The 142,269-nt window shown below is 51.4% G+C and overlaps 1 protein-coding gene across 5 annotated transcripts; it reads right to left on the reverse strand.

Annotated features, from left to right (window-relative positions):
• Window positions 1-8,557: 8,557 nt before the first annotated feature.
• On the reverse strand, window positions 8,558-119,661 carry BLM (BLM RecQ like helicase). 5 transcript variants are annotated; one of them, XM_051834324.2, is made up of 24 exons: window positions 119,541-119,625; window positions 88,375-88,526; window positions 76,330-76,416; window positions 75,522-75,623; window positions 73,883-74,589; window positions 70,780-70,942; window positions 66,672-66,799; window positions 59,635-59,767; window positions 58,700-59,358; window positions 56,777-56,968; window positions 53,924-54,042; window positions 52,621-52,734; window positions 51,415-51,513; window positions 51,059-51,207; window positions 38,822-38,928; window positions 35,406-35,566; window positions 29,311-29,506; window positions 26,716-26,906; window positions 20,941-21,088; window positions 17,346-17,545; window positions 16,752-16,944; window positions 13,506-13,628; window positions 11,553-11,754; window positions 8,558-8,844 (listed from the first exon to the last, which is right to left on the reverse strand). In XM_051834324.2, the coding sequence occupies exons 4-24, from the start codon at window positions 75,617-75,619 to the stop codon at window positions 8,685-8,687; spliced, it is 4,242 nt and encodes a 1,413-aa protein (XP_051690284.2). In that variant the 5' UTR covers window positions 75,620-75,623; window positions 76,330-76,416; window positions 88,375-88,526; window positions 119,541-119,625; the 3' UTR covers window positions 8,558-8,684. The 5 variants fall into 5 exon arrangements, 4 of the variants coding, with proteins under 4 accessions (XP_051690284.2, XP_008273539.2, XP_051690283.2 ...); XR_011381053.1 differs by lacking the exon at window positions 88,375-88,526 and having other exon boundaries at window positions 16,752-16,940; window positions 119,541-119,661; XM_008275317.4 differs by lacking the exon at window positions 88,375-88,526 and having other exon boundaries at window positions 119,541-119,661.
• Between the last annotated feature and the right edge of the window lie 22,608 nt (window positions 119,662-142,269).

The following is a 142,269-nucleotide window of genomic DNA, read 5'->3' on the forward strand; positions in this document are numbered from 1 at the left end:
CCTCAACTCACCCCCCCCCATGCCCAGCGAGTGAGCTGTGATTGTGTGAGCAGTGTGGGATACTGTGTTAAAGAGGGAGCACTCTGAGGGGTTCCCAGGGGGCTTGAAGCCCTGGCCCAGCTCACCCAAGACCTTCCATTGTGATCAGAGCCGCCCCCAGCACCCCGACCCTCAGCCAGCTCCGAGAAAGCGAGGCTTGGTGCTTCCTTTATTCCTGTGTCACTGTCCCCCTCCTGCTCCGCTGGCTCCCCCCCCCCAACTTAAGTTCCTATCTCATTATCATTCTTTCAACAAACCTTAAACTAAAAATAGCGAAGAGATCGCACATTCTCTTCTTTATTCCTATCAAGGAGCTTATCGTGTCCCTGTTCTCGGGAGGAGACACAGGCTCTGAGGGCTAGGGACTTGGCTAGGCTTGGCATGCCTCCCTGCCTGCTGGGCACCAGGCCCTCGCCCGGGCTCTGGGCCACGAGGGTGAGGCAGAGCCAGGGCAGCCCACGGGGCTCACAGCCACAGGGAGGGACGGTGGGGACCCCGAGGAGGGGCCCGGCCAGCCTGGGGGAGTCGTGCCAGGGTAGGCTTCCAGGGGGAGGGGCTCCCGGTAGAGGAAGAAGCAGGTGCAAAGGCCGGCTGGTGTGCGAAGCAGAGCTCAGACAGGGCGGCTAGATGTGGGGTGCAAATGGCAGGAGCTGAGGCTCTGCTTGAGAGGTAGAGGTGAGGCGGTGAGGGTGACGGGGACAGTCGGGTCTCAGGGAGCTCACCCTGGCTGCAGGGGAGACAGCTCCAGCCAGGTGTGTCCCAGATCCTCTGGGATGGGCACCCGCCACAGGGACTGAGGGTCCCAGGACGGGGACAGGCACCTCTGGCAAGCAGGGCTCAGGGGTGCTTCCAGGCAGGGCACCGCAGTGCCACCCGGGCCCTCCAGAGACTCTCGGTCCTGTGGCCGTCTTCCTGCAAAGCTCATTTACACTAAAGTGTCAGTGACTCACACAGCTTAAAACGCAGCGCTTCTCGACTCCGGCTGCTCAGAAGAGCCATCTGCAGGGTGTGCATGTGTGTGTGCCTGCGTGTCTGCATGCGTGTGCGTGTGCATGCATGTGCATGTGTGTATGTAGGCATTCAGCAAAGCAGTTAAGACGCCCCTAGAGACACTTGCATCCCATTCCGGAGCGCTGGGTTCGAGGTCCAGCCTTGATCCCAATTCCAGCTTCCTGTTATGTGCACCCTGGGAAATAGCAAGTACTGTCAAGTGCTGGGTCCCTGACACCCCAGTGTGACCCGGATGGAGTTCTTGGCTCCTGGCTTCAGCCTGGCGCATCTGAACATCCGGGCAACCTAACCCGTGTCTTACCCACTGGGCCAAGCACTTCAAGGGTGAGATTTTTATGTTTTTAATTATTACCTGTTAGAGAGGCCGGGAGAAAGGAAGACAAGGAGCTCTCCTATGCTGGGTCGCTCCCCCAAATGCCCTAAGTGACTGGGGCTGGGCTGGGCTGAAGCCAGGAGCCAGGAACTCCACCCAGGTCTCCCGTGAAGGTGGCAGGAACCCAAGAACTTGAGCTGTCATGCTTCCTCCCAGGGTCTGCATTAACAGGAAGCTGGACGCCTTCTGTGCTGTTCAGGGCTGGGCTGCTGCTCCGGCCGCCCATATCCTGTGTGGGAGTCCCAGTTGCTCCACTTCCGATCCAGCTTCCTGCCAATGCGCACCTTGGCCCCTGCCAGCCACATAAGAGACCCGGATGGAGTTCCAGGCTCCTGGCTTTGACCTGGACCAGCCCTGGTTGTTGCAGTCATTTTAGGGGTGGGGTAGGGTGAGCCAGCAGAATTTAAGATCTCTCTGTCCCTCTGTCGCTCTACCTTTCGAGCAGAATACAGTAAATAATAGGGGCTGGAGCTGTGGTATAGCGGGTAAAGACGCCGCCTGCAGGGCTGGCATCTCATATGGGCGCCGGCTCAGGTCCCTGCTAACGCTGCTGGAAAAACAGTGGAAGATGGCTCAAGTGCTTGGGCCCTTGCACCTGCATGGGAGACCCAGAAGAAGCTCCTGGCTCCTGGCTCCTGGCTCCTGGCTCCTGGCTCCTGGCTCCTGGCTCCTGGCTTCGGATTGGCCCAGCTCCGGCTGTTGCAGCCATTTGGGGAGTGAACCAGCAGATGGAAGACCTCTCTCTCTTTGGCTCTGCCTTTCTATAACCCTGCCTTTCAAATAAATAAATAAATCTTTAAAAAATAATCAACATTATTAGTACTCGTAAAAGCACTCTTTTAAGCCGTTTGCTGAATTTCATTGCTGAGCGGTGCTGTGCCCTCTGGCCTCTTCCATGTCCGCTTTCCCAGGTGGCACAAGGCTGGGTCTGGGAAGTCCCTGCCCCTGCAGGGGCCCGGCAGTGGGCGTGGCTTGCGGAAAAACCGAGGGATTTTTCTGAGCTCCTGCTGGCTCTCGGACGCCCAGCACCACGGCCAGCAGGCTCCGCCCCAGCTTCTGCCTTTCCTGGCGTTCCTCCGCCGGCTTCTGCTCCAGGTGTTGGGCGGCCCCCGCGGCCAGGACGCCGCCTCTCTGACACCGCCCTGGGCGCACCTGCTCCGCGGCTCCTGCTCCTCCCACTCGCGGGCCACTGGCTCCCTAAGTCTTCTCTGCCTCGGGCTGCGTGGGTCTCCGGGGGGGGGGACGGACACGCATGCGGCCGTGTGGCTTCGGTCTGCTGCTCCGTGGCCTGCGAAAGCCCCCGCTGAGGCCGCCCTTACGGCGCTACAGGTCTTTTCCAGCCCCTGCAACACCCGGAGCCCCAGGCCCCTTCTGCCTAGCCAGGGGCCGGCACCTCCAACGCGCCCATTGGTCTTCTTGGCTTGTGGGTCCACGCCCCTCCTTTCAAACAATTGCGCCTGCACCCTCCTCTCACTCTGCCCCTTTGAAGCCTACAAACCCCAGGGCCCATGCCGCCAAAGCTCAGGGGCTGCGGGCGGGACCTGTGCCTCCCCAGCCGGAGGGACGTGGGTGCGTGTGCCTGGCCTGACCCTGAGCCGTGAGATCGAGGGCACGCAGCTCTGCTGAGGGGAACCCGTGCGCTGGACACTGCTCCCCATGGCACGTGCACCTGGGTGCACAAACCTGATCCCCAGCCTCCTACTGGCGACGTGCCCTGCCCAAGGTCACACAGCACGTGCGCGCCAGACAGGTTGGAAGAACTGGCGAGGCTGACTCCAGATCTGGGGCCTGGGACTAGGGGAGCCCACCCCCGAGGGCAGGGAGGACCTTGTGTGTAGCGTGGGGAGCCCCGTTCCTGCTGCGGGTCTTGCGGAGGAACTGGCCATGGCCTTCCCGGGGAACGCCGACCCTGCGCTCGCAGGAGGGCTGCTGCTAGACCCAGCGCCCCGACCTTCCCCGCCCCCTACCCCCGAGTGGCCCCGCCTCCCGCGTCCTGGCCCCGCCCTGCTCGGGGGCTCGCTGGTGACCTCCGGACACATGCTGGTCTTCGGGAGCGGGCAGGAAATCGGGGCTGGGGGCTGGGGGCTGGGGAGGTGTCGGGTCCGGCCGCATCCGTCCGGGAGGGAGCTGCCAGCACAGTTTGGTCAGAGACTGACCTCAAGCTTGACCCTCCCACCGTGACCTGCCCCGCGCGTCCTGGGTGGGGCGGCCTGGTGACATCAGCCAGCCAGGAGCGGAGCGTCTGGGTCCAGACCTGACTCGATGATTCAGATGCGAAAGGGGACAAGCAGTGGGGCCAGAGCGCTGCACCACGCTGAGGACACAGCTCAGGCCCGGGGCGGCACCAGTCACTCAGTGGGCACGCTCAGAATAGACCCATGCCACAAGGTAACCAGTATTTTATTAGCGCATTTTTTTTAAGAGATAGGAAAAGGAACCTCACTGTTTACCTTAAACCTGTGGTTTAATTTCTCCCTGGGACATTTCTTTTTTTAAAGATTTATTTATTTATATAAGCGGCAGAGTGACAGAGAGAGAGGAAGAGACAGAGAGAGAGAGAGGTCTTCCATCCGCTGATTCACTCCCCAAATGGCCACAACAGCCAGGGCTGAAGCCAGGAGCCTGGCGCTCCATCCAGGTCTCCCACGTAGATGACAAGGGCCCAAGCACTTGGACCATCCTTTGCTGTGGGAACTGGATTGCAAGTGGAGCAGCCAGGACGGGAACTGGCACATACCCCTGATACAGGCGGCCGCTCAGCCTGCTGGGGGCACCACCAGCCCCTCTTGGGAGCACTCCTGGAAATGTCCCCTCCCCTCCCCACTCCGTCCTGTGGATTATTCAGTCCCAGTCTCCCCCACAATGGGGGCTGCTCGTGCCCCCCCCCGCCCCGTGTGTCCCCCGGGGGGAGTGTGTGGCACCTGCCACGCTCCCGGGAAATACTCGCAGCACATTTGCACGGGGGCTCTTGAGAAGTTCATGAAAAATTTGTGCTTTGAAAAAAACTACACATGGATTCCCGAATTTTTACATCAAAATTTCAAAAAAAAATCCCACAATATTTGAGAGACAGAGTTTCCACCCACTGGTTCAGTCCCTAAATGCCCACAACAGTTAGGACTGAACTGGGTCTCCCATAGGGGCGCACAGGCGTGCAGGGGCCCAAGGACTTCAGTCTCCTGTTGCTGCTCTCCCATGCGCGTTAGCAAGGAGCTGGGTGGGAAGTGGAGCAGCCGGGACTCCCTGGGGTCTGCTTACAAGGGTGCTGGCATCACAGGTAGCTTTATCAACAGCGCCCAACCATGACCCCTGGAACTGTTTTTCTAGAAAACCTCCATTGCACATTGATGTCTGGAGCCCCGCCCACCCCCATCCCTGTCCAGCCGGGAGCCAGCACTCTGCTCACAGGCAGGCCCGGGGGTAACATGACCTCGCTCGATCCCGCAGGCCGGCTGGCCTGGGAAACATCACTCACACTCGATCTCTCCTGTTTCCTCCACCTCCAGTCTCGCGGCAAAACGCCCGCTGGGGACGGCGGTTCTGCGTCTTGCGGCCCAGTCCCTCTGTGGCATTCACTGTGGGGCTGGGAGGGCGCTGGGTGCGTGGCTAAGCTCTGCACAAGGCCGTCCCATCCACCTTCCTGCACGCCCTGCGGCGCCAGGGCTCGCAAGCATGGAGCCCAGTGGGGCTTCTTCAGCAATGATGGGGTCCAGAGCTCTCATTTAAAAAAAAAATTATTTATTTGAAAGAGTTATAGAGGAGAGGCAGAGGCAGAGAGGGAGGGAGAGAGGGAGAGAGGGAGAGAGAGAGAGAAAGAGAGAGAGAGAGAGAGATCTTCCACTTGCTGGTTCACTCCCCAAATTGTTGCAACAGCCAAGGCTGGGCTGAAGCCAGGAGCCAGGAACTTCATCCGGGTCTCCCACAGGAGTGCAGGGGCCCAGGCACTTGGACCATCTTCGGGTGCTTTCCCAGGCTCATCAGCAGAGAGCTGGATCGGAAGTAGAGCAGCCGGGACTGGAACTGGCGCCCAACCCTGGACTTGCTGCTCCGGAAACTGCATTTTGCAATTTTGCATTTTGCAAGATGCCCGCGCCCCAGTACCTGAGCTGGATTCCTGGCTCCAGCTTCCTGCCAGGGCAGACCCTGGGAGCCAGCAAGTGATGCTTCCCGCCACCCACGTGGGAGACTCCCATGGCTCCTGGCTCCTGGCTTCCACCTGGCCTGGCTCCAGCTGTTGCAGGCATTTGGGGAGTGAAGCAGAGGATGGAAGACCCGTGTTTGTCTCTCTGCCTCTCACATCAATTAAAAAAGAAAGGAGAGAGGCTGATTCCGCTGGTGCCAGGCGACTGAGGCTGACGCAAGCGTGGGCACCACTGCCCAGGGCCTTCGTGGCTGGGGTGGGAGCTCCGCCCCGGGCTGGATCCAGCCTTCCGGCATCCGGGTACACCTGGGAGTACACTCAAGATGCACCAGCCGGAAAGGGGACCCGGACACAGGTGCTGGGGGACTGTAGAGACCTTGGCACTTGATGGAGGGCGCACCTGCAAAGTCTGAGGCCAAGAAACACGCTGCCCCAGCACTAGCAGGGCGCCAGCGGACCGAAACCCTCGACACACAGAGCAGGAGAACCTGGGAGACTACGGAGGCCGAGAGGAAGGAAACACTCAAGGATCTTGGTGAAGTCAGAGGTGGCACAGAGGGAGGCGTCTGAGTGACCGGTGCCGCTGCCCCCACAGGCCTGGCTCGGTCAGTCGGGCTGCAGGACTCTGAGTCTGATCCGGGGCCGTGTCCCCGCCCTCCTGACATCCCCCCTGGGAGGGACGTCTGGGCAGATGCCTTTATGGTGGCGCCTTCCCTGTCTATGCAGCCACTCTTCACGGCCATCCATATCCCCATCTATCTGTCCATCCATCCATCTACCCACCCACCCAGCAGGCTCCACGCCCCTTCTCCCAGGTGACGGGGATGGCTGGACCTTGGGACCCCTGTCTAAGGCCACTGGGCCACCGCAGTCTCGTGTGCACAGCCCCTTCCCATGCCCACCAGCCTTGTCTGGCCCAACCCTGGAAGGCCCTGGGACTGTCACTTGCCCCTTTCCCTCCATCCCCCAGTGCCACCTCATCTGCTTCTGCCAGTAACCACCCTCATCTGCGTCTTTGCGGGAAGCGGGGCCCTGCATGCTCCTCTCCAGCCCAGGCCTGACCTGCCTGGGGCCACGTGGCTCTGGCGGGGACAGTAGGTGGATGGTAGTGTGGCGGGGCTGGTGGAGGGCCCCCGGGAACAGAGGTCCTCTGGGGTGAATCCTGGTATCCCCAAGAACTCAAATCTTCTGGCGTGTTTGAGCGCCCCCAGCCCCATCCATGCCACCTGGCCGGCCACGGCAACCTGGTTCAGGCCCTGTTCCGGGGAGGCTGTGCCCTCCCTGGAGGCACCAGCACAGGGGCCGTGGGGTCTAGGCCCCCACCTCCATTTTGTCTCTTGCCAACAGGAGTGCAGTGAGGGAGAGCCTTGGCAGGGGTGGGAAGAGGCGGAGAGCGCGTTGTAGGAAAGCAGCTTTCTGAATCTGGCCCAGGGCTGCACGCATGGACTCTGGCCTGAACCTCGGGGCGGGGGCTGGGGGGCTGCCCTGGCATCGCACCAGCCTGCCTGGGACCGTGGCTGTGCCCTGGGGAGAAGTGGCTGCTGGACACCCTTGGGGATCTCACCATGGCCACCTCGGCACGGCGCCCCCAGCAGCGTCTGCCTGGGTGGGAGCCCAGGCCGCCCACTCCCCCAGCCAGGCAGCTGCTCAGAGCCAGAGCCGGGCTGGGCCTCCGGGAGTCTCCCAGGAGTGGCTCCACCGCCGTGGGAGTGCGAATCACGGGGCCTGGAGCAGCTGGGCTGCTTCTGCGGAAAACCCCAGCCCATCCCCGGAGCTGCAGTGGGGGCCCAGGTCCCCAGTGGGAACGGCAGGTGCCCCCGGGGTTGGCTGTCAGGGAGGAGACCTGGATGGATTCTCAGGTTTCTGTCTGAACTGGGGCAGGATGGCAGGCGTGGACTCTTCAGGGCAAATGCGGATGTGTGTCACCTACTTACCGTCACCTCCTCTCACCTCCTCGCTGTGCATCTGGGGAAGTTACATAACCTCTCTGAGTTAGGGCTTTTGCACTAAAAAGGGCACCATCCTGTGCCTGCCTCCCAGGGCTGTAGGAAGGCCTGACGGAGTGGATATTCTGGGAGTTTCTGTCCTCTGAGCAGGGACCTGCGTGTCAGCTCTGCAGTGTGGGCAGGGCCGGACCCGGGGCCTCCCGAAGTGGGGTGAGGCCCGTGCTCGCGTGGGGCCCAGCCTGGAGCAGCGCTGCTGTCCCCACTCATCTTTGCTGGCCTGCCTCTGTCCTCCTGGGGCTGCTCTGCGTGGCCGCAGCTGTGTCCCCAGGGTGCCTGGAGAGGCCGAGGCGGGGGGGCAGCCGGCATCTCTGTGCCTGTTCCAACCTCGCGTCTCCAGGAGCTGCGTGTGAGGCCTGACTTTGGGAGGCAAAGGCCCCCGGGCCCCGGGCCCCTGCTGGAGTGGCGGGAGCGGCTGTGACTGGCATGGGGCTGTGAGAGGTGCCGGGCGGGCCCGGGGGCCGAGCGTGTGCTGGACGATGACCGGCGCCTCTCAGGAAACAGGCTGGGTTTTCAGGAGGGTCCTGTCCGGCCGCCGGCTCCGCCTGGAGTCTGCCCCGACCCAAGGCTGGGCCCCCGCTGCTAACAGTGCTGTCCCCACAGCTGAGCGGGCGGCCCCACGGCTCCCAGCCAACCCCTCTTGGAGGCCTGTGACCCAGACCTTATGCCAGAGGTCAAGGGGCGGAAACTGATGGCCGCTTCCTCATGGTGAGGGACCCCAGGGTGTCCGTGGAGCTCCGGCCCTCCAGTGTGGCGTGGAGGTGCCCGGCACAAGCGCCCGTGGCCCCGAGCACCTGCTGGGGGCACCTCGTTTGTCACACACTTGGGGCGCCTGCCCCGCCCGTGGCCCCGACTCCCCCTCATGGTTTCTGGCGCTCTCTAACGCCCTGTCCTGCCTTTGCAGGGCACCGTGGCTGCCCAGTGCCCCCGGCTGGGTCTCCTGGCCCGGAGCTGCCTCTCTCGGGCACCCTGGCATGCAAAGGCCAAACATGCTGTTAAAAAGAGAACGTTTATTTTAAAAAGAAGACCACCCAAGCATTCGTCTACACAGGCACGATGCGAGTAGAATTTAGAGACGGTGCCGCCAGGCGTCGTCTGTGGGGAGCCGAGCTGGGTGCTAGCAGACGGCGAACGAGGGCCGCAGGAAGGGCCGGTTCACGGGCTTGGGCGGGGCCAGCAGCCCCAGCTTCCCGGGCCCCGTGGGTGCAGGGGAGCCGCGCGGGGCTGCGCAGGACGGCTTGGTTTTCGAGGGCGGCTTCCTGCGGGCGGTGGACCCCCTAGAATGTGACGAAAGAAAAGAAAGAAAATTAAAATTTAAATCCAAAGTAACCGCTAAAGCAAGGGGCCAGCGCGGTGGCGGAGTGGGTAAAGCCTCAGCCTGCAGTGCTGGCATCCCTAAGGGGCGCCAGTTTGAGACCCAGTTCCGAGAGACCCAGCTCTCTGCTATGGCCTGGGAAAGCAGTGGAAACTGGCCCAAGTCCTTGGGGCCCTGTACCGGGGTGGGCGACCTGGAGGAAGCTCCTGGCTCCTGGCTTCAGAGCGGCACAGCTCTGGCTGTTGGCAGCCATTTCGGGAGTGAACCAGTGGATGGAAGACCCCTCTCTCTCTCACTCTTCCTCTCTGTAGCTCTGCCTTTCAAATAAATAACTACTTTTTTTTTTTTTTTTAAGAGCTAAAGCGAACGCCTTCTTTCCCTTAAGCTACACACCCCGCCAGTCTGCGTTCCCTGCCCAGCCCCGGGGCCCCAGGCAGCTGCCCTTCACCCGAAAATGTCGAGCGCTGTCTCTTCCTCCCGGGGCTGTGACCAAGCCACAGGACGCAGTCTGCACCCAGCACCTCCCACTGCCCATGGGCCGGGAGCCCCTCACTGCAGACAGCCTCCAAATAGAGGCGGCGAGCCCTCTGTCAGGCACGCCGGCGTCCCTGCTGCACACAGTGGCCAGCGAGCCGGCGAGTGCGGCCAGGACAGAGCTGGGCTCCCGCTCCTGACCTGGCCGCTGCAGCCGCTGGGCGGCCAGCAGGAGCAGAGCCGAGCCCCTTCCTGGCCAGCCTCGGGCTGCAGCTGTGGCTCCCCGGGGACGGCCACGGCCCGCCTCCCCGGCCTGGCTGCCTCTGGCGGGGCCACGTCCTCCCCACAGCTCCTGCGCCTACACGCGGCTCTGCGGCCCGCCAGCTCTCCCCTCCCACTGGCTGCCCTCACGCGCAGGGAACAGCCTGGGACGGAGCCTTCCAGCACCCCCTTCCCTTGCTGACCTAAGACAGCAGCCTTCTTCCCCCAGTCAGACAAAGAGCAAACAAGGCCCAGAGGGCCGGCGTGTTTACAGGGACCTGGGGCGGGCAGCCTCAGCCAGACCTCCCTTGCCCCTCCCACACCCAGCCTCACGCCAGGCTGCGTCCACTCCGCGCACCAGGGCGCCACGTGGCCGGCCTCCCAGCTCTGGGTTCGGGGGCTGGGGTCTCGGGGCTGGGTGGAGAGGGTTTCTGACATCTAAAACTCGCTCGGCAGCAGTCTCCCAGGTCTACCAGAGAAGCGGCTTCGAGGCTCCCTGTGCCGACTTCCTGCTGAGAAGCGAGGCCCCGAGAGAGCCCGCTGTTTATGTTGATTTACAGAGCCGAGCTGCCAGCAGCCGCCTCCACGGCACCCACCGGGCCGAGACGCATCTGGCTGTGGTGGGTCAGGGAGATGCGCACCTCCGCGGGCGGCAGGAACTCCGACCCGACAGGCAGGCTGGGGGCTGGGAGACCTCGCAGAGCTGGGAGGTTAATGAGGCAACCTACTGGTCTCAGGCTAATCACGCGGGCTAACGGCAAAGTCGCCTGGCTTTTGGACCACGAGCCCGCAGGCCAGGGTCTAGGTGACGTGGCCAGGCGCTCCACTCACGGCGGAGCCATCACGGCCTGCGTTGTGGGGTCCTCGCGCCGTGGGCAGCGCCGCCTGAGCAGCCCTCCCCGGCCCAGGCCTCTGCTTCCTGCGCCAGAGCCCCAGGGGAGGTGGCCAGATGTCTTCGAAGGCGGCCTGCTCGTGCGAGCCACGGCGCGACGAGCATTCCCCAGAGCGCAGGAATAAACGGAGGAAATAAAAGGCCTCACCGAGATCTGCCGGCCGCTTGCGCACTGGAAACCACAGAATTAAACTAACATTTACCAAGACTTTCAGCTCTGAACGCTGCGGGGGATTAGCACATACAACATGTCCGCTGACGGACTGGGAACGCGGCAGTGTGGTCACACTGGCCTTCCTCTCTCCTCTCTCACTCAACTGTTGGTGTTTATTACCCAGGAGGGAAAGCAGCAGCAAACACAGCGCCTGCAGAGGTGTCCGGGGCTGGCTGTCCCAATCCCGTGAGCGCGCCGGGGCCGTGCGCCCACCCGCCCGCCCGGGCACCTGCACGCAGCGTGCGCGTGCGCAGGCAGCAGACGGGACAGGGGCGCCGCTGGAGGCAAGGGAAGGTCTGCCCGGAGCAGCCGTGTGCCGGCCCAGGGGCCTGCAGGGTGCGACAGGAGGCCCGGCTGGCCCTGTTGAGGCGGGAGGCCGCACTGCCGGGGGCAGGGGTGCGCCGGGCCTCGGGGTGCTCACACCCCACGGCAGCTGCAGAAGTGGGGTGGCAAGTGCTGACAGTCCCAGAAGCCGCAAGGACACTGAACCCTTTGTTCGTTGTTCAGCCACGGATGATTTATATTAGGAGGGAAAAACTTATAAGTAGGGCCATTACTCAAAACAAACAAAAACATGTCTAAGGTAGGGTCAGCACTGGAGACGAGTTTACAACCGAGAAAACTTGAGTCACAGTAAACTCAGTTAGCAGTAGACACTCGTGTTTTCAACATCTGAAGCAACGCTTTTGTTTCACACCAAGCCTTAGTCATCACTCCATTAACGGGAGAGGCAATGTTTCACAGCGGCTTATTCTAATAACCGCTTCAAAGCGAGCCAGAGCGGCTCTGTGGCCCTTTGTCCTCTGCCCCTGTGCTGCACAGAACCTACCCCTTGGCCGGGCAGCCGCCGTGACTGGTCCTTCTCCTCTTGGCCCTCTGTGGGGCTGGCAGCTTGCGCTTCCTCCTCTCGTTCCTGGCCGTGTTTGCAAAGTAGCGGGAAGACACGGGTGCGTCCTCCTCCGGTGCCTCGGGGGCGCTGCGGCCCGAGTCTCTGCGGCTGGGCGGGCTCGGCCGCGGGGAGGCGTCCTCGGCTGCAGGTGGACAGAGCACAGGTTTACGGGAGACCCCGGGGGGCTCCGTGAACACCCACACAGCCCGGGGGCCCCGCTGATGCCCAGGTCTTTCCACCATGGGAGCCCACAAGTCAGTAGGGACTAAAAGGGTCACAGAGGCCCCGAGTGCTCAAGGTCATTTGTCTGCCATGAGAGGAAGTCCCAATTCACCGATTTGGAGAAGCGAGACCCCAGGGCCGGCTCGCACTGTTGCTGGGGCCTATTAGCGGCTGGGTAGATCAGGGTCGGGCAGCCTGCGTTAGCATTGTGAACAGGCGAGGGAAACGTGAACTGTGTCTCCACGGCTCCGTGCAACAGGGGAGACAGCACCTGTTTGCAAAGCCAGTTTTCATAGCTATTGGCATCACAGAGCACGAACCCTCCCTCGAGGGCACACAGTGGCCCCTCTCCATTTCCCTGCTTCCAGGCAGGTCAGGTTTGCCCTACGCCCGCCTACTGCCTGCAGGGAGTGACATTTCAGCAGTCCACGGTGTCTGTGGGGGTCTGCAGAGCCATGCCAGCCCACCTGTGTAACTCAGACAATGAAAAAGCCCCGCTCCCCTCACCTGGAAGGTGGCTACTGTGAGGATTAAATGACACCAAACCAGCCGAGCTCATGCCGGGTGGCTTCCGCCAAGCAGCGGCCGCGGCTCGGGTCGGCCTGATGCAGACAAATGTATTCAGAGCAAGGCTTTTTTTTTTTCTCTTTTTTTCTTTTCTTTTTTGAGAGACAGAGAGACACAAAGAGAAACAGAGGGCAGGACAGACACAAAGGGAGAGTGCTCCTGCCTACTGGGCCACTCCCCAAATGTCCCTAATGGCTGGGGCTGGGCCTGGCTGAAGCTGGGGGCGGGAACTCCCACCGGGATAGCAGAACCCAATTGCCTGAGCCACCTCTGTTGCCTCCCGGAACCTGCACTGGTAGGAAGCCGGGAACGGCACCCAGGCCCTCTGATGTGGGACGTGGGCATCTCAGCCACTAGGCCACAGCAGGGCTCTTAGTGGGGTAATTACCAAGCAGCAGCACCTTGTTAATGCACAATAAAGGAGAGGCTGAAACACACACTTGCTCCTCCTCATCCCCGAGACACCCCTACCCCAGTGCATTCTAGAACGTGGCTCCTCCGCTGCGCGCATCGCAGGGCAACATGTCAGCTGGCAGCAGGGCCCTGCGCGCCCAGTATCTCCGCACCAAACCGCTCTTGGCTCTCAGTTCCCTTGGTCGGTGCCTTCCATGGCTGGGCGGCCAGTGCCACCCCCGGGGAGGCCTCGGTGACACTGATAATAGCAGCCCTCTCCCACTGCACACTCATTTCCCCAAAATGCTTCCACTGCGCTCGTAAGCTTTATCTTTGGACAGCACAGCAGATGACGTGTTCCTTTCTCAGAAAAGGACGGAAGGCACTGGGGCTGCCAAGGGCTGCAGGGGGAGCGTGGCAGGCCTGGGACGGGTGCTGGGTTCCTGACGACACAGGCACCTGCCTCACCAGAACCAGCAACCTCTGGCCCACAGGCCCCGCTCGGGTGCCGTGAGCAACTCAGGAATTTGCACCCCTTTGGGCCTGCTGCAGGCCGGGGGCTGACGAGGTGCAGGCCACAGGGACTCCATTCAGAAACCACCGGGCTCTAATGCAGGGAGGCGCACCTCTCAACACACACACACACACACACACACACACGCACACACACACACACACGCACACACGTGCGCGCGCGCCGGGACACCGAACCTGGCAGCGTCCACTCGGAGTACTTCTGCAATATTGGGATCACTTCTGCGCCATATTTTTCCAACTTGTCTTCGGTCACGCCATCAATTTGAAGTAAAACCTCAGGATCGGAAGATAAAGATTCTGTGCAAAGGCATAAAATTGGGAATTTTTACTTATTTATTTGAGAGGTAGAGTTACAGACACAGAAGGGGCGAGACAGAGAGAAAGGTCTCCCATCTGCTGGTTCACTCCCCAAATGGCCGCTTCACCCGAGTCTCCCATGTTGCGTTCAGGGGCCCAGGCACCTGGGCCATCTTCCACTGCTTTCCCAAGTGCGTTAGCAGGGAGCTGGATCAGAAGTGGAACAGCCAGGACTCGAACCAGTGCCCATATGGAAGCTGGTGCTGCAGGCAGAGGCTTAGCCTACTACGCCATGGAGCTGGCCCCAAAATTGGGAATTTAAGTTCCTGTGCATTCAACCCTCCGGCACATCTGGTGAGAGCCAACTGCCCGCAGAGCGTTGGGCGTGGGAGGCAAAGTTGGCAGTGTGGAGGCGGCGGCGGGCCTAGAGGGCAGCTCTGGGAAGTGCAGCCCAAGCAGACCCCGTCCTTGTCCGCGTTCCCTGCTACCAGACGCCTCTGGCTGCAAGGGTGTGCACCCTCTACACGAGAACACCCACATTTCCCTGCCAGCTCTGGCTTCCTCCCCGCACAGCCTGCCCGAGGAGGCATCACCGAACTGTCCCTGCCCTGGCCCACACTTGTCTCCCCTTACAACAAGCAGGCAGCCAGGTGCCCCCTGCAGAGACACGGCACAACAGGCCTGGGGCTGACCACGGTCACTCTGGCTGCTGCGTGGGGAGGGAAGAGCGGGAAGTGGGGGCCTCGGCTACAGAGTCAACGAGGAGGAGTGAACAGGGCATCGTGGGTAGACGTGCAGCAGCTCTGCCGGCTGGTGCAATGGCGGTGGGAGAGAGGAGGTACAGTCCTTATGTACTGACGTGAGCAAGGGGCGCATCTCACATCCTTTCTAATGAACGACTTTCACAGCCCTGCTGTGGACAAAGCAGAGGCTTCTGGAGGGCTAGTGACAGCCTTGGTGGGATCTGTGCTGCACCCGGAGCGCTGCTGTGGTCTTAGAAGGGAGTAAGATGTTCAATGCTCGCGTCTGGGGGTGAGGAGACACCAGCGAGGAATCACACTAACAGCCCTGGAGGAAAACACCGCGTTCCATCAACTGCCGGACGCACGCTTTTCCACGTGAGCCTCTCAGAGAAGCCGAGAGGAGTCTTCCAATCCCTGATGGCCAAATGGCAGCTGCTCTGAGCCATTACTGCCTGTGATGTGGGGACTGCGTGCTGGCTGTGACCAGACCTACAGGGCCGCTGCACTCAGAAGGCTACATTAGCCGCTGGCATCAAGACAGTGACAGTGACCGCAGCAAAGCTCTGAGACGGCCGTTACTAAGCCACCAGCCCAGGGTTTCTGGGAAGCCAGACTGGGCGCTGCACAACCTGCAGACAAGAAGCAGGTGCTGTTTTTGTTAGTGAGCCCAGGGTCAGCTTCTGTAACCCTTTCCAGTCCCACCCAGTGACCCAGATGCTGAGCCTGGACCCCAACTGCACGCGACATGAACACTTGCAGTTGTGTCCCCAAATCCCACGACGTGAACACATCATGGGGAACTCAGCAAATGCTGGAGGAGGCTGAAGACGCCGTGTGACTCAGGAAAACGTCCATGACGACACAGGGAAAGCAAAGACAGGGAAAAGCGAGTCCAAAGGCAACTCGGGAGAGTCGGGCTTTGAACAGGAGTTCATACGCACACCTAAACCAATGACTTTGACTCAATGCATTTTTCATATAAAACCTAGGCCTATATGCCTAAGTCCAAAATGATTCTTCCAATAAAAACAGTCGGAGTTTAATTAGCAGGATTCTGTTTCCCTTAAGAGTTCATCGAGTGGCAGTGGCTGGGGCCTGGAGGAAACACGGCGGTGGCTGGTGGTGGCAGGAGTGGGAGGCACCGGACAGAAGGCGATGATTACGAAAGCACAGGAAGGAAGCAGAGCGGGCTGCTCACTGGCCAGTGAACCACGTGAGTGACTCACTTTCCAGGCCTTTACTAGCAAGAGTCTGGGCTGTGTGACCGGAGTTGTGTAGAGAACCCAGACGAGCGAGCGGCTGCTCCCTGGACACAGCAGTGGTCTCGGTCGGGGCTCAGGGCATAAACACAAGCTCCCCGACAGGGCCCTGGCCTGCATCGCAGACACGCACAGGACACGCGGGGAGGCAGGCAGGGGATCGCATCAACGGCCAAGTGGCCTCCGCTTTCAGAGATTTCAGTTATCCATAGGCTAACATCCAACTTTAGGGGCAAGTATTAAGTTAAAACTACACCACAGATCTCTCAACAATGAAGTATTTCATACAGATATCTTATTACTTTATATAATTTAAAGACTTATTTACTTATTTGAAAGGCAGAGTTAGAGATCTTCCATTCACTGGTTCACTCCCCAAATGGCTGCAAGGGCCAGGGCTGGGCCAGGCCAAAGCCAGGAGCCCAGACCTCCACTGGGTCTCCCATGTGGGTGCAGGGGCCCCAGCAGCTGGGCCATCTTCCCCTCTTTCACAGGTGTATTAGCAGGGAGCTGGACCAAAGTGATGCAGCCAGGACTTGAACTGGCGCTCAAGGGGGATACCAGTGTCACAGGAGGCAGCTTAACTCACCAGCCCTGTGTATTATATGTCAAACATCTATCTATCATCTACCTATCTTAAAGAACTACAGTTTTTAAAAAAGATTTGTTCTTATTTATTTGAAAGGCAAAGTTACAGATGGAGAGATCGATTTTCCATCTGCTGGTTCACTCCCCAAATGGCTGCAATGGCCAGGGCTGGGTCACACTGAAGCTGGGAGCCAGCAGCTTCTTCCTGGTCTCCCACACAGGTGCAGGGACCCAGCACTTGGGCCATCCTCTGCTGCTTTCCCAGGTGCATTAGCAAGGAGCTGGATCTGAAGTGGATCAGCCAGGACTCAAACCGGCACCCAGAGGGGATGCCAGCGTCGCAGGAGATGGCTTAACCCACTATGCCACGACGCTGACCCCCCAAAACTACACTTTCTCTCAAGAACGAGTGTAGAAGGTTTCTCTGAGTCTGTAACCCAGAGACACAGACTGAGATGTATTTGTCACTTAAAAAACAAAGTCCCCTGGCAAGGTGAAGGCTGGCCACGTGACGGGGACGCGTCGGCGCCTACCTGCAAGCCTCCTGAGGGTGGCAGTGCTGAAAATGTTGAAGTAGTGGACGCCGAACACTTTCCCCAGCGACTTGCAGACTTCCGTGAGTTCCCCCAGACACTTCTTCACCACCTCTTCCCTCTGAGAGACTTTTGCCACTAAAGCCTTCTGTTTCTTCACACTGCTGGAATTTTCTGTCTCCATGAAGTCTACCTTAGAGGGAGAGGAAGTCACGGGAGTGGGTACGTGCACACCCGAGCCACCCGGGGCCTTTCCTTTAGGACTATGGGCACACGTTCTTCCCTGCTCCTGTCCTACCAGGGAGGTGGGGATCGCGGCCACGCGGGCACCTGCCGCGCCCAGGACAGCCTCCGGGTGACCGCTGCCCTAACCAGCACACGAGGACGGAGTGATCTGATCACCTGCTCATTCTGACGGGTGTGCATTATGTGGGCTCAATTTTAAAATCTCTTTCCAAGTTAAGAACGGAATGTGTTCAAACAGGACAGTATGTAGAGGTTCAGGATCTCTAGGCTTTGGAAAAGACATTGCACCGTGCAGTAATACATTTTGGCCGATTCGCTGTGAGATAATAAACATTTAATATACCATACCTTTAGATGCCCACTTAATAGAGTTTGGGCTTTATTTCCAGGCATCACATAGGCGATTGCTTGGTCGTTGGCGTTGATATACAGTTCTTCATCCAAGATTTTGTCAAGTATCAGCTTTTTAAAAAGTCTTTCGGCGTTGTGTCGGGAGTAAGCAGAACCCTTTCCAAATATGCCTGACTGTATCTTTGCGCTCTTACTCCCTAAGGAGAGGGTACAGAAAGCTGGATGAGTAAGGGCAGGCGCAGCATCGGCCGCGTGCAGGAGGCTGAGACGTCATTCGGATGCATCTGGACAAACAGAATTAGATTATCTGTTCCCCAGGGAAAGTCACAGCACAACCAGAAACTACTTAGTTCTGTAAAATGAGGACATCGAGTGGAACTCTCACAGGCTCCTCCTCATCTTTCTTTTTTCTTCATATTTATTTGATCTATTTATCTATCTGGAGGGCGGAATGACAGAGAAAGAGGGAAGGGGGGTAACTGCTGGTGGGAAGACAGACAGACAGAAATCTTCCACCTGCTGGTTCACTCCGCAGAGGCTGCAGCATCTGGGTTGGCCTGAATCAGGAGCAAGGAACTCCATCTGGGTCTCCTACATGGAAGGCATGTCGCCTCCCAGGTGCATTAGCAGGGAGCCAGACCAGAGGCAGAGAACTGGCCCTCCAACATGGGATGTGGGTGTCCCAAGCCGTGGCTTAACCTGCTGCACCACAGTGCCAGCCCCTCCTCATCTTATAATATACACTGATCAAAGACTGCAGCATTATTAAATTGACTCATTAAATAATGTTATATTTATAGCATATACAATTATTTTCTTTTTCCTTTTTAAAAATTTATTTTATTTGAAAGGCAACATTAGAGAGAGAGAGAGAGAGAGAGAGGAGAGTGAGATATCATCTGTTGGTTCGCTCTTCAAATGGCTGAAAAAGCCAGAGCTGAGCCAGTCAGAAGCCAGGAGCTTCTTCTGGGTCTCCCACATGGTCACAGGGGCCCAAGCACTTGATCCATCTTCTGCTGCTTTCCCAGGCACATTAGCAGGGAGCTCGATCAGAAGTAGAGCAGCCAGGTCTTGAACCAGTGCTCACAGCAGTGTATACAATTATAACACAGCAAAGAAATCAAAGAGTTTATAATAGGCTGTATCGCTGTGCTGTGTGTGATTACCTATTATAGGTGCGATAGTGATCTACTTACAAAAAATTGCTGACAACACTCTCTCTGGTTCTGGTTATTAGAACTGCTACTGAGTTACAATTCAAGTACTTTAGTGTATACTTTTTGTCACCTCCACTGAAGGCCAGGCAAATTCCAAAACACAACAGGACCCCAGGAGACGCTCCAGGAGAGGAGACAGCAGTGCGGGCGGGCGGGGGCCTTGGTTCCCCACCCAGGCTGCTGCGTCGCTGTCCTCACCACCCTCACTGCTTAGATGACAACAACCTACTTGGAAAGCCTTGTGGTGGGGAAGCCCCTCAGACCTGATGGTTATTTTGTAAAGCTTGAACTCCATATGAAAATAGAGTTCCAAATAATTCATTAATGCGAACCTCGGATGGCTTCTGGCCATATGCTGAATTATTCAGGTTTTTCTTTCTGCAAGTGATTAGTATCTCTGACCATCAGAGAACCGAGATGGCTGTTCTGGTCCAGGTGGGCTGGGTGCCACCCATCGACCCAGCCACTAAGGCAAACTGAGAAAGAGGGATGAAACAGACAACCTTTTCTTTTAATGTTTACTTATTTATTCTCATCTACTTGAAAGGCAGGGGACGGGGAGTTGGCGGGGAGAAAGAAGTGAGAGAGGGAGGGGGGGAGGGAGAGAAAGAGAGAATCTTCTATCCACTTATTCACTCCCAAATGCCCACAGCAGCCAGGGTTGGGCCAGGAGGCAGGAACTACGTCCGAGTCTCCCACATGGGCAGCAAGGGCTCATGTACTTGAGTTACCCGCTGCCCCCCAAGCACACTCAGCAGGAAGCTGGAGTGGGCGTGGCCAGGCCTTGAAGCAGCACTCAGTATGGGACGTGGGCATCCCAAGTGGTGTCCTGACCGCACTGTACCTATGACAGCACGTCAGAGCACTCTGTACCCATCTGTTAGACATTCTCACAGCACCCCAAGCTTCCCCCATACTCCTTTTATTTACTGCGCTTTGTGGTTACGTCACTGAGATGAACATTTTACTCTCTGCCCTGATCCGGTCAAGTGCGGTCCGCGGTCAGGGCTACCTGTGGACTCCCTGGCTTTGCGCTTCATCTTGGGCCTCCTGTGCAATCTGCCTGGGATCTCTGAGTGCCCGTCTCCTATTTCTGTCGGGGAGTAACACCTGCTTTTTCACTGCTATGGATAAACATTTTCTTAGCTGTCTGCTGACTGGCTGGGATCTACACCTTCTGCCCGGCCGCCGGGTGGTGATCACGGGGCCCACGGTTAGTCCCGGCGCTCACTGCGCCATCACAATGCTCACTTTCCTGGCCTTTGTGTCTCCAGGTTGCTGATGTTAATCTGGTGCCTGCCTATTGTTAGTTCCTTTTTCATTCTTTCCAAGCCTTCAGGACTGTCCCCGAAGGGGTCCGGGATATGCTACTGTGAAAATGATTTTGAGCAGAAGGCATTTGAGTTCATGAAATCTTCTATCTGCTGAAAAGCAGGGCCTCCCTGAAGAACTCGGCTGTCAGGATCCCCCCAGGAACAGCAGCAGGGCTGAGCCTGTCACGGGCGAGGCGAGAATTCTCCACCCTGGAACAGACGCCATCACAAAACCACCAGCTCTCCCGTCTAGTCTCCTAGGGGCCGTGCACCTTTCCCGAAAGCCCTCACTCACGTTCCCTCCGTGCCCTCTCCCCTCCTCTCCACCCCCGCCCCCCATAGGAAGGCCCCAGGGCCACCAACCCCTCACAGATGTGATTAATCTGCCTCCTGCCTTAGCAGGTGTGGCTACCCTGCGTCTTCACCTCGCTGTGAGTCAGGATCCATTCGGGCTGTAACTGTGCAGCTCCTGAAGCACGGCCGTCTTTCTTTCCACTGCCCCTCTCCCCACTCGGCCCCCTTGGTCTCACGCCTGCCCTCGGGACGGCTGGACCTCACGCCTCGTCAGCCGACGGCCCCCTCTCCACCGTGATCCTGTCCTGCACGACCTTGGTGGTTCTGATGCTTTTTGTTCCATTTTCCAACAGGTGAAAACCTCTAATCTGATGGTCTCTCCCGCTCTCTGTGTTGTTAGGGACTTTATCCCCATTTGATTTCCTTATTACTATTTTAATAGGGCCCCAAGCAGAAAAGCCGACCGACTGACGCTCGGGCTGCCACCAGGGAGGGGAGGCCCTCCAGGCGGCCCCGGCCCTCTCTCCCAGGCTAACAAACAGGCACCGGCTTTGTCGGCTTCATCTGAAAACTCCCCATCCTAGCGACTTCTATCAATCATGTCTTGTAAAAACTGCTTTTCTTTTGTTATCCCAAAAGGTTTCATTTGGCAACTCTTAAGATTCCACAAGAACATGGATGAAAGAGCTGTTTTCTCTCTACTTGTAAGGCGTTCTTTGGACGCTGCGTTTCAACTGATGCACATCGCACAGGCCCCAGACGACTCACCCAGGAAAATGTCGACCAGCATGTTCATGGTGAACCTGCCGGAGGGGCCCAGGGGCCTCGCTGGCCTCGCCCCCTGTGATGAGCTATGTTCTTGAACAAACCGTACGATGTTTTTCACCTCGTCAGTCACGTCTCTTGTCTTAAAGTCCTGCGAATACAGAGAGATTGCCTTCTGCTGCTATTCAGATAATGAGCCTTGGGTCACAAGCGTTCAGATTAACAGTGGTAGACTCACAATAACCCACTTCCAGACTAAACAGCACGGAAGTTTTGGATGTGTGCTGTCGTCCAAGTTCTAGAATAACTAGCACTCCAGGACGCCTGGCTTAGCCCTGCTTCCCAGATACACAGCTTGTTTGCCGACAACCACCTGGCAGTCCCCTTGGCTAGACAAACAGGAGGCACTTCAAAAAGTTCATGGAAAATGGAATGAAAGATAAGTTTATTTTGGTGTAGAAACTGCTTTGAAATCCATGCAGTGTGTGTGTGTGTGTGTGTGTACAAATTCTTTCACATTTCCTAGATGAAAAAACCCACCATCACTCAGATTTGTGAGTCCAGACCGCTGTTGGGTCTTAGTGCTGTAAACAGTCATCTGTTATCACCTCCTGCCAGGCCCTTTCTCACTGCCCTCACACACTGCCCACTCCTTAAAGCCCCATCCTCCCAGGATCTTTCTGCCTTCTCTATTCTAGTTCTCTCACGCTTCTGTTCCTCTGCGCATATGCAGGTCTCCTTGCCTTTATCCCCTTCACTTGCCACACTCCACCGAACCGGAGATAAACCCGTTATCTGTGTTATCTGAACAACTGGCAGACTCCGAGGCCCCATCGAATGATCAAGGCACACCCCGTCACTCCAAATCCACTTGGCTCCAGCACAAGAGGTGACTTCCCAACACTCTGGCCCCTTGGCCTCCTCTGCCCTACTCACGTCAGCCTCTCATTCCCAAGGTCGCGCCTCTTGCCATCGCCTGGCCCACACACAACCCCTTCAGTCTCAGACCACTGCGCCCTGCAGTTCCAACTCTTGCCCTCTAGGACTCCTACTCCAGCAACCCCCCGACTGCCTATCCACTGACCCTCAGCCTCAGATGTCCTCCTGACGCAGCCTGAGCTCCAACTCCTCAACACTGCCTTTGGGTCACTGCATCACATTAGATCCCAGTGAGGCTGACCCTGGCTGGACAAACGTTCACAACCACGGAGGGTATTTTTAATTTCAACACGTGTCCACAAAGCTCAGCTAGTCATACGCCTCACTTCTCCTTTCTCTCTTTTTAAAGCTTTTGTTATTTGTGGGCCTAGTGCTGTGGCAAAGCAAGAAAAGCCACCGCCTGCAGTGCCAGCATCCCATTTGGGTGCTGGTTCAAGTCCTGGCTGCTCCACTTCTGATCTAGCTCTCTGCTATGGCCTGGGAAGGCAGTAGAGGATGGCCCAAGGCCTTGGGCCCCTGCACCCACGTGGGAGACCCAGAAAACGTTCCTGTCTTCAGATTGGCTCAGCTCCGGCCAGCCATTGCGGCCATCTGGGGAATGAACCAGCGGATGGAAGAACTCTCTCTCTCTCTCTCTCTCTCTGCCTCTCTATAACTCTGTCTTTAAAATAAATCAATCAATCTTTTTTTAAAAAAAGTTATTTGTTTGAAAGAGAGAGAGAGAGACTGATTTTTCATTCACTAGTTGACTCCCTAAATGGCCACAACAGCTGAGACAGGGTCAGGCAGAAGCCAGGAGCCAGAATCTGCATCTGGGTCTCCCACATGGGTGGCAGGAACTCAAGTACTTGAGCGTTCACTTGCTGCTTCCCAGGTGCATTAGCTGGGAGCTATACTGAGAGCAGAGCAGCGAGGCACTAACTTGGTGTTCCACCGCGGGTGTGGGTGTTCCACCGCGGGTGTGGGTGTCCCCGAGGCGGCTGCATCTGCTGTACCACAACCGGCCTCACTCCTCCCCCTCTTGCACCAGGAGCCCATCAGCTGGACGCTGATAAAGCTTTATTAAAGCCCAGGCACGGGACAAGACTGCATGGCTCAGTCTGCCTCTGGGGCACAATAGCGGAGCAGCTGGACAGAGATCACATGGTCGCAAAGCCTGAAATATTTGCCCGACTGACCGCTGTCCCTGGCTATTTCCCATTTCTCCTCAATCTGTTCCCTTTTCCTGTCAGTTGGTGACTCTGCCTCCCACGTGAGGACGGAGGGGACCAGGAGAGAGCTTTCACAACCTCCCACGGCCGTGTCTACTCACCAGCCGGCTTCTGCCCCTGTGCCTAACCAAAGCCAGCCTTTCGCCTTTTACGCTGGACCCCACCCCCTTCCCACTCAAGGACACAGAGCAAGCTTCTCTCTTGCTCGCACGCGAGTTTTCCCGCGAAGGCACGTGCCGGTCAGCACACCAGCAGTTGCTGGCCTGACAGCCGCGGCTCTCTGCAGCGACGCTGAGCCTGCAGGCGACTTCCCAGCGCTCGCTGCCCGAGGCTCAGCAGCCGCTCTCCTCTACAGAACGGTTTCCTCGGCTCTCTCCGTCTCCTTTCCTAGTCCTTCCTCTTCTCCTCAACCTGCTGTCCCAGGGCTAAGTCTCTGGCTCTTTTCCTCTGTCTAAACCTGTGTTCCTGGGGATTTCATCTGATCTCGCTTTAAACATCACCTGTGTGCAAACCACCCACCTTCAGTTCATAGACACCAGCATCCTCCTCTTCTCACAATTCCCGACTCTAACACATGCCCCAGGACGAGCTCCTGGCTTCCCTGCCAAACGGCCACCCCACCCCACCCGCCACGCGTCATCCTATTCGTCCGCACAACCTCCCCGCTGTCCCCCCTCACCTGGGGGACTCTGCTCTAGCCAGTGCTCCTGCCCACACCCAGACAGCTGCTCAGCCAACTTCCTCCCTCACGTTCGGCTCAGATTTCACACACCTGCACACACCCGTCACTCCTGTCTCCTTACTGTGCTGTGCTTTTCAGTAGCTCCTGTCCTGGAACATACATTTAGTGTATACGAGGGAGTTTTAAAAAATTGGTGGAAAAAGTTACAAGTTTGTTTTGGTACAAAAAAATCTGAAATCCATACATATGAAGGGGTCTCCAAAAAATTCATTAAAAAAAATCTGTATTATGAAAGAACTATGCATGAATCTCAAACTGTTTACTCCAAAATAAACATATTTTAATTCCATTTTCTATGCACTTAAGAAATAATTATTTACTTTCATTTTATTTGAAAGGCAGACAGACAGACAGACAGATCTTTCACCTGCTGGTTCACTTCCCAAATGTCTACAGCAGCCATGGTTGGGCCGGGCCAAAGCCAGGAGCCTGGAACTCAATCCAAGTCTCCCACATGAATGTCAAGGACCCAAGTACTTGTCATTATCTGCTGTCTCCCAAGGTATACATTAGCAGGAAGCTGGGGCCAGGACTTGAACCAGACACTCTAATACGTGATGCAAACATCCCAAGTGGCAACTTAACCACCATGCCAAACACCTCACCCCCATTAACTTTTTTTTTTTCTATTTTGAAGAGTTATTTATTTGAATGGCAGAATAACACACAGAGAGGGAGATACATAGAGAAGAAGAGATTTTGCATTGGCTGGTTCACTCCCTAAATGGCTGGGCCAAGCTGAAGCCAGGAGCCCAGAACTCCATCTGGGTCTCCCATGTAAGTGGCCCAAGCACTTGAGCCATCTTCCGTTGCTTTCCCAGGCACATTAGCAGGGAACTGGACTGGAAGTGGAACACCTGGGACTCGAACTGGCGCCCATATGGGATGCTGCCACCTGCAAGCAGCAGCTCAACCCGCTGTGGGACACTGGCCTGCTCCCCCTCAACTTTTTGAAGTATCCTGCACACAGTTTGTAACTGACCTCCCTCCACGAGACAGTAAGCTCCACGAGGGTGAGGGTTTTATTTTGTTCCGATTCCCAGGACAGTGCCTGGTACACAGCAGGAGCTCAACACCAATGTGTGGGGTGAGCAAGGTGATCAGCAATGCTTACAAGGTGAGATGGGAGAGTTCACACTGAGAGAGAGTGAGTTATCTTCTGCTCTGGCCAGTGTTGCGTCTCTTTGTAATGATACTGACCACACAGTATTCCACTGATATGAACACACACCCCTGTGTCTCCCCTCCAGCCTGTGAACTGGCCCACACCACGTGCACCTATGAACCTTCTGCATCTTGTTTGGATTTTTTAAAAAATACACCAGTTGTGAAATGCTCTTTACGGGGCCGGTGCTGTGGCATAGCGGGTAAAGTCGCTGCCTGCAGTGCTGGCATCCCATGTGGGTGCTGGTTCAAGTCCCAGCTGCTCCACTTCCAATCCAGCTCTCTGCTATGGCCTGGGAAAGCAGTAGAAGACGGCCCAAGTCCTTGGGTCCCTGCACCCGCATGGGAGACCTGGAAGAAGCTCCTGGCTTTGGATCAGCGTAGCTCCTGCCATTGCAGCCAACTGGGGAGTGAACCAGCGGACAGAAGACCTCTCTCTCTCTCTCTTTCTCTGCCTCATCTTCTCTCCGTGTAACTCTGACTTTCAAGTAAATAAATAAATCTTTAAAAAAGAAAATGTTCAGTACACAGCCATGTACAGTAGACAATACAATGCAGAATTACCAGGTTAGATACAGTAAGTAGCTGATGACTACATTTCACAACCTCCCAAGGTTATTTTAGGACAGATGACAGGGAGTGCACCCAGAAGCCATTACCACTGTTGTCTATAGTTTTTGTAAAGAAACAATGGAGTAATTTAACTAATTTGAATTCAAACGTGCAGCACACTAATACATTCTTTGAAGAAAGAGATATTTAAATATAGGTTAGAATTGAATTTAAAAGGCTGCACCTGCCTATCTTGGATCTTCTTGGATATTCATGCATTAGTTTTTCTAAAATATCCTGTAATTACCAGTGCACATTTAGACAGGTGGATGTCCAGTGCATTTTTTAGAGGTTTTTAATTCTAAAGAAAAAATACTGCACAAAACTACTTTAAAACGTTCCTATTTCCAGGGCTGGTACTGTGGCGCAAGCAGGTTAAGCTGCTGCCTGTGACGCTGGCATGCCACGTGAGCGCTGGTTCAAGTCCTGGGTCCACTTCCAATACAGCCCCCTGCTCATGTGCCAGAGAAGGCACTGGAAGATGGTCCAGTGCATGGGCCCCAGTCACCCACATGGGAGACTGGAGGAAGCTTCTGTCTCCTGGCTTCAGCCTGACCCAGCCATTGTAGCCATTTGGGGAGTGAACCAGTGGATGGAAAAATCTCTCTCTGTAACTCTTTCAAACAAACAAATAAATTTAGTTTGAAAGGCAGAGTTACAAAGAGAGGAGGAGAGACAGAGAGATCTTCCATCTGCTGGTTCACTCCCTAAATGGCTGTAATGACTTGGGCTGGACCAGGCTGAAGCCAGGAGCTTCATCTGGGTCTCTCACGTGGGTGGCAGGAGTCCAAGGACTTGGGCCATCTGCTGCTGCCTTCCCAGGCACATTAGCAGGCAGCTGGATTGGCAGTGGAGCAACTGGGTCTCAAACCAGCACCCATATGGGATGCCAGTATTGCAGGCAGAGGGTTAACCTGCTATACCACAATGCTGGCCCCATAAATCTTTAAAAAAATTTTCTGTTTCACATAAGCACTCTTTCTCTTGCTCAATCCCTTGGGGCCCACCTATGGCACTCAATGTATATTAGCTTTCCTAAATCACAAGAAGAAAAAAAAGAACCTTGGCAATTTCCTTAATTATCAAGAAGTCAGAATTTTCTTGCATTACCTTTGTTTTACAGCAATTGTCACAAGAAACATCCGAGTATTTCTTACAAAAATTAGGATTAAATCCATTTTCACCAAAGTAAGCCAGAAGCTGTATCCTCCTGCATTCTGTTATGTTCTCACAGTAATGCACCATGCTGTACAGGTTGTTGAAATGAGTCTCCCTCGTATGTTGGTTTCCATCTTTCTCCACTGAAAGAGATGAAGAGCACAGTGAAACACACATTCTGCAGCAGGGAGACCGGACAGGATCAGAACAGGTTCATACAGCTTCAAACAGCGAGGCGACCACAGGACAGCAGGCGGCCAGCATGTCGTCACCCTATATTGTAACTCACTGGGCATTTATGTTCATCTCTCAAGGTTTTAATGTTATAGGAATGCTAATTCCTCTTTTTTCAAATGGAAACACTAATCTTCATTATCCTCAATGATCAAGGTTAGCCCTGCATTTACTGTATTTATCAGAGAGGCACAGACTGAACCGGACACAGGGCAAGAGAGCGAGGACCAAGGCAGGGGCGTGCACCGCCCGAGAACCCGAGGCCAGGTAGCTCCACCAGTGGCCCCCAGATGGTGGGCCAGCAAGCCCTGGGGTGTGCAGAGAGCTCCCAGGAGCAGAAGACTCCAATGCATGTTCAGTACCACTCCGCGAGTCTGCGGCAGCAATGGCTTGGACATTAGACTGTGCCACACTCCTTCCAGGGTCGCCTCGTGCAGCTGCATTTTTGGCAGCTGTTGCCATGATAAAAACAGGAAAATTAATGTGAAACAGGAATTGAGTGTGGCAGCATCTGACTGGATTCCAAGGTGTGCAAAGCGCAGGTACATGCTTTCTTAAGCAATTGTGGTTACTTAAGAATAAAATTAAAACATTATTTTTATTCCAGTTTATGAGTATTATTTTTTCACATGGTTGCTAGGTTATTAGACTCTAAATATTGATTTAATTGTTTGGAGCTAACTCAATACAGATGCTCCTTGACTAAGGGTTATATTCCAAGAACCCACTGTGAGTTGAAAATATGCAGAGTGGAAAATGCATTCAACACACCTAACCTACAGGACATTCTGGCTTGGCAACACAGCGCACCATGGAGTGCGGGCTCGTTCCGTGATCTCAGGGGTGAGTGGGAGCTGCAGTTCACAACGTTGCCCGGGGCGTACTGCATCATGGATCGTTAGCCCAAGAACAGAGGCAAATTCGAGACTCTACTGGTGTTGCTTTTGCATAACGAAGATGAAAAATTAAAAGTCACACCATTTTGTGAAGGGGGGGGGCACCTAAAGAGGTTTTGTTTAAAAACACAAACAGGTCATTTTTTTCACTGACAATCATTTTGGTATGAGTATAGCACAAGAAACATGAACTCTGGGTTCTCTCAGAGCTCTGCCACCGAGTGTCAGCCTTTAGGACTGATACACACAAAGCTTTTCAAACAGCACACAAAGTGCCACAGGTGCATCACCCAGACAGCCACCGCTGCGGTGACTGCTCGCCATCACTCCAAGTGCTCCCGCTTCTATCGGTTCTATCGGTGATCCTGGAGCAGTGGAGTGCCCTCTGAGCCTGCTCTCTTCCCGGCACTGACTCTACCTTTCTGAGCTACTTCTCAGGAGCACGCGAGGGAATGAGGCGCCGCACACGGTACGTGGCCTTTCCCATGTGCAGGGTGTCCGCCGGAGTTAATTCAAAAGTGGTTGCAAAGAGTCACTCTATTTAATGATCACAATCCAGTAGAAAAAGGGGTCAAGGATAAAATAAAATGTGTTCATTCTGACTCTGCCAAGTCTAAGTCTTGAAGTTTATCTCACATACGTAGGGTATATATGTCTTATACAGCCTATCTTATATATCTTATCTTATATACACAGGATAGCGACATCTGTACACAGATGCTTAATACTGCACTGGTGATACCAGTAGAAATAATAACCTAAATATCTATTAAAAGGGATTGGTTTAGTAGCATGGAACAACCATACTGTAGAATTAAATGTAGTCAAACTATGCATGTTGATCAGAGCAACAATTACATTTTAGTGTTGACTGAAAGAAAAACAGGTCATAAAAAAGTATACATACATAAAGAAGCACGCATCACATGATCCCATTTGCTTTTTTACGCATTTGGGACAGGTAAACAAACAGATGACACTGTCTGTCTTGAATGCGGAGAGGGCAAAAGGAGGTGGCGTCTGGCGGGTTCGGCTCTGCTGCCTGTTGTTATCTTACAGTCTCATGCACGAGAGCTCATCATTTTCTCCTTTTCATCTCCTTGCACGTTTGAAAGATGCACTAGATGCAGAGATGTGGGTGAAAGATGTGTCTGAAAGGCTATAAAGGAAAGCAGTAACGGGGGCTGACTTCTTGGGAGAAGATGAGACAGGGCTTGGAAATTTGTTTGTCTTGTACAAGACTGCACTATTCAAGTTTTATGCGAAAAAAAAAGTACAACTTTTATAATAAAGTATAACTTCCAATCCACACGAAGACCGATTTTCTCTAACTATTCAAGGACAATGGAGTGAGAGGAACACAAGGGCAGGAGCGCCCCTGACCCCGAGCGCGGGAGGCCAGGATGCTGGGGCTTACTCAGTATCAGCCTCTTGAGTCTGGTCACATCGTGGTACGTGTAGAAGAGCACGCAGTGGGAGATCTCCCCGTCCCTGCCGGCCCGGCCAGACTCCTGGTAGTAACCCTCCACAGACTTGGGGAGAGACGCGTGGATCACAAACCGCACGTCGGGCTTGTCAATGCCCATCCCAAACGCGATGGTCGCACAGATAACCTGCAGGGAGAGCGAGAAGCTATCAGACTCAAAGGGACATTCTAGTCACAGATGCTTTCCACAGCTCAACCTCTTCTTTTACTTTAAAACACATTCCACGTGACGATCCAATATCTTAACTTGGACCAGCGGGTTAGCGTGACTAATAGATTTTCACACTGATAACCTGCAATTCTATTAAGACCCAGGGAGGTGAAGAGAAGCACGTGGTGTGGCAGGCACTTCCCTGGGTGAGTCGGCACCGCCATGGGGGCCACCGTGTTCACCCCCTCCCCGTATCTGTGAGGAGTGGTGAGCTCACACAGGCGAGACTTCCAGGTCAGGGGACGCAAGCAACACGCTGCCAGGGAGCTCCGGCTGGCCCCCGGGCTGCCGCGAGCCCCTGCACGGCTCAGAACAAGGGCCCTCGCCTGCCCCAGGGCTCCCCAGCAGTCAGCAGGGCACCAGCTGGTCCTACAGCAGCTTGCATTCATCAGCCGACTCCAAGGTCACAGCCTGTGCCATTCTCATGGAAACGCACAGGGGTAGGAGTAGCGAGCTCGCCATACTGACAGGGAAGTACAGGAAAGAAGAAAAGAAAAGGCCAGGGACTGCGGATGTTGGCCAGATTACTTACTAGAAGCAAGGTGATGGTTAAATTTCAAGAGCTTGATAAACCAGTTTTCCAGACGGTCCATTTCAGTTGCAAATTTAGGACTTATTTAACCCAGATCAAAATGCTATATCTCCAGGCAAAATTACACTATACAAATAAAGCTGCATGCCTTTTTTTAGCACTTAAAAAAAATGAATTGCCACTGCAAGAAGAGTATTTCAAAAGCAACTGAAGTGTCTGGCAGGCAGACTGAGGCTAATGACATGATTTCAGTACCTGTGAGCGCCCAAGAGAGGAGCTGCCACAGTGGGCACACTTGTCAACACCCGCGATGGCCGCGGCCTGGGCTGCAGGCTCTAAGTCAGGCCAAGCTGCCGGGACAGCTCATTCTGTCTTGTACCTCGGAAAACTGGCCTTGTCGAACTCTTACTTCCTTTAACTTAATCTCCTCCTTCTTTCCTCCTCCATTTTCTCTTTTCATGCCATTTCTGAGTCCCATTTCCCCCATCTGCCCCGTGATTAGCCCCTGCACATCCTCACACACTGAACGTAACGCAGGCAGGGCCTCCTCCGTCTCTCCGTGCTCAACACTGGCCCGTGTATCCCACGCCCAACATGGGGCTCCTGACCCTAACATGCAAGGGGCTTCGCACAGCAGGCCCACCGACAGCTCAGGTGAAAAGTGGCCTCCTGCTGCTTTCACACTGGAATTCCTTTGATTAGCAAAGTTGAACTGTTCAAAACATTTGTTATTTCCTCATTTCCAACATCTGTTTATAGCCTGGGCTAATTAACTCGTGTTTTTCTTATCAAAGCTGTGACAAGCTCAGATGTTTTCTTTGAAGATTATCTCCTGGTCTGCTGTTGCCTTTTACTTTTGTTTAACGATATGGCAGTGTTTTGTTTTCCAATCATTTCTCGCAATGATTTCCTTTGGGACTGTTATAAGCTCAGTGTCTCCTCCACTTGGTAGCATAAAATACCTTCCTTTTTCTATAGTTTACCTGTTGTAAGAAACTAAAATGATTCCCTTCCCCAGGTAACCAGTGCCACTAGCTGAATACTCTTCCCCTTCCTCATTTTTTAAAAAAGATTTATTTTATTTATTTGAAAGGCAGAGTTATCGAGAGAGAGAGACAGAGAGACAGAGAGAGAGAGAGACAGAGAGAGAGACAGAGACAGAGACAGAGAGAGGTCTTCCATTCACTGGTTCACTCCTCAAATGGCAGCAAGAGCTGGAGCTGGGACAATCCGAAGCCAAGAAGTCAGCAGCAGCCCAGGCACTTGGGCCATCTTCCACTGCTTTCCCAGGCCACAGCAGAGAGCTGGGTCAGAGTGGAGCAGCCGGGACTGGAACTGGCACCCATATAGGATGCCGGCACTGCAGGCAGCGGCTTTTCCCACTGTACCACAGCACCGGTCCCCTCCATTAACGTCTAATGCCACCCTTCATATATGGTTTTCTGTTCCATTTCTGGATTTCTATTCTGCTGACTTGTCCATAAGGTATTGCCAACTAGAGTTTTTTTTTTTTTTTTGCCAAATTCCTTCAAACAATTTTAACTGACTTTATTTTTCATTCTAGAACCAAGCAATACATTATTCTATAAAACAGTTCAGTGTTGCTTGTCAAATTATTTTGTTTATTTTCACCTGAATATTCTTCCAGGTAAGCTTTAAGAAAAGCTTGCCAAAGAGGGGGCTACACAGGAAGTCGGGTTGAATGGGTACATTAATATGCATAGACTGACATCTGTAACTATTTCAGTAACGATAACTGAGTGACATGTTTCTGCATTTATGAAAATGCCTTTCTGCTGTTTCCAACACACACGACCGAGCGCTGGCTGCGAACGTCTTCAGTCCCAGCCTTCCTCTGTTTCTGTTACATATTTGCTTCAACTTAAAAATTCTTTTTTGAAAGGCGGGGGCGGGGGAGCTTCCCACTGCTTGCTCACTCCCTACATGCCACTGGAGCTGGGAACTCAATCCAGGGCCCAGGGTTGGCACTGGCAGGACGCCGGAGCAAGGAAGTGAACTGAAGCCCTCCAGTGTTGCCCGCGGGTGCTCTAACCGGCATGTTAGCCACGAGGCAAACACTCGCCGATTACGCGTTACGTATTTATTTATAACACATCTGACTACCATATCTGTTTCAACTACCCTGCTTTTTTCCTTGGGTACACTTACTATTCTTAGGCTGAATCTCTATTTCCTGTTGCCAACAAATATCATTTTCATTCCTCCCATCTCAGTGTTTATCTCTTCTTCCCTTCTCGCATTCTCAAGTCAATGACTACTTCACTGTGCGGTTATCTGCAATTCCGTTAGCCCATTTGTGTCTTAAAATAAAGTGGGCAGCGCGGTGCTGCAACGTAGCAGGTAAAGCCGTGGCCTGCAGCGCCGGCATCTCACATGGGTTCCTGTTTCGGTCCTGGCTGTTGCACTTCCCACCTAGATCCCTGCTAATGTGCCTGGGAAAGCAGTGGAAGACAGTTCAAGTCCTTGTGCACCCACGGGGGAGGCTTGGACAGAGCTCCTGGCTCCTGGCTTCAGCGTGGCCCAGCCCTGGCTGTTGCAACCATCTGGGGAGTGAATTGACGAATGGACGATCTCTCTGTAACACCACCTTTCAAATAAGTAAAACCTTTTTTTTAAAGATTTCTTTAAAAAAAAAAAAAAAGATATTTATTTAAAAGAATGACAGACAGAGAGAAAGAGATCTTCCATCTGCTGATTTACCCCCTACATGGCTGCAACATGCGGGTCTGGACCAAGCTGAAAACCAGGAGCCAGGAGCTCCATTCTGGTCTCCCATGTGGGTGCAGGGGCCCAAGGACTTGGGTTGTCTTCTGCTGCTTTCCCAGAGGCACTGGCAGGGAGGTGGATCAGAAATGGAGCATCTGGGACTGGAACCAGCACTCCCTTCCTGCTCATATGCATGTGAGATGCGTGTCGAGGGTGGTAGCTTAACCTGCTGTGCTACAACGCTAGCCCTGCACTGTGCTTGGCACATAATTCTGCCGTTTTGGTTTTGTTATTTTGACAAACTAGTTTAGTTTCCCCCTTCATCGCAGCCTGGAATCTTCTTAGTTTATCTGTATTAGTTTCTTTCATGTATTCATTCTTTTTTTTTTATTTTAAGATTTCCTTATTTATTTGAAAGGCAGAGTTATAAAGAGAGAGAGAGGGTGAGATTGACAGAGAGAGAAAAAGAGAGAGAGAGAGAGAGAATATTTTTCATGTGCTGGTTCACTCCCCACTTGGCCACAACAGCTGGACCTAGGCCATTCAGGAACTGGGAGCTTCCTCCAGGTCTCCCAAGTGGGTGCAGGGGCCCAAGGAGTTGGGCCATCTGCTGCTGCTTTCCCTGGCACACTAGCAGGAGCTGGATGGGAAGTGGAGCAGCTGGGACTAGTGGAGCAGCCGGCTCCCATACGGGATGCTGGCGCCGCAGGTTTACCCACTATGGCACAGCTCCGGCCCCTTGTTTCGATAGGCCAAGTCTTCTTACATCTTTCTGGGGATACTAGGCTGATACCCCCTGGGATTTTCTTCTGTTTTAAGAATTATTAGAATCAATTTTGAGAGATATTTTTCCCCTGAATATTCAGGGGAAGCATCTTATTTTTCCTGAGCTGAGAAATGTTCATAGGCTCCACATGATCACTAACTGTTAGCTCACGTTCACCCCTGCCTGTGGAGGGATCTCTCCGAGGCCAGCATCTCCCAGCACAGGACGCCTCGAGTGTTCCCAGCTTCCCTCTCAATCTATTTGGGTGAAGGCAAATCGGTCACCTTCAGAGACAGATCCTCATCTTCAGATCTGAGGGAAATGCAAGATCAAAATCACAGTGGGATACCTCTTCACAGCCACTTGGACAGATGCTAAAAATGATGGACAACAACCAGTGCTGGTTAGAAGAAGGTGGACTGGCAGGGACGTCACCCTCTGCTGGTGGGAGGTGAGACTGTGTAGCCACTTTGGAAAACAGTCTGGCAGTTCCTCAAAGTGTTAAGCACAGCAGTACCACGTGACCCACAAACAGAAACACAGGTGACTTCACAGAACCACTGTTCACTCTCCACCAGCCTGGGGTGGATCAGCTGATGAGCGGATGCATAAAAGAACTGGTCTATCCACAGGGCGGTGCGGTATCTGGCCAAGGAAAGGAGTGAGTGCTGACACCCTACAGTGTGTACTACCTTGAAAACATTATGCTAAGTGAAAGAAATCAGTCACAAAAGGCCACAGCGTATGATACCATTTATATAAAATGTATAGAACACGGGGCCAGCACCATGGCACAGCCGGTTAACTCCCTGGCCTGCAGTGCCGGTATTCCATATGGGCGCTGGTTCAAGTCCCGGCTGCTCCCCTTCCGATCTCGCTCTCTGCTATGGCCTGGGAAAACAGCAAAAGATGGTCCAAGGCCTTGGGCCCCTGCACCCACGTGGGAGACCTGGAAGAAGCTCTGGCTCCTGATTTTGGATTGGTGCAGCTCCAGCCGTGGCGGCCAACTGGGGAGTGAACCAGTGGATGAGACCTCTCTCTCTCTGCCTCTCCTTCTTTCTCTGTGTAACTCTAACTTTAAAATAAATAAATAAATCTTAAAAAAAAAATAAATGAATGAATAGAACGTGAAAGTCTAGAGATAGGTTAGCAGTGGCTAGAAGACTAGCGATTGAAAGGGGCTGTGAAGTGGAGAAAGTTGCTAATGCGTATGGGCTTGCTTTTTGGGGTGACAAAACGTTCTGGAATTATGGTAGTGGTGATGGTCACACAACCTTATGACGATGCAAAACCCACTAGCTTGCACACTTTAAAAGCATGAATTTTATGGTATGGGAATTATGCCTCAATAAAAGAAAAAGTTTTGCTAGAGAAAGAAGCAACTTGGAAGTCCCGAAGTCTGTTTTTGACTTGCAGTCTTTGGTGTTCACTACCTTGAAGGCATGAGCAGTTTGCAGGAGCCAGTGTTGTGGTACAGCGGGTTAAGCTGGTTTGAGTCCTGGCTGCTCCGCTCTGATCCAGCTCCCAGCTAACGGGTCTGTGAAGGCAGAGGAAGATGGCCCAAGTGCTTGTGCCCCTGCAGCCATGTGGGAGTTCCCAGCTGCTGTAGCCATCTGGGGAGTGAACCATGGATGGAAGATCTCTCTACGTCTCTCCCTCTCTTTCTCTGTCACTCTGCCTTTCAAATGAGTGAATGAATATTTAAAAAACAAAACCACTTTGCATTTTGCACGTGCAAGGTTGCATGTATGAGTATACTATAAATTTTTTTTTATTTTAAAAGCAGTTACCTGGCAGCCATCCTGATTAATCCACTTGTGCTGTACTTCATCTCTGGCAGAATCACTGAGGCCGGCGTGGTAAGCAAGAGCAGCAAGGCCGTCTTTCTGCAGCGTGTCAGCCATTGTGTCACATTCTCGTCTGGAGAGGCAGTAAATTATCCCCGAGTCATCTGCCGGAAACCAAAACAGGGTTGAGAAATGAGGACTTTTCGCACGGTAACAGCATGGCTGGCTGCAGTGTTCTGGAAGGAGAGGAAGAGCACACGTAGAACAACTCCAGCAATGAATACACACGCCAAGGAAACAAGACGCGACTCTGAACCCTGTTCCTGTGCACAACGTGTCGGGGGGCCTGGGCACATCCGGGGCTGCTTCACGCCGGCTTGAAAACCAGGAGGCCGAGACAGGTGTCTGGTGCCTCGGTTAAGACACTAGCGCCGGTGCCGTGGCTCACTAGGCTAATCCTCCACCTTGCGGCGCCGGCACACCGGGTTCTAGTCCCAGTCGGGGCGCCGGATTCTGTCCCAGTTGCCCCTCTTTCAGGCCAGCTCTCTGCTGTGGCCCGGGAGTGCAGTGGAGGATGGCCCAAGTCCTTAGGCCCTACACCCCATGGGAGACCAGGGGAAGCACCTGGCTCCTGCCATCGGATCAGTGTGGTGCGCCAGCCGCGGCAGCCATTGGAGGGTGAACCAACGGCAAAGACCTTTCTCTCTGTCTCTCTCTCTTACTGTCCACTCTGCCTGTCAAAAAAAAAAAGACACTATTTGGGATGCCTGCACCCCACATAGAAGGCCTGGGCTCGAGTCCTAGCTCTGGCTCTGATTCCGGCTTCCTGCTAATGCATACGCTGGGAAGCAGCAAGTGATGGCTCAGGGACATGGGTCCCTGCCACCCACAAGGGAGACACAGCCGGCACCTCCAGCTCCCAGCTTTAGCTTGGGCTCAGCCCTGCCTGCTGTGAGCACTGGGGAGAGCTCTCTCTTTCAAATAAACGTAAATAAATAATTTCTTTTTTTAAGAGAAGGCAGCTTATTTACCTTTTGTATAATGCACATGGCAATACACTTCAAGAGCTTCAGGAATACTGTAGGGGCCAGCGCTGAGGTTAAACTACTACCTGTCCCTGGCATCCCTTAGAAGCACTGATTCAGCCGGCACCGCGGCTCACTAGGCTAATCCTCCACCTGCAGCGCCGGCACACCGGGTTCTAGTCCCGGTCGGGGCGCCGGATTCTGTCCCAGTTGCCCCTCTTCCAGGCCAGCTCTCTGCTGTGGCCAGGGAGTGCAGTGGAGGATGGCCCAAGTGCTTGGGCCCTGCACCCCATGGGAGACCAGGAGAAGCTCCTGGCTCCTGCCATTGGATCAGCATGGTGCGCTGGCTGCAGCGGCCATTGGAGGGTGAACCAACGGCAAAGGAAGACCTTTCTCTCTGTCTCTCTCTCTCGCTGTCCACTCTGCCTGTCAAAAGTAAATAAAGAAAAAAAAAAAAAAAAGCACTGCTTCAAGTCCTGGCTGCTCCATTTCCAACGCAGCTCCCTGCTAATGTGTCTGGGAGAGCAGTGGAGGAGTCCCGAGTATCTGGGCCCCTGCCACCCACATGGGAGACCTGGATGGAGTTCCAGACTCCTGGTTCCAGACTGGCCCAGCCCTGGCCACTGTGGCCATTTGGGCAGTGAACCAGTAGATGGAAGATCTCTCTTTCTGTCTTTCCCCTTCTCTGTAACTTTGGCTTTTAAATAAATACATAAAAAGAAAGAAAGAAAGAGAGGAAGGGAGGGAGGGAAAGAAAGAAAGAAAGAAAGGCAGGCCATAACAGAGAGCTGGATTGGAAGAGGAGCAGCTGGGACTAGAACAGGTGCCCATATAGGATGTCGGCATTGCAGGCGGCGGCTTTACCCAATATACTACAGTGCTGGATCCTTGCTTACAATTTTAAAAATTATAAATATTTTAAAGAACATTAGGATAATAATTTAAAAAGAAAATTGTACAATAAGATGTACATAACTATTAAACATGTTCTTTTAAGTTTCTAAAAGCTAGGGAGGGGCCAGAGTTGTGGCGCAGTGGGCTAAGCTATGCTGTGACACTGGCATCCCATTCTGGAATGCTGGTTCAAGTCCTGGCTGCTCCACTTCCAAACCAGCTTTCTGCTCATGTGCTGGGAAAGCAGCACAAGATGGCCTAAGTGTCTGGGCACCCACAACCCACATGGGAGAGTTCTGGGCTTCTGGCTTTGGCCTGGCCCAGCCCTGGCTGTTGCAGCCATTTGGGGAGTGAACCAGCAGATGCAAAATCTCTTTTTTCTCTTTCTGTCTCCATCTGTCACTCTGCCCTTCAAATAAATAAAACAAACCTTAATAAACAAATGAATAAAATGAATGAGTGACAGGAAAATGCTCCAGAAGTACAGCAGGGGACAGGTCACAACACTACACACAGAGAGTACACAGGTGCGAAGAAAAATGCAGACAAAAATACTGGCGCTAATAGGCCAACGTGGACATGTGACTCGTTTTGACTGAGGCTTGTCTTTGCTTCTTCTTTTTGTTGTTTTCTAAATTTTCTTTAATGAGCATTTACTGTTGTGTTGATGCATGTTTGTTTATTTTTTTATTTGCGAGACACACAGAGAGGGAAAGACAGACTGACAAAGGGCTCCCATCTACTGCTTCACTCCCCAGACGTCTGGGCCAGGCTGAAGCTGGGAATCAGAACAGCACTCCAGGTTCCCCATGTGTGCGGCCAGAGTCCACCCCAGGCACTCCAGGGTGGTGGGTGAGTGTCCTAACTGGTGTTTCAGGTGCTAGGACAAACGCCTGCCCCTACATAGGTTATTTTTCAAGTCAGAAAATAAAAGGCATTAAATGAAAAGTCACTTCTCTGTGGTAGAACCAAAGCTGAGGCTGGCAGGGAGAGCACCATCTTTCTCTTGGTAGATGACTGTACTGTTTGTTTACACACACACACACACACACACACACACACACTAATCCCTAACAAAGGAAACAGAAATGTTTACCAAAAAAGTTCTCCACGGGAAAAGTGGGGCAGGGGCTCCACGGACAACTGCTGTGAATGGTAGAGCAGTTAATCCAATCCAAGGCGGGCCTGCTTGGGAGCAGGCACAAAAACAAAGAGACCCTGACAGAAGCCAGAGCAAAGACAATGAAACAGGAGTACAGCTGTGTAGGAGGCAGTGCTTAATATATTTTTTTTGTTAGGGTTTATTGTTATCACACCAAATGAAATTTTGCAATTTCCAGAGTTGAGAAGAGTTGGCAATATTCTGCTCTATAAATAGCAAGTTGTGCTATCACATGGGAAGAGAAATGTCTAATACGCAACTTTACATGCCCTACTGCGGTCCTGAAAACACATTCATCCATGACTTCTCGACGTGACTCACCACACGTCTGTACTCACATGGGTGATGCTTTCGGATCCACTCTAAGCAGTCAAATGCCACCTTTTTAGGCTTTTTTGGTAATACATAGTATTTCAGATTATGTCTGTTGAAGCTCATGCTAAACCTAAAAGAAGACAAACACGATGCTTGGTTATTATGAGAATACACAGCTTGAGCCACTGTTCTGCACTCAATGTGCTCCCCCCCTCCAGGTCCTCAACCCTAATGGGCCAGTACGAGGAGGCAGGGCCTGTGGGAGGTGATCAGGCCATGGGGGTGGAGTCATGAGTGAGACCAGTGCCCCTCTGGGCACAGATCGTGACGCCTCCCGGTGCCCCACTCCTGATGCCACCTGTGGGCCAGGAAGTGGTGCTTCTATCACCAGACAGCGGATCTGCAGCCGCCTTGACCTTGAACTACAGAGCTGTCTGACTCACCAGTCTGTGGTGTTCCTATCACAGCAGCCCAAACCAAGCCAGTCATCTTCAAGAAGCTAAACAGTGACTTCCCACATGTAAACCTCTGTATCAAGGTGTCTTTAGTCGAGTATCGTCACTGGCGGATTATAGCACAGACACTGAACTTATGCTGAGGGTTAAAGGATGGTGACAAGGGGGGAGCATCTACAGGACCAGCTGACAAAAGGTTAGGATTGCAGAAGAAAGCGTGTAGAAAAGACAAGGTAAGCCAAGAGCTCGGTCTGCAAGAAGCAGAGATTAAGAAAATCACTGGGCGGGCAGCTGTTTGGCACAGCAGCTAAAATGCTGTTTAGGACACTCTCATCCCCTATGGGAGTGCTAGGCTGAGGTCCAGTCCACTCTCGATTCCAGTGTCCTGCTACTGCACACCCGCGGAGGCAGCAGGTGATGTCTTAAGTACTTGCGTCCCTGTCACCCACATGGGAGACTCCTGGCTTTGGCCTGGCCCAGCACTTGCTGCTGTGGGCATTTGGGGAGCAAACCAGCATATAGAAGACCTCTCTATCTCTGCCTTTCAAACAAATAAAATAACAACAAAAATCACAGAGCAAACATTTATCTGAGAGGCAGTGACAGGCAGCAGGGGGGTCTCCAGCAGACCTCGCCCCGAGTCCCCACTCCCCGTGTCGTTGGTTAGCCTCTGACCACTGTCCGCTTCCGCCACCCCACCCCTCCCCCACCATCTTGTAGCCCCGATTTCCCCATCCCCTTCTCTTCCTTTGCTGACGCCAGCCCAAACGCCTGGCTCTCACGGCACACACGTCTCACCCCAGGAATGCCAGCCTTTGCCCTCGGCTCAGGAAGCTCTCCACCAATTCCAGCCTCTCCTGAGACCCCTGGTCTGAGACTAAGGGACGTGCGTGCCGGGCTTGGCAAAGGCCACGGCACTGGCATGCAGATCGTCCACGCTCCTCACACCCTGCCTTCTCCTTCCCTGTTTTCCTTCTCCAACTGTCCTCTCACTTTTTCTCCTCTCTCCAAACATGAGGCTAATTTTACTGAAACAAGAAAGACACGGTGTCCTCTCACTTATAAACAAATCCTACAGCCGTGCATTCTGGAATTTACCACTATGCATTGTAGCAGGATGGAAAAATAAGGCAATCGCAGATGTAGTAGTGACGCAGGTAAAACGTTAATCAAAGCACCAGAGGCCCCTGACAGGGCTGCATGAGCTCACGTGCTTCACTCATTTCTGCTAACAGTAGGAAATAACATCAGGACACGAGTATTCTGGCCCTCATTAGGATGTTCATGGGCCTGCACTGTGGCATAAGGCCTTAAGCCGTTGCCTGCAATGCCTGCATCCCATAAGGGCACCGGTTTGAGCCTTGGCTGCTCCACTTCTGATCCAGCTCCTTGCTGGAGACGTGAAGACGCTCCTGGCTTCGGCTTGGCCCAGCCTCGGCAACTGCAGCCATCGGGAGAGTGAGGTAGAGGATGGAAGATGGATGTGCACCTCATGAAGCTGCTTCTTTCATCCCTGGCACTGTCGGAGCGTGGGGCTGAGAGCTTGCGAGGCTGCAATGATCCTTCTAAACCATCTCTCACGACGGCATTTATATGCCTGAAACACTAAGAGTTCTAGCGTTTGAAACGGCAGACAATGGAAAACAGACTGGGCCCAAAAGGTGGGAGATAAAAACCGGCTACGGCCATGGGCTGTTTTGATCACTCTCCGGCGTCACGGCAGGAAGAGCTGTCTGGGAGCGCGAGCGATGAAGACCATCTCTGAACGTACTGCAGCAGACTTGGGTTCCCGCCGAGAATGGTGCCCGAGCCCCTCCAGCAGGAGTGCTGCCCACTCATGGCCTTGCTTCTGTCCCCACATTTTAAACTACACTTTAACTTCAGAAAAGTGCTTTATCATTTTTTTTAAAGCTTCAGGTCAAAAAGAGACAAAATCAAGTGTCAGTGAGCCTCTGGAGGAATCAGGACCCTCTGCTGGCAGAATCTGGCAGCGTCTTTGGAAAATGGCATGGCAGCTCTTTGAACAGTTAAACCTGTCAGCACAGGACCCAACAATCCCACTCCTGTGGACACCCAAGAGAAACGAAAACCTCCGTTCACACAAACGGCGCTGGGTGTTTGGCCTAGCAGTTAAGACTGTTGTGTAGGGCCCCTGTGTTGTGGCACATCTTATAAAGTTATTGCCTGTGACGCAAGTATCCCATATGGGCATTGGTTCAAGTACCGGCTGCTCTACTTCTGATCCAGCTCCCTGCTGATGTGTCTGGGAAAGCAGCAGAAGATGGCCCAAGTGCTTGGTCTCCTGCCACCTACGAGGGAGACTCAGATGAAGCTCCTGACTCTTGGTTTCGGCCTTAGCCCAGCCCTGCTTGTTTCGACCAGCAGATGGAAGACCCCTCTCTCTTTCTCTCTGTCTCTCCCTCCCTCTCTGCTTTTCAAATAAGTAAAATAAGCCTTAAAAAAGTCTGCTGTGTCTAATCAGAGTGCCTACACTTGATTTCCAGCCCCTGCTCCTGACTCCAGCTTCCTGCTAAGGCAGATCCCGGGAGGCAGTGGCGGCAGCTTATGTAGTTGGGTCCCTGAAACCAGCATGAAACATGGGTTTCCAGTTCCTGGTTTCAGCCCACCTGAGGCTATCGAGGGCATCTGGGGGAGGAGGCCAGTCTCCACCTCTCAAGTAAATAGAAACCACCTCTCAAAGGCATTAAAAACAACCCTTGTACATGAATGTTCATAGGAACATTAGCTATAATATCCAAGCAGTGGAAAACCCAACACCATCAACTGATGAATGGAGAAAGAGAAAGAAAATGAGGTGTATCTATACAGCAGGACACTACTTAGCAACAAACCTTGAAAACAAGTGAAAGCAGCCAGTCTCAGATCACAGCAGCCAACGACTCCGTTTATATGAGATGCCCAAAACAGGCCCTGAGAGTTTATTGCACGTAACAAAATCAGACCTTGGTAGAAAATAGGCTGTTTGGGATTCCCAGATTTCCCGTTAGAGAGTTCTCACCGGGGTGGGCATTTGGCACAGGGTTAAGACACTGCTTGGACGCCCATATCCATACTGGAGTGCTTGGGTTTGAGTCCCAGCTCCACTTACACTCCCAGCTTCCTGCAGATACGTACCCTGGGAAGCCGTAGGTGATGGTTCCAGCCCAGGGTGTCACCTGTTACCTGTGTGGGAGGCCTGGATTGACCTCCTGGCTCCTGATTTGTTCAACCTGGGGCAGCCCTGGCGGTTACAGGCATCTGTGGCATGAACCAGCAGATGAGAGACCTCCTGTCTTGCTACCTTTCAAATAAATATTGAAATATGAAAAGAAAAAGAGTCTGTTCCCATTAGTCAATGAGTGGATAAGTGAAACTGGCCAATTTGACGACGAAGATGACCCCTTGAAGATGTTACGCTCTGCGAAAGGAGGCAGGCACAAAGGGGAAGGGGGGAGAACAAGAAACGGCAAACACCATCAGGTCCAGGGCGGCACACTCACATCCCCTGAAAGTGACGGAGAAAATGGAGTCAATTCACGCTCACCTCCAGTGGTGCTGGGGACAGAGGCAGTTGTCATGGGACGGACACTAAAGAGTGTATGTAGGGGCCGGCACTGTGGCGCAGGTTAATCCTACGCCTGCAGTGCCGGCATCCCATATGGGCACCAGTTCAAGTCCCGGCTGCTCCTTTTCCAGTCCAGCTCCTCTGCTGTGGCCTGGGAGAGCAGTAGAGGATGGCCCAAGCCCAAGAGCCCTTGTACCTGCCTGGGAGACCCGGAAGAAGCTCCTGGATTTTGGCTTCACATCAGCTCAGCTCTGGCTGTTGCAGCCATTTGGGGAGTAAACCAGCAGATGGAAGACCTTTCACTATCTTTCCTTCTCACTGTCTGTAACTGTACCTCTCACACAACTAAATAAAAATTTTTTTTTCCAAGAAGAAGAGTGTATGTGAATTGGAAAAACAAAGCCAGAGTTTTACGTGTGTGTGTGGCTGACTGGTCTGGCAATGAAAACTGGCTTTGCCAACTAGGTTAGGTGGCAGTCGTTACTCATTATTTGAAAGAGATAATATGGCAGATGCCGCGGCTCACTAGGCTAATCCTCCAACTCCGGCGCCGGCTCCCCAGGTTCTAGTCCTGGTCAGGGCACTGGATTCTGTCCCGGTCGCTCCTCTTCCAGGCCAGCTCTGTGCTGTGGCCCGGGAGTGCAGTGGAGGATGGCCCAAGTCCTTGGGCCCTGCACCCACATGGGAGACCAGAAGAAGCACCTGGCTCCTGGCTTCGGATCAGTGCGGTGCTGATAAAAAAATCTCTCTTATTTTTATTCATTTATTTAAGAGCAGGAGGCACGGTGCGGGGGAGGAATATTTCCCAAATGCTTGCAAACGGCTCTGGGCCGGGTTAAGGGCCAAAGGTGGGAGCTGGGAACTAACCCAACTCTCCACATAGGTGGTAGGAACCCGATTATTTGAGGCATCACTACTTTATCCCAGGAAGCTGGAGTCAGGAGCAGGGGTTGGGCACTGAATCCCGACACTCTGATTTGGGATGTCGCAGCCTGGTGTCTTAACCACTAGGCCAAATGCCTGCTCCCAAAGTTTTGACAAAACTATATTTAAAAAGTACACCATGGGGCTGGTATTGTGGCATAACAGGTTAAGCCGCCACCTGCAATGTTGGCATCCCATATGGGTGCCAGTTCGAATCCTGGCTGCTCCATTTCCAATACACCTCCCCGGAAAAGCAGTAGAAGATGGCCCACGTACTTGAGCCCCTGTACCCATGCAGGAGACCTGGCTGAAGGTCCTGGTTTCAGGCTTCGGCTTGGCCCAGCCCTGGCCATTGCGGCCATCTGGGGAATGAACCAGCAGATGGAGGATCTCTTTCTATAACTCTGTCTTTTGAATAAATAAAATAAATCTTAACAAAAAAAAAGAAATTCTCAAAAATACACAAAGTAGACAATATCAAAAGAAATCCTCCAATACCCATCACCAAACTCAAGGCTCTTAAAAAAAAAAAAAAAAAAATAGAAGCTGGCGCCGCTGCTCACTAGGCTAATCCTCTGCCTAGCGGCGCCGGCACACCGGTTTCTAGTCCCAGTCGGGGCGCCGGATTCTGTCCCGGTTGCCCCTCTTCCAGGCCAGCTCTGTGCTGTGGCCCGGGAGTGCAGTGGAGGATGGCCCAAGTGCTTGGGCCCTGCACCCCATGGGAGACCAGGATAAGTACCTGGCTCCTGCCTGCGGATCAGCGCAGTGCGCCGGCCGCAGCACGCCAGCTGTGGCGGCCATTGGAAGGTGAACCAATGGCAAAAGGAAGACCTTTCTCTCTGTCTCTCTGTCTCTCTCTCTCACTATCCACTCTGCCCGTCAAAAAATAAATAAATAAATAATTAAAAAATTTAAAAAAATAAAAGAAAGAAAGAAAGAAAGAAAAGCACAAGGGGCCAGCCCCGCGGCTCACTAGGCTAATCCTCCGCTTGCGGCGCTGGCACACCGGGTTCTAGTCCCAGTCGGGGCGCCAGATTCTGTCCCGGTTGCTCCTCTTCTAGTCCAGCTCTCTGCTGTGGCCAGGGAGTGCAGTGGAGGATGGCCCAAGTCCTTGGGCCTTGCACCTGCATAGGAGACCAGGAGAAGTACCTGGCTCCTGGCTTCGGATCAGCGTGGTACACTGGCCACAGAGGCCATTGTGGGGGTGAAGCAACGGAAGGAAGACCTTTCTCTCTGTCTCTCTCTCACTGTCCACTCTGCCTGTCCAAAACAAACAAACAAAACAAAACAAAACAAAAACCAAAAAACACAAGGCACAGTAAAAGCGTTTTGTCAAAAACATCTTATCAGGAAAAGTGTATGGAAACAAACATTACTTCAATTTTCCCAACTCTTCCAAATATATGGGATCCAGAGTACAAGGTTCTTGTTGGAAGAGAGACAAAAGCATTCAGCGGTCTTTAGATAAGGCGTGGTGAAGTGCTTTCGGGGTCTTTCCCAGAACAAGTGAAATGAGTACTTTGCCAGTCAGATAATTTTCAGCTCTTTGCTTACTACAAAATTTGGAGAACTTAACTGAGCTGTCAGCTGACAGATCATTAACAATAATTTCTGGTGACAGATGATGATGTAATTTTGTCATATATCTCAGAAGGAATTCAAGTAATTGAGTGTTACTGCTGCAATAAGATGCCTTTATGTGGGCAACACGTCTCAGGGCTCCCACTTGTGAAAATCAGAAACTGGAGCTGGCTCCATGCATCCAGGGGCTCGTGAGCTAACGGGAAACACAAAGCCCTGGATCAGTGAGGAACAAACTCTCAATTGGAATTCATGCTTGAAGATTATCTCTAAAATGTGTCTAAGCTGTTTCCATCAATTACGTGCCACCAACAGCTATCACAGAAGAAAATCTTGGTATAAGAGATTAAAAAAAATTTACAAAGTTTTTTTTTGCAGGTAAAATATGACAGAGTGTGAAGCAGCATCCCATACGGGCGCTGGTTTGAGTCCCAGCTGCTCCACTTCCAATCTAGCTCCCTGGGAATGACCTGGGAAAGCAGTGGAAGATGGCCCCTGCACCCGTGTGGGAGACCCAGAAGAAGCTCCTGGCTCCTGGCTCCGGATCAGCCCAGCTCCAGCCATTGTCTGTAACTCAAATAAATAAATAAACCTAAAAAAAAAAAAAAAAAAAAAAAAAAACCAACTGGGCTGGTGCTGTGGCATAGTGGGCTAAGCCTCTGTATGTGGTGCGGACAACCCATATGGGCACCAGTTCTAGTCCCAGCTGCTCTACTTCTGATCCAGCTCTCTGCTAAGTGCTTGGGCCCCTGCACCCACATGGGAGACCTGGAAGAAGCTCCTGGCTCCTGGCTTTAGATCGGCTCAGCTCTGGCCATTGCAGCCATTTGGGGAGTGAACCAGCAGATGGAAAACCTCTCTCTCTCTTTAATTCTGCCTCTCAAGTAAATACATCTTTTTTTTTTTTTTTTTTTGGACAGGCAGAGTTAGTGAGAGAGAGAGAGAGAGAGAGAAAGCTCTTCCTTCTGTTGGTTCACCCCCAAAATGGCCGCTACGGCTGGTGCGCTGCGCCGATCTGAAGCCAGGAGACAGGTGCCTCCTCCTGGTCTCCCATGTGGGTGCAGGGCCCAAGCACTTGGGCCATCCTCCACTGCCTTCCCGGGCCACAGCAGAGAGCTGGACTGGAAGAGGAGCAACCGGGACAGAACCGGCGCCCAACTGGGACTGGAACCTGGAGTGCCGGTGCCACAGGCAGAGGATTAGCCTAGTGAGCTGCGGCGATAGCCAAGTAAATACATTAAAAAAAAAAATATGTGAAAGAGTTAAAACTTTTAATGTTTCATAAATGCTTGATAATGGGTATAAAATTATGACTGCATTTATATTCTGCTGGATACATTGTAAAGAGCTAGGTTACAATTCTTTTAAAAAATGTTGACACTGGGGCCAACGCTGTAGCATAGCCGGTAAAGCCGCCACCTGAAGTGCCAGCATCCCATATGGGTGCCAGTTCGAGTCCCGGCTGCTCCACTTCCGATCCAGCTCTCTGCTGTGGCCTGGGAAAGCAGTAGAAGATGGTCCAAGTCCTCGGGCCCCTGTACCCATGTGGGAGACCTGGAGGAAGCCCCTAGCTCCTGGCTTTGGATTGGCGCAGTCCTGGCCTTTGTGGTCAATTGAGGAGTGAACCAGCGGATGGAAGACCTCTCTCTTTCTGCTTCTCCTTCTCTCTCTGTGTAACTCTTTCATATAAATAAATAAATCTTAAAAAAATTTTGACACTTGCAACAGACCATACTCTCTTCATTTAAACTCAAGCTGAAAAATTCTATGTGTCAGGTAGAAAACGTGCAAGGGCTACATGGGTTTCTGGGATTCCCATGGGGCCAAAGAAAGCATGAAGGCCACTGTCTATCTCCACACATCCCTCAAACATCCCAAACCCCACACACCCCAAGTCCAGGCTGCTCCTCTTCCTCCCGCCACAGGTCAGCAGTGCTTGTCACCTGCCTGGAAACTGGTATAAACTTCCGCTGCCCTCAGCTTTCTCTCCTCAGCCAGCTGCCGGTCCTGTTAATTCAACTCTGCTCTCCTGATTCTGTCCTCTCCTTCTCCTACCACCACCCACATCTTCCTGGACACGAGCAGGAGACGAGATGGCCCTCTGGTTCCCTCTCTCTATCTTCCATTCCACGGCCAGAGCTATCAGTTCAGACCAAAGCCTGCCGAGCAGTCTCTAAACCCAAGCACCAGCATTACGACAGGCCAGACCCCCGGACCCGGCCTCCGCTTCCTTTCGCGGGGCCTCCCTTCTTTGCATTTCTCTACTTCCCCTGGGGATCACTCCCTGTGCCTTCGGCCTGTCCTGTACTTTCATGCCAGACGCCAGCCTGGAGTCTGGTCTTTCCCTGTGAAGGCCCCGTCCACCCACACTTCACGCAGCTCTAACTCAAAAGGCAGCTGCGAGCAAGTGCGGACAAGGATGTGGGGTGACTGCAAGCCTCCAGTGCTGGAGGTGACAGAAGCAGCACAGGTGCTGGGAGCCAGGCTGGTATTCTTCAGGCTGATCAGTTACCACACATGGGCTCGGCCAAGGAAGCCAGCAGAAAGGGCCCCGTCCTGGATGACTCCACCCCCACGACATGTGCGGAACAGGCAACAACGAGTGGAGACAGAGAGCAGAGGAACGGCTGCCGGGGGCCGGGGGCCGGGGGCAGCAGAAAGCAGGCATTGATTGCTAATTGGTAGGGAGTCTCTCTGAAGAGAGACAAAAATGTTCTAAAAAGTACACGGTGTTGATGGTTGAACAACTTAAGAACAAACTGAAAAAAAAAAAAAAAACAAAAAACCACAACCCACAACTCCAGAGAATTGTATACTGTAACTCGATGAATATAAATTGTTGTGGGCCTTTGCGGAGTGAACCACTGGATGGAAGAACTCTAGCTTTGTATTGCTCTGCCTTCCAAGTAGATAAAAAGAAACTTTTCTTCTTAAGGGTTTTAAAAGCAGATTGCTGGTACTGAAGTGCTCACTCTGTCGTCCGCTAGGTGCAGGGCGCTAGTGAGGGATTTCATCTCCTTGTTTCTCAGTCTCCTCGCCCACAGAATGTACCTGTCTCAAAAGACTTCCGACAAGCAGGTTCACACACACACAACGTCCTGCACAGCACGCGGCCGTCGCGCAGTGGACCTGTACGTGTGAGCTGTGAGGTGTCACTGTTCTGTCAGTCAGCTTTCTATGGCCACCACTGGTCGCTCTCCCTGGCTCATATTTGAAGGTCCTTAGGAAATGGGACCAAGCCTTGCTCTATTATCTATTCTTGCATTTCCCAAAGAGGAAGAACATCATCACAGACTGGCAGCAAGACAGGAACATGGGCCGTGGCGGCAACCCTGGGACTGACGTCACCGGGGTCATGACCCAGCAGCACTGGGCAAATCTGATACAAACAAGGGCTCTTCTGACACGGGAGAAGATGGGGAAATACTGCAGCAGACAGCACTCCTCAAGATCTGCTTCCACCAAGGGTTTACCCCGCCCCCCGCCCAGTGTGGAGAAGGATCACGTACAGCATGCAGTCAACAGCCTTGCCCAAATGTGAACGTGGTACCCACACTTGCCAAATTGCCTCCGTATATTTCACTTGTTAATTCTTACTGAGTGCCAGTCACAAAAAAGACACCACATGTTAGAGTCTGAAAATGTACAATTTTCTTTCCTAGGCAGACTTCCTCTCCACAGTACTAGAAGAGGTTCAGGTTATCAGTCTCCACATAGCCATGTGCAGTGTTCACACCAACATAAATCACAAAACCTGCATTTACGAAAATTTACTCTAAAGGTGAAAGGAATTCATGTAATTCCTTTTTCTTTTCTTTTTTTAAAGATTGATTTTATTTATTTGAAAGCCAGAGTTACAGAGAGAGCTTCTTCCGGGTTTCCCACACAGGTGCAGAAACCCAAGGATTTGGGCCATATTCCAATGCTTTCCTAGGCCATAAGCAGAGAGCTGGATTGCAAGTGGAACAGCAGGAATCGAACTGGTGCCTTATGGAATGCCGGCACTTCACCTGCTAGACCACAGTGCTGACCCCTGTCATTTCTTTTAACCACAGGCATCTGTCAAGTAGTATAATAGATATAAAAACACAGTAGATTGCATTTGGCATAAGCCAATGGGAAAAGCTAAAAAAAAAAAAAAAAAAAAAAAATCCATTAGAAAAAAGAAAAAAATTTCCTAGACCAAGGTGGTACTTGTAGAAGCAAATTCTTAGCATATGGTTTATTTATTAGAACTTAAATCATAATATGACATCTTAAATTCAGCATTATAGGGGTTGGTATGGCATGGGAATTAACCCTCTGCTTGCTGTACTGGTGTCCCATATGAGTGCCAACCCAAGTTCCAGCCGCTCCATTTTCAATCCAGCTCCCTGCTAATGCGCCTGGAAAGCAGTAGATGATGATCAAGTACTTGGGCCCCTGCCAGCCACGAGGGAGACCTGGATGGGGTTCCAGGGTCCCGGTTTCAGCCTGGCCCAGCCCTCACCTTTGTAGTTGTTTAGCGATCTCTCCCTCTCCCTCCCTTCCTCTTTGTAACTCTGCCTTTCAAATAAATAAACTTAAAAACAAGGCACTTCAAATATAGCATTACAGTACATATCAATAATTGAAGCAAAAATATCTTCTCCCAAAAATTTCATGTAAACACTTCTCTCCAAGTGAGATTAAATTAAAATATCCCATTTCCAAGTTCTTGCACTCAAGTATGATCATCAGTAAGATAGGAAAGTACTATTAGCAATAAAATATTTTAGGCTGGAACCAAACAACTTAAAGGCTGGCAGACACCCAAAGCGCTTGGACTCCCTGGTTGAGATCAGATAACTGAGAGGCCACCAGTTCACTCTGCAAAGGCGGCCACGGCCACCCTAATCTCGTGGCCCCTACATTCCCTCCACACGCAACTTCCAGCTTTCTCGCCACCCTCTGACAGATCCTGCTGTGGGGTCCACTGCTTACTGCGTTTACAGAGCCCCCTTGGTCTTTATTTTCAAGTGAACAAAAGCTGTGCTTTAAAACTCACTTCACTACCCTGTTCAGCCGTTATTCCTTCGGGCATTCCAGAATCATTAAAGTTTGTAACCTCAGACTCAAAGTGCCTGCTGATAAAGTAGAAGGAAAAATACTTTAACCTTGGTACACAACAGATGTTAAAGAAATATTTGCTGAGTGAACGAACCCAACAAAGATGCCATCTGTCTCAACAATCTCAGGTCGGGGTACAAATTGCACAGCCCAACCCAGATGCAGAAGCAAGGAGGCTTTCTGTCATAGTTTCTGAATAATTATGGATTTGGTGGAAACCAGAAGCATCTTGCTGGGGAGATAAAAATACAGCAGCAAAGCTGTTCTACATTGGTTCTGCAGTGTTCTCAACACCACTGATGTGAGCGGGTTTGAGGGGAAGTGACAAAGCAAGGTCATCAGCTGGCTTGGTGAAGTTTACCCAGGGATGCCTGGCAGCCAGAGGGAGGGAACTCAGCGCTCGCTTGTTCCCGCTACAGCATGCACTTTAGCCTCACTTCCAAGGTGGTCCCTGGGATTTAGTTTTCATTTCGCTAAGTAAAGCAAAGCCCCAGGGCGCTGGCTTCCGACCTTCGCTGCACGTAGGACTCGCTGGGGGATTTCTAGAGAGCACACTGGTTCCCAGCCCCAGACACTCTCGTTTGCTGGCACGGGGGACTCAACGCGCAGCCGCTCTGGGAAGCCACGGCCGACTTGCAGGAACTTACACCTGAGGCCGGACGATCTTCAGCTGAGTGAGGATGTCCTTCTGCACCCTGGGGTTGGCTGTGGCCGTGAGAGCCATCACCGGGACAGACGGGAACTTCTGGCGAAGCATGTTCATTCTCTTGTAGTCTTGACGAAAATCGTGTCCCCACTAGTTGGAACAAAACACTGTTTTTCAGGATGTTTGGACTTTCCTTATATAAAAAGCAAACACTGGCCGATATACTAGGAACGACTTTATTCTTCAATGAAATAGCAGGAGAGCTCACTCAGCGTGGGTTTGTCTCCGTTCTACAAATACATCTGCTTTGGGTGGCACACACGTGTCGAGACTTCCAGACAAAAGAGCCGGACGTACCTGACTGACGCAGTGCGCTTCGTCAATGACAAAACGCGCCAGGAGCTTCCTCTCGTACAGGTTCTCCAGGGTGGAAATCAGCCTGTTGCTGGCACAGACCTAGACCAGAAACACACCAGACATTGAAACTCAGCATCGCGCTGATGATGTCACCTTCTCACAGCTGAAGCGGGCTCAAAATCTCCGTAGAGAGTGGGTGCTCGTTTGGATCTACAGAGAGAACAGCAGAAGCCCTGTCCACGGCGCCCGGAGCCACCAGCACATCTAGCACCCACACCCTGACAGGGACAGGCCGAAATGACACGGAAGCCGGCCTCAGGGCACTCTCACTGGTGCCCTCTAGGACAATTAGAACATCAGAATGCGGACTTCTAATTGACCGTAACCCACTGAGTAAATAAAGACTGCTTGGGTTTGCACTGATACAAACAGGAAGCTTGTGGAATACGGGGAAGCCTGCTCCTCCACTACGGCAGAATTTGGAAATAAGGAAAATCACGATTTGGCATTCATTGCGGTCGTCACTGACTGGGGAAGGGAGTGAGTCAAAGGACACTACACAGACTCAAAGCGCCCCACTGCAGGGGACCTGCACATTACGAAGGCCAAAAGGGGAAAAAGGCCTGATTGCAGGGGAGAGGGCTGCCGGGCACCTCAACCAGGTGACCAGGTAAGTGACATCATTATGGGCTGAATGGCCCCTGAGTGCCTCCTGAGATGCTCCCGCCAAAGCCAACAGTGAACAGCGGGAACCTAATCAGGAGGAAAGGCAAACTGAGGGGCGGCCTTCACAACCATCAGAATCAGCACAGGCAGGGAGTGCAACGGCTCCAGAGAGATGGATCCGGACATTAGTGAGACTGGAACAAACTTTGTAGATTGAGTGACGTGACTGTAACCACGTGCATTTAATGTTACTGTAACCACGTGCATTTCCTGACTGGTTAATCACACTGAGATTATCCGGGATACAATTCCCGACGCTTAGGAAATGCACAGTGCAGTATTTAGGGTTTTCACTTCCTCTCAAATGTTTGAGGGGAAAAATAGAGAAAGGAAGAACAATGAAGTGTTCTGGGTGAAATTTATAAGGGAATTCCTTACACTATGCTGTACATCAAAAAACACGTCAAAATTTTAAAAACATTCATGAGTATTTCTTGTAGCCTTTAATAGTATATTTAAAACAATGATATGCATACAAACCTTCTCTGGAGTAACATACAGAAGTTTTATTATTGGGTCTTTTTTTGATAACTGGAGGTAAATACTTGCAGCTTCCGAATCAGTCTTATCGCCTGTTAGATACGTAGCTGGAATCTAAGCACAAAAGTAATAAATGATTCAAATTTTATACAGTAACCTGACTTAAGAGCATATTTATTCTTAGGCGTTAACATATTTTCTAGGTCATACATTTGACCTCTCGAGAGATATAATCGGGGTGGGCATCGTCGCAGCAGCGGGTTAAGCCACCACCTGGGGTGGCCATATTCCACACGGACGTCCTTGCTCTATTTCTGACCCAGCTTCCTGCTCACGTGCCTGGGAGGCAGCGGATGATGGCCCAAGTGTTTCAGCCTCTGACACCTGTGTGGGAGAACTGGGTAGAGGTCCTGGCCCAGCCCCAGCTGCCGCTGACATGTAGGGGCTGAGCCAGTGGATCAAAGAGCTCTCTCTCTCTCTCCCTGTCAGTCTGCCTTTAAAAAAAGGGGAAGTAATCTCAACACAATAACAAATAATCAGTGCATATATTTTAAAAACCCTTATTAAGCACAACTCAAAACAGTCTCCCCATTGTTCACTTCCTTTTCTAGGGCTGATTTACTTTTCCTCTTTTCAACAGGAGAAATATGAATTTAGCATCCCAGAGATTACAGTCCAAGTGTATGGCTTTTTTTTTTTTTAAAGGCTAATGTATCTTGAGGATTTTAATGCATAATGACACTAAAAAGGCCACAACATCACAGACGCCTGGACAATGGCCACCTTCATTGTATTAAGGCATTTTTGGGAAGAAAAACCAAATCAGTGGTCTTGTTGACAGATTGTGACTCACAACCGCGAAAACAATCTTGGTTGATCACAATATGAAGAATTTAGGGGAACGCATTCATATCCTTCCTTAAATTCAGCCCTGAGGAAAAAAGACATATGTGTGTGGGCATGTGCATGTGGCTGCATTTTAAGATACAAGGGAGAGAGAACTATGCTGACTGGCAGACGCAGAAAAGGAAATCCTTTTATATTAAAAAAAAATTCACATCAGCAAAATATAGGTTTTTAAAATACATTTTTTGTAGAATAAAATCAGATTGAATTATGAACCATGGGTTGCCTGTATCAGAATTTCCAACAACTTGTGCTCAACCATACAACTTAATCAACAGGTGCATTCTTTCTGACAAGTCATGAGGTCTTTCATAAAAATGCTGTCAGATACCCAGAATACAGCAACAGAGTCGTTTCTAAGGCAAGCTTTCACTGGCGTTTTTATGTCATAACTTACATCCAAGGAGGTCAGCTTTTGGACTTGATCTACTATTAGTGATCTCAAGGGGGAGATGACAATAGTAACTCCAGGAGAAATACAGGCAGGTAGCTGGTAACACAAACTCTTACCACCTCCTGAAAGGGAAACAATGCAAAAATACCTGTCAGGTTCTATCTTGAGAGCAAGAAGTTACTAAGGAAGCCACATACAATATTAATAGGACACCAAGAGATATTGCCCATGGTGCCAACAACTTGCTACACAGAAATGAGGCAAGCTATTCAGCCAATCTAAATAATGTGTAAAAATACTCTTTCAGCACATCTTATACAGTTACATAAAATAGTAAAAGCAAGAATCAGGGCAGGAAATTTAAATGCAATGGAAATTGCTTGAAAAACTTCTTAGGAAATCAAGGGATCTCTAAAAATCATGATAAAGGGATTAAAAGACTTACTTTCCATACAACACTTAAGAGTTAGAATGTAATAAAATACGCAGTTCTAAAAACCACACACAACATGGCTTACTATTCCTATGAGGACCCAGAAGGCACTTCTATGATTTCAGTTTTTCTTAAAATTCATTAATTAACAAATTTTAGCTGAAAGGCAAAGACAGAGAGAGAGACTTCTCACTCTTTCAATTTCACTCTTCCAACGCCCACAGCATCTGTACGTAACACAGGTCTTCCATCTGAGTGGCAGGAACCCAGGCACTGGAGCCATCCGGGCTGCCTCCCGGGGTGTGCCTTAGCAGGAAGCTGGGATCAGGACCAGGAGTGGAACTGGGAACTCTGATATTGGACATGGGCATTCCAAGCGGTGTTTTAACCAGTAGGTCGAAGGCCTGTGCCTTGAATGTACACAAACCACAAGTTTGATTTAGGGTAAAAGGAACCTTAAAAGTGCCTCCTTGACGGAAGGGAATTTGGCATAGCAGTTAAGACAGGAAATGGGATGCCTGCGTCCTGTGCGGGAGAACCTGGTTTGAGCCCAGCTCTCCCACTCCTGACCCAGCTTCCTGCTAATGTGCACCCTGGGAAGCAGCAGTGATGGCCCAAGCACCGGGGTCCCTGCCACTCAACCAGGAAACCAGCACGGAGTTCTGGAATCCGGGCTTGCGTCTGGCCCAGCCGTGGTTGTTGTAGGTGTTTGGGGAGTGAACCGGCAGACAGAAGACCTCTCTGCCTTTCAAATACAGCCAAAATAACTACATAAAGCAGGGGGTTGTGAGGCATGAGGCTGCAACCCAGTCCTGGCCCTCTTAGGGGGGTTTAAAAAAAAAGGCCCTAAAGGACCTGGGAAGCCCCGAAAGTCACTGCATCAGTTCCTCACGGAGGGCCTTTCCAACAGTGAGCGTCTCAGATTCCAAACCAGGGTCAAAATGGAAGACAGGGAGTGATCCAGTTAATAAAATTGAAAATTCTCCTGGGGCTGGCGCTGTGGCATAGCGGGTAAAGCTGCTGTCTGCAGTGCCAGCATCCCATATGGGCACCAGTTCGAGTCCTGGCTGTTCCACTTCCAATCCAGCTCTCTGCTATGGCCTGGAGAAGCAGTGGAAGATGGCCCAAGTCCTTGGGCACCTGTACCTGCATGGGAGAACCGGAAGAAGCTCCTGGCTCCTTCTTCGGATCAGAAGATGGAAGACCTCTCTCTCTCTGTCTCTGCTTCTCTCTCTAACTCTGCCTTTCAAATAAATAAATAAAATAAATCTTAAAATAAAAAAAAAAAGAACTCTAGTTGGCAATACCTTTTGGACAGGTCAGCAGAATAGAAATCCAGAAATGGAATAGAAAACCAATATATGAAGGGTGGCATTAGATGTTAATGGAGGGACCGGTGCTGTGGTGCAGTGGGTAAAGCTGCCACCTGCAGTGTCAGCATCCCATATGGGCGCCAGTTTAAGTCCCAACTGCTCCACTTCCCATCCAGCTCTCTGCTGTGGCCTGGGAAAGCAGCAGCAGATGGCCTCTAGTCCTTGGGCCCCTGCACCTGCATGGGAGACCTGGAGGAAGCTCCTGGCTCCTGGCTTTGGATCAGTGCAGCTCCGGTCATTGCAGCCATTTGGGGAGTGAATTGGTGGATGGAAGACCTCTCTCTCTCTTTGTATAATTCTGACTTTCAAATAAATAAATAAATAAATCTTTTAAAAAAAGAAAATGCTACTATCTAAACTAACATCACTTAAATCTGAAAAATGGTTTGAAAAAATCCAGACACGCAGTCAACATTATTTAACAAAGACGTCAGTGACTAAGCAAGTAAAGGGCAGAGGGAGAGGCACATGGGACTGAAACCCCAGAGGCTGCGAGCCGCCCCAGCTCCCCGGGAGATGCTCTCGCTTTCGTGGGGAAAGCTGAGCAGTGGCGGCAGCACATGGGAAGTCCTGGACTCCCCCAGACTGGGGCCGAGGAAGCACTGCGCTCACTGCTTTGCACCTGACCGCCTGGACTCTCCGGGCAGCAGGCATATTTACCATCATCCTAGCACCGCACAGCAGAGCTGTGTTCTAAGCCAGGCCACCCCCCAGAGCTGAAGGGTTGACCCACCATGCAACATCAGTGTGCGTCAAACCTGCTGCACTTACCAGACTTACTCAGAGAAAAGGAAAAATTGCCAAGGAAAAATTCTGGATTAATTCGACACAATGAGCTTTGAGTTGAAGATCTTAAAGGGCTGTAAACCCGACCACGTTGCCAGCGGGAGCAGAGGACTCGAGCTCACACAACTTCCTCCTCTGCCACGGGAGGTTAAGGGGTCCCTCAATGGCAGAGACACTGTGGAGGTGTTCTTTGCACTTCTGTTAAAGGCTTTTATTTGACATCTGCCAACGTGTCGCTGCCAACTCCTGTCTAAAAATACCTACCGGTGGGCATCAGGATGAAGCAGTCCTCCCCAAGCAGAGCCGCGTTGATCGCCTCCAGCTGATTCGTTCTGAAATTATGCAGACCAAACTTTTTGTGAAAAATCTTCATCATGTCTTTTGTATGGGGAAAATTCAGACTTTGGAAACGCTCGTGTTTCAGATTTCCAGATGCTAAACTTTGCGCAGGCTTGTCTGGGAAAACAATCAAAGGTTAAGAAATGAGAGTGCACTGGGTAACAAGCCCACATCAGCATTCACCTCCCAGAGTCGCCCACACAGGGCTCCCTGGGGCTCATGTTTCTTATTTCTGACTGGTGCACTGTCTACGGGGCGCCATGTGATGTCTCAACGCATAGTACCTATTGCGTGCAACGGTGTTCCAATCAGGGTAAACATATCTTCTCAAACACTTATCATCTCTCTTAAGGTGAAAACAATAAAAATCTTCTCTTCTGGGTTTTTGGAAAAAATTCTAGTCTCGACACTGCGGGCCCCGCCTCAGCGCGTCTCTAGATCTGACTCTGCCCCCTGATCGCTGTCCACGGTGTCACAGCTGTCCCGGTCACCTGGCCCGAGATCTCTTTCCTAACATTTCCCACATCCGCCCTGCTCCGCACCCTGGCTGTCGCAACTCTGGCTCAGCACATGGAGTGACAGGTACTCGTGCCAGTCCTGGCAGCCACTCTAACCCCAACACTCAGTCCTCTCGAACATAATTGCCAGCGTCAAGTGTGACACATTGTAACACGATACAAAAATAAATTAATGGTTATTTTAAAGGTCACGGCATTAACTGTCAGAGCAACTTCTGAGGTATTAAGTTGTCAATGGCAAAAGAGGGAGTGCTGTGCTTCGTGCAGCCTTGCACGTAGAAACTTGTTTCCAGGAAACACTGCGATAACTTCACAGCATTGATGTTAAGGCTTTAAATTAATTTTGGCTTTTCCTTGGAGCCTTTACAATGGCTAATCTCACCTCCCCCTCAAAATTTCTCTCACTTAAACTGCGCTCCGAAGGGCAGGAATCGTCTCTACTGCTTTATATGTGGTATGAACAGAACCCGCACAGGAGTGAGCCCTCAGTATGTGTGTGCTGAATGAATGACAAGGACTCTAGGCCCAATGCTTCCACATCCTTAGACGGCCTCACAGTTAGTTATTCTAAGACATAAAACGTGTTTCTCCAGGATGGTGCCGTGACACAGATCACCTGCGATGCTGGCATCCCATATGAGCACTGGTTCAAGTCCCAGCTGCTCCACTTCCGATCCAGCTCCCTGCTAATGTGCCAGGGAAAGCAGTGGAAGACGGCCCAAGTGCTTGGTCCCTGCCACCCTCATGGAAGACCTGGATGGAGTTTCAGGCTCCTGGCTTTGGCCTGGTCCAGCCTTGGCCACTGCAGCCATTTGGGGCATGAACTAGTGGATGGAAGAGCTCTGTCTCTGTCTCTCTACCTTTCAAATAAATAAACAAGCAAGCAAATCTTTGCGGGGAAGAAAAAGTTTCTCTACTTCATAAATTAATCAATCCTCATCAATCCAGAATTCTAAAAATATATACACTTTCAGCACATAAATTCATCTTTGCTTTTTCCCATCCCCAAATCATAAAAAACTTGGCCCTCGTGAGCTATTGTTTTAGGGACTAAAGAACCTTACTTGAAAGGCACATTTGTAAACGACTTCGGAGCTTTACTACAATAGGTGATAATTACACACTTTACAAAACTACAGCTGCAGCACAGACAAAAGAGCAACTTGCCTTTGAAACTGTGATTTGTAATTCATATCATCAGTAGAAATTCGCACAGAAACAATGTGACTTCAGGCAGCCCTGACTTGCTGTGGTTTCTCTTACACAATTCCTACTTTGGACAGTTTTGGTTCCCTGTACTATGTATGCATTCGATTTATCATAAACTTACCCGCGTCATTCTGAACTGACTCTGAGATGTGCCTGCGGTGAGCGGTGGACACCATGGGAAGACAGCTGGTCTTGGCTGAGGAAATTCTCTCCGATGCTGACCTCACGGGGCCCCCTTCCCTGATAGGGCGATAGGCAGCTGTGGAGGACTTGTTGGCTGCTAAACTATGCATTATATCTTCCCAGTCGTCGTCATCATCAAAGTCGTCTATGTCAAAGTCGTCGACATCACAGGCGGCCCGGGCGTCTCTCGCTGTGTCACTCGCTGAAGCCCTGTGCTTGCTCTGGTCCCTCACGGCCGTGCTGGTGAGCACGTTTTCTGGGAAGTAGCATCTTCCATTTCTTTGTCCCGTCCTTGGGGTGTCAGCCCAGTTGCCGCTCACGAAGGACTTGTGTAAGTGGGAACTGAATGAGGGTCCTTCGGAGAGATGCTTTGTGGGAGCTGAGAATTCCGTCTTTCCCGGGGGAGTGGTCAAACATTTCCCATTGGAAAGAGAATTTGAGGGGAGGTGTGGAAAAGTTGGCGCCTTAACAGAATCCCCCACAGAGCAGGACTCGCCATCCACAGGGCTTCCCAGGGAATCAGGCCCGACTTCCCACAGTGAACCAAGAAGGCTGGCCCCGTTTCTAGTAAAATCTGCTTCGGCCAGGAGTTTCCTTCTGAAGAGACAAAACAGGACAACATGTTAAACACAGTTGTCTACAATGGTTGGCCACAAAGTGTATCTTCCAACAGAAATCCTGGAAAATGTATCCTCTTTCCCTCAATCTAAAAAATTTCAATTTAAGTGCTACAGGAATGGTTTGAAGAGTGAATCCATTTAGAACGGAGTCTGGTGACAATCACCCTTCGGAGGATTTGCCCTGTGCACTTTGGACGCGGGGGGGGGGGGGGGGGATGCAGTCAGATGCGTTCCAGGAGTGAGATCCAGGTACCTCGTGTCCCGCTGGCGTAGCAGCTCGCTCCCACCCTCCAGGGCTCTCAGGGCCTCAGCAGGGATGGCATCGACTAACACGCAGATGTGCTCCATCACTTGAAGCAGCCGCCGCTGCACGGGGCTCGGCCGAGCTGCAAGGCAACGGTGCTGTTAGGTCTCCCTTAGAAACAAAAGACTTGGCCAGCGCCGCGGCTCACTAGGCTAATCCTCCGCCTTGCGGCGCTGGCACACCGGGTTCTAGTCCCGGTCAGGACGCTGGATTCTGTCCCGGTTGCCCTTCTTCCAGGCCAGCTCTCTGCTGTGGCCAGGGAGTGCAGTAGAGGATGGCCCAGGTGCTTGGGCCCTGCACCCCATGGGAGACCAGGAGAAGCACCTGGCTCCTGCCTTCGGATCAATGCAGTGCGCCGGCCATGGCGGCCATTGGAGGGTGAACCAACGGCAAAGGAAGACCTTTCTCTCTGTCTCTCTCTCTCACTGTCCACTCTGCCTGTCAAAAAAAAAAAAAAAAAAAAAGAGAGAGAGAGAAAAGAAAAAAGAAACAAAAGACTTAAGATTCCGAAGACCACAGGTGTGAAACGTGAACCACTGTAGAACAAGAGCACAGACAACCAGACGCGTCCTTTCATCTGCCTGTGAATTAGCCTGGAATCAGACTGTCTCTAAGAACAGAGAACACGTAAGTGTATTTCCATTCAGTCTCACGACCACTCCTAACAGTGCTCTTAGGGTAACCGCGGTTGTTGGGAGGCGCGAAGCCCTTGCAGCTTACTGTGTTTAATTCACTACGAGGTAAGGGCTGGACGGGCAAGAACTTCAGCACTAACAGCACCGCACGTGGCTTTTCTTTGCCCAACTCCCTCCATGGGCATCTGGTGTGAGGCAGTCTGAAGGGAATCAGCTCTGGGAGACTTTTTTTAAATTAGGCAAGGGGGCAGCAAGCGGGTCCAGCACCAAAGGGAAAAGGACCAAAAAAAGGGCTGGGCTCACTGTGCCCCAGGTCTTTAATCCCCTTCCAAAGGGGAGTGGTCAATTAGCCTAAGTGGCCGGTGGGCACACAGGTGAGACCTTTTTATTTTTTAAAGATTTATTTATTTGAGAGAGAGAGTGACAGAGACAGAAGGACACACACACAGACACACATACACACACACATCTTCCATCTGCTGGTTCACTCCCCAAATGGCCACAACAGTCAGGGGGCGGCCAGGACAAAGCAAGGGGCCAGGAACTCCATCCAGGTCTCCCACGTGTGTGGCAGGAGCAGCCCAAGCACTTGGTCCATCGTCTGCTGCTCTCCCAGGCACTGGCGTTAGCAAGGAGCTGCACTGGAGCTGGCACTCTAAAATGGGATGCTGGCCGCTGCCTGTGGCGGCCTAACCTGCTGCACCACAACACTGGCCCCAGCTCCAGGAGTGTTTATAGACCAGCTGTGAAAGAGGACCTCTCTTTCAACAAGCTTGACCACCGCTGCTGGCGGCCTCTCTGTCACCACACAAGAACGGACAGCTTGTGGATAAGAACAACATAAAGGAATGAAAAAAAAAGAAGAAAGAAAGAAAGAAAGAAAGGAAGGAAGGAAGGAAGGAAGGAAGGAAGGAAGGAAGGAAGGAAGGAAGGAAGGAAGAAAGAAAACAGGCTAGAAGGAAATGCGGGGCTGAGACAGGAGCCAGCCGGGGAAGAGGGGGAGCAGGCAAACGCGAGAAAGCCCGAGGACGCCAGCCAGCTGGCTCCAGGGCCTGGGTTACCCATGTGACGAGAACTAGAATGTCAGAGAAGCTGGGATTTTAGACGCAGTCAAGAAGAGGTGGTTTAGGGGAGCGAGGGGGAGCAGGGACCCCTGTCCGCCTCTAGTCTCTAAGGGGGAGCGAGGACCCCTGTCCGCCTCTAGTCTCTAAGGGGGAGCGAGGACCCCTGTCCGCCTCTAGTCTCTAAGGGGGAGCGAGGACCCCTGTCCGCCTCTAGTCTCTAAGGGGTATGGGAGAACACCCGGTGCGGCGAGCTGCAGGAGAGCCCGAGGGAAGAAAACGCTCCGAGCTGGGAAAGGAACAGGCACTGGCTGCGGAGTGACAGCCAAGGACTCAGGGGCAGGAGGCAGAGGAATCAGGACCAAGCAGCTGTGAGAATGGCTGGGGACGGAGGAAATGGGTGGGGGGTACGTGATGGTAAAAGTGGAAGTGCTAAGTCCCCACGTGACTGTTTTCTATGAAAGGAGAATGGACAGGAGACTGGGCAGTGTCTGACAGGCCAGAGAGAGACGCAGGAGTCCCAGCTACTAGGAAGGCGCTCAGGTCTCCAAGGAGACCAAGGAGACACAAAGGCAGGACTCGGGGGCCCGGCCACTGATAGAGGCGTCCCGCACCGTGGAGTGGAGGAAAGTGAAGACGAAGACACACACACACTGTTGTAACTTTCAAAAACACTTGAAGGTGACTGCCCAAAGCCACAGGCTGGTGATCTTGATACCAATTCAAGGGGAAATCTAGAACATGCTATCGAATACCTGGTTTGTGAGCTCTAAGAGTTCATAAAACCAGACCAGGCATCTTCATGTATTTCCTTCCATGAAAGGATTACTAGACTAGCAGGTAACAATGGCTACCACTCCCCGAGGGACCAGGGCACCTGACACTCTGAGCCCCAATCACCCAGGGCCCAGGGCACCCCTGACACTCTGAGCCCCACTCCCCGAGGGACCAGGGCACCTGACACTCGAGTCCTCACATCGAGGCAGGTGCTCCTTTCCTCATTCTATGGAAGGAGAACAGGTGCAGAAGTTAAGGAGCCTGCGACAGTGTGGGGGAGGAGGAGGAGGAAGGGGAAGAGGAGGAGGAGGAAGCTGTGTCAGTGGCAGGTCTGCATCTCTCTAGAGCCAAGGCCTATCCCTTCCCTGGGGCCTCTTGGAGTCCCGTGACCAGGTCCACTGCACGCACAGGGACAAGGGAGAGAAACGTGGCCTCATGGGGGATTTGTGACTCGCTGAACAACAAGTGATGATGCGCAGACTGGCGTCAGCTGCGGAGGCCTGATGACATTCTGCAGGACCGTCCTTGCCCCTGTCCTCGCTGACCATTTTATCAGTGGAAATGAGTGACACAGAGAAGGCCGAGTTCACGGGTTATCAGTGGATGTTTAAGGGCCTCCAGGCTGTTGGGCCGGGGCCCAGCCCTTCTGCTGTCTGGATCCAACCCTCCTGAATCTTCATGTGTAAAAATAAGGATGGAGGAAACCACGTTAAAGGGCCGGCGTGAGGCTGGAAGGTGTTTAGGAAAGCATCCAGGACATCAGATAGAACATCTCCAACAACAGACTCAGAGACCAAAACAAAAGAAGTTCAGAGGAAACAAAACAACACATGGATAACACTACACGTGTGCACGTACACGCCCTGCACATGACACAGAACAACACGGCACATATCAAAAAGGAGAATTCAGACAGTATGAAAGAGCTCACGGAAATTCACTAGACAAAAATGGAATATTCCACAGAAGAGTTAAAGATGAACTATAAAAATCTCCTAACAGAGAGACAGAAAATAGAAAAAATAACTAATAGAAGTCTAACATTCAAATAATAGAAGTCCCAGGAAAAGTGAAAGAGAAAATGCAAGGAAAGAAAATCAGAAATATTTCTATAAGAATACAAATCTACCCGATCCTTCCCTCTCCTCCCCACTTTCCTTTTCTTTCTCTCTCTCGCTCTTTCTTTTTTAAAAAAGATTTATTTATTTATTTGAAAGGAAGAGTAACAGAGAAGAGAGGGAGAGACAGAGAGAGGTCTTCCATTTTATGGTTCACTCCCCAAATGGCTGCAATGGCCAAGGCTGGACCAGGCTGAAGCCAAGAGCCAGGAGCTTCCTCTGGGTCTCCCACATGGGTGTAGGGGCCCAAGCACTTGGGCCATTCTCCATTGCCTTCCCAGGTGCATTAGCAGCAAACTGGATCTGAACTGAAGCAGCAGGGACTTGAACTTTTAACCTGCTGTACCACAATGCCAGCCCTGAGGGCACTGTCGCTCCCCCTCTTCGTGGAGGAACGACACAGGACCCTGCGCTGTTCTTTCTGTCTGCTCGGCCCTCCCCGGGTTTGCTGCTGGTTCTTCCCGGGTTGGCTACTGTCCCTTCCACCTCCGTGGAAGGGCAGTTCCCCCTGGCCACATTCCCCACTTCCGCAGGGGAGCGGCACACCGCCGGCCGGCTCTCTGGGGGCTGCACAGGTGTTCCTTCAACTAGATGTTCCCCTTAGATGTTCCTGGTGCATGCCGTCTCTCTCCTCCTTTATAGTCCTCCTCCGCCAATCCCAACTCGGCTGCCCACACGCCGAGTACGCTGCTCTCCTCCAATCAGGAGCAAGTCCTACAGTTTATTAGCTGAACTGGAGGCAGCTGTGTGGAAGCTGTTTACTTCTCTCCCAGCGCCATATTGTGGGAGAGCAGATGCATAGAATAAGTCTTAATTCCAGTTAACTCAGTCTAGTCCGGATTGCTCCCCACAGGCACCAATTTCTAGGCAGAAAGTGCCCCTGGGAAGCATGAATCATGGAATGGGACAAGAGATCACTATGTTTCAAAGACTTGCAGCATGGTTGGGTTATTTATAGTCAATGTTTAATAAAAAGTAAAACATGAATTAGAACTACATGAAATGAGTAAGCAAAATATATTAAACTGTAAATGAACATCCAGACCACAGCTTTTAGGAGGGAGCAGCAGAAGGACAGGTCTGGAGACCAGGGCCGGCACTGTGGTGGAGTAGGTTAAGGCTCCATCTGTGGTGCCAGCATCCCATGTGGGTGCTGGTTTGAGTACCGGCTGCTCCTCTTCTGATCCAGCTCTCTGCTGTGGCCTGGGAAAGCAGTGGAAGATGGCCCAAGTGCTTGGGCCCCTGCACTCATGTGGGAGACCCAGAGGAAGCTCCTAGCTCTTGGCTTTGGCCTGGCTAAGGCCACTGCGGTCACCTGGGGAGTGAACCAGCAGATGGAAGACCTCTCTCTGTCTCTCCCTCCCTCTCTCGGTACGCAGAGGGTTAAGCTGCCTCTTGGGGGAACCGCATCCCACATCAGAGTTGCGTCCTGGGGACTCTGCTTCTCTTCAGCTTTGTCAGTGCATCCTGAGGCGCAGCAGGTGACGGCCCAAGTACTCGGGCCCCTGCCACCCACGGGGGAGACCCAGGTGGAGGTCTTGGCTCCTGGCTTCAGCCTGGCCATCCCCTGCTACTGCAGACATTTGGGGAATGAATGTGGATGATCTTTCTCTTTCTGTAGCCCTACCTTTCAAGTAGAATAAAAAATTAAGCAGTAGAGCCAGTGCCTTGGCGTAGCGGGTAAAAGCCGCTGCTGCAGTGCCGGCATCCCATATGGGCGCCGGTTCTAGTCCTGGCTGCTCTACTTCCGATCCAGCTCTCTGCTGTGGCCTGGGAAAGCAGTGGAAGATGGCCCAAGTCCTTGGGCCCCTGCACCCGCGTGGGAGACCCCGGGGAAGCTTCTGGTTCCTGGCTTCAGGTCAACACAGCTCCGACCGTTGTGGCCAATTGGGAGTGAACCAGCAGATGGAAGACCTCTCTCTCTCTGCCTCTCCTTCTCACTGTGTAACTCTGACTTGCAAGTAAACAAATAAATCTTTTTTTTTTTTTTTAAATTAAGCAGTAAACATCTAAAACACTTTTTAAAAAATGTTTATTTGAAGGGCAGAGTTAGAGAGAGAGAGAGAGAGCAAGAAAGGGAAAGACACAGAAAGTGAGGTCTTCTAACTGCTGGTTCACTCCTCAAATGGCCACGACAGACAGAGCTAGGCCAGGCTGAAGCCAGGAGCCAGGAGCTTCTTCTGGGTCTCCCATGTGGGTGCAGGGTCCCAAACACCTGGGCCATCTTCCACTGCTTTCTCAGGCACATTAGCAGGGAGCTGGATCGGAAGTGGAGCAGGTGGGACATGAACCAGCATTCACATGAGATACTGGAGTCCCAGGTGGAGGGTTAACACCACATGTGGGCCCCAGTAAATGTTTTTTTAAAGACCCAATATATTTAGCCTGGGAGGGGGAGGAATAAAACTCCTAGAAGCTCTATATTTATCTCACAAGGATTAAAGTTATAGGGAGGAAAATTTTGGCTCAATATGAGAAATATTTTTAAAGAAATTTTTAAAAAAGGATTTATTTGGCCGGCGCCGCGGCTCACTAGGCTAATCCTCCACCTTGCGGCGCCGGCACACCAGGTTCTAGTCCCGGTCGGGGCGCCGGATTCTGTCCCGGTTGCCCCTCTTCCAGGCCAGCTCTCTACTGTGGCCAGGGAGTGCAGTGGAGGATGGCCCAAGTGCTTGGGCCCTGCACCCATATGGGAGACCAGGAGAAGCACCTGGCTCCTGCCTTTGGATCAGCGCGGTGCGCCGGCCACAACGCGCCAGCCGTGGCGGCCATTGGAGGGTGAACCAACAGCAAAGGAAGACCTTTCTCTCTCTCTCTCTCACTATCCACTCTGCCTGTCCAAAAAAAAAAAAAAAAAAAAGGATTTATTTATTTAGTTGTAAGTCAGAATTTCAGAATTTCAGAGAAAGAGGGACAGAAGAGAGAGAGCCCTTCCATCCGCTGGTTCACTCCCCAGATGACTGCAACAGCTAGAGCTGTGTTGATCTGAAGCCAGGAGCTTCTTCTGGGTCCCCCACATGGGTGCAAGGGCCCAACCAGTTGGGCTACCCTCTGCTGCTCTCCCAGCCGTATTAGCAGGGAGCTGGATCAGAAGTGGAGCAGCTGAGACATGAACTGGCACCCACATGGGATGCCCACACTGCAGATGGTGGCTTAACCCACTGTGCCAACCCCAAGAAATACTTTTATACTTCTAACAAGCAGCATTTTCAAGACAGAGAATGTACCTTGTAAGAGCATGAGGTTAGCACATGCTGGCTAATGGATGATTCTGTGACATTAGAATCTGTAAATCTGCCATTTCACGCTGCATAGCCACAGATTTGGAAACACAATCTTACGCTGTTTGCAAAATTAAGTAGCTGAATTATGTGACTCATCTAAACACTCTGTACCTTCACAGCCCGCTGTGGTTTCTGGATCAGGCTCCTGCGGGGTGAGTTTCTCAGGTTTTGACAAAAGGTCTTGTGCCGGGCTAAGGACATCCTTCTCTCTGTGCGAGGTGTCCAGGTCCTTCAACATACTACAAAGCAGAAAGTTAGACCAATCACGCCACAGATCAGAACACATGCATAATTTTTTCTGCAACTGGCCTGACAGATGGCAGGAAAGAGGAGCCTGGCTTCCTGTGCCCCTGTCCTGACACCTCTCAGCTGGCCCTTGGTCTTCCCCCTCCTGAATCCAAGAGGCCTTTCCAGCTTTCTCTCTCGTCGGTCCTTTCAATGACCGCAGGTTCCAATCTCAAGTATCACACTCCTCACAGGCCCTGCATTGTCTGTTTTGGGGGGTTTTGTCCCTTCTCTTCTCCCAATTTCAAAATCTGTGCTTCCAATGTATTTTAAGGAGTTATTTATGGGGCTGGTGCTGTGGTGTAGCAGGTAAAACCACTACCTGCAGTGCCGGCATCCCATATGGGCACAGGTTCAAGTCCCGGCTGCTCCACTTCTGATTCAGCTCCCTGCCAATACACCTGGGAAAGCGCGGAAGATGGCCCAAGTGCTTGGGCCCTTGCACCCAGGAAGGAGACCTGGAAGAAGCTCCTGGCTCCCGGCTCCGGATCTGCCCAGCTCTGGCCATTGCAGCCATTTGGGCAGTGAACTAGCAGATGAAAGCTCTCTGTAACTTTGCCTTTCAAATAATAAATCTTTAAAAAAGGGGGGGGGGGGCAGGCAGAGTTACAGAGAGAGAGAGAGAGAGAGAGAGACAGACTCCATCCACTGGTTCACTCCCCAGATGGCAGCAATGGCCAGGATTGGGCCAGGCTGAAGCTAGGAGCCAGGAGCTTTATCTGGGTCTCCCACCTGGGTGCAGGGGCCCAAACACTTGGGCCATCCTTTGCTGTTTCTCCTAGGCACATTAGCAGGGAGCTGGATCATAAGTGGAGCAGAAGGACTCGAACCAATGCCCATGTGGGATGCCGGCACTGCAGGTGGTGGCTTCACCTGCTATACTGCAATGCTGGCCCCTGCACTTCCACTTTTTTTCTTACACGCCTGTTCCTCCAGGCCCAGTCTAATCATTACTCAGTTTTCCCCAGTGAGAGGTTATTAATGTCTCTTTCTTCTGAAATTCCGAAGCATTTCAGTTAGAACTTCTTGTATTATGCCAATATGTATATGAATATGTTTGTAATAATAATGAAACCATACAGATTACACACAAATATATATATATATTTTAAAGATTTATTTATGTATTTGAAAGAGTTATACACAAAGAGAAGGAGAGGCAGAGGCAGAGAGAGAGAGAGAGAGAGAGAGAGAGGTCTTCCATCCGATGGTTCACTTCCCAGTTGAGTGGGAGTTGGGCCGGAGCTGCGCCGATCCAAAGCCAGGAGCCAAGAGCTTCTTCCAGGTCTCCCACACAGGTGCAGGGGCCCAAGGACTTGGGCCATCTTCTACTGCTTTCCCAGGCCAAAGCAGAGAGCTGGATCGGAAGTGGAGCAGCTGGGACTTGAACCAGCGCCCATATGGGATGCCGGCACTGCAGGCGGTGGCTTTACCTGCTACACCACAGCACCAGCCTCAGATTACACACAAATATATTAACATATAAACACAGGGCAGCGTTATGGCACAGTTGCTGCCCACGTCTCACATCAGAGTTCTGGTTCAAGTCCCAGCTACTCCAATCCAGCTCCCTGCTAATGTGTCTGGGAAGACAGCAGATGACGGCCCAAGTGCTTGGGCACCTTCCACTCACAAGGGAGACCTGGATGGAGTTCTGGTTCCTGGCTTTGGCCTGGCCCAGCCCAGTCCTGTCTGGTGTGGTAATTTTGGGAGTTAAACAGTAGATATAAGATCTCTCTATCACTTTTTCAAATAAATAAATCTTAAAAAGACAGCACTTTCTAGAATTAGAGAAAGATCTGCCAAGGAGGTGGGATTTGAACATCTGGAAAAACAGGTTTGGGAAAAAAGTGGCAGACTATGAAGGAAAGACCGAAAAAGACAATTCTGCTTTTTTAACATTGAGGAATCAACTATATTCTCCTAAAGTAGAATTCTGAGACAAAATTTTCTAATTAAAAATTATGGTTTTATACTGGATTTCTTTTTTAAAGATTTATTTATATGAAAGGCAGAGTTGGAGAGAGAGATCTTTCATCTGCTGTCTTACTCCCCAAATGGGCGCGATGGCCAGGGAGGGACCAGTCTGAAGCCAGGAGCCTGGAACTCCCATCCAGGTCTCCCATGTGGGTGCAGGGGCCCAATCACTCGGGCCATCTTCTGCTGCTTTCCCAGCTACATTCCCATGGAGCTGGATTGGAAATGGAACAGCTGGGACTTGAACCAGTGCCCATATGGGATACCAGCATTGCAGGCAGAAGCTTAACTGGAGGCGCCACAGTGCCAGCCCCTGTAACTCTGACTCTCAAATAAATTAATAAATCTTAAAAACAAAAAAAATTAGGTAGAGTTATTCATGGTATGACAACTCAATAAATTATGTAGCTATTACAAGGAACAGGAACATGCAGCAATATGGAATATGTTTAAAAAATAATGTTAAAAGAAACAGAATATGAAATTATTGTTACATATGGATTACAACAATGCAAAAATCAAACCCACATGTGGAGCAGGATCAAAACCAAACATGGGCAAACAAAATGTTTTGTTGGAACTGTGGGACTATAAATATTTCTTCACTCTTATTTAAAATGGGTGCAATACAAACATTTTAAGAAAAAAGCAAAAAGTCAGGCATCCAACAAGGCACTGATGTGGCCAGGAGAAAGCACTAGACGGATCCTAGGGCATTTGTCAAGATTCATGGCACCCCGGGTGACCCCCTGCTGCTCCTGGGGCCCAGCACCCACCGGTGTGAGGCAGACCTGAACTCTAAAGGAGTGATCGCTCTGTTTCAGAACTTCTATAGGGCTCTCTGAACTTAGAAAGGAAAGAAGACAGGTGAGTTCTACCGGTTCACTAGTTTAGTTATCCAACAGAAATCACACTTCAGGGGCTGGCGCTGTGGCACAGCGGGTTAAGCAGTAGCCTATGACACCGGCATCCTATACAGGTGCGTTTGAGACCTGGATGCTCTCTCTCTCCCTTCCTCTAGGTAATGTCCTTTCAAATCAGTTAATTAATTCATTTCCCAAAGAACAATCAGGCTCTGCGTCATTTCAGGACCAGGATTTTGGAAATAGAGTGTTTTAAGGAATATATTAATCATGCCAAAAATCAACTACACATAACTGATTGGAGGTTCCATAATGAAATGATACATCTTGGAGCCAGTGTGTAGCATAATGGGTTAAGCCACTGCCTGCAACACTGGTATCATGGCTGCTCCATTTGTGATCCAGCTCCCTCTAACGCATCTGGGAAAGCAGTGGAAGATGTCCTAAGTCCTTGGACCCCTGCACCCACGTGGGAGACCTGGAAGAAGCTCCTGGCTTTGGCCTGGCCCAGCCCTGGCCATGGTGGCTATCTGGGGAGTAAACCAGTGGATGGAAGACATCTCTCTCTTTACTCCCGTCACTATCTCTGTAACTCTGTCCTTCAAATAAATAAAATAATAAGTAAATCTTTAAGAAAAAGAAAACAAAATGATACATCTTTAGAATACTGCTAATTAGGCCGGTGCCGCAGCTCACTTGGCTAATCCTCCGCCTTGCGGCGCTGGCACACCGGGTTCTAGTCATGGTCGGGGCGCCGGATTCTGTCCCGGTTGCTCCTCTTCCAGGCCAGCTCTCTGCTGTGGCCTGGGAAAGCAGTGGAGGATGGCCCAAGTGCTTGGGCCCTGCACCCGCATGGGAGACCAGGAGAAGCACCTGGCTCCTGGCTTTGGATCGGCGCAGTGTGCCGGCTGTAGCAGCCATTTGGGGGGTGAACCAACGGAAGGAAGACCTTTCTCTCTGTCTCTCTGTCTCTGTCTAACTCTGCCTGTAAAAAAACAAAACACAAATAAGAATACTGCTAATTAACTAAAATGTATAAGTGGTGCTTTCACCCACAGGTGAAGGGCACAAGAGCTGCCGCAGTGAAATGTTACCTAGAGCATTTTAAGGAGGAAGAGGTGGCAGAAGAGACCTCTTCTTCTGGGGATGGTGGAACGAAGTCGATGTCGTAATCGTCGTCCTCAAGCTCAATGCACGGGACTTCCTCGGCGGAATGCAATTCAACTGTGTCCAGAACCTTCTTGTCTTCAGGATGATCTAAAGGAAAACAGTTGAAAGGCACCAGTGATTCTGATCGTTAATGCGGCAGAGGCTGGCACCGCGGCTCACTAGGCTAATCCTCCGCCTTGCGGCGCCGGCACACTGGGTTCTAGTCCCGGTCGGGGTGCCGGATTCTGTCCCGGTTGCCCCTCTTCCAGGCCAGCTCTCTGCTGTGGCCCGGGAGTGCAGTGGAGGATGGCCCAGGTGCTTGGGCCCTGCACCCCATGGGAGACCAGGATAAGTACCTGGCTCCTGGCTTCGGATCAGCGCAGTGCGCCGGCCGCAGCGGCCATTGGAGGGTGAACCAATAGCAAAGGAAGACCTTTCTCTCTGTCTCTCTCTCACTGTCCACTCTGCCTGTCAAAAAAAAAAAAAAAAAAAGGCGCCAGTGATTCTGATTGTTAATGCGGCAGAAGAGCCTGGAGCCGGAGCACTTAGGGCAAGCGCTTGGCAGCCGCGGCCTGGGCACAGGGCCTCTCCTGCACTCACTCCGGCGTCTTGCTTCACAAGCAACTGCAGAGTCCTCTGGATGAAGTCCAGAGAATGCCGGGTTGGGCGGAAGGTTTGCTTAGGGATTGTCACGCCTGTCTCTCGCTAAATCCTGACACCCATACTTGGCATCAGCATTTCCACTTTTCTCTTTTCTACTCACATTCAGATAAGGGCGAAGCCCAGAAACCACGAGTGATAACAGTATGAGCGGGGCTGCCTGGACCGTAAGCTGCCTCTGCCGCAGAGGCTCCCTGGACACCTCAGGCTCTTTGGACTGAGCAGGAAAACACGAGGCCAGACTTGCTCTCTAGTTTACCAACAGCCACAGAACTGATTAGACTACAGTTCTGGTCATCACCAACCCTGCTGAGTCCTCTCTCACCTGGATAACCCGGATGGGATTCAGGCGGTCAAAACTTTTAGTCTCATATTTACAGTTATCTTCAAGGGAGGTTATACCACACTCGGCTAAGCTCAGTTAAGTTCTAGGAATCTAGTAACGACAAGAACTATGCAGGAAATACGCTGAATGTGACGTTACAGTCACAGGCCACTTAACAATGTCTCAGTCAGTGACAGGTCACAGATGTGGCAGTGTTCCCTAAGATCACAAGGGAGCTGCTGCCATCTGTAGCCAACAGAATATGCAGCACAGCAGTGCACTGCGGGGCTCATGGGTCTTGGATCATGCTGGTGTAGACAAATCCACTGTGGGGGCTGGCATTGTGGTGCAGGGGGCTAAGTCTCTGCCTGCAGTGCCTGTGTCCCATGTGAGCATCATTTTAAGTCCTGGCTGCTGTGCTTCAGATTCAGCTCTCCACTGGCCCTCCGGGGAAAGCAGCAGCAGATGACCCACATGCTTGGCCCCTGCCACCCACCTGACACCCGGATGGAGTTCCTAGCTCTGGCTTTGGCCTGGCCCAGCCCCAGCTGTTGCTGCCATTTGGGGAGTAAACCAGCAGATGGGAGATTTCTAACTCTGCCTTTTAAATAAAAAGTATAAAATATATTTGTATAAAAATATGTATATACTATGTATAAAAATATAGCACCCACAATTAGGAACAGTACCTATCTGTAAACAGTTACTAACAGCACATACTTGGTAGTAAGCAACTACATTATTGGTCCATATATTTAACATATCACACTTATTAATTGTTTATACATTTTTTAGGTACCATCTAATTTTTTACAAAATTTATTTCTCACTTACTTGAAAAGCAGAAAGGCAGAGAGATCTCCCACTGCTGGCTCACGCCCCAGATGCCCACAACGTCCGGGGACGGGGCAGACGGAAGTCAGAAGCCATACCTCCCCCCAAGTCTCCTATGTGGGTCTCCCTTGTGGGTGGCAGAGATCCATCACTGCGGCCCCCCAGAGTGTGTATCACGGAGAAGCTGCAAGAGTGCAGCCAGGATTTGAACCCCAGCACTCGGATAATGGATGTGCTCATTTGGTGCTGCAGCTGCATCCAACGCGCGCCCATCGAAAGTTCAGTGTACAGCAGCCTCGGGCAGGTCCCTGTGGTGGCACTGCAGGACCACGCCAGCTACGCAGGAAATGAGAGCCCCGCGTGTTAGTGCTCCTGAGGACTACCGTAAGCTAAGGTGAATTTCTTATTGAAGAAAAAAAGGTGCCAGGAGTCCAGCGCAGCCTGAGTGCACAGAGTTTAGATGGTCTACGCCAGTGGACAGCATCGTCCTTGGCCTTCACACTCACGGACCCAGGACAACTCCCACGCCGGCAACCTCCATTCACAGGAAGTGCCCTACACAGGAGGACCTCTTCTGTTTCCCCTCCAACCTTTTATGCCATACTGTTACTGTACCTTTTCTGTGTTTAAGATACAAATGCTTACCACTGTATCACGGCTGCCAGCAGCAGTCAGGATGGTGACGTCCTATTAACAAGAGGCCCTATTCCACAAGGCCCAGGTGTGCAGCAGGCGACACTACCTGTGTCTGGCAAGGACAGTGTGATGTCCATGCAGCGACAACATCGCCTAACAATGCCTCCCCCAGAACGTATCCGCGCATGAAACACCACACGCCAGCACTTCAGCGCAGTTAGCTCAGGTCACACATCAACATCCAGTGCACAGTGAGGGCAACGAGCCACAGAGGGGCGTATGCCGGGGAAAGGCGCAGGTTCACTTTCCAGTTCTACCTCTAGCCAGGCATTTCCACCCGCGCGGACCTTATTTTCTTCATGTACAAAGCCACAGAGCTATGCCTGGCATTGATACAATTAACACCAGCAGAATAAAACCTTCTCTCTCGTCAGTACGACCTGCCTCAAGGATGTGGCCCAGAGATCAGCTCAACAGATCACAAGGTTCTTAAGACACAGCTCCAGCAGACTCCCTGCTGCTCCCATCGCCTAGCCCTGACCCAACAGAAAGCCATCGCCACGCTGGGATCCAGAGACGACGGTGGTTCTTACCTCTTTCACCTCCCAAATGAGTTTCCAACGAGTGACTTTCCTGAGAATCTAGTATCAGCACTTGGGAAACGGGGCCATCGTCGTCATCGATGCAAATCACGCCGCCCCCCACCCCGTCGCAGTCGCCCTTGCCCGCCCCTGCCAGCTCCACCGGCTTGCTGGCCGCGGAGGCAGGCGTCAAGTCAGCCTCGGCGGCGTCTGCTTTCTTAAGCTGTGCTTTACAAAAGTTTCTCTTGGCTCTTTTTGACTTCTGAGCCGTGCTTACTCTCGCCACGGGCTTTCTGGGGGACGCAGCAAATGCTTTCGGGGTCCCAGAGGTGTCAAAGTCATCCATGTCGTCCCAGCCATTGAGGGCGCCCAGGGAATCTAGGGAAGAGCTGAAGTCCAATTTCTTGAAAACGGTGTCACGGGGTGTCTTTGCAGCTGGCGCGAGTCGGGGAGTACAGGACGCTTCCTGTGGGGTCTGCGACACATCTGGCAGTAATGGGGTGCTCCCAGCTCCCCTGCTCTGCAGTCCTGCAGGGGCGTTTTTAAAGAAGTCATTGATCCTCGCCGGCGGCCCTGCGGGGCAGGCCTGTGGCTCACTGAAGGAAGAGCCCTCGGTGACGTTGACGTCTTTGTCACTCAGCACAGGCGTTCTGGCCGCCGACACACTGGTCACAGATGCGCTGTTGCCTGAAGATGCTTTCTTTTTAAAAGTGAAACCTCTGCAAAATAACGGAAAGTCTGAATTAGATGGACTCAGCTTCAAGAAACCCACCAACTCTGTCAAGCGAAAGTTTTTTCTTTTAACTAATTCCTCTGACAAGGTGCATTAATTGTCTCATAAACGAGTAAATGAGCAGAGAATGCAGCTGGCTCTCTGATTTTACAACTTATCAGGTGAGAGAAATCACAGGGTGCACTCTGCTGCTTCCATTTGGCTCTGAGAGTTTCAAGGCCACTCCCCCTAGTGTATTTTGCTGGGTGGTGGTACTTGGTTAAGTACTGAAATGCAGCACCTCCAGAGGGAAGCAATGGTGTTAAGTAAAAAGGGAAGAGACCAATGTGGATACTTGTGCTTTCTGATAAAGCTCTTAAGGGAAAGAGTCAAAACGGCCAGCTATGCTGAGACCTGAAGGACACACAGTGGAGGCAGGGTCCTGGCTGCTGGCCGGAATGAAGGATTCCAAGGTCAGTGGTGACTTGAAAGTCAAGTGCCCAGATCAGTGTCCACGTCTCGGCAGAGGGCTAACAGATACAAACCACCATCGCCTAGCATTAGAGGGAGGTTCTGAACGTACAGCCTGGAGAGGGTGCAGGGGTGGAGAGCTGTGGTTGCCATAAACACTTTGGGAAAAAAAATGTAAAATGATACTAAAATATGAAAAATACCTATTTGCCCAAATTTATAAGAAGATTCATCACTCATTTATGCAACCAATCGTTACTGAGCAAATATGTCAGCAAAGACGTTGGATAATTTATTAGCTGGTGCTGCCAAGACATGTTCTGCATGAACTTGCCAAGTGGGAAAACCCTCGAACCCCTCGCTTCATTGCCTCGTGTGTTCAGCGAGAAAGGGAGGAGGGAAGTTAAGTCGCACGCAGGACAGGGTGCAGTCGGTGCCTAGGACAGGTCGACCAAACAAAATACTTACGAGGATTTGGGTTTGGAAAGGTTTAACCTGTTATGAAGTTTTCTGGCCGAGTGCAGCTCCAGCTGCTCCTGCAGGTTATTCTGAGGAACGGCAGCCATGATTCTAAAAAGTGAGGGAGGAGAGTTATCAGTGGGGGTAGGTGCTTCACGCCGATGCCAAGCCTCACTGGCGGAGGAGACTCGATTAGACAGGCACTGTCCCGACTGCGCCCGCAGCAATGAGGTGGCTCTTCCTGGTCAGTGGGTGGCTTTGGTGACATCTGAACTGCAGAATCATCAGCTCACTGAAGGCTCGCGTAGGTAACAAGATGCCCTTCTCTCTTCCACCACACACACAGTGAAACAGAACCAAAACGTCAGGAAGGGACTATTAGGGGAGGGCTTGTAGGACCATGGGCCCTGGCCTGAGAGAAGAGCGGGCATGGGACGGGGAGTGACATGAGAGGAAACGTCAGCGCAAGCTGCGAACACAAAGAACAAGGAATAACCGAGTCCCCCGCAGGATTCTGGGAAGCAGGGAGCTGCCCCGCACTGGCCAGGGGCAGAGGCCAACCAGGGACGCCCAGTGGCTCACGATCACCCAGTCTCAGCCAACGGGAGACTCCCACCCAGCTCACTTATGTCCCTCGGGGAACAAGTTTTGGTGTCGCCGCGTTCCTGCCCAGCAGAGTGCACCTCTTAGGCCACCTTAAAACTACCGGAGCACGAAGAAGCTGCCATCTACAACGGCAGAAGTGTTCACTGTACGTGCAGGCGACAACCCCTCTCCCCAGGCACCGTCACCAAAGACCTACTCTTATATCACCCACCTTAGGGGAAGGGGCTGGCAACGCTCGTTGGTATCCGTGGAAATCACAAGCTTCACATTAACTGTGTTTCATTCTTAAACTGGTCACCTAGGTTTACAGAGAAAGAATGTATCTGAGGTTATGCGTGTGTTAATTACCCTGGTTTGGTCATGATACACTGTATACATGTATCAAAATTATCATACTGTACCCCCAAAATATGACAATTATGTATCAATCAGAAAATAAAATAAGAGGAGGCATGTGGCCCAGTGATGAAGCTGTACTTGGAGCGCCCATGTCCTATCAGAGTGCCTGGTTCCAGTCCTGGCTACTCGGCGTCCAATTTAGTTTCCTGCTAACGCGTACTCTTGAAGGCAGCGGACGATGGCTTGAGTACTTGGGTCCTCCTCACCCTTATGAGAGATCTGGATTGACTTTGGGGCTCCTAGCTTCGCCCTGGTCCAGCCCCAGCTATTTCGGGTACTAGGGAAATGAACCAGTGGCTGGAAGGTCTCTCTGCCTGCCTGCCTTAATAGATGGATAAATAAATATTAAAACTCCCTGGCTACTCCTCACAGGCGGCAGCCTCCAGACAGCTGTACTCTGAAGCATGGATGTGAACATACGATTTTCCTTCTCCAGATCCTGCGGTGGAAATGCCTTGAGTGCCGAGACATGAAAGTACTTCTTCCATTCAAGTATCAGCGAAGTTGTTTGAAACTAAAATATATATATATATATATATATAGTTCACCAACAATAGTAAAGAGCAGTGACAAGAGGAAAACTAACTGAAAACAAATGGAGACCAGCAAAATCCTTTGTAACACGAAAGAAAAGGAACAAAACAACAGGAGCTTAAAAGTTTAAAACTAAACCTCTGAATTAGACTCACCACCAGAATCACAAGGATAATTTGGAAAATTATACTTTTCCCTTAAATATATAAAAGAATAAAAAATCAGCAAAAAGCTCATTTTGAAAATGTGCTGAGTAACGCAAAAGCTGGGAAACCATATCCAAAGATGGGAAGAAGAGGAAATCAGGGGAAAGATGGTGAAACAACCCAGAACTAGGACACACACAGTATTGCCAGTACAGGAGGCTTCTTCCACAGGAAGACAAATCCGTGACAAAGAAAGGGTGGGCGTCTGGCCCTGGCCCAGTGGTCACGTTGCCACTTGGGACTTGGGATGCTGGCAAGCTCCATTTCCCATCCAGCTTCCTGCTGATGTGCGCCCAGAGAGACAGCAGATGATGACCCAAGTGCTTGAGCACCTGCGACTCTCATGGGAGAGTTGGATGGAGATCCTGGCTCTTGGCTTCGGCCTGGACCAGCCCTGGTGTTGCAGGCATCTGGGGAGTGAACCAGTGGATCAAAGATTGCTTCCTCCATCATTCTGCCTTTCAATTAAATCTCAAAAAAATGAAAGAGAAAAAAAGAAAAAGAACACTAATGGGGAAAGGGCTATTGCTAGAAAATGCATAATTACCAGAACAAAAGTAAAATAAAAAAAAGATTTATTTACTTATTTTAAAGTCAGAGCTAGAGGGTGGGGGGAGTGGGACAGAAAGGGATCTTCCATGTGCTGGTTCACTTCCCAAATGGCTGCAATGGCCAGGTCTTGGCCAAGCCAAAGCCAGGAGCCAGGAGCTTCATCCAGTCTCCCACATGGATGGCAGGGCCCAAGCACTTAGACCATGTTCTGCCACTTTTCCCAGGCCATTAGCATAATGGTCCATATGGGATGCCAGTGTCACAAGTGGTGGCTTTCCCTTCTGTGCCACAACCCTGCAATCAAAAATACTTTTAAGGGGCCAACGTTGTGGCACAGTGGGCTAAGCCATTGCCTCTGATGCTGGCATTCCATATGGGTGCTGCTCTAACTGTGATCCAGCTCCCTTCTTTTTCTTTTTTTCTCTTTCTTTCTTTCTTTTTTTTTTTCTTTTTTTGACAGGCAGAGTGGACAGTGAGAGAGAGAGACAGAGAGAAAGGTCTTCTTTTGCCGTTGGTTCACCCTCCAATGGCTGTTGCGGCTAGCACGCTGTGGCCGGCGCACCATGCTGATCTGAAGCCGTCACTGCCGCCTCCCAGGGCCTGCATTGGCAGGAAGCTGGGGGCAGGAGCCAGACGCTGGTAGGGTGCTTCTCCTGGTCTCCCATGCAGGTGCAGGGCCCAAGCACTTGGGCCATCCTCCACTGCACTCCCGGGCCACAGCAGAGAGCTGGCCTGGAAGAGGAGCAACTGGGACAGAATCCGGCAGGCACCCTGACTGGGACTAGAACCCGGGGTGCCAGTGCTGCAGGCGGAGGTTTAGTCTATTGAGCTGCAGCACCGGCCCTAGGTCCCTTCTAATGCACCTGGGAAAGCATGGAAGATGGCCCAACTGCTTGGGCTTCTGCACCCACGTGGGAGACCCAGAAGGAGTTCCTGGCTTTGGCCTGGCCTAGGACTGGCTGTTGCAGTCATTTGGAAAGTAAACCAGCAGATGGAAGATCTCTCTCCTTTTCTCTGTGTAAATCTGTCTTTCAGATAAATAAATACATCTTAAACACAAAACCACAGGATGGTAAAAACAATGTTGCACAAAAGAGCAGAATTCCTTTCCTTTCAAACATATGAAACTCAAGTTACTGTTTTAGGATCCACTAAAATTAGGACCACCTGCCCTCTCTAAGGCAAACCTTCCTTTTATTCGTTGTTGTCCTAAAATGGCTATTTCAGGACCTCAAGAGACAGACTGCCAAGAAGTCCTCTCTAAGACATTCAATGCCATTCACATACTTCTGTTTCCAGGCCTCTGCTAACAGCGGGGGCCTGCGGGATGGCTGCCAGACTCTGCCGGGCTCACTCGCTTCCCTTCTCTGGGGCAGAAGTGGGGAGCCTGACGCAGGAGCAATCACGGCCTTAGGAAACTCAGCATCGCCTCACAGAGGGAAGCAGCTCTCTGTCCTCCGGTCAAATTCAACATCAAACACGGCTTCTATAGAGTCCCCGGACAGGGAGGCCGTAAATGTGTTTTCTCCACTTATTCTTTTATAAGTACAAGGGTACTTCAAAGTTTGTGGAAAATGGAATTAAAAGATAAAGTTTATTTCATTACAGAAAAAATTTTGTAATCCATGCATAAAGTATAATCTTTAGCAAACTGGGGCAGAGGGGGAAAAATCTCAACCTTGTAAAACTACATTAGTTTTATTTTTTATTTGAGAAGCAAAGAGAAAGAGAGCTCGCAGCCTCCGGTTCACTTTCCAAATGCCTGCAACAATCAGGGATGGAGCCAGGAGCCAGAATGCACTCCGGGTCTCCCAAGTGTGTGGCAGGAGTGCAGCTACCTGAGCCGTCACTGCCGCCTCCCAGGGCCTGCATTGGCAGGAAGCTGGGGGCAGGAGCCAGACGCTGGTAGGGAACCCAGGAACTCTGACAAGGGACACAGACGATCTTAACCACTGGGCTGACCACCTGCTGCTATACTATTTTTAAATAGTGGTAATTAAAATACCACAACTCTTAGCTGGCAGTGGTTCTTAGCAGTTTGTGTCATAGCTTCTACTGACAATCTGACAAAAGTGACAGGCCCTCTGTCCATGAAAACAAACGCAGTTTTACAATCAGTCTCAAGGGCCTCTGAGTCCCACCAGGAATCCATGGCCCTTGGTAAAAGTCTGCTCTATTTGAGCATGACCAAAGGAGAGGAGACAATGGAGTGTTTTGTGAGTGAAGATCTGAGGAAAACCCCAGAACAACATTCAGAACCCTTGGAAAATGGCAGAGAGGGAAACCAATAAAGAAAAATTCAGGAAAATGAAAACATCAGGAAGTCATTTTTTTGGGGGGGGTGGGGGTGGGAAGGGTAAGGCAAAAACTAGGATAAAATATGAAAAAAGTAAAATATAATGAAAAGACAGAACACAGGAGAGATACACATGGAAGTATTAAGTATCATAGCATAATAGTTGATTTTAAAATCTAAATTAAACATTTTTTCCCACAAAAATAAGAAATCATCAATACTGATACGAGAAGCAGCAAACCACGGGTAGGCGGGCATTCGGCGTAGCAGTTCAGCCACCTCTTGAGATGCCTGCATCCCATTTGGAGAGTCTAGGTTTGAATCCCTGCTACTCTACTTCCAATCCAGCTTCCTGCTAATAGCACGTGCCCTGGGAGGCAGCAGACATGGTTCAAGTACCTGCGTCCCTGCCATTCACATGGGAGACCCAAATGGAGTTCCTAACTCCCAGCTTCAGCATGGCCCAGCTGTGGCTGTTGTGGACATTCAGGGAGTGAATTCTGTAGACAGAAAAACCTCTCTCTTTTTTTAAAGATTTATTTATTTGAAAGGCAGAGTTATGATGGGAGGAGAGGAAGAATCAGAGGATTTTCCATCCACCGGTTTACTCCCCAGATGGCTTCAACGGCTGGAGCCAAGAGCCAGGAGCTTCTTCTGGTCTCCCACCAGGTCTTCTACACGGCCAGGCTCCCAAGCACTAGGGCTGTCTTCTGCTGCTTTCCCAGGCGCATCAGCAGGGAACTGGATTGGAAGTGGAGCAGCTGGGACTCAAACTGGCGCCCATATGAGACGCTGGTGCTGCAGGTGGCAGCTTTATGCATGATGCCACAGCACCAGCCACTCTGTCTTTAGCTCTCTTTACCTTCCAAATCAATACAAATGTTTTTCAGCCAGCGCCACGGCTCACTAGGCTAATCCTCCACCTGCAGCGCCGGCACCCCAGGTTCTAATCCAGGTCGGGGCGCCGGATTCTGTCCCGGTTGCCCCTCTTCCAGTCCAGCTCTCTGCTGTGGCCCGGGAGTGCAGTGGAGGATGGCCCAAGTGCTTGGGCCCTGCACCCCATGGGAGACCAGGAGAAGCACCTGGCTCCTGGCTTTGGATCAGCATGGTGCGCCGGGCGCAGCGTGCTGGCCGCAGCGGCCATTAGGGGGTGAACCAACGGAAAAGGAAGACCTTTCTCTCTCTCTCACTGTCCACTCTGCCTGTAAAAAAAAAAAAAAAAAAAAAAAAAGGAAAAAAAAGGAGGAATGTTAAAATCTTTATTAAAAAAAGATTTTTATTTATTTTATTTGAGAGAGTTACAGACAGTAAGAGGGAGAGACAGAAAGAAAGGTCTTCCTTCCTTTGGTTCATGCCCCAGATGGCCAGAGCGGCTGGAGCTGTGCCAATATGAAGCCAGGAGCCAGGAGCCTCCTCCAAGTCTCCCACGTGGTTGCAAGGGCCCAAGGACTTGGGCCGTTTTCTACTGCTTTCCCAGGCCATAGCAGAGAGCTGGACTGGAAGTGGAACAACCAGGACTAGAACCGGTGCCCATATGGGATGCCAGCACTGCAGGCAGAGGATTAACCTACTGTACCACAGCACCGGCCCCAAAATCCTTTTAATTTTTTTAAAGATTTATTTATTTATTTGAAAGTCAGAGTTACACAGAGAGAGGAGAGGCAGAGAGAGAGAGAGAGGGAGGGAGGGAGGGAGGGAGGGAGGAGAGAGAGAGAAAGAGGTTCTCCATCCTCTGGTTCACTCCCCAATTGGCTGCAACGGCAGGAGCTGTGCCAATCTGAAGCCAGGAGCCAGGAACTTCTTTCGGGTCTCCCACATGCGCTAAGGGGCCCAAGGACTTGGGCCATCTTCCACTACTATCCCAGGCCATAGCAGAGAGCTGGATTGGAAGTGGAGCAGCCGGGTCTCCAACCGGCGCCCATACGGGATGCCAGCGCTGCAGGCCAGGGCGTTAACCCACTGCGCCACAGCGCCGGCCCCCCCAAATCCTTTTTTAAAGCACCAAATTTATTATACAAAACAAGCATCCTGATCTTAACCCACCTTTTACATGGACCCAGCTGACCCTGATTAACAAGGTCAATTCCACCCAGTACTCTGCCTTCTCAAGAACACTACTCTGTTATTAATCTTTCTTTGCTGCGTAATTGGCCCCTTCTCAACTAGCTTCCCTTTATCTTTTAAACAGCCTCTTCCTTTGGGAGAAAAGTAACCAAAAGATGACAATTACAATTATACGACCACCACAGACCCAAACAACGTTACTGCCCATTCTCTCTCCTTCCTGGCCAAGTCAAACTTTGTGAAAAACTTACCTCTGCTCCCCACTTCCCACATGCAATCAGACTCTCCACACAAATCCAGCTTCCACCCTGATCACAACACCAACCGCCTGACCAGGATCACTAATGAGCTCCATGGTAATGACCTCAACATTCCTTCCTTCCTCAAGAATATTTACTTATTTATTTATGTATTTGAAAGACAGAATGACAGAGGGAAGAGAGAGAAAAAGAGAGCTGTCTTCCATCTGCCAGTGCACTCCCCAAATGGCCATGACAGCCGGGGCTGGAGCAGGCAGAAGCCAGGAGCCAGGAGCTTCTTCCAGGTCTCCCTTTTGGGTACAGAGGCCTGAGGACTTGGGCTGTCCTCTGCTGCCTTCCCAGGCTATAGCAGAGAGTTGGATCAGAAGTTGACTAGCTGGGACTCAAACTGGCATTCTGGTTGGGATGCTGGAGTCACAGGCAGCGGCTTCACCCACCACACCATGACAACAGCCCCTCAACGGCCTTTTTCTACTTTTCCTGACCACCTAGCGTGTGATGCAGTGGTCGGCACTCTCTTCCTGAACTCGAGCCTTCCCACAGATCCTCTCGGCACGGCCTACTCCTGCGCCTCATGCGCCTCCTCCTCCACGGCGACCAGGTCATGACTGCCCTCAGGAAAACGCTGCACAGAGGCAGCAGCCTACCAGTGGCAAAGCACACGGGCTCAGAGCCAAACGCCACGGCACCCCGGCTCTGCCACCCATCAGCAAGGTGTCCTTGGACCTCTCATTGAACTTCTCTGTACCTCAGCCCCCTCATCTGAAGAATGCCCACTTCACACGGTTGGTATAGGCAAACTGAGCGCTGGTGGAGCACTGAGAATGGTGTCTGGCAGACAGAGAACAACACAAAGCATTTGATAAAGAAAAGTTCTGCTATAATACACTCCTAAAATAATACTAATAAATGGCCTCCAAAGGCAGTATTTATCAAAGTATAATTCTACATTCACTTTGGTAATTACTTCATGGACTATTTCTTCCACCAGACTGTAAGTGCTATGGCAATATGGGCTACTGGTTTTGCAATCCACAGCTAAGTGTGTAGCACTCCATCAATGTTTATTGGAAGAGAAAATAAAAAACAATGTTAAAGAAGAGAGAAAGGATGTCTCATGGGGCCGGTGTTGTGGCGCAGCAGGTTAAAGCCCTGGCCTGAGGCGCCAGCATCCCATGTAGGCGCCAGTTCTAGTCCTGGCTGCTCCTCTTCCAATCCAGCTCTCTGCTATGGCCTGGGATAGCAGTAGAAGATGGCCCAAGTCCTTGGGCCCCTGCATCCACGTGGGAGACCCAGAGGAGGCTCCTGGCTCTGGATCAGCGCAGCTTCAGCCATTGCGGCCATCTGGAGAGTGAACTAGCGGATGGAAGACCTCTCTCTGTAACTCTTTCAAATAAATAAATCTTAAAAAAAAAAAAAAAAAAAAAAAGGATGTCTCAGAAGGTTTATAACTGTAATGAACAATGGCTTCTCCCAGAAACATGAAGGTGGTACAACATGAAGTGAAACCAATAATGGAAACACGAACGCAATAGGTGAATAAAAACCCATGTGATGAGATCAGTAGGTTTGCACATATACTTCTACTGAGACGAAGGAATGTGCACTAAGCTCCAGCGTATGGCTCAGTAGGTTGACTGGGGAACATAACTGTCAACAAAACTCAAATCGAGATATACAGCACTCCCAGCACCCAGTGCACTTCCTGTGCTCCTTCTGTCAGATTAGTTTTGCTGTACTTGAACTTCTTGCTCCTTCCTTCCTTTCAAGATGTATTTATTCAGAGTTAGAGAGAGAGAGAGAGAGAGAGAGAGAGAGAGATCCTCTATCTGCTGGTTCACCCCTCTGAAGACCACCAGGAGCCAGGAGCTTCATGAGTGGCAGAGGTAAAAACATTCGGCCATCCTCCACTGCCTTTCCCAGGCCACCAGCAGGGAGCGGGACCAGAAGTGGAGCAGCACGGACATGAACCAGCGCTCACACGGGATGCCAGCTCCACCTGCCGTGCCACAACAGGGGTCCCCTCTTTTTGCTCATTTCTATGGAATCACACAGCAGCACATGTTATTAATGCATTTTTTAAAAGATATCTGATAAAACTCAAACCATTTCTGAAAAACAGATTAAAACACAGAATTAGAAGTACTTCCAATCAAGAGCCAATATAATGTATTTTACACTAGGGGTGAATCCATGAAAGCCAGGGGCCAATCAAGACTATTCTCATTTTCCCTCACACTGGACCTTCTTGCCAATGCAAACTATTTAAAATAGAAGGCAGAGATAAGATTATCACTTCATGTAGACAACTTGATTACATACTAGGATGATCCAAAAAAACCAGTCACAACAACGCACTTCAGAAAAGTGGTTAAATAAAAGATGAATATAAATTCTCCAGTCAAACGCACTCATGTAGTAGTAATAACCAGACAATACAATTTTTAAAATGTACTCCACTAACGATAGCTATGACAAATATCAAGCAACTAGCAATTAACCTAACAAAGGACATACATAACTGATATGAATAGAATGACCAAATATTACTGGGAGAAACAGACGAACACTTCATGTTCTTAGATGAGAAGGTCTATACATCATAAAGGCAACAGCTCCTCACAAATTTATGGGTTAACAAAATTCCAATTAAAACACCAAAACAACCTCTCACACATTCAACAAAAACGCCTCTAAAATCCATTTGACAAGAGCACAGGGGAAGAAGAACACTGGACGCCTCAGGGAGGAATATTTCACACACATTAAATGCAAGGAACTTAAATGTGGTCACCTCCGTCTTCATAGACCGCCAGCCTGGTGATCAACGGGCCCATGTTCCACACTGGAGTCCCTAGGTCTGAGCCCATCTCTGCCTCCCGACTCCAGTTTCCCACCAACGAAGACCCAGGGGTAACTGAGTCCCTGCACCCATGTGGGAGACCTGGACTGAGATCCCAGCTCCCAGCTCCAGTCCTGTCCACTGCATCTGTAGATGGAAGCTGCCTGCTTCTGTGTCTCAAATACGTAATAATTTTTTTAAAGATTTATTTGGAATTCAGAGTTACACAGAGAGATTAGGAGAGGCGTGGCGGGGGGGTGGTCTTCCATCCGCTGGTTCACTCCCCAGATAGCCGCAATAGCCGGTGCTGTGCCAATCCGAAGCCAGGAGCCAAGAGCCTCCTCCATGTCTCCCACGCGGGTGCAGAAGCTCTAGGACTTGGGCCATCCTCTACTGCTTTCCCAGGCCATAGCAGAGAGCTGGCTCAGAAGTGGAGCAGCGGGGACTCGAACTGGCGCCCACATGGAATGCCAGCACTGCAGGCAGTGGCTTTACCTGCTACGCCACAGCACTGGCCCAAGTAATAAAATTTTAAAGAAAGAAAAAAAGGGGACGGTGCAGGGGCGTAGTGGGTTAAGCTGCCACCTGCAACACCAGCATTCCATATGGACACTGGTTCAAGTCCAGCTGCTCCACTTCTGGTCTAGCCCCCTGGGAAAGCAGCAAGACAACCCAAGTACTGTGCAGCTGCCACCAAGTGGGAGACCCAGAAGAAACTCCTGGCTCCTGGCTTCAGTTTGGGCCAGCCCTAGTGTTGTGGCCATTTGGGCAATGAACCAGCAGATGGAAGGTATCTCCCCCCTCCCCCTTCTGTCTAACTGCCTTTCAAGTCAATAAATTTTTTTTAAAAAGAAAAAGTCTCAAAAATATGTTAAACATCTAGTAAGAAAACCCTAATAACATAAGGAAAGGAATCAAAATTTAACAAACGTTACTAGTAAGTAAGCAACATCCTCCAGGTCAGTAAATGGCAAACTACAACTCACGGCCAAATCTGGCTGCCTGTGTCTGTAAACACCATTTTACGTCTGTTCACATACTGCCTAGGGTTGCTCTTGCAGCTGGGTACTCGAAGAGAGAGGTTTTTAGCAGGAAGCAGTTTAATCATGCCAGGGCTGGCTCAGTGGATTCACACGCAAAAGTGAGCCCCGAATGCAGCAGCGCGCTGCCTTAGATTCCTCTGCTAGTGTCCCGTTTCAGTTACGTGGTTACATACATTCTGACTGGATGCCCTAGTGCTACAGGGTTGCTACAGGGTTTCCCATGAGTACATAGTTACTGTTTAGGCCTCGGTACTTTCATTGTTCCCGGCTCTGATGCTCGGGTCCCCTGAAGGAGCATCATCCTGGTTTAAGGGTTTCTGCTTCCATGACATCATCACCTGTGCCACCATGGCCTCCATGAGGCTGGAGACAGACATTACAACCAGGGGCAGCAGGCAAGGTAGACTCAGGTAGGCCCCTGACATTAAAACCACAACACTTGGGAGGGTACTGGATCCCCCCAAAGTGGAGAACCACCCCCAGGCAAATCTCTGGGGTTCTGGCCTTTGCCCATCTGGACAGGGACGTGGGCGATGGTTCTCTCTGGCCTGTGATTTCCTCCATGACCCGCCCTCATCATCTATCTGTAGGCAGCAGTTGCTCACGCTGAATCTTCCACAAGCTCCTCCATCAGAGGCAAGCCAAGCAGTCTAAGGCTAAATGGTTTTGACAGAGTACTGTGCCTCTGAGTGTGCTGTCTGGCATCTATGCTGAGAGTCCTTACAGCGTCATTAGTCATAGCGTGTAACCTGATGATACGGTTTACCACATAGACGGGGACCCAGTACACACAGGACCCATCCTCTGCACAGGGATCCATCGAGCACCTTTGCAGTCACCAACCTGTATGGTGCGCAGCTCTCTTTGGCCTCCTAGATCTTTGTATATGAGGGACCCCCCCCAAATGCTCTTTTCTGGCCAGTGGGAGTAGGGAGGAGGAGGGGCGGACAGTTCCTGGTACATAGGATCCGGACCAGTACTGGGGTAATTCAGTATAGGTGGCCTTCCACATAGCCAGCAGAGTCCCCCGGGGTTCAGCCATTCAGTGTCTGAGGCAAGGCTGTCCCAGGCCTGTGGTTAGAGAAACTGGACGGGGGGGGGGGGGGGGGGATTTGGCTCTGTGTGATTTGAGGATCCCCACCACTGAGTTTTTAAGCGTGGTTGCATTAAAGAAATTTTGGCCCAGGCATGTTAGGTTTCCAACTGAAACGTTAAACTCCCTGCCCCCTCCACTGGGAGAGACAGTTTTTTTTCCCCAGTAATTGAGGTTTTGAGTAACTGGCAGTTGAGCGGAGAGGGCAGACTTGGCTTCATCAGAGGGCTCGAGGGTCTAGTTCCCTAGCGTCCCAAGGCCACTGGCCTCCCGTATTAGGTCCCCCACAGACATAACAAGAAGAGACATTTAGAGATCGAGCTACAGTCTCTGCAGGATCAGGACCAGATTTTGGGTTGTGATGGACATGGTGGGGAGTCTTTTCTCATCTCTTCACAGAGGGAATGAAAGACTCCATGAGATGAGGCCTGGTGTGGGAACTTAACTTTCTTGAAGTCTAACAGGACTCCAGGGTCCTGGCCTCATCCACAGATATATCCCAATCTACCCTTATTTCCCCATCCAAGGTCACGTAGGTTGAGCACAGTGAAATTAACAGGGTTGCAGGCCCCTAAGGGACAGTCTGATGCAGCAATACCCTTTTGCAAGAGTGCTGTTTTGTCTATGCCTTGCCAAGGGGCCCATGAAACACAACTCCAGGAAGGACAATCAGGGGCACAACTTGAGGTTTTCCAACACGTGTTCTTGTCGTTGAGTCTGTACTCTCAGTCCCAAGACAGGCCTCCACATGGACTGCAGCAGCTGGTCTCCACCAGCGCCCTTGTACTTCTTGCATACAGGTAAGGTGGCCTGTTGTGTTCCATGGCCCCACATACATCAAAGATTGACACTGGCTGTTCTGGATTGGTGATCTGGGTTCGGTCAATGATTTGATGTTTACTGTTGCAGCTTCTGACCTCTAGCCATTCCTCACTTGAGCACTGTGGGTCGAAACAAGCGTACAGACCTTCTTGTTGGCAGATGGAATAGGTGGTCTTATTATGTCTGCAGGTCCTTGAGACTGTTCCCTTGCAGGAGAATCGAGTATGGTAAAGTAGGGTTGTGGTAACACCCTGGCCCGGTCTAGCCATGCGAATACACAGGTCACAGGATGAGGAACTGAGGTGTACAAAAGGGAGTCAGATCAGATGCAACCAACGGCAACAAAACACCCTGCCCAAAAGAGGTAAAAGACTAACAAGGGCCAGTGCTGTGGTGTAGCAGGCTAAGCCTCTGCCTGCGGTGCCAGCATCCCACATGGGTGCCAGCTTGAGTCCCAGCTGCTCTACTTCCAGTCCAGCTCTCTGCTATGGCCTGGGAAAGCAGTGGAAGATGGCCCAAGTGCTTGGGCCCCTGCACACACACAGGAGACTTGGAAGAAGCTCCTGGCTTCAGCTTGGCCCAGCTCCGGCTGTTGTGGCCATTTGGGGAGTGAACCAGTGGATGGAAGACCACTCTGTCTCTCCCTGTCTGTCACTCTGCCTCTCAAATAGATAAATAAATCTTAAAAGAACAAGAAGAAGACCACTAACAGAAACTCCCTACCACAGCTCCAGCGGGCTGGAGCAGTCTCCATCAACCCTGCTGTGAGGACAAGGCCTCAAGTCACAGCAACATAGACCCGGAAGGGGTGACAGTGTGCTACAGTGAGAAGACTGATACAGAAAGTTAGAATGGTCCATTTATCCCGCCAGGTGGTGGGTCCTTCAAGCTCCCACTGTGCGTAGATTAGTCAGCTTCCGGAGTGACTAAAGCAGGGCTGTCGTCCTTGGGGATCTCTTGGGGTACGGCTCGCTGGTTCTGGATGGTCAACTTGCACGGCAGAGCTGGACTGGGGAAGCATTCCAGGCCATAAGAGGCCAGTTTCACCCTGTTCTGGTGGATCCAGGATGCCACCTTGGCAACCTTAACTATATCATGGCTGGACAAAACATCAGTGAACGAACTTCTCTAAAGGGGTTCTAGGGGATGAGCATTCTACTCCTTCACTCATACCACATCTCCTGGCTTAAAGGGATGGGTGTCTGCTAAGCCCCTGGGTAGTCGTTTCCTAACCCAATGATTGATGGGAGATAGGTTCAAGGGTTTGCATCTGCTGTCTCGGGGTGAGGCTGCCTATTTCTTTTAGATCTCCCTGTATTCCCTTGATGGTAGGGGAAGGGCTCCTGTAAAGGATTTCAAAGGGAGAGAGCCCTGTTTGCTGGGTAGGGCTAGACCTACTTCTTAACAGAGCTATTGGTAATAGCTGATTCCAGTGTAGGTGGGTCTCCTGGCACAATTTACTCAATTGTATTTCAGAGTTCTGTTCTTCATTCCATTTTTCAAGAGCCCTGGGGCCAATAAGCCGTGTGTAACTGCCAGGTGATTCCTGGTCCTTTTGCCACCATCTGCACCACCTCCGTTACGAATGAGGGCCAGCCGTCGGATCCAGGAGCGACTGGGATCCCGAAGTGAGATAATTTCCTTTAGCAGAAGCCGGGGCATTTTGTGGGCCTTTTCAGTGTGGGTTGAGAAAGCTTCCACCCAACCTGAGAAAGTGCACACAAAAACCAATAGAAAATTGCAGCCCTGAACATGAGGGAGCTCAGTAAAAACTAAGTTTTCAAATGGAGTTCCTCCCAGGCTTTGTATCTGGGAGAGCACCTTGGGCCCCTGGTGGGGGTTCTGGGCACACCTCACATTGCTCACACACTGCCCGGGCTATGCTGAAAGGGTTGGGGTGGGGGGGGTGGGGTAAAAGTGCCAGCCCATGCGCTCGCTTCAGCAGCACATATTCTAAAAGTGCCAGCCCAGCGAGGATTCCAGGGCTGTCTGGCTGCTGTGAGTCTCCTGGTGGAACCGCTTGACAGAAGCTGGGGCTAGGGACTCAGGGACCACCACCCCACTATCCACCGGGGATGTAACTTCCACTTTCAGTTTTGAACCAGGTTAACTCATGCTGGGAGTAGTTTGGGTCCCATTCTGCTAGGGAGCTGGGCAACAAGGCAGCAGTCAGATGATCGTCCCTATCCGTCCCTTGATTTCCCCAAGGGGAGATGGCGTCCCCCTTTGGATGGCCCCAACAGTACATGACAGCCACTCCTTTGGATGCCCAGACAGCTCAAAGCTTTCTTTTCCACATCCAGTGTCTTTCCCCTGAATGGATTAGTCCTTTTCCCATATGTAAGGGCCCGTGTACATGGAGAGTGCTTGAAGATGTACTTGGAGTCTGTGTGGATGTCGACACGGGTTCTGGCCACCAGCTGGAGAGCTCAGGTCAGCATGACGGCGTCCAAATTCTGTGCAGAGATTCCCGTGGGCAGGCGTCTGACCCCAGTGGTGGAATGCAGGATACTCCAGAGTATCCTGCGAGGCGTTTGCCTCCTCTGAGAAACTACCACCATCGGTGACATACTCTGCGCTGGGCTCTGGGGCTGATCCGAAGGTCCAGGCAGCTGGCACACACCTCACCCGTGCCTTCCGTACAGTCGTGCTCTGGCACACTGACCACATGCAGTCGTCGCTGGGTTTAAAGTTTTCACTTCCGGGGCGGGCTGCCGTTGTGGCACAGCGGGTAAAGCTGTCACTTGCAATGCTGGCATCCCATATGGGCACCGGTTTGCATCCCAGCTGCTCTACTTCTGATCCAGCTCCCTGCCAATGGCCTAGGAAAAGCAGGAGGATGGCCTAAACATTTGGGTCCGTGCCACCCATGTGGGAGACATGGCTGGCCCAGCCCTGGCTGCTGCAAGCATTTGGGGAGTGAAGCAGCAGATGGAAGAGCTCCCTGTCTCCCCATCTCTCTCTCTCAGCCTCTCAAACAAAACAAATATTTTAAAAAAAAGTTTTCACTACCTCCAGGCGAATGTGCGGGTTTTCACACAGCATCCCCTGGTGTCTGACCATTCGGGCATCAGTTAGCCAGTATTGCCCTTTATATTCCATTAGGGTCAAGACCAAGTGTGGCACTTGGACTGTTAAATCCTGCCTCATGGTAAGTCTGCCAGCCTCTGATACGAGGAGGGCTGTGGTGGCAGAAGCTCGGAGCAGGGTGGCCAGCTTTGAGAGAGAGTCAAGTTGTTTAGAAATATGCCTCTGGACGATGCCCAGACTCCAGCCTGGGGGTCAGCACCCTGGCTGCTGTACACCGTTCATGCACGTGCAGGAAAAAAGGTTTAGTTATGTCCGGGATATAGTGAGGGCTTACTTGAGCTGTTTCAAGGCCTTTTCTGGTGTCTGTTCCCACAACAGAGGCTCCCTTTCTCCCCCGTGTGGCTTCATAAAGGGGTTTGGCTAGAACAGAAACTGGAAATCCAGATTCTGCAAAGTCGACAGCCCCAGCAACTGCCACACTTGCTGGGTCGCAGGGCTTGGAATTGAGCAGACTGTCTGCTTTCTCTCTGGACTGAGCTGACGCTGTCTTTGGGACAGGTGAAAACCAAGGCATTTTACCTTCTCTTGGCGGATTTGAGCCTCCCACAGGAGGGTAAGGAGCAGCCGTGTTCCCTCCATACAATCCTCCCGTGCACATCCTGCAGTAGCATGTGGCCACACTGGTCCACTGAGGTTTTTTATCAAGGCCAGCGTGGTGCTGAAAATGGCTGGAGAGTTTTTGAATCTTCGAGGCAGTCTAGTCCAGGCCAAAGGGCCTTGATCTCTGTTCTTGGGATTTTCCCACCGGAAGATGAAGATCGGCTGACTCAGGGGCCAGGCGGGCACAGAAGGCATCCTTGAGGTCCACACGTGTAAAGCAGGCAGCTTCGGCGGAGATGAGACCTAGCAGAGTGCAGGGGTTAGGGACAACAGGGTGTACGCTAACGGTGGCCTGGCTTACTGCCCGTAGGTCCTGAGCTGCAACAGTTGTCAGTTCCCAGCTTCTGAGCTGGCAGGCGGGGAGTGCTCCAAGGTGACTGGCAGGGCTGGAGGATTTCATCCTTCAGAATTCTCTCCAGATGCTTTTGAATTCCACTTTGTGCCTTTGTGAGGGATGAAATAATCTTGGGTGGGTGGGTCCAGCCCCTGGTTTTAGTTCTGCTACTACTGGGGGGGTATGTCTCCGGCCAATCGAAGAGAACTGCCCTCAGCCCATACTCCAGGCCCCCAAAAGGGAAGCTCAAGTCCCCGTTGTGGCTCCTCTCAGAGGCTACAGAGGCACCACCCCTCTCCCTGGGGACCTGTGAGAGTCGTTTCTGCTGATTTTCCCAGGGTCAGGGCTGCTTGGCCATGGGGGTTGAAAGTTATCTGGTGCTGCCATTTTCCTAACAGGTCCTGACTCATTAAGGCCACAGGACAGTCAGGGAGGTACAGGAATTCGTGAATGACTTCACAGCTGCCCAAACTGCATGGGCACGGCAGGAAGAAGGGGCAATGTGCCTGGGGACCTGTGGCTCCCAGGACAGTAGCTAGTTTCTGTGCAAGGAGGCCCACAGGCTGGGTCGGCACCAAGTGGTCTACTCAAGTGTCCAACACGAAGTCAATGGGCCGGCCCCCTACAGTCATTCCGATAATGAGCTCCTGGGGTCTGTCCTAGCCTGCTTCCTAGTTTTCCCTGGTGGCTACACCTACAAAGTCTTCCCAGGGGCCTCGGACGGTCATTGTGAGGGTTGGTCCCTGGATCACACGTCCTCTCTCTTGGGCCCAGGGTGTTGAGTGGTATTTTCCCAACTGCTGAGGACACTCATTTTCCCAGTGACCTTCCTGGTGACAGTGGGCACTCTGGTTTCATCCTGGTCTGGCCTCCGGGCACCCGTGTCCCTCTGGTGCACCTCTCTCCCTGGGCCTTGTCCTGGACCCGACAGGGCACCCCTTGGGGGTCCTGACTGTCCTGCTAGGGCTACGGCAAGCAGATTTGCCTTTTGCTTTAAGCTTTGGTCAGATCTCCGTTGAAAGCACTGCGGTGACCCCCAATAGCTGGCTGGCATTCACGGCAGCAAAGCCCTCCAACTTCTGTAGCTCACGTCTGAGGTCTCCCTGTGACAGGCCGACGCAAGCCGTGTTGATCGTCCGTTGATTCTCTGCTGCTGCAGGGCCGAAGGGCTCTCTTCAGGTCCTCGGAGGTTGCACTCGTATTCACAGCCTTCCCCTCGTTCCTTCAGGCTGCGAAAAAGGGCCTCTTGGAAAGGTTCAAGCATTTCGAACTCCCAGTGTCATCAGGGCCCACTGGGATCTTCCTCAGGGACGGAGTGAGCCTGGGCACTTAGAGAACAGCCAGCATGTTCTCTGACCGCCTCAGGCAGCCTGGGTAACCAGCAGTGTTCCTTAGCGTCAGGAGGAGCCAGGAGGCGCCAGGAGGCGCTGCGGCAGTCGGCTCAGAGGGCTCTGGGCCTGGATGATGGACTGCGTCAGACCCACCATGGCATGGGTTTCTCGGTGAATGAGGGCTATGGTTTTCCAGTTCAGGAGATCAGTGGTGGAAAAAGGCTGATATATATATATGAAGGTACGCTGTCCCTCGATCGTCGCGTCATAGTAGATGGGCCCTTGGGCCTCTCAGTGGCATCTGCAGGGCCATTTACTGGGAAGGAGATTACTGGCCGGTTCCTCCTGGCTCCTCCCAGCTGCAGTACATGGGGTAGGGACTGGCGGCCCCCGGACGTGGGCGGCCCCTGGGAGGCTCCGGTCACATGGACAATCTCTCCCATGGGTGTGGGAAATGCAGGTGGCAGCGGAAGGTATACCAGTGTGCAAGGCAGGGGAACTCCTCTGACTCCTCAGATAAAATGGCTTCTTAGGTTCTGGCTGGCATTTTGAAGGGGCTGTCATTCGGGTCGTCATGATTTTACAGTTTTCTTCTAAGTAAGTTTTCAGCCAGGGTGGCTGAGAGAGGATTATGTCTTGCCAGCAGTCAAAATAATGGAATTGGCCTGGCGGCCTGGTTTCGCAACGATGACCCGATATACACTGCTGACCACTTGTTTACTTAAGGACCCCCTGGACGAGCACCCTGCCCCAAAAAGAGGGCCAATCTATTTCACCAAATGTATGAAGTTTCCCTGGGGTGAGCTTAAAACCAGTCTCCCATATGTCCTTTTTTGAAGTTTTTCATCATGCACTCTTGGGGGAGGGTGTACATTTGCTCTGTTCACCACCCATTCCCACCACCTAAAAACATCAATCACACACGGAGGAGGAATGGAGAGGGGGTGAACGATGGCTCTGTCCGTCACCAGCTGTTCTCATGGAGTCATGAATGAACGTGCGGACCCAGTTTGGTAAGGAGAGTCTGTAGTGGCTTCCATCCTGAGGACATCTGAGAATCTGAACACCAGTTTGTGCAGCTTCAGGGACACCCCCGGGCGGGAAGTCCAAGTCAGGGCCTGCCCAAAGCAAGAAGCATCCACGGGGCTGTTTCCTTCGGGGCAACCAAAATCAAAGCACACTTCCATTCCCAGAATCCAGCAGGAAAGGAAAGTCACCCATCGCTGCAGGGTTGGGCAGAGACGTGGAGACCACAGCTCAACATTCCTCAGACCAGTTCTCACCAGCCCTGTGATTAAAATAAAAGGCCTCCAGGCCATACACTAGTGAGCCCAACTCCAAGGCACTTGACAAAGGCAAAACCCTCTCTGGAGGGATACACTTTTATCCCAGGTCTTACACAGTTCTCACAGGTGACTATCCAAGGGCAAGATACGGCAGACGCAGCCGTGCACACAGGCACCCGGAATGAGCACTGGCAACACAGAGGTAGACAGGTGCTATCTATACATGTTATGCTGAGATAAATACAAGACACGCTTCAAAGTATCAGCAGGAAAAAGAAAACTATATATTTTTTTTGACAGACAGAGTGGACAGTGAAAGAGAGAAAGGTCTTCCTTTGCCGTTGGTTCACCCTCCAATGGCCGCTACAGCCAGCGCGCTGCGGCCGGTACATCGCGCTGATCTGAAGCCAGGAGCCAGGTGCTTATCCTGGTCTCCATGCGGGTGCAGGACTTGGGCCATCCTCCACTGCATTCCCGGGCCACAGCAGAGAGCTGGCCTGGAAGAGGGGCAACCGGGACAGAATCCTGCACCCTGACTGGGACTAGAACCTGGTGTGCCAGCGCCGTAGGCGGAGGATTAGCCTAGTGAGCCACAGCGCCGGCCGAAAACTATATTTTTTAAAAATCCCCTTGTTAAAAGAACTTTCAGAATGAAAAATACAATAACCAAAATTAAGCAATTCTATGGGTGGATTTACTGGCAGCTTACACATAACTTAAACTAGTAAACTGGAGAGAAGCAAAAGAGAAGTGTCCCGGATCCAGCTCCACAGATTTCTCACCTGGTCCAAGCCCTGTGAGCAAAGGTCACAGGGAGCAGCAAATGTGCTCGCAGGCCAGAGGTGAGTGCACCCCCCGAGATCTGGAGTGAGGCCCCAGAGATGGCCCAGGGGGAGCAGAGGCAAAGCACTCCCCTCTCTCCCCCTGTTGCTGAAGTCTTTCTTCTCAGGGTATTGAACCTCAAGGCCTTCCTTCTCCCTGGGAACCGCGGAGACCCACCCCGACTCCAGGGCCATGAGAAATGTCCTGAGCGTGGAGCTCCCCTCCTGTTGCACCGTGCAGGTACGCCGCAGCCCTTGTTACAGCACCCTGTAGGGACTGGAGAACCGACTGCTGCACTGTGCTTTGCGTCCTGTCAGTGTGTGTGCCCCACTCGTGCATGTGTGTACAAACTGTGGCGGGGCTGGGTGTGCTGTGGCACAGCGAATTAAACTGCCTCTTGCGACAACGGCTTCCAGCTGCTCCACTCCCAACCTAGCTTCCTGCACCCGAGAAGGCAGCGGAAGATGAGCCATGTACTTGGGTTCCTGCCTCCCACAGGGGAGGCAAGGATGGAGTTCCTGGTCTCCTGGCTCCTCCTTGGCTTTTGCAGTCATGTGGGGAATGAACCAACAGATAGAAGATCTCTTCCTCTCTGCCTCTATTTCTCTATTACTGTACCTTTCAAACAAACAAACAAATCTTTTTTTTTAAAGGGACGATATCTCTCTGCCTTTGAAATAAAATGAAAATGGAAAAAATCTAAAATAAAAACTCCAACCACAGTAACACAAAAGTGAGGTGGGAGGTAGAGTCTTTGTACGCTTAGTCCCCAGGAGAGGCACAAAGGTACTGATTAGCTTCAGATGCTGAACAGGTAAATGTGCACGTTGTACTTTCTTGGGCAACTACTGAAAAAGAAAAACAGTATGTAACTTAGAATCTAGTTAGAAGGGGGAAATGAAACGATATTTTAAAAGAAAAAAAAAAGCAAAAGACAAAAACCCTTGCTTAAAAGGAAGCTAAACACAAGAGAGACAGAGGGAAAGAATACAAGGCACAAAAATAAAGTAGTGGATTGAAAGTCAAGTATTTATTAGTTACAATAAATGTAAATCAACCAATTGCCTTGGTTATAAAGATTAGCAACCTAAGTGGGGGAAAATGCTATGTGGCTTTAAACTTGCTGTTCACTAGAGACGCATCTAAAACATTAAGGGTGCAGACAGACTGGCAGGAAGACGCTGCAGGGGGTGGGGGGGAAGGAATAAAATAAGCAATAGCCTGTGAGACAGAAAGCCTGGCCTTCCTGGAGATGGAGAGGATCACTGCAAGATGACAGCTTCCAGTCCACCAATCAGGTCTCTAGATTCCTGTGGCCCACTAAAATAGCTGCAAAACACACGATGCAAAACTGACAGAATTACAAGGAGAGAAAATACTTTAATTGTAGATTTAAAAATACCTCTCTCAGTAACTGATAGAGCAAGCAACTAAAAAAGTCAGTAACACAGCAGATCTGAGTAACCCAGGCTCCAGGTACACAGAACTCCACTCCCAACAATTGCAGGACGCCCACCAATCTTTCAAGAACAGTCATTTACAAAATCCGGCCACGTACTGCAACACCTTCTCCAACCAAATGTGACGGTGCCAGAAATCAATTCAAAAAACTGAACAAAAAAAACAAAAACCCTTTAGCATCCATTGATGATTCACGCCTGAAGAATTATAGGGGCTGGAGCTGTGGCATAGTAGGTTATGCCTCCACCTGTGGCGCCGGCATCCCTTGTGCGCGTGGTTCCTGTCCCAGCTGCTCCACTTCCCATCCAGCTCTCTGCTAACGGCCTGGGAAAGCAGTGGAAGATGGACCAAGTGCTTAGGCCCCTGAACCCACGTGGCAGACCAGAAGAAGCTCCAGGCTTCTGGCTTCAGATTGGCCCAGCTCTCGCCATTATGGACATTTAGGGAATGAGCCAGCAGATGGAAGACCTCTCTCTCTCTCTCTCCTCCTCTGAAACTCTAATAAATAAATCTTAAAAAAAAAAAAAAAAAAAGATGAGGGGCTGGCAATGTGGCATAGTAGGTAAAACTACTGCCTGCTGAGCCAGCATCCCATATGGACACCAGTTCAAGTCCTGGCTGCTCCACTTCCAATCCAGCTCTCTGCTATGGCCTGGGAAAGCAGTAGAGGATGGCCCAACTGTTTGGGCCCATTCACCCACGTGAGAGACCCGAACTTACTGGTTCCTGGCTCCAGATCGGCCCAGCTCCAGCCATTACAGCCATTTGGGGAGTGAACCAGCAGACGGAAGACCTCTCTCTCTCTCTCTGCCTCTTTGTAACTCTGCCTTTCAAATAAATAAATAAAAATCTTTTTTTTTTTTTTTTTTTTTGACAGGCAGAGTGGACAGGTGGACAGTGAGAAAGAGAGACAGAGAGAAAGGTCTTCTTTTGCCATTGGTTCACCCTCCAATGGCTGCTGCGGCCGGTGCACCATGCTGATCCGAAGCCAGGAGCCAAGTGCTTCTCCTGGTCTCCCATGGGGTGCAGGGCCCAAGCACTTGGGCCATCCTCCACTGCACTCCCGGGCCACAGCAGAGAGCTGGCCTGGAAGAGGGGCAACCGGGACAGAATCCGGCACCCCGTCCGGGACTAGAACCCGGTGTGCCAGCGCCGCAGGCGGAGGATTAGCCTAGTGAGCTGCGGCACCAGCCAAAAATCTTTTTTAAAAAATGATTTGTAGGTCATTCTTTCTACATTAGTAGTTGGCAATCTACTGTAAAGAACTTTTGCCTTCTCCCATTATTTTTTTTTTTTAAATCAGTGAGGATACTTAATTTATTCGGGGTTGTAATTCATTATGGTCATTATTTATTTTGATGCTCAAAACTGTTTCATGTTTAGCCAATGGGAGAGGCACCTTTGCCCCTTTTCCTTTTTCAGTGTGGTTAAAGGCACACAGCACACAATTTACCGTAATTACCATTTTCAGTGTTCACTCAGGACTGCTAAGTATGTTCACAGTCTCTAGAAAGCTTTCACTTTGCAGCACTGAAACTGCACCCACTAAACAGTAACTTCTTACTTCCCTCTCCTCCCATCCCCTGGCAACCACCATCTTTTTAAAAGATATTTATTTATCTGAAAGGCAGAGTGGCAGAGAGAGATCTTCCATCTGCTGGTTCACACTCCAAATCCCCTTGACTAAGCCAGGGTTCTTCCAGGCCAACGCCAGGAGCCTGAAACTCCATCCAGGTCTCCTCTGTGGGTGGCAGGGGCCCAAGGAGTTGAACATCTTACGCTGCCTTCAAAGGCACATTAGCAAGAAGGTGGATTAGAAGCAGAGTAGCCAGGACACGCACGACAGGATGCCAGTGTCACAAGGCGTGGCTTACCAGCTATGCCACAGTGCTGGCCCCATTTGCTCATTTTTAAGTCTGGTTGTTGTTGTTATTATTATTATTATTATTTGTTTCTTGAGCTGAAATAGTTCTTTTCTTTTCTTTTTGAGGGAGAGACAGATCTTTCATCCACTGATTCATTCCCCAAGTGGCTGCAATGCCAGGGCTGGGCCAGGCCTGGGGCTCTCATCCAGGTTTCCCATGTGGTGGCAGGGGCACTAGTACTTGGGCCATCTTCCTTTGCCTTCCAAGGGGCATTAGCAGGGAGCTGGATCGGAAGTGGAGCAGTTCATATGGGGCTGGTGTTGCAGGCGGTGGCCTAACCCCCTGTGCCACAACACTGGCCCCTGATAGCAGTTCTGCACCTATTCTGGGTATTAGCCCCTTCTCAGATACATGATCTGCTGGAAGAGTCAAGGAGCACTGAGGGGGATTCTTCACTAAACGCTGGGTAGAAATCACCGTGAAGCCGCCTGGTGCTGAGTTTTCTTGGTTGGGGGTTCCCGACCACAGACTCAAATTCCTTGCTAGTGTTAAGTCGCTTCAGATTTCCTACTTGTTCATGATTCAGCCTTGGTGATTATGTGTTTCTAGGAATTTGTCTATTTCACCTACATTATCTCTCTGTTGTCATGGTATTTCCTTACAAACCTTTTTTGTTTCTATAAAGTCATTTGTAACATCCCATCTTTTGTTTCTGATTTTAGTTATTTGAGTTTTTCTTAGCCCATCTAGCTAAAAGTTTGCCCACTTTTTTTGATCTTTTCAAAGAACTAACTCCAAGTTTTGCTGATTTTCTCTCTTTTTTCTATTCTCTATTTTGATTATCTCTGCTGTAATCTTGTTTTCTTCCTTCTAGTAGCTTTGGGATAGGTTTGTTCTTCTTTCTCTAGTTTCCTAAAATGTAAAGTTGGGTTGGTTGTTGACTTGAGATCTTCTAGGGGAAGCATTTACAGCTATAAGTTCCCTTAAATATAAGTTTATTTTGGTGCAAAGAAATTTGCGCTGTTTTTACAGCATCCAATAAGCTTTGGTATGTTGTGCTGCTGTTTTCGTTTGTCTCGAGGTTATTTTCTAATTTCCCCTGTGATTTCTTCTCTGTCCTTTGACATCCTCCCATCGTTTATCGGACATTTTCTTTTCCTCTGGCATAAGCTGTTCTCAGGCTGCGTGTACTTTCTTGAGCTCAGGCGTAGAACTGACCCCACCCCTCCACCGAGAGACTTGATTTAAAATCTAAGATCTGGGCACTAAGTATGGGCATTGCTACTGCAGTGTCATTGTTCCCAGGCCTTTAAAGTAGTCAGTTTTAGGAAACAAAAATGTATTACCTATTTCTCTGAGGGTACTTTAAAAAGTTCAAGACATGCATTATGAAAAAAACCACATGGACTTAAAAGTTTTGCACCAAAATAAACTAACCTTGTAATTCCATTATTCCACAAACTTTCTGAAGTATCCTCATCTATCTCTCTCTGTGTACACACTGATCCATCCTCCTGTCATACCAGGAAAAACATCACACACCTACTCATTTACTCAATCCTAAACTACAGGAAATAGTATCAGAACAACTATACTCGGGGCTGGTGCCGTGGCTCACTTAGTTAATCCTCTGCTTGCGGCACCAGCATCCCATATGGGCTCTGGGTTCTAGTCCCGGTTGCTCCTCTTCCAGTCCAGCTCTCTGCTGTGGCCTGGGAGGGCAGTGGAGGATGGCCTAAGTGCTTGGGCCCTGCACCCAAATGGGAGACCAGGAGGAAGCACCTGGCTCCTGGTTTCGGATCAGTGTGGCGCCGGCTGTGGTGGCCATTTGGGGAGTGAACCAATGGAAGGAAGACCTTTCTCTCTGTCTCTCTCTCTCACTAACTCTATCTGTGAAAAAAAAAAGAAGAAGAAGAAGAAGAACTACTATACTTCTTCTCATTTAAAAAAAAAAAAGACAAAAATAAACAAAAACCTATTAACAGCAGTGCAGAATTCAACTGCATTTCTTTCTTTAAATTAAGGGTGTATAATCAAAGTATTTGCTATGGTTTGAATGGGGGATGTGGCTCCTGAATTCATGCACATGTTAAAAGTTTAAACCTAGAGGGCCAGCATCATGGCATAGTGGTTTAAGCCATCACCTGCAATGCCGGCATCCCACACATCCTGGTTGCTCCACTTCCCCACTTCCTTTTCTTTTTGGACAGGCAGAGTTAGAGAGAGATACAGAGAGAAAGGTCTTCCTTTTCCGTCAGTTCACCCCTCAAATGGCCGCTACGGCCGGCGCACTGTGCCGATCCAAAACCAGGAGCCAGGTGCTTCCTCCTGGTCTCCCATCCGGGTACAGGGCCCAAGCATTTGGGCCATCCTCCACTGCCTTCCCAGGCCGACTGGAAGAGGAGCAACCAGGACAGAATCCAGTGCCCCAACCAGGACTAGAACCTGGAGTGCTGGTGCCGCAGGCGGAGGATCAGCCAAGTGAGCCGCGGCGCCAGCCGCCCCACTTCCTATCCAGCCCCCTGCTAACATCCTGGGCAAAGCAACAGCAGATGTTCCGTGTGCCTGAGTCCCTGCCACACACATGTGAGATCTGGATGAAGCTCCCGGCTTCAGTTGGACCCAGCTCTGGCTATTATAACTACTGGACTGAACCAGTGGACAGAAGATCTCGCTCTTTCTCTGTCGTTCCTTAGCTCTGTAACTCTTTCAAACAAAGAAACAAAATTAATTATTTAAAAAAAAAAAGTTTAAACCCAGGGCCAGCTGGTTAAGCTGCTGTCTGTGACACTGGCACCCTATATAGGCAATGGTTCCTGTCCTGGTTACTCCATTTCTGATCTAGCTCCCTTCTAATGACCTGGGAAAAGCACTGGAAGATGGCCCGAGTGTTTGGGCACCTGCCATCCACATAGGAGACACAAATGAAGCTCCTGGCTCCTGGCTGCGGCCTGGCCCAGCCATTGCTGTTATAGCCATTTGGGGAGTGAACCAGCCAATGGAAGATCTCTCTCTGTCTCTCCCCCTCTCTAACCCTGTCTTTCAAATGCATAAATAAATCTTTAAAAGAAAAGAAGTTTAAATTTGAGGGTCCTGTATGGGTGGCATGGAGAGGTGGGCCTAAGAGAAAGGCCTGGGGTTGGGGGGCATACCCTCACTAGGCAGCTCTCTGCAGAGTCGAGCTAAAAGGCTCTGGACAGGTTGGGTCCAGCTGCCTCTCTGCTTCCTGGCTCATTATAGGATCCTTCCTCTGCACACACTCTGCTACTGCCAACCTCTGAGCTCACCCACGACTGAACCAGCGGGGTGGCCTGAAACTGGACTACAAAACTCCCAAAACCTAAGTCAAAATACACTTTTTTCCTTTAGCAGTAGCTTGTCTTGGGTATCTGGTTGTAGTAGCCACAAGCTGACTGAGACAGCAACGCACACAAACGTTTCTGGATGGGTCCTCTCCAGCCCTTTGGGCGATTATGTTCATCCCAGGAAATACATCTGTGTCTGTCCCATTCTTGTGGACTTGATTTGATTTCTTGACCACAGAAGATAGTCATACAGCCATCAAAAGTCAAAACTACAGACTTTTCCCTCACACAAGTCTTCTCCACTCCGTCCCTTGTCATCTACCGCCTGGGGGCTCTTTTTTTTTATTATTTTTTTTTATTTGAAAGACAGTTACAGAGAGAGGTAGAGACAGAGAGAGAGGTCTTCCATCCACTGCTTCACTCCCCAGATGGCCGCAATGGCCGGAGCTGCGCCGTTCCAAAGCCAGGAGCTGGGTGCAGGGGCCCAAGGACCTGGGCCATCTTCTACTGCTATCCCGAGCCATAGCAGAGAGCTGGATGGAAGTGGAACAGCCGGGTCTCGAACTGGCACCATATGGGATGCTGGTACTTCAGGCCAGGGCATTAAACCGCTGCGCCACAGCACCGGCCCCGTGTGGGTTATCATTTCATTCATTCTGGCCTACTCCTCCTCAATGATTTTGTAAAAGCGAGCAGCACACAGTTTCCTAATCCCTCTTCTTTCTTACATAAAAGGTAGTGTACTAAAAACACTATACCTTCCTGCCTATATTTTAGCGACCACTTTATACCCATTTCCCTCATTCTTCTTTGCAGCTGTGCAGTACTTCATCGTGTAGCAATTTAGTCAACAAATTTCTTGTCTGCACACTTAAGTGTTTCCCAACATTTTGCAATTACAGATAATGCTGAGACAAAGAACTTTGTGCATTTGTACTTTCCTGCTGTTGCAAAGGCATCCTTAGAGAATATTCTTGTTGTGGAATTGCTGGGTAAAAGGACAAATGCGTGCGCAGTCTGTTAGGTCTCCCGAGGGTTATCCGGGTGTGCGATCCTCAGTCTCACCCAAGCGGCTTCCTGTCAAGCTTCCTGAATACTGCAACCTGAGAAGTGAGAAACGGCGCTTCTGGGCAGTTTGTGATTTGCAATTCCTAACTCAAGGGAAACTCCACTTTCTCACATATTTAAGCAACTTAAAACTCTTTGTAGGGGCCGGTGCTGTGGCGCAACAGGTTAAGCCACTGTCCGCAGTGCTGACATCTCATATGGGTGCCGGTCCAAGTCCCGGCAGCTCTGCATCCAATCCAGCTCCCCGCTAATGCACCTGGGAAAGCAGCAGAAGCTGGCCCAAATATTTAGGCCCCTGCACCCACCTGAGAGACCTGGAAGAGGCTCTGGCTCCTGGCTTGGGCCTGGCCCAGCCCTAGCCATTGCAGCCATTTGGGGAGTGAACCAGCGGATCAAAGATCTCTCTGTCTCCACTCTCTGTAACTCGGAATTTTGAAATAAATAAATAAATAAATCTTTTTAAATTAGTTTTAAAAATTGTATCTGCTCTTGTATTTCTGTCCTTTTTAATAAAATTTTGGTATTTTTTTCTCTCAATTTGGATTGGAGATAATAGGTCTTTAAGACATTTGTCAAACCTTCCCTGCTAGTTTCTTATCTGTTAACTTTGCTTATGGGGTTTGTCTTTTCTGTAATGAAGAACTTAATTAATATAGTCAATATATTTTGCTTGCTTCTTTTATTGCCTTTCCCCATATCCAAGTTACAGAAAACTTGTCTTTGTGTTCTTCTAGTAGTCAACTTAAAAACCTTGGCTCTCTGATTCATTTGGAGCTTATCCCTGGGTTTGATATGAGGTATGGATATAATGTCGTGTTTGCAAATGGCTACTGGAGTGATCCTGATACCATCTAATGAAAACACTCGTCTCTGTCTCAGTAGGCTGAGACACACCTTTATTGCACACTGAATTTCTCTTGGTAACTGGCTGCCTGTTTCCAGGCTCTTTATTCAGTCCACTGTCTGCACAAGCCTCTCCTGACAGAACCTGCAGAATGTTCCAGCATCTCTGGGTGCAGCCACTGTCTCTGGGAACTTCTTAGAGCTGCCTCTCGACTTGTTACTGTTGTTTTTCCTATAGGAAATAGCCTGCCTAGCACCAGAGGGGGTATCCACATGGGAAGCAATGAAAGTTAAACCCTGCTTTACTCCATATACGGATCACTCCCAAGTGTATTCCGATCTAAATGTAAAGCGCAGGGAGTGGGCACCTGGTCTAGCAGTTAGGATGCCTGCATCCCACCCTGGAGCACTCGGGTTCAGTACGCAGGTGTGGTTCTGGAATTCAGCTTCCTGCCAACGCAGACCCTGGCAGGCGGTGGGGATGGCTCAAGTAACTGGGTTCCTGCTGCCACCCTGGAGACCTGGACTGAATTCCCAGCTCCTGGCGTCAGCCCAGCTCCAGCCTTGGCTCAGCCCCAGACACTGTGGGCATTTGGGAAGTGAACCAGTAGACGGGAGTGAACCAGTTGAAGGGAATGCTGTCTGTCTGTCTCTTTGTCTCTTGAGTTTAAGTTTTTAAAAATTTATTTATTTGAGATGTAGAGTCACAGAGAGGGAGAGACAGAAAGAAAGGTCTTCCATCTGCTGGTTCACTCCCCAAATGGCCACAATGACCGGAGCTGAGCTGATCCAAAGCCAGGAGCCAGGAGCTTCTTCCGGATCTCCCACATGGATGCAGGGGCCCAAGTACTCAGGTCATCTTCTACTGCTTTCCCAGGCCATAGCAGAGAGCTGGATCAGAAGAGCGGCTGGGACTCAAACCAGTGCCCATATGGGATGTTGGCGCCACAGGTGGTGGCTTAGCCCACTATGCCACAGTGCTGGCTCCAAGTATTTTTTTTAATGAGAAGCAAGATAATAAAGCTTCTGCAAAATAATAGTAGACAAGTAACTTCATAATCTCTAAGAGATTTCTTTAAGAAGACATAAAAAGCATTAACATAAAAGAAAATAATTAAAAAACTGGATTGTTTTAATTAAGAATCACTTGTGTGCAGTTTAAAATAGCAGTAAGACTTTTGGGACATGCTGAATATAAAGGAAAGCAAGGTACTGGTTACCTTTGGGGCACAGACAGGAGCACACTGGAGGCTTCCCAGGGTGTTAGCAATGTTGTTTCCTGCCTGGGAGGCAGGTGCACGCAACTCAGTGCTGACTGCCTGGAGTCAGTGCAGGCTCCAGCTGATGAGGGCTCAGCCCCATAGGTCTCCGAGGGTCACATGACCCAAACACTGGGTTATAAATGTCGTTACAAATGTCGTAGCTTCTGGGATCCTCAGAGGCCGCCCTCAAGCTTCACAATGCGCTGGAAGGGCTCAGCGTGTGGTTACACTCACAGCCGAGGTTTACTGCAGCGACGCCCAGATCACACAGCCTCACCCGAAGCTGGGGGTCTGCAGGAATGCAGGCACCCCACTTCCTGTGACGGTGTGCTCTCTCCCTGCGGGAATGAAGCTGCAGGGGCACGTGTTTCCACCCAAGGAAGCTCTTAGGAGACCCAGAAACCAGGGTTCTCCTTGGGGGCTGGTCACGTGGGCACCCTCTGCATGCCGAAATCCAGATTCCCAGAAGGAAACAGGCATAATGGGCCACAGTAGACACAGCAGCCTTCTTGCAGGAGAGATTTCAAAGGCCAAGTTGTCAGACAACGGCCAGAGACCAACTGTGCAGGCGGCCTAAAGGAGACAGACTCAGGTCCACAACGTCAACTCACTCCTCTATAAGCAGTATCTGTGATATGTAACACAATGATTTTTCATAAAAGAGGTTAAAAACAGTTGACTAAAACTATATTAAATCTCTCTTTTTTAAAAAGCCAAGGGGATGGCACTGTAGTATAGCAGGTAAGGCCGCCGCCTGCAGTGCCAGCATCCCATATGGACACTGGTTCGAGTCCTGGCTGCTCCACTTCCAATCCAGCTCTCTGCCATGGCCTGGAAAAACAATAGAGGATGGTCCAAGTCCTTGGGCCCCAGAAGAAGATTCTGGCTCCTGGCTTCAGATTGGCTCAGCTCTGGCCATTGCAGCCAACTGGGAAGTGAACCAGCAGATGGAAGACCTCTCTCTCTCTCTCTGACCTTCAAATAAATAAATAAATCTTAAAAAAAAAAAAAAAAAGATGGCTATACACAGCCATCAAAAAGTTGAAGGAAATGTTTACTACAAAAACTATGCATGGACTTCAAAAAATTTCTGCAACAAAACAAGCTTATATTTTTTAAAAAGATTTATTTTTTATTTATTTGAAAGAGTTACAGAGAGGCAGAGAGAAAGGTTTTCCATCCGCTGGTTCACTCCCCAGATGGCCGTAACGGCCGGAGCTGTGCCGATCCAAAGCGAGGAGCCAGGAGCTTCCTCCGGGTCTCCCATGTGGGTACAGGGGCCCAAGGAGTTGGGCCATCCTCTATTGTTTTCCCAGGCCATGGCAGAGAGCTGGATCAGAAGTGGAGCAGCTGGGACTAGAACCAGTGCCCACATGGGATGCTGGCGCTGCAGACAGGGGCTTTAAACCATCGCGCCACAGAACCGGACCCACAAACTTATCTTTTAATTTCATTTTTTCCATTAACTTTTTGGAGTGTCCTCAGTATGCATGTTTGCCCTGACATGTATCTAGCATAGAGAACATAAAAATGAGTTCTACAAAGCAATAAGATAGACTACATGAATAGGCATTTCAATAAAGGGGAAATAGCCCACAAACAGAACAAGGTACTCAACTTCACGAATAATCAGAGAAATTAAGCCACTAGGAAGTACTACTATACATACCTCTACAGGACTGGCAAAGATTTTAAATGTAAACCAAATATTAGCAAAGATTTTAAATATAAACCAAATATTAGCAAGAAGTACTTGAGAATAATTCGGCCTTATATAGTACAGTAACATGTACAATACTCTGACCCAACAGTTTGTAATGAATTAAATACGAACTTCTTCCAGGGAGGGAGAGGGGGCTGAGCACTGACTTAATCATCAATGGCCAGGCAACAAAGCCTTCATAAAACGCAAACAAGGTGGGTGTGGAGGGCTTCCGGGCTGTGGAGACCCTGGGGGAGGGTGTGCACCGAGAGAGGGCGCGGGGGCTCCACAAGCCCTCCCCACACAGCATGCCCTACGGGTCTCCGCCTTGCTGCTCCTCCTGAGTTGTCTTCACCAGTAAACGGTTCTCCTGGAGTTCTGTGAGCTGCTCTGGCAAATTCTCAAACCCAAGGGGGTCCTGGGAACTACTGATTTGCAGCCACGACGGAGGGAAAGCTGTGTGTGAGGCAGGGATCCGGCAACTGCAATGCGAGTCTGAAGGGAGGGAGGCAGCGTGTGGGACTGAGCCCTTTCCATACAGCAATCCAGCACAGTGCCAGAACCGGGTTAACTTACAGGGAACCCAGGAGGTGTCTGGGCAAAGTGAACTGCTGTGGGGGAAACCCGCGAGTCCAGGAGAGACGGGAAGCACATCCTAGGCTGCAGGTATCTCAGGTGGAAAACGCACCGACTCCACCACCTACCGAGCAGCGGCACACGCAGCACCGCTCACGCAGTGCACCCCAGGTTCCCCCGGTGAGCGCAGAGCTGACTAGCGGCTGCCGTCAGCCAGTGCCAGGAGAGCACCTGCTGCCTGCCACCGCTCCGGGCGGGGGTGGGGGGGGAATCCAAATTCAAAATCCCAAGCACAAGTTCTACTGAATGTGTACTGCTTCCATGCAATCGTAGAGTCGAGAAAAACCGTGAAGTGAAACCATCGTAAGTCAGAGACTTATTGTATGGTACGGGGTACAGCACAGAGGAAACGTGGGTTTTCCTCCACGGTAGTATACACGTACGATGGAATATTATTCAGCCTTAAAAAAAAGGAAGTCCTGCAATATGAGACAAGAGGAACCCTGAGGACGCTATGTTAAGTGAAATAAGCCTCTCCCGGAAGAACACGTACTGCAAGATTCCGCTAACATGCGGCAACTAAAATAGTTGGCTTCAAAGAGGCAGAGTGACCAGTGGTTGCCAAGGGAGCAGAAGGGGGGAAATGGGAGTTGCAAATCAAAAGGTAGGAAGCTGCGGTGACACAAACGAGGAAGTCCTAGAGACCTGTACTGTGCCTGTGCTGCACCGCACATTTGAAAATCTGTTAAGAGGACGGATCTGATGGTAAGTGTTCTTAGCACCGTAAGATAAAATTAAAACTAACGCTGTGGCTGGCACTGTAGTGCAGCGGGTTAAGTCTGCTTCTGATGCCGACATCCCAGCTCAGTGCACTAGTCAGGTCCCAGCTGCTCTGCTTCCCAGCCAGCTTCCTACGAACGCACCTCAGGAGGCAGTGGAAGATGCCCCACGTGCTTGGGCCCCTGCACCCAGACAGGAGACCTGGCTCCTGGCTTCAGCGTGGCCCAGACCCGCGTGTTGCTGCCACTTAGGAAGTGACCCAATGTATAGAACATCTCTCTCTCTCTCTCTCTCTCTCTGTCACTCTGCCTTTCAAATAAATAAATAAATCTTTTAAAAACATTTTAAAGCAAGGGTCCACGTCATAAGCACAGCAGGATAAGCTGCCACTTGTGACACTGGCATCCCATACAGCGGTCTCGGTTCAAGCACCGGCAGCTCTGCTTACGATCCGGGTCCCTGTTAATCCACCTGGGAAAGCAGTGGAGGATGACCCAAGTGCTTGAACCCCAGTTGCCCATGTGGTAGGCCGCAGTGCAGTTCCTGACTCCTGGCTTCAGCCTGGCCCAGCTCTGGTTGTTGCAGCCATTTGGGGAGTGTGCCAGCAATGGAAGTTCTCTTTCTTTCTCTCTCTCTCTCTCTCACTCTACCTTTCAAATAAATAAACCTTTAAAGAAGTAAAATAATAAAAATTTAAAGCAAAATGGCAAAAAAAGAATGTATAAACAAATGTGGCATAATCATATAATATTCTATAGCAATAAAAATCAATTTCTTCTTTAAAAACATTTTTAAAAGATTTACTTATTTATTTAAAAGTCAGAGTGACAGAGAGATCTTCCACCTGCCGGTTCACTCCCCTGATGGTGGTAATGGTTAGGGATGAGCCAGGCCCTAACATACAGTTTCATCCAAGTCTCCCATGTGGGTACAGGAGCCCAAGCACTTAGACCACCTTCCACTGCTTTGCCCAGGCCATCAGCAGAGAGCTGGGTCAGAAGTGGAGCAGCCGGGATTCAAACTGACGCATCAAGGTGGCCACTTTACCCACTATGCCACAACACTGGCCCCTGAAAATATTATTTTTAAAAATCCTTATTCTGGCCAGCGCCGCAGCTCACTAGGCTAATCCTCCGCCTGTGGCACCAGTACCCCAGTTCTAGTCCCGGCTAGGGCACCGGATTCTGTCCCGGTCACTCCTCTTCCAGGCCAGCTCTCTGCTGTGGCCGGGGAAGGCAGTGGAGGATGGCCCAAGTGCTTGGGTCCTGCACCTACAAGGGAGACCCAGAGGAAACTTCTGGCTTCTGATCGGTCCAACTCCAGCCATTGTGGCCATTTAGAGAGTGAACCAGCAGATGGAAGACTTCTCTCTCTCTCTCTCTCTCTCTAACTCTCTTTTACATAAATAAATCTTTTTTTTTTTTTTTATGTTTCTTTGAGTTTATTTGAAAACAAAAGACAACAACAAACCCCCACCCTGTTTTGGGGGCATCCGCTGTTAAACTGGACTACAGAGGAGCCCACTCCTACTCTGTGCTCTCCTAATTAACATTTATTGAAGCGCTTTGGATATCAGATATTAAGGGAGCGGTCCCAATAATTTGAGATTTGAGATTTAAAACAGGTGGCAATTATACTTGGACTAAAGAGTATTAAAAGGTAGCTCCCCTATTTAAAGAGAGGCGTATTTAACGAAAAATCGTAAGCCTAGAGGTCAGAGGAACCTGTCCAGAGAAAGCAGTGGGAATTGAGTGATTTGTTTAGCTCCTCATCTTCCCTTGGTCTCCAGTTTTGTTTTCCTTTTTAATGTTGACATACAAGGTTCACAGCTAAGGCTGCAAGCATTTGGGCTACATAAATAAATCTTAAAAAAAAAAACGGGTCTGGCACCATGGCACACTGTTAATCCTCCGGCTGCAGTGCTGGCATCCCATATGGGCTCCGGGTTCTAGTCCCAGCTGCTCCTCTTCCAGTCCAGCTCTCTGCTGTGGCCTGGGAGGGCAGTGGAGGATGGCCCAAGTGCTTGGGCCCCTGCACCCACATGGGAGACCAGGAGGAAGCACCTGGCTCCTGGCTTCAGATTGGCACAGTGCCAGCCGTGGCAGCCATTTGGGTAGTGAACCAATGGAAGGAAGACCTTTCTCTCTGTCTCTCTCTCTTTCTCACTGTCTATAACTCTACCTGTCAACCCCCCCCCCACACACACACACAAACAAAAAACCTACCTATATCTTGAGTATGGAAGAATCTCACACACATAACGTTGGGCTAAATAAGACAGACTCAGTAGGTCACATACTACGTATTATAATACAGTACCACTATGTATCATCACCCCTACAGAATTAAAACCAGGCAGAACGGAGCTACAGGAGTTCAGTGTCATATTACTAGTGGACACACAGATGAGGGTCACCTATGAGGTGTGGAGACTACGAGGAGGACGGTGCACCGCCGGGGGTACCAGAAATGTTAGCTTTCTTGATCCAGATCAGCTTATATGTGAGTATAATCTTTATACTTAGTCTTTACATTTATTATTTGTGTAATTTGTAATGTAAAACTAAACTTTGTAACTTGATTATACACTTAAGATTTATTTATTGGAAAGTCAGAGCTACAGAGAGGGAGAGAGAAAGGGAGGGGGAAAGCGAGGGGGGAGAAAGGGAGAGGGAGAGAGAAAGAGAGATCTTCCATCCCCTGGTCACTCCCCAGATGGCTGCAATGGCCAGCACTGGGCCAGGCTGAAGCCAGGAGCCAGGAGCTTCTTCCAGGTCTCCCATGTGGTACAGAGGACCAAGTGCTTGGGCCATCTCTCTCTGCTCTGCCCACGCCATCAGCAGGGAGCCAGATCGGAAATGCAGCAGCCGGGACATGAACCGGGACCCGTGCAAGATGCCGGCATCTCAGGTGGCAGCTTTACCTGCTATACCTGCTGGCCCCTCTCTATATTCCTAAAATTATGTCCACAATGTATTTTTAAATGTACCTTGCTTCTCACAATGAAACATTTTTAAAAGAAAAATTAATAACAAACAGTAAAGGGGTTAATATTAAATACACACCCAAATTTCAATGAACACGTGATTAGAGAGCAGACACACAGCTCCTCGGAATGCAGACACTGAAGAGGCCAGAATCATCTCACAGCTAATCGTACGGAGCCCTGTTCACAGCCGTGGAACCAAGAGGGAAAGAGGAATGTGGGGATAACTTAAAAAATAAATGATAAACACAAAGACTGAGTAGCTGCAAGTAATGTTTTAACATTGAAAAGCATAATGCAAAACACTAAACTATGAGTACATTATGGTTACAAGCTACCTAAGAAATCTGTGCTGCTAAATCTGTATAGCTTAGTTTATAGCCAAAACTTGGAAACGACACAAGAAAACCAAAAAAGCTTAAGTGATCAAAAGTCAGGATTGGCCGGCGCCGCGGCTCAGTAGGCTAATCCTCCGCCTTGCAGCGCCGGCACACCGGGTTCTAGTCCCGGTCGGGGCACTGGATTCTGTCCTGGTTGCCCCTCTTCCAGGCCAGCTCTCTGCTGTGGCCCGGGAGTGCAGTGGAGGATGGCCCATGTGCTTGGGCCCTGCACCCCATGGAAGACCAGGAGAAGCATCTGGCTCCTGCCTTCGGATAGGCGCGGTGCGCCGGCCACTGGAGGGTGAACCAACGGCAAAGGAAGACCTTTCTCTCTGTCTCTCTCTCTCACTGTCCACTCTGCCTGTCAAAAAAAAAAAAAAAAAAAAAAAAAAAAAGTCAGGATTATGACTGCAATATTTCTCTTGACATGGAGCATATGCTTCAATAAGATACACGATTTTTAAAAAAAATTATTAGAGGGGCCAGCACTGTGGCGTAGTAAGTTAAGCCTCCACCTGCAGCGCCAGCATCTTATATGGGTACTGGTTCCTGTCCCAGCTGCTCCACTTCCAATCTAGCTCCCTGCTAATGGACCAGGAAAGCAGTGGAAGACGGCCCAAGTGCTTGGGCCCCTGCGCCCACATGGGAGATCCTGAAGAAGCTCCTGACTCCGGATCAACCCAGCTCTGGATGATAATGGCCATTTGGGAAGTGAACCAGCACACGAAAGACCTCTCTCTTCTGTCTCTCCCTCTCTCTGTCTGTAACTCTGCCTCTCAAATCAATAAATCTTTTTAAAAAATTTATTCAAGAGGCAAAGAGACAGAGACAGAGACAGAGAGAGAAGGTGGGATAAATACAGAGAGGGTTCCTACCCACTGGTTCACTCCCCAAATACCTGCAACGATCAAGTCTGGTCCAGGCCAAAGCTGGCAGCCAGGAACTCAATCCAGGTCTACACCTGAGGGCAGGGATCCCATCACGTAAGTGACCACCTGCTGCCTCCCAGGATCTAGAAGCTGGAACTGAACCCAGGCACTCTGGTATGGAATGTGGGTGTCTAACCAGTATCTTCACTGTTAGGCCAACGCCCAATCCAGATACAGGACAGTTTTTCTGAAAGGAAGAGTTTAGAGACAGAAATGGGCAGCATTGTGGCCAAGGGGTTCAGCTGCCTCATCCCATCCTGGAATGCCAGTTCAAGTACCAGTTCCTCTGCTTCCTAATCAGCCTGTGATAACACACTCTAGAAGGTAGCAGATCATGGCTCAAATTCTTAGGTCCCTGCTCCATGGCTAAAGTTCCAAATTCCCACAGCAGCCAGGCCGGGCCAGGCCAAACTCAGGAACCAGAAACTCCATCCAGACCTCCCTACTTGGGTAACGGGGACCCAACTTCTTGAGTCACCACTTGGGGCCTCCAAAGGTGCACATTAGCAGGAAGCTGGAATCGGAAGTGAAGCCAGACTCTAACCCGGGCAATACGGGATACAGGCATTCCAGGTGGGGCTGGAGGTGTTTAATCACTGCACCCAAGACAGTAATTTTTCAGCAAAGTAAAATGAATAGTTCCTTGCCAGTGTAAAGAACAAAGTTCTTATGCCATAGCAACTCCCCCTCGTTGACTTGTACATTTCATTCGGTTTATATCTACCCAGTGACCACTCTGCGCTAGACACAGTGGTGGGTTTTGAAGTAGAGAGACAGGCAAGACATGATTATCACCCTCAAGGAACTTCCAGAAGATCAGAAAACAGACAAAACAACAAATAGTTACCACATAATGGGATAAACCTGACAAAATATTTTCTTAAAAGTTTTATGGCTTCAGGGGTAGGAGTCATGGTACAGTGTGCTAAGCCACTGCTTATGACGCCAGCATGCCATAACTGGAGTTCTGGTTCGAGTCCCAGCTACTCTCTACCCATCGGCTTCCTGCTAATTTGTCATGGGAGGCAGAGGATGATGGCTCAAGTACTTGAGATCCCGCCACTTATATGCGAGACCCAGATGGAGTTCTTGGCTGCCGGCTTCAGCCTGGCGCGGCCCTGGCTGTTGCAGCCATGTGAGGCATGAATCAGCACTTAGATCTCTCCTCTCTGTCCTTCTGCCGTTCAAATAAATGTTTTTTAAAAAGATATTATTTATTTGAAAATCAGAGGTACAGAGAGAGACATCTTCCATCTGCTAGTTCACTCTCCAAATGGCTGCAAGGGCCAAGCAAGGCCGGGCCGAAGCCAGGAGCCAGAAACTCCATCACAGTCTCCTATGCAGGTAGCAGCGGCCCAAACACTTGGGCCATTTCCACTGCTTTCCCAGGCACATTTAGCAGGGAGCTGGGTTGGATGTGGAGCAGTGAGATCTTAAAGCAGCATCCACATAGGATGCCGGCGTCACAGGCAGCAGCTTGACCTGCTATGCCACAGCGCCAGCCCCAATAAACAAATTTATTTATTTGAAAAGTAGAGCGACAGAGAGAGGGAGAGACAGAGATCTTCCATCTGCCGATTCACTTTCCAAATGGCCACAAACAGCCACGGCTGGGCCAGGCTAAAGCTGGGAACCTAGAATTCCATCCTGGTCTCCCAGGTGAGTGCAGGGGCCGAAGGATTTGGATTTGGGCCATCTTCTGCTGCTTTCCCAGGTGCATTAGCAGAGAGCTGAATCGGAAGTTAGAGCTGCTGGCATGCAAACCAGCACCCATATGGAATGCTAGTATTACAGGTGGTGGCTTAACCCTCTGGGCCACAATGCTGGTCCCACAAACAACTAAATAAATCTTAGGAAAAAAAAAAAAGCTGTATGGCTTTTTAGATGCAGGAAAATCATGGAGAAGCTTTTTTTTAATATAAAGATTTACATATTTATTTGTGTCGCTCCCCCTCTTCGTGGAGGAGCAACACAGGACCCTGCGCTGTTCTTTCGTCTGCTCGGCCCTCCCCGGGTTTGCTGCTGGTTCTTCCCGGGTTGGCTACTATCCCTTCCACCTCCGTGGAAGGGCAGTTCCCCCTGGCCACATTCCCCACTTCCGCAGGGGAGCGGCACACCGCCGGCCGGCTCTTCTCGGGGGCTGCACAGGTGTTCCTTCAGCTAGATGTTCCCCATAGATGTTCCCGGTGCATGCCGTTTCTCTCCTCCTTTATAGTCCTCCTCCGCCAATCCCAACTCGGCTGAGTACGCTGCTCTCCAATCAGGAGCAAGTCCTACAGTTAATTGGTTGAACTGGAGGCAGCTGTGCGGAAGCTGTTTACTTCTCTCCCAGCGCCATATTGTGGGAGAGCAGATGCATAGAATAAGTCCTAATTCGAGCAACTTAGTCTAGTCCGGATTGCTCCCCACAGATCCCCCTTTCTTTTTATTTTTTGGCGTTGATACGCGCCTGTCTTCGGTGTCCCGCAGCACACACTCTGCTGTACTTGCTAGAGTTGCCACAGGCTCTTACAAGTCCTATCAATCAGGAAAACCGAATCCGGGTCCTCTCTTCGCCATTGTGAGGAGGTTTTTAGGCGCTGATGCGTGCCTGTGTTCGGTGCCCTGCAGCGCATGCTCTGCTCTGCTAGAACTGCCTGCAGGTGTTTACAAAACCTATCAGGCAAACCGAATCCAAGCCTTCTCATTGCCGTATTGTGGGGGAGACTTATTAGTGTTGGTTTGTGCCTATCTTCGGTGACCTGCAGCTCATACTCTGGTCGAGCTTTGCTGGCGCTTACCGCCTTAAATCAGGCAGACCGAATCCAAGCCTCCTAATTGTTGCATTGTGGGGAAGCCTTATTTTTCTCTATTTCTCTATCTCCGGGCATTTCTATTTCTCCCATTTTACTTCTGTCTGCCAGCATTCCTATTTCTCTCACTTTACTTCTAAAACTTCTGTTTCTCTTATCCCTGCGGCTTCCCGGCACCTCGCCCCGCCGGCGGGTTCCCGGCTCTGCGCCGCTTCAGCCCGCGCCTCATCTGCGCGGCTTCCCGGCTTTGCGCGGTCCGCGGTCTCCACGCTTAACCCTTTCGCGTCTGAACCACGGCCTACGCCAGCGTTCCCTATCTATTCACGCCCCGTGCTCTCTCTGCACGCGGCGGCTTCCGCGAGTAACACAGCGTAGCTTGCGTCTCCGCCACTAGGATTCAATCCAAGTTCCCCGGGCTAGCCTGGCGAATTCAACCCAGCGTACGTCTCCGCCCCACGATTTGGCTTCCCGTCCTTTGCTCCCCGGGCTAATCAGACGGATCCCAATCTGGCTTACGTCTCAGCTTCTGGTTTCAACTTTTCGCCCCCTATTCCCGGGCTAACTTGAGAACCCCAAAGTGGCTTTCGTTTCCGCCTCGGCCTGCCCCCCGCGGCTTCAATTTCCCTAACAGTTTTCTCTACCCGGTATGTTTCCCCAAGCTTTCCTCCAACGATATTCCTCCCTCATTTCTCCTGGCCTCTCCCCACAGTCCACGTCCGAATCTGTTTGTTCTAGCTTTCACTTTCGCTTTCGACCTTAGAGATTTCTCCCAGCTTCCCCCCGTAGTCCGTATCCGAGTCTATGCCTAGGCTTTCAATAGCTTCTTCCGGCACCCTTTTCGTCCGGCTTTTCCCTAGGCTGTTTGCTAGTCTGTCTCTCCGGTAATTTCCCACTTCTTCCCGTTTCTTCCCTCTTAAGTTTGCTATCCGTCCTAGGTTTCCTATCCGAGCTAGGTTTCCTAATCCGAGTCACGGCACCATTATGTCGCTCCCCCTCTTCGTGGAGGAGCAACACAGGACCCTGCGCTGTTCTTTCGTCTGCTCGGCCCTCCCCGGGTTTGCTGCTGGTTCTTCCCGGGTTGGCTACTATCCCTTCCACCTCCGTGGAAGGGCAGTTCCCCCTGGCCACATTCCCCACTTCCGCAGGGGAGCGGCACACCGCCGGCCGGCTCTTCTCGGGGGCTGCACAGGTGTTCCTTCAGCTAGATGTTCCCCATAGATGTTCCCGGTGCATGCCGTTTCTCTCCTCCTTTATAGTCCTCCTCCGCCAATCCCAACTCGGCTGAGTACGCTGCTCTCCAATCAGGAGCAAGTCCTACAGTTAATTGGTTGAACTGGAGGCAGCTGTGCGGAAGCTGTTTACTTCTCTCCCAGCGCCATATTGTGGGAGAGCAGATGCATAGAATAAGTCCTAATTCGAGCAACTTAGTCTAGTCCGGATTGCTCCCCACAATTTGAAAGAGTTAGAGAGGAGAGGCAGGGAGAGAGAGAGGTCTTCCATCCAATGGCTCACTCCCTAGTTGGCCGCAACAGCCGAACTGTGCCATCCGAAGCCAGGAGCCAGGAGCCTGCTCCAAGTCTCCCACATGGGTGCAGGGGCCCAAGCACTTGGGCCATCCTCTACTGCTTGCCCAGGCCACAGCAGAGAGCTGGATCAGAAGTGGAGCAGCTGGGTCCTGAACCTGAGCCCACAGGGGATGCCAGCGCTTCAGGCCAGGGCGTTAACTCACTGCGCCCCAGTGCTGGCCCCAGGGAAGCTTTTCAAAAGCACTGAATTGGGACCAGTGTTACGATGCCATCATCCCACATCACAGTACCGGCTTGAATCCTGGCTGCTCCATTTGCAGCCCAGCTCCCTGCTAATGTGCCTGGGAAAGCAGTGGAGGATGGCCCAAGCGCTTGGGCCCCTGCACCCGCGTGGGAGACCCAGATGGAGTTCCTCACCCCTGGCTTCAGGCTGGCCCAGGGCCAGCTATCGTAGCCAACTGGGGAGTGGACCAGTGGAGGGAAGGTCTCTGTCTCTCCCTCTCCCCGTCTCTCTGCCTTTCGAATGAATGAATGAATGCATCTTAAAAACAACAAGAACACTGACTCGGATCTTGCAGGACAGGCCTGGGGCTGTGAGGAAGAGTGGTGTAAGCACTACCTGTACTCAGGCTGGGGTGGAACCGCACGGGGCGAGCAGTGGACACTCAGAGGCCTCCTGTACCACACACAGGAGCTGACTTTACCCTACAGGTGATGGAGGCCTCTGGGACTTTCAGCACTAAACTCCCAAGGTTATCTCGCATTACTTCACAGGTCTTTTCTATCCTTTCTTCCCTTAAAAGAAATATAAAGATACATATCAATTTGGCCCTGTTTCTTTCAGTGGCATAAAACACTCTGGATACATTTAAAATCCCACTCACTCCTGTCAGCCCTATCTACTCCCTCACCCTCTCATGGGTAATGTTAAAATGAATGTGCAAAATCTCCCTGTGGATTCTTTCAGTATACTGTGATCTCTGTCTAATCTTTTAAAAATATTATTTATTTATTTATATGAAAGGCAGAGTTACAGCAAGAGATAAGGAAATAAGGAGAGGCAGAGAGAGAGAGGTCTTCTGTCCACTGGTTCACTCCCCAAATGGCTGCAACTGCCAGAGCTGAGCTGATCCGACGCCAGGAGCCAGGAGCTTCCTCCGGATCTCCATGTGGGTGCAGGGACCCAAGGACTTGAGCCATCTTCAACCACTTTCCCAGGCCATAGCAGAGAGCTGGAGTGGAAGTGGAGCAGCTTCGGCCTGAACCGGTGCCCATGTGGGATGCCGACACTGCCGGCAGCGGCTTTACCTGCTACACCACAGTGCCGGCCCCTGTCTAATTTTTTAACTCCTGGTTTCCTCCCAGGTAAGATGAAGGCAAATGATACTTCTCCCAGCTAACACTAGGATTATAAATTCTATGTATAAGGTGACTTTCATGGTGACTGGCATTAAAGTTACCCAGAAGGTCTCTTTCTGTTAGCAGAATGCAAGATTCTTTCAAACGGGATAGCAACCGAGTCAACGAAATGTTGCTGAATTTAATTATATGTAGTAGTGCCCGGACAGTACTGCCTTCCTCTCTCCTCCCTCTCCCCCAGCCTCTCCATTCCTGCCCCTTAATCTACGCGTGGCAAAGGACGGCTACTTATACGCCACATGGCACCGGGAGCTGTCAGGCTCTTGTCCCATCCCAGGCCAACTCCACCTATCCGCGTGGGAAATACACACCAGATACTCTTTGAAGCATCCGTTGCATACGTCAATCTCCTTAAATACAAAGAAGGCTCCAGGAAGTAGACGACAGCCGAAAACCAAAGCACACACATTGTTTAAGGTGTGAACCGCCACAGAGCTAGCCAGGATTCGAACCCACGCGATCCGCGAAGCGACCCGCCTAAGACAGCAGGTGCCAGCCAGGTACGTGGCACACAACACACACTCGGAGTAACAGCCGGGCTCGTGACTAAGGAGGGTCACAGAAAAAGCACAAGGCGCCTTGCTGTTCCTTCTGGGGGAGAGCGGGGGCTCCAGTGCCAGAGGCCCGGGATGACCCAGGGCGTCCTCCACGGCAGGCCTCACGGTAGGCATCTGGAGTCCGCCGACAAGAACATAAGGAGCTGCAGGCCCAGCGCGGCCACCGACGTCCCGAGCTGGCAAAGCCCGCCCGCCCCGGCTCTGTTTCCCTCGGTCCGAGGACGTCGGCGTCCCCGCTCTCTTCCCAGGCTGCTCGCCTCACTGAACACTCAGCGGGCCCGGGCGAACCGGGGCAGGGAACGGAGGGACCGGCCAGGCCCCCGGCTGCGGGCCAGGGCCACGGTAAAAGAGCTGAACCAAACCGCGGCCCGCCCGTAGCTTCGCGCGCAGCACTCACCTCTCCCGCGGGTTCAGCGCGGGCCGAACCGCGATCCAAACTCCGCGCGCCGCCACCACGGCCCCGGCGCGGGCGCCCGCTCACTTCGCGCCGGAAGGCAGCAGACTCCGATTGGCTGCGTCTTGAGGATGTCAACCAATACCGTCGTACATTGGCATTTGTTCCCCGCCCCCTCCAGTTGATAGGCGGGGTCGCCGTACGCGCTGGGAGGGGCACGTACTCCCAAGACCCAATCAGAGCCGAGATGAGAGGGTCAGGTGACCATGATTAAACCTCCTGACTTCCGGTATTGGGCGGGGTCTTTGTTTTGGTGTGTTATGTGTTGGTGGAAGCTTTGAGCGAAACTGGCGGCGGGAGACCGACGATGAGAAGGTTGGGAAGCCCTGGAGTTTGAAGGGGACTGAGACTTGCCACTTCCCACCGTCCTCTCCTTGAGGCTTTGGCTGGCCTCTGTGCCACCCGGACTCCTGTGCACGAGCGACTGTCAGCTGTCATTGGCCGGGAAAAGGGGTCGCAGGCTCATGGGCCTCCCGGGACAGGTGCAGTACCAGAGCGGGAAACCACGCCTGCGTCCCAGCGGACTGTCGCCACACGGGAAAGCGGGCCGGATCGTACTTTCTTCCGTTGTCCCTCCCTCGCACCCTGCCTGCATCGCTTCTCTCTGTTTTAAGCACTGAGGGGATGTCGATGGTCACAGCCAATATTAGAAACAGAAGGGAAGCTGTCCAGAGAAATCTAAAATAGAGCTGCCTTATGAGCCAGCAATCCCTCTTCTGGGCAGGTTCCTGCTCGTCGAGATGCCTTGCTCCCATGTCCATTACAGCGCTGGTCACAGAAGACCAGAAAAACGGAAACAAGTGTTTATGGGTCTAGCAATGGCTGGAGAGACTTGGTATGTGAGCACAGTGGAATATTATGCAGCCCTAAAAAGACTGGAATCCTGGCATTACCAGGACATTAGGCTATGTGAAAGAAGTCAGAAAGAAAAAATATTGCTTGAGCTCACTTGTACGCAGAATCTTTTTAAAAGAAAACTAAACAGTGGTTAGGGGAGAATGGGGAGATGTAGGCCAGAGGGTACGACGTAGCAGATCCCTACATACAGCCTGAGGACTGTCTGTAACCCATGTGTACTGTATGTGAGACTCATGACAGATGCCAAGAATTAGCTGCTCTTGCCACAGATGCAAAGAAAAAGGGGTTGGCATTGTGGGGCAGTGGGTTAAGCCACTGCTTGTGGATGCCAGCAGCCCAGAGCCGAGTGCTGATTGGAGTCCCGGCTACTCCACTTTGCATCTCGCTCCCTGGTAATAAAGTCTAGCAAGGCAGCAGAAGATGGCCCAGTGCTTGGGCCCCAGCTGCCCACCGGTACAGCTCGAGGCTCCTGGCTTCCACCCGGGTCAGGCCCAGTTATTTTGGCCATTGGAGGAGTAAACCGGCAAATGGAAAATCTCTCTATGTGTCACTTCTCTGCCTGTCACTCAGCCTTGCAAATAAGTGTAAAAAAAAAAAAAAAAAGAAAAGAAAAGACGGGTAACTGAGAGGCTGGAGACATTAATTTGCATACCACGTTGTACTAACCACCTTACTGTCTGCCTGTAGCCCCTAACATCCTGATGTCTCCACAATAACGTTTATTTTTAAAAGAAAAAATGGAAATGGGTTTCTATTTTGGAGTATCATTGTGTGTGTGAAATCTGCCTATCTTTAAATGTTGCAAAAACAAAACATTGCAGATTGTAGCCAAACAAAACACAATCTTGTTAAACTACTACACCCCCCACCCCCGCCCTGGGCTACCCTTCTCTATAGCAAATTAAGCAGATTCTGAATAGCAAACAGCCAAGGAAGAAGCAGAATAGAGATAGTGCATGCGAATAAGCGATCTACCAAGAAGAATCAAGTGACTAACACTTAGGGTCAACCCGTCCTACCCAAATAAGGGGTGGCGCAGGGCTGAAATGGCCTTTCTCACTCTGCCTTCATTTTTTTTTTTTTTTTAAGATTTGCCTTCTTTATTTGAAAGAGTTACAGAGAGAGGTAGAGCCAGAGAGAGAGGTCTTCCATCCGCTGGTTCATTCCCCAGATGGCCGCAATGGTCAGAGCTGTACTGATCCAAAGCCAGGAGCTTGGAGCTTCTTCCGGGTCTCCCACACAGGTGCAGGGCCATCCTCTACTGCTTTCCTAGGCCATAACAGAGAGCTGGATCAGAAGTGGAGCAGCCGGGACTCGAACCGGCGCCCATATGGGATGCCGGCGCTGCAGGCCGGGGCTTTAACCCACTGTGCCACAGCCCTGGCCCCACACTCTGCCTTCATTTCCTGTTAGTTTTTGTCCTCTCTGTTTGTCAACTTCGTTGCCTTCTTTATTGCAGTTCGTATGCCGGGCTCTGGGAACTGCCTGGGGAAGTCCACAGTCTGGTGGAGGAAGGCACTTTCATAGTGACAGTGAAACCATGAGAACCTGGCTACCTAGCACGTGGGGGAGGGGGACACACAACCGAGGTTTGCAGGCTCCAGAGAGGGTGTCGTGAGCCCCGAGAGACGAGTGAGGGGTATGGTGTGGACTCAAAGGCCAGGGAACCGGGAAGATGATAAGGTAACTGAGAAACCGTCAGGAAGATGCGGTGTGGGGAGAAATGACCTAGAGGCCACAGGGACCAGATCTGAGTTCAGACTTCACCCTGCCGGAAGGATGTTGTAGGAGTGAGGGTGGTGTGTTGAGAGGTTTATGCACCAATCATGTGTGTCCGTCTGTCTCTAAGCTTGAATGATTTCCAGCACCCCCTAAGAATCTCCTGGGACGTCCCACTCTCTGCCTTAGGGGTGACCTGGTGCCACACAGTGGGTACTGTTTTGTCTGCAGTTTCTAGCTCAGCACATCCTTATCATATGTGTTGTAGCTTATTCTCCCCTGTTGCTGGGTGATACAGAGAAAAATGGTGAAATGCATTGAAGCAGTTTTTTAAAAGGTTGCAGGGTATTCAGCTGAACCCAAGATGTCTAGCGTAGCCTTCTGGGATGTCTTGATTTGTTATGGTTTAGATAATAAGTTAGGTGCTCCCCAAAGACCATGTGTGAAGAACTTGATCCCAGAATCTTGTACTAATGGATTAAGGAGGGAACTTAATCCAGTTGTGGCGTCTGAAGGAGGGAGGGGTGGGTGGGCTTGGCAACTGATTAGTTTGTGTTCAGTCACTGGGGTGGAGCCCGGCACTGAGTCATGGTGGCTTGATAAGGTGAGGCCCCGTGGAGGATGGGCATCCTTCCCTCCTCCCTCCACCCTCATCAGATGCCAGACTGATGGGGCTGCCCAGGCTTGGCCTGTTGGCTCCAGAACTGTGAGCCCAGCTAAACCTTCTTTCTTAAGAGGCTCTTCTTAGGCATTCGTTAACGTAGTGAAATGCGTGGCTGAGTGGGGGCTGTCCACCTTTCACTGCCTCTGAGCTGTAGAACAACTCTACGTTTTAAGAAATTCCATTCTTGTCTACAAAAGGTAGATTGCATTCAGCGGAATCTGAATTTGGATGTGAGCAGTTCTGCTAGTGTTTGCAAAGTTATTTCATTATTCATCATCCTGTAGGACTTTGAATTTTCCTTTGACTCAGCTAATCTTTCTGAATCTCTCATTAATTTACAAGCTAAATAAAATCTGAGACATTTTTATGTTTGCATGATAGTCATGCTTAAATTAAAAGTATTTTTTAACAGTAGGATGCAGTTATTAACACAATACAATTTATTCATCTATTGATGAGCATTTGAATTGTTTCCCTTTGGCTATTATAAATAAAACTGCCAAGTCTTTTTGTGAATAAATGAATTGAGTTTTTCCTTGGTAAATATCTAGGAATGGAATTGCTGGGTCTTAGGTTAAGTGTATTTATTATTTATTTATTTGAAAGGGAGAGAGACAGGCAGAGTTCCCATCTGCCGATTCATTCCCCAATGTATCTGCATCGAGGGCTGGACTGGAACAAAGCTGGGGGCTGGAAACGGGGTCTGGTTTTCCAGGTGGGCAGCAGGAACCCGATGACTTGAGCCATCATGACCGCCTCCCAGGGCCTGCATTAGCAGGGAGCAGGAGTCAGTGGCCACGGCCAGGAATGGAACCCAGGTTCCCCAGTGTGGGACACGGACGTCTCGGCTGCTAGGCTGGATGCCTGCCCTTCAAAGCAGATGTCTAACCATGTCACACTCCCACCAATGTTGAAGTCTATTTCTACATCCTTGCCAACACTTGAAACTGTCAGTCCTCTTCACTTTAGCTCTCGGAAGTCACTTAAAGGTATCTTGTTTTGGTTTTAATTCACCATAGGCAGTATTCAGAAGAGAAATAATTTGAATAGTTCTCCATTTTAGAAAACTCTTTCTGCCTGCTGTGTGGAGAACAATATCTGTACCCCAGGTCCACACCAGCATTGTTCACAACAGTCAAAAGGTAGAAAGAGCCAAGCATCCATCGATACTCGGGAATGGGTGAATGAAATGTGGCATGTAGTGCAATGGAATATTATGCAGCCTTGAAAAGGAAGGAAAATGTAATACAGGCCACAGCATAGGCACCCTGAATTCTCCGACACGACGTAGGAGAGTGGGCGCCAGGACTCGGGGGGGTGGCAAGCGGGTCGATACTAATGGGTCGAGTGTCTGTTTGGGGTGATGAAGAAGTTCTGGAAATGGCTAGCAGTGAAGGTTTCACAACAACGTGAGTGCCCTCAGTGCCACTGTACACTTAAAAGTGGTAACATTCGGGCTGGCTATCTGGAGAGGTTGAGAAGCCACGTCCCATAGCGCAGTGCCCGGGTTGTGATCCCGGCTTCCTGGCGTGTGTGCCCTGGACAGCAGCAAGCGATGGCTTGGAAGTGGGAGAGAGAAAGACACTCAGACTGAGTCCCAGGATCCTGGCTTTGGGCTTGGGGGCCTTTGGGGAGTAAAGCAGTGGATGGAGGTGTCCTCTCTATTTCTTTATTATGATTTGATAATAGACAAATATTAAAAATGATGAATTTTCTGCTAATACACTTTAACAACATCAGCCCCTGTCTCTGAAAACCTCGGGGTTTGAAGTCACGGAGGTGACTGCTGGCTTGGACAGACTAGAGCCACTGACGGGAGAATCACTTACGTGCACTTCCCGAGAGGAAGGGGCACACCACGCTCCCCCCCCCCCCTCCCCAGGCCACAGGGAGAAGCAGCAGGCTTGGGCAGAGGCAGAGAGGAGTGAGGGGAGGGCCAAGCCAGAGCCTGTCTGGGAGTTCCCGTGGCAAAGGCCGGGCAGGGCAGGGCCACAGCTGGGGACTGGCTGGCTAGAATGCTGCGGGTGGGCTGTGCGGCTTCAGGGCTGCCCCCGGTTGTCCCTGCTGGGGAGGTTGAGGGCGGGGGAAGTACTGGCCTGGTGAGAGTTAGGTGAGGAAGGTGGCTGGAGGTTTGGCCTCAGGCTTGGTTGGAGGGCTTGAAATAGGATTTGGGGCAACCACAAAAGCCGTGTCCCAGGGGAACCAGAAGCAACGCTGGCTGTCAGGGTGCCCTGTGATTCATGGATTTCTAAGACATTTACACAGTCTACGAAAACAGAACAGTTGACTCTGTGGCCACCTAGTGTCATTCAAAACTTTTTTTTTTTCTTTTATTTGAAAGGCAGAGAGAGAGACAAACACAAAGAGATCTTGTATCTAGTGGCTCACTTCCCAAGTGTCCACAATAGCTGGCTTTGGCCAGGCTGAAGCCAGGAGCCAGGAATTCCACCCAGGTCTCCCATAGGGGTGACAGGAAACCAAGTCCTTGAGCTCCCACCTGCTGCCTCCCAGGGTGCACGTTAGCAGGGAGCTGGAATGGGAAGCAGAGCCTGGATGGGAGCCCAGACTTTCCAACGTGGGATGTGGCATCCCAGGTGGCATCTGATCCACTGCTCCAAGTGCTGGCCCCCAAACATGTGATGTGGCCCCCAAACATGTGTGATGGCCCCCAAACATGTGTGATGGCCCCCAAACATGTGTGATGGCCCCCAAACATGTGATGTGGCCCCCAAACATGTGATGTGGCGTCACAGTGATTTACATTTCTGAGTACCTGTGAGGCAGGAGATCCCTAGAGTCCTATCTTGAAGGGGACAATTTTCAGCTACTAGCCCAGTCTTTTTTAACTAATTTATTTAAAAGGCAGAGCTACAGAGAAAGAGGGAGAGACAGAGAGGAGGAGACCTTCACCCACTGGTTCACTCCCCAAGATGCCTGCAACGGCTGGGGCAGGGGCAGGCTGGAGCCAGGAGCCTGGGGCTCCACTCAGGTCTCCCGTGTGGATGGGAGGATGCGTGAGGGCCCAGGTTTGGCAGCGTCCTGTCTTAAGGAGGCTTCAGTAGCTGTGCTGAGCTGTGAGGCGCTGTCTGCATGACCCAAGGCATACGTGACAGCTGGGTATGGAGGATCCCAGCCTCTGTGCTTGCGAGCGCCTCTTCGAAGGAACTTGAGAAAGTCCATGGAAGAGGGGCTGGCGCTGTGGTGTAGGGGGTAAAACCGCTGCCTGCAGTGCCAGCATCCCATATGGATGCCGGTTCTAGTCCTGGCTGCTCTACTTCCGATCCATCTCTCTGCTATGGCCTGGGAAAGCAGTAGAAGTTGGCCCAAGTCCTTGGGCCCCTGCACCCATGTGGGAGACCCGGAAGAAACCCCTGGCTCCTGGCTTTGGATTGGTGCAGCTCCAGCCATCCGGCCAACTGGGGAGTGAACCATCAGATGGAAGATTCTCTCTCTCTCTCTCTCTCTCTCTCTGCCTCTCCTCTCTCTGTGTAACTCTGACCTCAAATAAATAAATCTTTTAAAAAAAAAAAAAGTCCATGGAAGAATGGGGTTAAAAGATGGCGTTTGTTCTGTGCAAAAAAATTTGAAATCCATCCATATGAGGGATCTCCAAAAAGTTCATGGAAAATGGTGTTTTAAAAAAAACTATGTATGGATTTCAAAATATTGTACCAAAATAACTTGCTTATTTTATTTTTTAAATGATTTATTTGTTTATTTGAAAGACAAAGTGACAGAGAGGAAGGGAAAAACAGAGAGATAGAGAGACAGAGATCTTTCATCTACTGGTCCATGCCCCAAATGATTGCAAAAGGTAAGGCTCGACCAGGTTGAAGCCAGGAGCCCAGAACTCCATCCCAGTCTCCAGTTTGGGTGACAAGGTCCAAGCACTTGGGCCATCTTTCACTGTCTCCCCAGGCATATTAGCAGGGAGCTGGATTAGAAGTGGAGCAGCCACTTCTAATCAAATAGGATGCTGGCGTTGCAAGCAGTGGTCTAATTCATTGTGGCAAGACACTAGACATTTATTTATTATGAAAGAAAGAGACAGACAGACAGTTCCCATCCTCTAATGACCACAACAACCGGGAGCACTGTACCCATTCTCTGTCTCTCACCTGGGTGGCAGGGAAACAATTACTTGAGCCATCCATCACCTGCTGCCTCCCAGGGGGCACTAGCAGGAAGCTGGGACTGGGAGTGGAGACAGGACTGGAAGTAGGACACTGGGATGTGGAGTGGGGCGTCCCAAGTGGCATTATTTTTTTCTTGAAAGATTTTATTTATTTGAGAGGCAGAGTTACAGACAGAGAGAGGGAGGGACAGAGAGAAAGGTCTTCCATCCTCTGGTTTACTCCCCAAATGGCTGCAACAGCTGAAGCTGGGACAATCCATAGCCAGGAGATGGCGCCAATCCAAAGCCAGGAGCCAGGAGCTTCTTCCAGGTCTCCCACGCAGGTGCAGGGGCCCAAGGACTTGGGCCATCTTCTACTGCTTTCTCAGGCCATAGCAGAGAGCTGGATCGGAAGTGGAGCAGCCAGGACTCTAACCGGTGCCCATATGGGATGTCAGCACTGCAGGCAGCAGCTTTACCTGCTAGGCCACAGTGCCAGCCCCCAAAGTGGCATCTTACTGGCTGGGCCAAATGCCCCCACCAGTCTTCATCAGAAGTCCTGGGATCTGAGGACCACAGGAGCCAGGAGAAGAGATTGATGAAGGCCCTGTGGTGAAGGAGCCTCTGGGGGTACGAATGCGAGTGCCTGTTGATTTCTTCTACAGAAGCAGAATTGAAAGCGAGGAATGTTTCCTGCCCATGTGTCTGGGGGAGGGCAGGTGATGACTCAGGTATTTGGGTCCCTGCCATCCGTGTGGGAGACTCAGGTGGAGTTCCTGGCTCCCGGCATGTGGGGAGCCGGCACTGTGGCTTAGCAAGTGAAGCCACTGCCTGTGACTCCAGAATCCCATATGGGTGCCAGTTGGATTCCCGCTGCTCCACTTCTGATCCACTCCCCGCTAATGCATCTGGGAAAGCAGCGGAAGATGGCCCAAGTATCTGGGCTCCTGCCACTTAGGTGGGAGACCTGGAAGAAGCTCTCAGCTCCTGGATGTTGGCTCCTAGCATTGGCTCAGCCCAGCCCCAGCTGTTGCAGTCTTCAGAATGAACCAAGGCCGGCGCCATGGCTCACTAGGCTAATCCTCCGCCTTGCGGCGCCGACACACCGGGTTCTAGTCCCGGTCGGGGCGCCGGATTCTGTCCCGGTTGCTCCTCTTCCAGGCCAGCTCTCTGCTGTGGCCCGGGAGTGCAGTGGAGGATGGCCCAGGTGCTTGGGCCCTGCACCCCATGGGAGACCAGGAGAAGCACCTGGCTCCTGCCATCGGATCAGCGCGGTGCGCCGGCCACAGCGCACCGGCCGCGGCGGCCATTGGAGGGTGAACCAACGGCAAAAGGAAGACCTTTCTCTCTGTCTCTCTCTCACTGTCCACTCTGCCTGTCAAAAAAAAAAAAAAGAAAAAAGAAAAAGAAAAAAAAGAAATAAAATCACCTAGACACAGCACAGAGTGGGAGCGGCCGTGCTGTGGGTGGCACAGTGGCTGCCAGGCCCCGCTGCCTCTGCTCCTCTTAGGCCCAAGTTTGCCTGACTGAGAGCACACTGGCCGAAGTCAGGGTGTGTGTGTGCAAGTGTACATTGTGCAACTGTGTGCGTGTGTATGTGTGTGCATGTGTGCCCACATGTGTGTGATTTTTATGTGTACATGTGTGCAAGTGTGTGTATATGTGCGTGTGTATACATGTGTGTAAGTGTGTGTGTGCATGCGTGTGTGTGTGTGTGTGTGTGTTTTGATAAGCCTACCAGATCGCTCATGCAGTTCACTGTACCAGGTGACGCCAGGATAAGACAGGTGAAGTTAGATTGTTTGCCTTCCTCTCCCTCACCTGAGTCCTGAGCCAGTGGCTGCCAGTGCCAGCAGGCTCGCGGATAGGTGCTTGGTCATGGGGAAGGCCACTGTGGCTGGCTCAGCAGGTGGGGAAAAGGGAAGGTTTCACTTCTTCACTCTCTGAATAACATCTTCATCCTGCAGTCTGTGGTCTTTACCCACTTTTTGAGGATTAATGTTTCACTGGGAGACCCCAAACCAGAGCGCATTTCAACTGTTTGATTAGATTTTGTGACTCTTCGTGTGGAAATCCTCCACTGTCCTCCCAGCGTAAGGCAGCACTGCTGGGGGCCATAATCTGGTAGCTGGCCCTTGGGTTTGGTGTCCATCCTCGCTAGTTTCAGGTAGTCCCAGATCTATTCCAGTAGATCATTGAAATTCTGGCTGTGATGGGCACATATGTTGTCAAAATTACAACAAGTTGAAGATTTTTAAAAAAAGATTTGCTTATTTTTTGGAAAAGCAGAGTTAAAGAGACAGAGAGACAGAGATCTTCCATCTGCTGTTCACTCCCCTAATGGCTGGGTCAGGCCAAAGCCAAGAGCTGGGAGCTTCTTTTGGGTCTCCCACATGAGTGGAAGGAGTCCAAACACTTGGGCCATCTTCTGCTGCTTTCCCAGGCACATCAGCAAGGAGCTGGATCAGAAGAGGAGCAGCTGGGACTCGAACTGGAGCCCATATGGGATGCCGGCATCACAGGCAGTGGCTTTTCCCAATACGCCACAGCGCTGGCCCCCAATTCGAAGATCGTGATGGGCTGTATTTTGAGGTTGAAGAATCAAGCAACGGGGGCTGGCATCTGACACAGTGGTGACAATGCCCACATCCCATATCCTAGTGCCTGGGCTTGAGTCCTGGCACTGCTTCTGGCCAGCGCACACCTGGGATGCAGCAGGTGATGGCTCAAGTACTTGAAGCCTTGCCACCAACACAAGAGAGCTAAATCAAGTTCTGGGTCCCTTGGCTTAGCCCACGCAGCACTGGCTGTTGCAGGCATTTGAAGAATGAACCAGCGGATGGAAAAGTCTGTTTGCCTTCTGCATAAAAAATTTTTTTAACAAAAAAGAAGAAGCAACACTTCATTCCATAAGACAGAATAAGTGTCCCAATAGGCTGAGCAGACGTTGGGCCATCACCCGTCACCTCCCAGGATGCACCAGCAGGCAGCTGGATCGGAAGCGGAGGAGCCAGAACTGACTCTGATACGGGATGCCGGTGTCCCGAGTAGCGGCTTAACTGGCTCTGCCCCCCCATTCCATTATCTAGAAAGTTTTTGAGTTACCCTGCTGTATCTCTAGGCATAATTGATTTACTTACTTCTCATTTTCTCCCCTGGATCTGGGGTTGTGTCTCTGTTCCTCTCGCAGGCTCCTCTGCTTCCCCCGTTTCGTGCCTTCTGCCTCCTGCAGGGGAAGGCTTCAGTTTCCACTTCAGGCTGAGAGGAGGAAAGGGGGATGGGGTCCCCCCAACATGCCTCCACCCAACTTCTCCTCCCCATCCCACTTCCTTCCCCTTAAATGAAATCTTGAGAGCAGCTTGTGTTTCCAGGGGCTCAGGTTTTCCCTTTTTCTTTTTCTCTGTCCCTGGCCATTTCCCTTCGGTGTTTATCTGAGAAGCGTCCGGGGGTCCCAGGGGGCCTGGGCTGTGAGCAGTGGCCCCCTTTTCCCAGTTGTCCTGGTCACCCTCAGAGGGTCTAGGGTCTCCTTCCAAGGGGGCAGTGGTGACACATCCTGATTTTACAACATTCAGTTGTGTAAAAGAAAATAGTGATGAACTTAGTTTTAGATCTAATTGGCTTTTATTCACGGCCCATGAACCAGGACGTCATCCAGTCTAGGAAACAGGAGAGCCGAGCAGTGAGTGAGCTCTGTGAGCGGAAACCAGGAAACAGAACAATGGAGAAAAAGTGGATTAGTGAACCTCGGATCCCGTTAGGGTAAAGCGGAGGGGACTTACTGCAGTGACTCAGGTAGGCTGGAACCTCCTGTTTTCAGGAAAAACCAGTCTGTTTGGGGATTCATCTGTTTCCTGAAAGTTTGATGATGTGGCCGGTTCCGCGGCTCACTAGGCTAATCCTCCTCCTTGCAGCGCCGGCACACCGGGTTCTAGTCCTGGTTGGGGCACTGGATTCTGTCCCGGTTGCTTCTCTTCCAGTCCAGCTCTCTGCTGTGGCCTGGGAGTGCAGAGGAGGATGGCCCAAGTCCTTGGGCCCTGCACCCGCAAGGAAGACCGAGGGGGAGGCACCTGGCTCCTGGTTTTGGATCGGTGCAGCACTGCGGCCGTAGTGGCCATCTGGGGGGTGAACCAAAGGAAGGAAGACCTTTCTCTCTGTCTCTCTCTCACTGTCTAGCTCTGCCTGTCAAAAAAAAAAAAAGTTTGATGATGTGCTGTTGAGTGTGAGTGACTCCATTTTGATTTGGTCTGGTCCGTTGGGGCCTAGCACAGGAGCTCAGTCCAAAGCAATGTCTTTAACAATTTAGAGGAAGCTCTTAGCACGTTGACAGGAGCAGCTGTTGGAGCACCCACGCACCCTGGCCAGGTTGTCCAAACTCTCCTATGAGCAGTGAGACTCCCTCAGGTGTCACAGCAGAGTGGAATGCAGCACTCCTCCCTGCTCCCTTGTTCACTCAACAGAAAGCCATGGGCCCCCAGGGATGTCCCTTAAAGTCACATTCCAGCCTCTGCTGTGTGTGGCTGTCATGAGCGGGAGTGTCCCCACCCCAGGCTACCCATGGATCCCTGCAGCATGCCGGGGACCAAAGCCCGGGTCTTTCTTTGCCTATCGACATAGGCTATGGCACCGCTAAGCCAGAGGAGACCCCTGCAGGGTCCTGCAGCTGCCGAGGTTGCGAGTCCAGGGCAGCCAACAGCAGGTGCATACAAAGGAGCGGCAGCCAGGGAGTAAGTGTGCCAACAGCGCCGGGCCTCCCCATAGCCGTGGCCAGGAGTGGGCCAGGGGCCACCTCCACCGTGAAGCAGCCTCCCGGCTCACTGTGCCGGCTGTCCCCATTGTTCTGGGGATTTTCAGTTCTGTGGCTGACTGAGTGACCACAGAAGACGTCAGCGCTGTGGACAGGAGAATCACTTACGTGCATTTCCCGAGAGGAAGGGGCACACCACGCCCCCTGCCCCCCCGGGCCACAGGGAGAAGCAGCAGGCTTGGGCAGAGGCAGAAAGGAGTGAGGGGAGGGCCAAGCCAGAGCCTGTCTGGGAGTTCCCGTGGCAAAGGCCGGGCAGGGCAGGGTCACAGCTGGGGACTGGCTGGCTAGAATGCTGCGGGTGGGCTGTGCGGCTTCAGGGCTGCCCCCGGTTGTCCCTGCTGGGGAGGTTGAGGGCGGGGGAAGTACTGGCCTGGTGAGAGTTAGGTGAGGAAGGTGGCTGGAGGTTTGGCCTCAGGCTTGGTTGGAGGGCTTGAAATAGGATTTGGGGCAACCACAAAAGCCGTGTCCCAGGGGAACCAGAAGGAACGTGGGCTGTCAGGGTGCCCTGTGATTGTGTGACACGCACACACCATCTGTGAGAACACAGGTGGAACCACCCCTCCCCACGCTGACCCAGTCCCAGGGGCCACGTGTGCCTCAGCTGCGTGTGAGTTCGGCACCAAACAACAGCGTCCAGAGAGGAAAGCACCGAGAATAATGAGCACTGTGCAAACAGCACCTTGCACCACGGCCCTCCGTGGGTTTGGCCTGCCCACATCTCCTTGACATCGCTTTAGGGAGCTGCCCTTCCCAGCTCTCGCCCTGTGAAACTCGCACCAGGCTGGGACTGGCTGCTCAAGCCCAGGGCTCCCCTTGTGGTCATGTGACTTGAGCTGGGCCAGTGAAGATACCCCACTGGCTTGGCCCTGGTGATTGGTTCAGGAGCAGCTTGTGATACCAGCTGGTCCAATGAGCGCCTTCCCCAGGACTTGTACTAGGATTTACTGGGAACGTAGTAGCAGGTGTGCCTTCTCTGGGTTTGCCAGACTGAGGTCTTCCTAGGCTGGGGGCTGCGAGGGGGCATCTGGTGTGGGGAGTGGGAAGCCGGTCTGAGAATGAGGCCCCCATAGAGAAGCGTGCAGGCAGGAGGAAAGAAACTGAGTTTGGACACAACTGCCTTAGATCCTGGGTCCTGTGGTGCTGTCAGCGCTGGACTTCGCAGTGCCATAGGCCAACACATTCCCTTTCAGACAGAACAACAACAACAAAAATTCAAGGTGCAAAGCATGCAGCATGGTGTGCTACTGTTTGTGTAGAAGGGGGGGGCGCCCAGGCTCACTTGCTTAATCCTCCGCCTGAGGCGCCGGCATCCCTCCCATATGGGCGCTGGGTTCTAGTCCCGATTGCTCCTCTTCCAGTCCAGCTCTCTGCTGTGGCCAGGGAGGGCAGGGGAGGATGGCCCAGGTGATTGGGCACCTGCACCTGCATGGGAGACCAGGAGGAAGCACCTGGCTCCTGGCTTTGGATTGGCACAGCGCAGGCCTTAGCGACCATTTTGGGGGTGAACCAGTGGAAGGAAGACCTTTCTCTCTGCTTCTCTCACTGTCTAACTTTGCCTGTCAAATAAGTAAAAAAAAAAGGGGGGGGGGACAATGTTTGCGTGTATTGGCTTGAACATGAATTTCATCTTTCCTGCAGGGGCTGGTGTTGACACCTGCACCCCACATCAGAGTCCTGGTTCAGGGCCAGCTACTAGACTTCCCACGGAGCTTCCTGCTAATGCATGCTGGGAGGCAGCAGGTGGTGGCTCAAGTCCTTGAGTCCCTGCCACCCACGTGCGGGACCCAGGTAGAGTTCCTGGCTGGCTGGCTCCAGCCTGGCTCAGTCTCGAGTGTTGCAGCCATTTGAGGAGTGAACCAGCAGATGGGAAGTCCCTCTCCCTCTCTCTCTCTCTCCCTCTCCCTCTCTCTCTGCCACTCTGCCTTTAAAGTAAATAAATAGAGAAGTCTTTTTAAAATGAAACTAAAAATCATGAATCCCTATTGGGGATAAGAACTAGGAAAGGAAAGGAAAGAGTTCTAGAAAGACTAGTGTGGTTTGTTTTTTTTTTTTTTTTTTTTTTGGTAACATTTGAACATGTGATAATGTTATCTATTCACAATATTAAATATAAATTGTAAAAAAAAATTTACAAAACCCTAGGAGTTGTAATGGTATGTTATAAACTTCAGGAAGAGCAAATCCTATTACAGCAAACAATTGCATTTTCAAAGCTCTCTCTAGTAAGATAAGTGTGTTTACACACCCAGCCGCTCTGGAGCTGAGCAAACGAGGAACACTACCGAGAGACAAGGAGGTAGAGACAGATCTTAATTAAACTTTCCACCACACGTCCTCTGTCTTTGTGATGTTTGCTGAGAAGATGCAAGAAGCTGTCTCTGATTTTCAGGGGTGATTGTGAAGGTACTCCCATCATGCTCAGCGGTATCCTCCAGGAGTGTGTTTCCAGCTAGGAGAGGGTAACTCATTGTTACATTGTTACACTCAAATAACCAGGACAAACCAAACAATCAGGATAAATGACACACATGGTGTTTTTTTAAAAGTTGTATTTATTTATTTGAGAGGTAGAGTTACAGAGAGAGAGAGAGAGAGAGAGAGAGAGAGAGTGAGAGAGTGCTTCCAGCTGCTGGTTCACTCCCAAAATGGCCAAAATGACCGGAACTGGGCTGATCCGAAGCCAGGAGCCAGGAGCTTCATCCAGATCTCCCACACAGGTGCAGGGGCCCAAGCACTTGGCCATCTTCCACTGCTTTCCCAGGCCATAGCAGAGAGCTGGATCGGAAGTGGAGCAGCTGGGACTCGAACCAGTGCCCATATGGGGTGAAGGTACTGGAATTGGAGGCTTTACCTGCTATGCCACAGCGCCAGCCCCACACATGGTATCAGAAAGCAGCAGGAGCTGAGAAGGAAACACCCAAACTCCGTGAGGTGGCCTTGCTGGCCTTTTGCAACCTGAGTGCCTTTGTCAAGGCCGAAGATTAGACTTCTTCTGTTATTTGAGAGGCAGAGAAACAGAGGTAAAGAGACAGAAACAGAAAGAGAGCTGCTGACTGCTGGTTTACCCCCCACAGGCCTGCAACAGCCAGGGCTCGGCTGGAGCTGAAAGTGTGCCATGCAATCCAGGTCTCCCACGTGGGTGGCAGGGATCCAGTCATCTGAGCTGTCACCGCTGCCTCCCAGGGTCTGCAATAGCAGGAAGCTGGAGTCAGGAGCTGGAGCCGGGTATCCAACCCAGGCACTCCAATGTGGGATGTAGGTGTCTTAACACCCGGGCTCCCTGCCTGTCCCTACATTAAACCTCTGATGGCCACGCAGGCTGTTGTAGAATCTACAGGAACCCCAGACCCCAGACAGAGGTCTTGTTTGCCCAGTTGTGTATTTGCTGAGTGCTGGGGTAGAGCCAGAACAGGGGCTGCAAAGGTGGAGGGAGATCTCTCACAGCACAGGAGAGACCTCGTCCTCGAGATCAGGGAAAGCAGATGGCTCAAGTCCAGCTGGAGCTGCGACTCACCCCACTCAGCTCAATTTCCAATTGGATTGAGGCACCGTCCCTTTAAGTAACACTGTGTAACAGAGACGGGGGAAGAAGTTCTGGGAGAGAACATGATTAACCTTCCACCTTGTATTTACAAAGTGAATATACTTCAGAGCATTCACAGAAAAAAATGTGATTTAAGGGCCAGCAATGTGTTGCAGTACCAGTGCGGATCTTGGCCATTCTGCGTCTGATCCAGCTCCCTGCTAATGCACCTGGGAAGGCAGCAGTCGATGGCCCACGTGCTTGGACCCCTGCTACCTATGTTTGAGACCAGGATGGAGTTCCTTGCTCCCAGCTTCAACCTGGCCCAGCCTTGGCTGTTGTGGGCATTTGGAAAGTGAACTAGTGGATGGAAGATTCCCTCTCTCTCTCTCTCTGCCTTTCAAATAAATAAATCTTTGTAAAAATAAAATGTCAAGGCTGGCATTATGGCATAGCGGGTAAAGCCATTGCCTGTGATTCCGGTATCCTGTAAGGGCTCGGGTTCAAGTCCCAGCTACTCCACTTCCAAACCAGCTCCCTGCTGAAGGCCTGGGAAAGCAGCGGAACATAGCCTAAGTGCTTGGGCCCCTGCCACTCACATGGGAGACCCAGATGGAGTTCCTGGCTCCTGGCTTTGGCCTGGCTCAGACCCAGCTGTTGTGGCCATTTGGAGAATGAATCAGCAAATGGACTCTGACTCTCCCTCTCTGTAACTCTGACTTTCTATTACATGGGTGTCAGGGGCCCAAGCACTTGGGCCGTCCTCTGCTGCTTTCCCAGGTGCATTAGCAGGGAGCTGGATCAGAAACAGAGCAGCCAGCATTCGAACCCATGCTCCAAAATGGGATGCCGGCATCACAAATGGCCACTTAACCACAATGCCAGTTCCCCTCGCCAAGAGTTTTACTGTGTTAAAGCAAGCAGAGGGAATGACGGAAAAATGCTGACAGCGCATTTCAACCAAGAATTGGAATATATCTTTTAAAAAAGTGAACATTCACGAGCTGACAGATCCATTGTGAATAAAGCATTCAGATGAGCTGAGCTCAGATGGGACAGAGTGGAGGCAAGCGCTGAGCGAGGCGAGGAGAGGACAGTAAAAAAAAAAAAAAAAAAAAAAAAAAATCCAAAGCAAAGTATGAAAGGAAGAGCAGTGTCAGCTACAGAGCTTTGTTTAATGTCTCCTTAGAATATAACATTTATTCAAAAGATTATCCATCCGATCTTAGAATGTTTGTCATGGGAAATAAAAGGGAGTTGGCTTAAGTTATGTAAAGAAACTCACTGTGTAAATCATATTGTGGATATTCCTGTTAGGCCCTTAGATCTTGTTTCCTTGATTGCAAGCGATGTAAAGTGGCTTCCAGAGGGCTGGGATCTAAATACCATGCTCACTTCGCAATTCCGAATTCCAGCTTCCACACTTGGAAAGTGGAGCTGGCAGGACACGCCGCATAGGTTTAGGATGACGACGACGTGACTGAGATCCTTCGCATTAACTCCTGGTGCCAAGTAGGTGTACGTTTCTGTCATGAGCGTTCCACGTCGTAGGAGTCACCGGAGGAGGATGAGGTAATGGGCTCCCGATAAATGAGCTCGGAGGAGGATGGCCCCAGTCCTTGGGCCTCTGCCACCCAAGTGGATGGAGCTCCTGGCCCCTGCTTTGGAGCCGGCTCAGATCAGGCTGTTGCGGCCATCTGAGAAGAGAATCGATGGTGGGAAGATTTCTCTCTTTCTCTGTTGCTCTGCCTTTCAAATATATATATATATATATATATTTTTTTTTTTTTAATAAATAAGATAATGGACGTACAGCTTGCAGGAAAGTCCTCGTCCACGGGACACAAATCTCTGCTTACCAACTGAGGTGTGCCATGAACAGACTTCTGTCTATCTGTACATAGCAAGTTACGGTTTGAGTTCTCGTCTGTTAGAGAGGCAGACTAATCTCTCCGTGTGGCTGGAGGGTGCGTGTGCTCTAGGGCTCACGTCCTGCAGAGGCGTGGGCTGGAGGGACACCGTCTCTCACAGGTCACAGCAAAGCATCGCCGTGCTCCTGCAGCCCTGGGGTGGCGGGCGTTCCCCCTCCACTTCCGCTCACTTCCGCTGGGGGCCGTGGGACTCTTCCTGCTGCCTCAGTGCCACACAGGGGCATGAGAACGGTGATGAGACTGCTGGTGGCAATGCCGGCTTAGACGCTGTGGGCAGCAGGGCCATCTCCCAGGAGCAGCACAATTCCTGGGGACAGCGGAGGCCATCCGGGAATCTGAGCCCCCCACCATCGCTCTCACATGTCGACTCCTCCTTTCTCTGGGTGGTCTCCCTAGAGAGCCCGACTTTCTTCACGGGCTTAGCGTCTGGAGAAACTGTACCTTTGCACCATTTTCTCCTCTCGCTGCCGCTTCGTCTCTCAGCTGAGCCAACAGACACAGAACTTGTCTCAGTGGATGACGAGGAGGGGAAGGGAGAAAATGAAGACGTATCTGGTCAGCGGTCCGGCTCAGACGGAATTCCTAGCGCCGGGATAGCCTGCAGGCCTCGCGAGATGCACCCCACAATTGCCCTGGCTCTTTCCTGGGGAACAGCTTTCCAATCACAGCACAGCAAGGCATTTAGGGGCGCAAAGCTGCCGGAGCAGCTGATCCTGGGAGTGGAGAGGATGGAGCTGCGGGCGGGGGAGGCAGAGATCCCGTGCGCGGTGTCCGTGAGTTCTTGGCTGAGGCCTGGGATGCACAGACGTGTGTGGGGGAGACTGAGGCGGCCTCCGTGGGGACAGAGCAGCTGCCAGAAGTCAAGCGGATGGCAGAATCCAGAGCCTCCACGGGGGATCAACAAATAACCTGAAGTTCCCGGATATGTAAGGAAACAGGAAAACCCGATTCATAGTGAAACCAAGGATTCAACAGAAACTGGCATCAAGATGTTTCACACGTTGGGTTTAGCAAAGGCTTTATGGAAATGATGGTAAATTCAAAATGCAGAGGAGAGTACATTCAAAGATTTAAAAGACAACATGTTCTCAATGAGAGAACTCATGGGAAACCAAGCTAATATGGACATTTTACATAAGTATCATAGAGAAATTCTGGAACTATAAAGTCTAATAACTAAAATGAATAGGATAGGCCTGACAGCCCATGAAAGAGAAAGCAGTGGGAAAAAAAAAAAGAGTCAGGCTGACTTTGTGGTGTGGTGGGTAAAGCCACCACCTGCAATGCCAGCATCCCATATGGGCCGCTGGCTACGGTCCTGGCTGCTCTTTTTTTTTTTTTTTTTTTTTTTTTTTATTTTTGACAGGCAGAGTGGACAGTGAGAGAGAGAGACAGAGAGAGAAAGGTCTTCCTTTGCCGTTGGTTCACCCTCCAATGGCCGCCGCTGCAGCCGGCGCACCGCGCTGATCCGATGGCAGGAGCCAGGAGCCAGGTGCTTTTCCTGGTCTCCCATGGGGTGCAGGGCCCAAGCACTGCACTCCCTGGCCACAGCAGAGAGCTGGCCTGGAAGAGGGGCAACCGGGACAGAATCCGGCACCCCGACCAGGACTAGAACCCGGTGTGCTGGCGCCGCAAGGTGGAGGATTAGCCTGTTGAGCCACGGCTCCGGCCAGCCTTTCTAGCACAGAGGCAGCCCCTGCCCCATGAGGAAGCTGTCCTGGACTTCATCTGCAGCGTCGGCTCCTCCCGCCCACCCGCCTTCCAACAGATACCGTAGCGCTCCCTCCCTGAGGGCCTTTGAGTCTCCTATGCCAGCCTGCGAGCCAGTTCCTTCTTCCTTTTAAAGATTTAAGGCAGAGTGACCGGGAGAGGGAGAGAGCCCTTCCATCCACTGCTTCACTCCCCCAGATGGCTGCAGCAGGCAGGAGCCTGTAACTCCCTCTGGGTTTCCCAAGGACTCGGGCCATCTTCTGCTGCTTTCCCAGGCGCATCCGCAGGGAGATGGATTGGAAGCAGAGCAGCCGGGACTGGAACCTGCATCCAAATGGGTTGCCGGTGCCACACGGCCCTCGAGCCAGCTGTCTATTGTCCGTTGTCCGTCTGTCTCTCCCTCTATTGTTTCCTGTGGCTTCTCTTTATCTGGAACACGCTGCCTACTGCGGCTTCGAGGGTCTGTGGGGCCGTAAGCGCTTTTCTATTTCCTAGCTTCCAAAAACGTGCTGCTCTTGTCTTTTCAGTTCTCACCTCCTTGTCGATTTATCGTAATAAAAAATAAAAATAAAAAGCACTTCCCCTCCTTCAATAAGGGCTCCGAAGGAAGGCATCCCGACGCGCGTGTTTGGCAGCTTCAGCCGGGCCCCCTGCACTGCCGATTTCTTAAAAGCGACTCCAGAAGCGGAATGTTTCCTGGAAGCTGTGTTCTCGGCCGGCGAGTGGCCTCCCTCTCATTAAAAGGCCTCCGAGGACGTTTCTTAATCTCCCTTTCTTCTCGCGTCCTTAAGGACCACAAAACAGCTACTGTAAATCACAATTATGCCTGGCCGAGGCCCAGCACTGGGACGTGACACATCGGCGAGAGAGAAAGAGACAGTCACTTTCCTCTGGCCGACCTCAGGGGACCCGGCTTCCCACAGTTTCACAAACGCCTCCCTTCCCTTCCCTCCCCCGCCTGCGCTGACAGCATTAAACAGGCTTCAACCACAAAGCCTGCGTCACACCTAACTCAGGCGAGCCGTGTGAAATGCCCTGACAGGCTTGACTTCCCTTTAACAAGTCCTGGAAGTGCTTCACTCTTTCGGAACACTGAAAATCAACCTGGCCGGAAGTGTACAAACCCAGCCTAACAGAGGCAACCAACTGCTGCCTGCTACACCGCCCCCTGCGGCGGGGCCCCTGCCGGCACTCTGGGCCAGGACCTCGGTCTCCAATGCTGCTTCTCTTCTCTTCTTGGCTCCTGCTAGCTGGGGCTGCCTATCAGGCACTAGTTTCCTACAAACCACAACTACATCTCCCTTTGTCTACTGTTTGAGTGCCACAATTCGCTTGTCTCTGGTGGCCACATGACCCGTAGGCACATCCCCCAGTACACCCAGCCGCTCCCCAGCCTGCATCAACCTACTAAAAACCTATTAATTGTCTTGCTGGGCTTTTCACGCCCCTCTGCCCTCACACAGCCTTCACAGGTCCTACCCCACTTTTCTTTGAGTAGAATCTTGGTTTTGTGCAGATGGCAACGTACGCCCCCTTCCTGACATTATCCCCAGCTTAGGGGCGAATGTTCGTGAAACAGGGGGTTTGTCCCACGTGGACACGGATGCAGTTGTAGCTAGTGAGAACTGAAGGGCAGAGACAGAGCTGTCCCGTCGGCAGACTTACTCTCCAGAAGCCTGCTGCAGCCAAGGCTGGCCCAAGCCAGCACCAGGAATCTGGAACTCCATCCAGGTCTCGCCTCTGAATGGCAGGGACCCCAGAACTTGTGCCCTCAGCACCGGCTGCCTCCCAGGGTGTGCATTAGCAGGAAACTGGAATTGGAAGAGGAGCTGGGACTGGTAAGGGATGCAAGTATCCAAACAGCCCCTCAACCACTGCGCCAAATGCTTGCCCCTTGAAGGAAAAAAAAAATCTTATGGGGAGGCTTCCGAGGTGTTTCCTTATCCTTAAAAACAAAAGTCAGAAACCCAGGAGGAGTCGTTCTCTTTGTTGGGCCTGAAGGTAGCACCTGGGGCCTGCAGCAGCCTTTTTTTTTTTTTTAAGATTTATTTTTATTTATTTGAAAGACAGAGTTACAGATGAGGTAGAGATACAGAGAGAGGTCTTCCATCTGCTGGGTCACTCCCCTGATGGCCTCAATGGCCGGAGCTGCACTGATCTGAAGCCAGGAGCCAAGAGCTTCTTCTGGGTCTCCCACATGGGTGCAGGGGCCCAAGGACTTGGGCCATCTTCTATTGCTTTCTCAGGCCATAGCAGAGAGCTGGATTGGAAGAGGAGCAGCTGGGGCTCAAACCAGTGCCCATATGGGATGCTGGCAGTTCAGGCTGGGGCTTTAAGCCACTGTACCACAGTGCCAGCCCCCTGCAGCAGGGGGACCAGGAAAGCACTGAGCATGGGGGAGGGCAGAGGAGAAAGACAACAGCTCCCACTGTGGAGGAAATCTTGCTAAATGAGATGAAACGCCCTGACTTTTAGATGCCAAACCGCGGTGGCGTGCACCAGATTTCTTTCCTGTTGGCCTTTCAGGTGCTCGTCACTCCTTGCTGTGAACCAGGAGGTAGGGCTTGGCCGGTGTCAGGCATCAGCCAGAGATCAAAGAGTGGGAGTGCAGAGCCAGTGGTGTTGGGTCTGCAGTTAAGACGTAGGGCAAGATGCTGGTGTCCCATACTGGAGTGCCTGGTGCCTGGGATAGCTGCGCCGACTGTCACACCCTGGAAGGCAGCCATGGGTTCCTGCCACCAACGTTGGAGACCTGGATTGATTCCTGGTTCCTGGCTTTGGCCCTGCTGGTTGTTGTGGGCATCTGGGGAGTGAATGGGTGGGTGGGAGCTCCCTGTCTGTCTGTCTGTCTATAAGTTGAGGCTACCATCTTCGATCAAGGGCCTGGCCCCTGTCAGGCGGCCTTCCCACTCCAGCCGTGTGTCTTAGTCCATTTTTTGTGGCTGTAACAAAAGACCCGATGCTGGGGATGTTATAAAGAAAAGGGGCTCACAGTTCCGGGGGCTGAAAGTCACCGATTGGTGGCCCCGTCTGTTCAGCCTCGGGAGGGCCCCTAGCTGGGCCCCGGCATGGCAGAGAGGCAGAAAGGGCAGTGGCCTGGTGCAGAAGGGGCCACGCCCAGGGGTGACCTCACTTTGGAGCAACCCCTCTCACAGGAACCAGCTTGCCTGGCCTCCCTCCCTTCCGATGGTGGTGCTCCCGTGACCTAATTACCAGCCAGCAGGCCCCACATCCTGTAGCTTCACCAGCGTGCTGGGAACCCAGTGCGGGATCCTTTGGGGGACTCGCACACCACAGCCAGACAGGAGCCCCGTCGCTCCCTTCAGACCCCAGTGTCATTCCTCCCCTT

Source organism: Oryctolagus cuniculus, chromosome 12, assembly GCF_964237555.1.
Source record: "Oryctolagus cuniculus chromosome 12, mOryCun1.1, whole genome shotgun sequence".
Taxonomy (NCBI): Eukaryota; Metazoa; Chordata; class Mammalia; order Lagomorpha; family Leporidae; genus Oryctolagus; species Oryctolagus cuniculus.

Coding starts and splice junctions, on each gene's coding strand:
- BLM (XM_008275317.4), bottom strand. CDS start 75,619: ATGGCTGCCGTTCCTCAGAATAACCTGCAGGAGCAGCTGGAGCTGCAC. Junction 56,969..58,699: donor GTCAGTTCAGAATGACGCGG/GTAAGTTTATGA, acceptor TTGTTTTCCCAG/ACAAGCCTGCGCAAAGTTTA. Junction 8,845..11,552: donor GGCGGCTGCCCGGCCAAGGG/GTAGGTTCTGTG, acceptor GTCACATTCTAG/GGGGTCCACCGCCCGCAGGA.